At 38.9% G+C, this 144,179-nt stretch overlaps 1 long non-coding RNA gene across 1 annotated transcript; it reads right to left on the bottom strand.

The window, feature by feature from the left end:
* Positions 1-7,570: 7,570 nt before the first annotated feature.
* Positions 7,571-96,805, bottom strand: LOC122792247. The gene is made up of 3 exons (XR_006363298.1): positions 96,537-96,805; positions 22,785-22,921; positions 7,571-8,570 (listed from the first exon to the last, which is right to left on the bottom strand). It is a non-coding gene; the product is annotated as an uncharacterized LOC122792247 (long non-coding RNA).
* Positions 96,806-144,179: the final 47,374 nt, after the last annotated feature.

A 144,179-nucleotide genomic window follows, 5' to 3' on the forward strand; every position in this document is an offset into this window, starting at 1 on the left:
GCCTTTTTTTCAGGTGAGAGTGGGATGTTGGGGAGTGGTAGTAGGTATATTTGGGAAGGTAGGTTGGGTAGTTTCACAGACAAGACACACAAGATGCATACAGGGGTGGTATATGACACATGTGGGGGTAAACACCTTGATGGGGAGGGGTGTTGGAATATCGGAAGCCCACAAGACCCCAAGTAGTAACAGTGGGACTGAGGTCCTCACCCATGGGCAGTCACCACTGCACCTTCCCAGCCCCGAAAGTGGGTGTGCTGGAGGCTGATCTGCAAAGCCAGGCTGACTCTCTAATCATGAGATGCGGCCCTCAAGCTGGTGTAGAAGATCACTGACCTGCTCGTCGATCGCTCTACACACCACGAACCCTACCTGGTGAGGGGTTACGGGTGCCTGTCCATGCCCACTCTCAGGGGTGGTGATCACCATCCCTTGAGGCAGTTCCACCCAAAGGTGGTGCAGGACCTACAGACAGGGAGGTGCAGGGTTGAGCCCCAGACATGCTGGTGCCTGGTGCCTCGGCCAGGTGAGGTGGGACAGGTGGGCCCACTAGGACCGACCTTCTCAAGCGTGCTATAGTGTTTAGATTTGAATATCATATATGGGTTAGTAAGAGTCAACAGGTATCTGCACAGATATTCCCATTAACCCAGACACCAGATATAGACAGTTGTATAGCAAATATTACAAATGCATATATGGGACCACAGTGGTAATAACAACAGCATGCAGGTACATTGATGGCACCATGCCAGCAATGTTGGAATAATTCAATATGGCACATGCATGGGAACCATTAAAATATATATCATACAATTGCACATTATCAGAGTCAATACATACCAGTTGGGGTGAGTATGGTGATTATTGTTGGAGATAAGGTGGGGAGGGTGAGAAAGATGTCAATTAACAAGTAGTATATTCCTGTTCTCCACATTACTTTCCTAGTCAGTGCTGTTATCTGTACGTTACACGTACTACTACACTACCCTATAGACCTATAGTGGACACTGACATGGCTGTCAACATCATTACACATGAGCCGGTTTTACCTGCAGTATACACCTCTTACCTGGTATACCTGTGGAGGGAATGTTTGTTAACAATGACTGTTTGTACACATATGCCCAGTTTCCGGGTTGATGTTTTGCGCTATGATATCCATCTCTTTCTGCACAGACTCTGGCCATGCGTTGACCACATGCTGGCATGCCCGGACATATCTAGAATATTGCCCTCTTCCACCATTAGTGACCTGATACACACATATACATGCTTTCCTACACAGTTATATTATATAGCACAGTGTAGGTGACCGTGACCAGTGATACTTTATTATTCAGAGAAACTGCAACACTCACAATCCCCTACAATACCAGGATGGACAGTACCAGTGCAAGTTATATTGGTCTGTATTTCTCAGCACAGTGTTCATATCCAACGTACCTGTGGGAGCAATGTTTGTTAGCACTACCTGACTGTTGCCACACAAGGTTCCAGATTACACATTAGTGTTATGCACATACTTCTCACTCTTTTACTGTACACACTCTGGTAACAGCTTGACAACATGGGAGTGTAGATAGGCCATACTTGAAATATTACTCTCCTAACAGTTTTGGGGGTTGCTACAGTGACAGGTGTGTTCTCATAATGGTTGACAATCACTTGTATTCCCTGTTTGCTGGCTACACATCTGTGATCATCCCACAGACTTACCAGGGGGACAGGCAGCAGATATGGACACATATACTGGACATTCTGGCCACGTGTACAGTTGTGGGGTATGAATCTGAATGCAGTCTAACTCCACTCCCAGGATTCAGATCATGGCTGTGTCTGCTACAACTTAAACACTGCCCATCACAGTTGTGTCTGCTATATTGATATTGCTGTATATCTCCAATCTGCTTTCTGTCTTATTAATCCCCTGTGCTTATGCATTTTGACCTTGTATTACAACACTCTTATACAGAATTCCTAGACAGTTATATGTTGTAGGACAGTGTGGGTGACAGTGATGTGTAATACCTCATTATTCAGAGCAACTGCATATCATTCTTGTATTTCTGGGCACAGTGTTGGTATCTGACAGACATGTGGGAGGAATGTTTATTAGCACTACCTGAATGTTCCCACACACAGTTCCAGGTTCCACATTACTATTATGCACATACATTTCACTCTGTTAATGTACACACTCTGACCACAGCTTAACAAGTTGGAGTGTAAATGGGACATAAGTGGCTTCTTAGTCACATAAGACATTGGGAAGTTGCTAGTGTGTTAGGTTTGTTGTCATAGATGTGTGTCAATCAGTTGTATCCTGTTTGCTGCCTATACATCTGGGATCATCTCACTGATTTCCCAGGGGGAGAGGTTGATAGTCATTAGATATGGGTCACTTTAATAGACATTCTGGACATATCTGTACAGTTATGGGGTATGATTCTGTATGCAGACTACTACCACTGGCAGGATTCGAACCGTGGCTGTGTGTGCTAAAAAATAACAGTTAACATCTCAGTTGCATGTGCTTTTCGTTTTTTGTTGTTTGCATTTTCCCTGTTTACTGTTTATGTGTCTCTCAGTTGTACTAAATGGCCTCTGGGGATTACACCTGTCATATACAGGCATTCCTACACATTCAATTTATGTTGCATGGTGTGGGTAACAGTGATTAATACTACAGTACTATTACATGATTGCAAATCTACATTACCATATGATACCATAATATACACATGCAGTCCAGCAGTTAGACCTATTTTGTCAGGACAATACACTTTTATTGCCATTCAAACAATATGAGACTCTTCATGCCATATTCTCTAGTATATGCAGTACTTGCCTTGAACAATACAGGTTTTATACTAGCAATTAATTTACTACTACTTTTATTTTTATTTGCTATGACAGTAAAATCATGAATATTACTGACCTGCCTCATGTTGCAACCACACCAGGTGGCAGATGTGGGCCTCCTGGTTCGTGGCCTGCTCTATTGCAGCTGTGGGGGACATGAGAGGAATAGTTAGCCATACCTATCCATGATATTCCTGAGCTGGCACATATTACACACATACTAGTGTGATGCTTACACATGGCTAGGAGATCCCCTGATGCTCTACCCTCTTGGAGCCACTCCTCCAAGAGGTCCCCTTTTGCCGCTTCAGGTCAGCATAGTGGCACCTGACCTGCTCACCAGTTTAGGATATGCCAATGGCACTGGTGAGGTTGCGGGCAAGATGGTTCCAGGCCTTCGTCTTATATTGGGAGCCATCATATTGGCCCTGCAGCAGTCTCTGTGCATGGTCTTTAACTAGGAGTCCTGCCATGACCTTGGACTCCTGGTTGCACCAGCACTGCACCCGGAAGCGCACTGCTTCTCCCCTTACGGGCATAGTGCCTGCAAGGGGAAGCTACAACCAGTTATGAGCTCTATTCCCATCTCTTGCGTTTAAGTAGGGCCAATTTCCCGCACTATTCTGTGATTGGCTGGTTTTAAAAAGGTTAAACTATGGGCAAACCTGCTTACCTAAGGTTGCCATTGTTTAAAGTGGTATACCACTGGCCACAAAGAGTTAGCTGGTCTACACATTGCTCACACCTCTTAAGCCACCCTGTGCAATGCTTAGCATTGCCTACATTATACATTTATTATAATGCCTTTTTGGCATTGTGTTATTATTCATTACACCTTATATGTATGCCTAGTATCCCTGATTGATATGTACGTGCACTCTGTGGGGTCCTTATGTTATATTGGGGACTTCGGCACTCTATTACAATTACACCTCACTTCTGGGCTTACTGCTGTACTCCAGTTCACATATTTATGTTATGTAGTTGGTTATGGCATATATGACTGTATACTGATGCCTTTCCCAGGTTCAGTTTGGTTATACTATGGTGAGGACATGTTTACTACTACCTCATTCTTCTGTATTTTCTGTGATGACTTGGTGGATAGTTACTGGGACTATGGTGTATAGGGTCCTAGGTTCGACACCAGCATAGTTGTTGATGGGCAGAACAAGGGCCATTGGATACAGTGATTAAGGCACTTTTGAGCACTTGTAAGTGGATTTGCACGACAGTAAGGACTGCTAACCTGCCATTACATCTGCTTACATTGAGTTAGCTTTAAAATTGCTTAGCCAGTGTAGGCATTGTTTACCCCCGCACAAATGGACTTAAACCCATTTACTAGTGCTTAAATTACAGCTGAGTGCTCCTCCAGGTGTCTTCTGCTCCTCTAGATGTCTCATACTGATTGTCCATATTTGGATTAATAATTCCAAAACCTTGTTACTTACAGGCTACCAAGATATTTTGTCTTGAAGTATATGTGAAGGCAAACACAACTGTATTGATTTTGACCTCTCTCAATGAGTATTGTCTAGAACTTTAAGGTGATAACTTCATTTTTTAAAGGCTTAAGCCACACCCACTGGGAGTTAAAGGCACACACTCAAAAGAGCTGTACCGGAGGGTGCTTATTACTGCTTATTTGTGCTAAAACCTGCTTACTATTGCCTTATTCATTATGACACTGACACTTCACATGTGCATTTCCTGCAGTACTCGAGTTTATAAATATATGTGGTCATAACGTGCTTTGCCATGTAAAATGGAATATGCTGAAGTGGGACTCAAACCGAGAATACCTGCTCATAAGGCAAATGCTCTGCCCACTACACTTTTGCTATGCTGCTTCATTGCATATATCTCCCTTGTTATCCTCTTCAGCCTTTTAAGCTTCTTTAACTGTAGCTAAGCGATGGGCACACCCACGCACCTACAATTAGCTTTAATCGGATTTTTAGAAAAAATATAACAGTGTTTTTTTCATTTTATTTGTATGTACTGTTGCTGTTGTACAGATGAGGGACTGTTGGTGGGGATATGCAGACACCTATGAGTGGTCTCGCGCATTTCTTACCCCTTTCTGCTGTTATACATTGCAGGGGCATGTTTATTCTGACAGCTCTGCTCTCAGGCACGCCCCCTGCACTCTTACACTCCCTGTGTAAGCCTAGGATCTCAGGCAGCATGCCTTATTAATATGAATGGCGTGCTGCTGTCCTGCTCCTAAACGGGCACTTCTGTACAGGACTAAGCTAATCCTGCATGGAAGTTTAGTAAATCCGGGGGATTGCCTGCACACAGTGCAACTTAAATGTGACAAATTATCGCACCAACTCTGTTTCTGAAATTCTCGGCATATGCTTTCCAGACATCAACAAATAAAAGCTAATACCACAGAGTTTGCCAAATTCCATAGCAAGAAAATTAAAAAAAAAAAAAAAAACCTGTAGTTAATAACTGCAACAGGCTGCAGTGATGCAAGTCATAAATGAGGATGTGACTGTGCACCCTGGAAGGCAGCCAGCTAGAGTCAGAGCAAGGCTGCAACTAAACCAGTTATCAGAGCAACAAATAATCGACAGGTACAGCCTAGACAGACCATTCAGTTAGGCTGCCTGCAACATGTGTGCCCCACATCTGTGTGTACCTTGTGAGAAAACTTCACCACCCCTTGAAACCAAAATGTATCTCAGTCTTTGTGCACTTGCATCCAGAATATTCCATAGACATATAGGGGATGTTGTGGGAGTGCTGCAGACAGCTGCCAGCTGTATCCTAGCAAAATTTCTGGAAGCAAAGTCCAGCAATGTGAATGAGTACATATACTTCCCATCCACCCCCATGGAGTGTAGAACTGTAATACACCAGTTTTACAGCATCACAAACATCCCCCATGTACTTATTACAATAGATTGCTCACACATAACTATCAAGACACCAGTACATCCTAAAGCAGACAGACACAAAAACAGAAAGGTTGGGCCATCCAGCCATCCAACAACTGCTGGACTGTGTGTGCAGCAGATCGCTGAATGACAACCATCATGGCAGGATACCCTGGAAGTGTTCAACATATAGACAGAAAGTGGAATGAGGGCTGCATTCCAGCAAGGTGAAATACTTCAGGGACAACTATTAGGTAATTACAGGAGCACAGCTAGGATATCAGCTAAGAAGAACCCACACAACGATACCAATCTTCACTCCATGTGTTTTCACTCCCCACAATAGGTGGCTGTGGTTATCTGATTGACCTGTTGTTAATACAGCATACTATGAACCATCCATTCCTGCACAGGAGGCCTACAATAAAGCATATGCAATAACCAGAAACATCATAAAGCATGTGTTCATTGTAATGAAAGCTAGGTTCAGATCTTTAGGGGTGCACTGCAATACACAGCTAAAAAGGCAACACATATGATAACATTGTGCACCATGCTGCACAACATGCTAACTAGAGCATATGAAAGTCTTACATCTGCAGTGTGGGTGAAATACCTAAAGAAACCCAAATGTCTGAAGAGGACATCCCACAGGTATCAGAGAAGGAGCAGGATAATAAATAGTATGAAATCATTTCCTCTGTAGGGATATGTATGAATGAATGTATATATATATATATATATATATATATATATATATATATATACACACACACACACATATATATATGTATATATATATATATATATACACATGTGTATATATATATATGTGTGTGTGTGTATATATATATATGTATATATGTGTGTATATATATATATATATATATAGATATATATATATATTTTTTTTTTTTGCAACATTTATAAGAAGTGTATTCTGTATATCCTAGATGCATTAAGAACAGCATGTATGCATTTATTTATTTATTTATTCATTTACACATTATTTAAGGTTTATGAATTATGTATAACAGTTTGGCACAATTACAAATGTTTAGAATTTATATATATATATATATATATATATATATATATATATATATATATATATTCAGAGAACTTCAATTTATTATGGGACATGAGGGGTTAATTTTCTTGGGATGTTGTCTGTAGTTTCATCCAATCAGAAAGTAGAGTGTACTATTTAAATTGCAGATTGATTTTATTAATTTGTCCGGTGAAGTTTACATTTGTTAAACGGAAGCGCTCATGTGGTTATTTTATTATTTTTACAAATAAATTATCAAGTTCTTTTATCTTGCAAATTTTTTGTGCCTTTTTGGCTTTTGGTTTGGTGAGGTATTGTCACTCTTTACTTGTTTTTCTTCAGTTGGTTTTTGTTTCTTCAGCAGGAGGTCATAGCAGACAAAAAGACACAGGCATAGGCAATGTAGGGTGTGACCACAAGGGCAGACCAAAGCAACATGGCAGCATCTGACCCACATCTTTGAGTCATGACAAGCCATATGTATATGAGTACACAGATTAAACATTAATGTTCAGGTGTTGCCCCACCACAGCAACGCAGATTGCATCTAATGGCAATTACCCACTAGATGTACAAACTGAGCACAACACATAACACAATTGTAACGTATTCCAACATGAACATATGCAAAACAGGGGTCATACCTTCAGGGCACAACTGACACAGATATGCATACACACAAAGACATCACTGTGTGGAAAACAGTAAGGGACACACATCAGTGCTACACATTCCTATCTTTACAATATAATGATATGAAAAAAGCGCAGGACATAAGGCAGAAATTGTAATGTCAGAAGACACATACCACAGTAAAGTGGTAAGTCAATAATATGAGGCAGCTATGTGTACTACACTGTTGGAGACACTCTAATACAGTCTAGGGGGGCCTCACTGATGTTTCACACCATGGTCTCCTCTGCCCCTACCATGTATAGACACATATTGCCCTGGTTGCTCCACAGAGGAGATTGATGGGGTGACAACACCATGCTGAAGTGAAGGAGTGTGACTGTGAGTTAAAGGCCTTGTGACTGGTGGGAGCATAGCAAATGGGCCAGCAGTAGAACTCTGTGCAGATTGTATTATTACAGACAGTGATTCTCAATAGCCAATGCTGGCTCTGTGGACAGGTGGTCTGCCTCTCCCATATTGCAATCTGCTGAGCACAGTCAGGGAGCACAGAATCCTACCAGTAGTATGACATTGCTACAGTATCATAGAGGTCAAGGTTTTGAACAATGGTGCCACAGCAAGCAGGTTCTCATTCTGAGCAGCCAATGCAGCCATAATTTTACTTTGCCTGTGTTGTTATCCTTCATACATGACATGTAGTTGGTGTGTCACAAGATGTGTTTTACCGGCAAGTGCACAGACATCTGACCGATGCCATTGCTTTGATCATTCATTCACTTGCAGCAGAAGGAGGACATCCTCTAACACCTGGCCATGCACAACATCTGCTCGTCTATGTCTACCGTGATGCCCTGTTTCTGGATGTTGTTTGGAACTGCCATCAGTAGTGTGGTCTTTTGGTCAACAGCCATACCCTGTTCAACATCCACTGTGTAAGCATCCTCCGAATGGCTAGTAAAGTTGACTTCTACATCCGAGACTACAGCTTCAGCAGCATCACTGTCCTCATGGATGGACTCTCTAAGCACCTTAAGGTCCTGTGTACCAGGGGCCATACTACCATGGTGAGACATCTTGAACTTCATCATGATCACTGGATGGGCTGCATGATACAGATAGCTGATGTGCTACAAGATACAAAGATGGAGATCAGGACAATATGCCTGCATCACTTGATGGATATCATCAATGACATATATATATATATATATTACTGCAATGTTACAAAGATTAATCCCTTTGCATGAGGTCTTCTGTATATATGTTTCATGGAATCTACATACATCGAGTATATATCTTGGTTATAAGGCCAACATACATGATATATGTGCAGAATACTAAAAACACACACTTGACAACATCTCATGGGAGGTTGGGGCTGTTTAAAAGGGATGAACTTCAACTATTGTAGTGAAAAAAACAGCATTGGTGATGACATCATTAATACCATTAACCAGTTGAATACAGTTAAAAGATACAGAAGATGTGACATACACATATCACTCTGGTGTAATTTCTCCCGATCTTTTTTGTTTCTAATACCATGGCAGGAATAGACCCCATTCCTAAGTCAAAGTATGATTAAAGTTCATTAAATTAGTATTATTTCAGTCTTTGATGTTAGCCAAACCTTCTCTTCCCAGCACCCAAAAGGTGCTCAGAATTGACTCCTTCTCCAATTTGTACAGAGTTACATGTATCAGTGACATATCTAAATAAGACTGTAAACTCTTTTTTATGAGACCCATTGCTCCTAATACTATTGGAACTGCCTGGGTATCCTTCTTCCACATTGCATTCATTTCTGCCTGAAAATCCTGGTATTTTGTGTCTTTCTGTACACAAGACACTGTAATTACTGGATGTAGCAAATTTGATGATCAATGCTACTTTTGTCTTCTTTTCATGTAATACTACTATATCTGATTTTCTCACATCTATATTTTGAACTATTGGTAATGGGTGATCCTATGTGATATAAACTTTATCATTCTCTATAATGCTTTTTGGCTCATGTTTCCAGTGCTTCTCAGCTACTTCACTATTATAATGTTTGCATAATCCCAAGTACAACAGTCTTGTCACATTATTATGTCTTTCATTTTATAGACCCTCTGCCATTAGTGCATCATACCCAGTAATAAGATATACGACCATTTCCAATACTCTTTTACAAAACCTACATTTGTCAATTTCTCAAAATATCCAATAGCCTTTATAAACCAATGTATATGTAGTCCACTATCCTGGGCCTCCAATATTAACCTTTCATCTATTTGGTTCATATTCACCTCTCTTTCACCATTCCTGCATCAGATCCTGATCGACACAAGGTTGTTCCAGGAGATTATTGCACTTACAACAATACTAATGCCTTTTGCACATTTCTTGCCTTCTCATCTGATCCATCACCTTATATTCTTTTGTTTTTTGGCACATTCAGTTGCTGTTAGATTTTTGTGTACTTCTGGTTTGATTTCCTTTCCCACTTGACACCAATACGCTTCTGCTAAACTAAGCAGGGAAGCCATCTTAGACATATTGTCCTCATATTTTAAAATTTACACTATGTTTGGATCTTGTGAGGTCAGCAGATATTTATGCAGTCCTATGATTGTAGATCTATACATGTAATCAGTTTCAAAGAGGCATGTATCTCCTTTAGAATGGGGAATATATGATATTGGTATGCAATGACATTTTATAAATCATTTAGGGAAAAGCTCCACACAAAGAAAGACAAAGAAGAATGAAAAATACAAGACATTAAACAATTAGAAGGAAAAAAATAATAATTATAGATTATGAAAAATATAAAGTTGGATACAGGACTTTACAAACAGTAAAAAAGTACATTATTGCATACATCACAAACATCAATTTGATAAGGATGAAGAATTCTTGTTTTCCTGTCCAACTGATCCCATACCTTTTGGGACCAGTCAATCACATTAAAACTGTAAGTTAGAACAGGAAGAAAAAATGTGTTTGTAGCTCAGACTTTGTTCCTAAATGTCATGGGTTTTTTCAGTATTATTTTTCATCTTCTAAAATATCCCTGAGTTTTCTTCACATTTGTTCATGTTTTATTGTCTGTCTTTCATCAAGTCCCAGATATTTGTACAATCCATCCTGCTAAAGTTCCTTTATATCACATTCCTGTCCCAGACGGATATTTTCTTGGTACTGCTGCTTTCCTGCTTTAAAGATTACTGTTGCACGTTTATCAATGACAAGTGACAGTCTTATATCATCTGAAAAAGTTTTGACCACTTGCTGTTGTACTTTTAGCTCTTCATCTGATGAACAATAGCTTTAAATCATCCATAAAAAGATGAAAGGTCTTTACACTTTGTTGTTTTCTGTGAACCAAATTATAGCCATGACCTAATCTGTTAAGTAGATAGCTTAATGGGTCAAGGGTAAGATAAAAGAGCAGTGGTGATAAAAAGTCACCCTGAAATATCCTCCTGTGAACTTTTATCCCTGGGATAATCATTTGTCCTTTATCATGGTTTAACTTCAAAGTGGTTTGCCACTGTTTCCTGGTCACTGTAATTTACTCGATCAGTGTAGGCTGTATCTGATACATCTGTAAGCACTCCTTTATCCATGAACGTGGGATGCTGTTAAATGCTTTTTTGTAGTCTATCCATGCCGTATTTAGATTCTTCCCCTTTTTACAATTCTCCAGTATGACTCTATTTAACAACAAATAACCCTTTTTCCATACAATCTTCTTTTGTTTCCCTTTTGTTCTACTGCAATGATTGAGTTTTCTTCTAAATGATGATATACTCTGCTGGTATCAATTCCAGTATACAGTTGTCGTAAGGCAAGTTATTGGTCTATAGTTTGTAGGATAGCTTGCAGGTTCACTCTTAAGAAGCAGTATCATTAGTCCAATTGTTAACCAGGCTGGTGTGTTTTCGGGGAGTGCATATAACTAGTGCTTACTCAGGGATAAATCTAAATGTAATACTTCTAGCCAGAAGTTTGATACTGTAGCTGGACCTGTCATTTTCCAGTTAGGTGCTTTTCTTAGTTTTGTTTCAGTCTCTCTGGCCGTTACTTCATCTTGTTTCATATCCTGTACCTTTGAACTTCTTGCTGTTTCTTTTACTTCTTCTGTCTATTCAACATCTTTGTTATGTTCCACAGTGTCTTCATAAATATTTCCTAAAATGTGTCTATTTCTTCTGGGTGTCTTTTTGGTGTTGTTTCTATTCATTGTGCTTTGTTTCCCATTTCTCCATAAAACTTTTTTGGATCATCAGTGATTTGCTTATTTTGTAATTTTCTTTTATATTTATCTGCATATCTTTTAAGTTTTCTGCCTGTGTTGGTATATTCAGTTTATTATTTGCAATAGTAAGTGATAGATCCTGGTCTTTTCTAATACTAAACATTGTTTTTATCATCTCTATCTTTCTAAAATCTAAAAATCTAAATCTAAAATCTAAAATCTTTCTAAAATCATTGGCTCCAACCTTCAGTCCCTACAGGACATACATTCAAACAGATGCTATGGCAGAGTTTGAAAACTACTGAGGGATATACATCATCCAGCCTATGGACTGTTCAAACTCCTGCCAACAAAGAAACGCTACAGAAGCATTAGATACAAAACATCCAGATTCCCTAACAGCTTCTTCACACGTGCTATCAGACTGCTGAACAACAAACCCATAGCCTAACCTGATAAATGGGTAAACAAACATTATTTATGTGCAATATGTCATTGTTATCTACATAGCTCACTTTGCACTTTATACTTTATTGTGTTTATTTTTAGTATCTTATTTTTGAATTCTATTTCAGTATTTTTTAATTATTATTAACCTCTCTTTTGTAAACTATAATTCTTATGGTACGAGCCCGAGTATTGAAATTTTGTGCAGTGACATGCATTTTTTCCACTGTGTTGATCTGTATGACAATAAAGTTTACTTTGACTTTGACTAATGTTAGAAAAATATGTATTTGAACATGTATAAAGTGCTAGTTTAAAAGCAAATAGTATATAATGCATTTTATTCTATTTACAATATGGCAATAAGAATGATTTTACATGTAATTGCTTGAAGCTTTGGAGCTGCAGTGTGTTTGAACTCTGACCCTGGCAGTAGCCAGCTCAGCAAGCTTATGTTTTTCACTAATGATTATCTGCTGGGTCAGGAAATTAAATGTATAAAGCATTGAAAATTCTTCTTCCTTCCCCTGAGATAATTAGCCTTGAAAATATTATCAAAGATAAGGCACAGCTGCTAAAGTAAAGTTGCAAGAAGAACAAAGAAGTATATTACAAGACTGAACTGACTATTGTATTTGAGCAAGCCTGAAACCTTAAAAGAGTAACATTTACAGAAAGACATTATAACGAACCAGGTGCTTTGCAAGGCTGTATTATTCCCATGGGAAAACTTTTAAAATGTATAACATCAGCTTTTTCTTATGAATAGAATATTGTAGACCATAGTGATGTAGGTGCCCTGTGACTAACCACGTCAGTAAGGTGGGCACAGCTTGAATGTAAGACTATATAAAATTGTATTTCCTGCATCATGTCAGACAAAACTCTGTACTTGTATGTTTCTTTGCCTCCTGGTGTACACTAGTAAACTTTTGCATCTGAGCCTCCTGTGTTGTTATCATTTGTTTTTATTTAACAGTTTGGTCCTCCTTGAACCGGAATTCCCTTGGTAAGCTGCAGATCAGAGTGTATCGGTGGTTGAATACTGCACAGGAGAAGTTACCGAAATGGTTCTTCTTGAAACAGAAAGACCTCCGACTGAATTGTCGTCTTGAGAGGCTGGCCACTTTCTGATCTGCGGCCGAAGAGCGGTCTCAAACTGGTCGACCCAGGAGGCTCAGGTAGGAAGATATTTGCCTTTTTTCTGTTTTAGATCAGGGACTAGGTTACAGTAAATGTCATTGTCAGAGATTTGTTATACAGATCAGGGACAAAAGGAAATTACTGTATATTTTGTCAGAGATCAGGGAAACAGAATAAGGTAGGCAGTTATTCTAGATAAACTGTGTAAGGAACTGAAATACCATGTGGTGAAAAGGGTTAAGTAACATTTTCTTTTAGAATGGGAAATCAGTGCACTAAAAAATCGCGAGATCCGCCCCTAACTGATGACGCAAAATATATGCAATTACAACGGACTGATAATGTAAGGTATTATACAAAATGGGTTAATAAACACGGATTTGACGGTAAATCAAACAAGATTTCATTAGTTAAACTTTTAAAACAGCTTAAATCTGATGCAGAAGGTCAGGCAAAAAAACAACAGCGATTAGGCATTCCTCAGGCACACAGGTGGATTGAGGAAGTAAACCGAAGGGAACAGAGAACTAAAAATGCAAAAGCATTATTTTTAGACAAAGGATAATAATACAGTAATAGAAACAGCCCCTCCCCCTCCGCCCCCTCCAATGCCTTTTTCAGGATATGAAGCAGGAGGACAAGCTGGTCCACCTCCACGTTATCCTGAAGTTACAAAAACACTAAAACCATTTGTTGGAGATCCTATTGAAACTAGGTCCCGGACACGTAAAACACTTGGGGACACAGACTTATATCAAATAAGGAGAAAAACACTAGAAGAGAGTGAGGAAGAAATCTGTCCACTAATCGAGGTACCAAATCCTCAGGCAGGACAGGAAGGGCAGGACCCAACTCTTCTAGTATATAGACCATGGACACCGGAAGATATTCGGAAAGCTACAGAGGGAATCCCTCATCCAAAAGTTAATTACACAAAGTTTTTACAAGATTTGCAAGGTATGAGATTAAGTTACCACTTGAATGGGGAAGAAGTAGAAAAGGTAGTTAGACAGATTGTGGGTCCAGACTGGCACATGATTTGTGGCACCTGGAATCCTTGAAATGTAGAGCTTAAACCACTCCCACATAGTGATGCAGAATTAGACGACAGAGTGAAAGGTCTTACAGACCGAATTTCTGAAAAATGGAAACCTAGAGCAGATTGGACTTGCATTAACCAATGCATACAACAAGAGAATGAAACTGTAGATGGGTACTATGGTAGATTATTGGAATGTTTCAATAACCATAGTGGTATGGCTATTCCTGAAAATCAGACACATGATACCTCGTATGAACAGCAACTGAAAAATGCGTTTTTGAAAGGTTGCATTGCACCTATCAGTAGCTTTATTACAAAGCATATGATAGATCACCGAACAAGTAGGCTACAAGCCTTACTTGAATATGCCAGACATGCTGAAAGACACTTTAATAGTAAAAGAAAAAGAAGACACAGGTCTTCACAGCTGAAGATGGAGCAGAGGTCTTTGTAGTACAGTCAGGTAAAAGGGTAAGAAAAATACCCAGGGGAAATAGACAATCTGACAAAAGGTCAGAAGATTTTGAAGAAAGAAAAAAGAAAGGTGAGTGCTTTAAGTGCGGTAAGAAAGGACATTTAGCAAGGGATTGCAGGCTAAATAAAAAGGCGACTACAGAAAATAAAGGTGATGAGGACTGACTATATGATAGTGATGAAAATCAGAAATCATCAGAGAAGGAAAACAAACAAAGGGCAAACGTAAATGTAGTGGAAGGAACAGAGGAAGTGCAAGCAGATGTAGAGGATGAAGAAAGTGAAATTTTAGATTTGGCATTACTGAGCTTGGAGCTCTATTTGGCAGACACAAAACCGGAAGTTACACTTCTGGTGGAAGGAAGGGAAGTGAAATTCTTGTGTGACTCAGGAGCGTCACGAACTTTGATACATCCTTCAAAGTTACCAGAAAATTCCGAATCACCTGACTATATATTAGTGAAAGCAGCAAATGGACAGCTATATAGGGAGCCACTCTCCCATGATATAGCAATAACTGACCCTGTTTCAGGTATGACTCAGAAAAGTAAAATTGTAGTTTCTGCAAAGTGTCCAGTAAACTTACTGGGAAGAGATCTTATGCAGGTATTTGGCATAGCGGTAGTTCCCACTATGCAGGGTATGGAAGCACAAAGACAAATAGATACTTTTGCGGTGCGACCGGAGGGTGAAACATTTTACTGGTACAGCCAGGACCTAGTTACAACTGGTCCAGGGGCAGTAACCGAAGAACTGATGAATGTGGCCATCAGTAAGGCCCCCTCCCTTGACACTGACCAACAGCATTTGTTACATTGTACTCTATACTACTGTAGCATGCCAGGACCTGATAAAGAATATGAGCAAGAGTTGTTCAAAAATCCTGCTAACAGATTAGTATTACGAACCTTGTATTGGGATACTGAGGGAAACAGTGTGGTAAGCTGTTCACTACCTCAGGAATTCATGACACTGTACAAATCTAATAGACTACCACATGTCAGCCTGACAAAGAATAAGGATGTGAGATGGGCAGACTTAGGAGAAAAAGTAACAAGATGGGAAAAACAAACTGATTTAGAATTATCAGAACAGGGAATACAAAAACAGAAATTGAATTGGCTAACACAGACACATCCAGCTGTACACTTACAAACTAGTGAAGACAGCTGATTAGCATTCTTACTAGAAGAAGAAGAAAAAGCCTTGTGTGACATACCAGATATTCTTTGGTCAACAGGTAAATCAGATGTAGGACTTATTCAAACAGCAGGACCAGTAACTATTACACCAAAATCAGCATTTAGACCACAAAAAAGACAATACCCCTTGAGGAAAGATGCAGAGCAAGGAATTAAGCCTATAATAGCAGCATTACTCAAGGAAGGAGTACTGGTAGAATCTCTTGATTCACCATGTAACACCCCTCTATTTCCTATTAAAAAAGCAAACGGGGAATGGCGGATGGTACAGGATTTACAAGCTGTAAACAATGCAATAATACCCAGAGCACCTACGGTGCCAGACCCACACACCTTGTTGAATGATTTGAAACCACAACAAAAATATTTTACTGTGGTAGATATAAGCAATGCTTTCTTTTCAATACCTATACATCCTGATAGCCAGTATTGGTTTGCATTTACATTTCAGGGTAAAAGATATACCTATACTCGGCTACCACAGGGATATTGTGAAAGTCCAACGATATTTGCGCAAGAAATGGCAAGCAACCTGGCAGGGTTTACTCCACCAGGAGGTAGTCAGATTCTACTTTATGTAGATGACATCTTGCTAGCAGCCCCTACCCAGCATCAATGCAGGGAGGATACGATAGCATTATTGAAATTTTTAGCAGCACAAGGACACAAAGTAAACAAAAGTAAATTACAACTTTGGAGAAAACAGGTTAGATACCTAGGATATGTAATATCCAATGAAGGTAGAATATTAGATGAAGACAGAAAAACAGCAATTTTACAGGCACCCAAACCAGCAACCAAGAAGGAAATGATGTCCTTCTTGGGAACGACTAATTTTGTCGAGCTGGATATCAAACTATGCTTTAGAATCTGCTCCACTGGCTGATTTAATATATAAAACACCAATGGCAGCACAAGATGTATTACAATGGACACCTGAAGCAGAAACAGCTTTCTGCAGACTAAAACAATTGATAGCTTCATCATTAGTTTTAGGACTTCCAAATTACCACAAAAGATTTTTCAGACCGTAGTTTGTATACAGGGATACATGTCGTCAGTTTTGATGCAACAGCATGGAGATAAGCAACGGCCCATCTCTTACTATTCATCACAGTTAGATCCAGTGGCATGATCATTGCCTCACTGTGTGCAAGCAGTAGTCGCAGCTGCAATGGCAGTACAGGCTTCGGCCTCAGTGGTGTTGTTCCACCCTCTCACATTGAGAGTGCCTCATGCAGTCGCGATAATTTTACTGCAAGAGAAAATAGCATATCTATCTCCTGCTAGACATCTTTCATGTATGACCATACTGCTGAGCCAACCTCATATGGTAATTGAACGTTGTACAACATTAAATCCATCAACGTTACTTCCAACTCCTGTGGATGGCACACCACACCTGCAGGAAATTGAGCAAATAACTTTGCCCAGACAAGACCTTACTGATATGCCCTTGGATGATGCCGAGGTGACATTTTATGTGGACGGTTCATGCAGAAAGGGTCCTACAGGGAAAAATCTAGTAGGGTATGCAGTAGTCACAGATACAGAGATTTTAGAAGCCCAACCCTTACAGCATAATCTGTCTGCTCAAGCAGCAGAACTGATAGCCTTAACACGGGCTTGTACTCTAGCAAAAGATAAATGTGTGAACATATATACTGATAGTCAGTATGCTTTCTCTACAGTGCATGCTTTTGCAGAACAATGGAAAAAATAGGGGAATGATAACATCTACTGGCAAACCGATTAATCATGCGCAACTTATTTTGAACTTGTTAGATTCCATTCAGTTACCTACTAAAGTAGCTATTTGTAAATGTTTAGCTCATACAAAACAACAGGATGCAATTTCAAAAGGAAATGCAAAAGCTGATGCAGCTGCAAAGCAAGCAGCCTCAGACTCAGAAACTTTACTTTTAACCGAGGAATTACAACCCTCTGAGATTTTAGATTTAGAAATGTTAAAAACGATGCAGACATTAACTACAAAAGCTGAGAAACAGAAATGGGAGAAACGAGGTGCAATCCTCGAAAATGGACTGTATATCTCCAAAGAGAAAAAAACAATATTGCCGTCTAATTTATTTAAATATGCAACTTTGTTGAGCCATGGGCAGTGCCATGTCTCAACAGGGGGGATGTTACAGTTAGTAAATCGAATATTCCAAACATATGGATTCACAAACTTTACACAAAAATTTTGTGCAGCATGCCATGTCTGTAACAAACATCATGCACAAGGAGCATTTAAACCCAAGCAAGGGAGTTTTCCTATACCACCATATCCGTTCCATACTATCTGTATGGATTTCATAGAACTGAACAAATGTGAAGGGAAAAAATACTGTTTAGTAATTATAGACATGTTTTCCAAATGGGTAGAAGCTTTTCCAACTAAAAATCCAGATGCAGCAACAGTGGCAAAGGCCCTAATAAAAGAAATAATTCCTAGATTTGGCATACCGGAAAGAATCTATAGTGACAATGGGACACATTTTGTGAATCAGACGATTCACCAACTTGGGAGATTCTTTGGGATCTCCTTGAAGAATCATTGTGCTTACCACCCACAGTCTGCAGGACTGGTGGAAAGATACAATGGAATTTTAAAAAGCAAGTTGAGAAAATTGATAGATGATACACAGAAGAATTGGATTTGCTGTTTGCCTTTGGCACTGCTGAGCATGAGAACAGTTCCAAATGTAAAGGGTTTGACCCCCTTTGAAGTGATATTTGGAAGGGCATATTATGTGCCACAGTGGAAAGCTCTCATGCCTGCAGAACTAGAGGCTGACAGCTCATTAGCTAATTACATGAGGAAACTGTTGACAAATAAAACTGTTTTGCAGTTGAACTCTTTTTCAGATAAAAGACAGACCAGACCGTTGGAAGCAGTGCTGACCCCAGGGTCCTGGGTGTGGTTGAAGGTCACGAAGAGGAAGAATTGGGTGAGTCCAAAGTGGGAAGGACCGTACCAGGTACTGTTGGCGACGCCTACTGCAGTAAAAGTTGCTGAGAGGTCGTCCTGGGTCCACCTGATGCACTGTAAACCGGTAAAGAATTTTCAGCTTGATGAACATTTTGTGACTGACACAACAAAGGCAGGATGGCCAAGAGCGAAATGAGTAAAAATACAGATAAACCCCGAAGATATTGTTTAATCATCTTACTAACTATGCATTTATTGACTATGATTGTGATGACTTTCCTTTTGTCGTGGTTCTTCCTACATATAACCACACAAGTGAGAAACGTGATGAACTGTCTATAGACTGGCATCCAAACTTTAACACATACCTAGCTATGAAGAGTGTATATGTAGAGACTATGAACATTTCAAATTGCTGGGTTTGTACTGCCATACCAACAGCATATGGAGGACTGTTGATGTCCGCTGTCCCCTTGGGGATAAATGAGACTTGGGAAAATTTACTTTTTGATACAGGTTCTGTAAGATCACAGGACAAAATTGCATTGTATTTTCCTATTACACAGAGGGGAATTGTATGTTTCTATAAGAATGATACACTCCAAGTGGGTTGGAGTAACTGCAACATAACTATATCTTATAAATGCTATATTAAAACTAAAGATAAAAGCACTATTTGTAACACAAATTATGATTCATATTTGAGCTTAATGAAAACAACATTAAGTGAAGTACAGAGAAATCCTGTCTTGCATAAACAATTGTCTGTGATAGACAAGAAAATGTTTCATTCAGAATTAACCCGCATCAGTACCAAAGTAGAAAACTTATTTTGTTTGTGGGAAAAAAGCATACAAATGACTATCTGAGAATTGGTCCGGCAGTTGTTTTTTGGGTTATCTGGTTCCAGCTATAAGGCATACTGCAAAATTACCTCTAGGTAAGATACGAAATGTAAGAGATGTAGCCCAAAAACCTGAAGATCCAATCGGAAAACCTGTAAATCCAATGGGAAAAATCGAAGCTGGTTGGAAGAACCATCATTCCGTGAAAGATAAAGAAAAATTGACTCATATGGACTTGAGTGACAGTGTTATATCCTGGGCTGGAATATTTCCAGCATATGGATCAGTCAAATCGATCTGGGAGTTGAGAAAACTGTCGAAGCTTCTCGAAGTAATGAGTAACGCAACTTTTTCTGCTCTCGAACTAGTGACTGATGAACTGAATGCAATGAGAACTGTCGTGCTACAAAATCGAATGGCTCTTGACTTCACCCTAGCGGCGAGAGGTGGTACTTGCGCTCTTATCAAAGAAGAATGCTGTGCGTTCATACCAGACAATCGACACGAGATTATTGATCACCTAGAGGTAATACAGCAGGTATCGGCCATGACTGAACCAGGCCCAAACCCACTGATGAACTTTTTCCAGAGTCTGTTTGGTGGGTGGGGTTCTATCCTAATGAATATTTTGATTGCTATTTGTGTTGGTCTGCTCCTATTAGGAGCATGTGTCTGTTGTGGAATCCCCTGTATGAAAAGATTAGTCAAAGATTTTGTTGATATATCTGTAACTGAAACTTTGTACCAAGACATTGAATTGAAACTATTGATTCCAGACGAAACTTTTTCCAAAATATAAACTAAATGACTTGCCTAGTGGAAAGTCCTTAAAGGAAAAGGCTAGGGGACGATATAACATTGTTTATGTTTCTGAATAGAATAAAAAGTATTAAAAGGGAGGAAAATGTTAGAAAAATATGTATTTGAACATGTATAAAGTGCTAGTTTAAAAGCAAATAGTATATAATGCATTTTATTCTATTTACAATATGGCAATAAGAATGATTTTACATGTAATTGCTTGAAGCTTTGGAGCTGCAGTGTGTTTGAACTCTGACCCTGGCAGTAGCCAGCTCAGCAAGCTTATGTTTTCACTAATGATTATCTGCTGGGTCAGGAAATTAAATGTATAAAGCATTGAAAATTCTTTTTCCTTCCCCTGAGATAATTAGCCTTAAAAATATTATCAAAGATAAGGCACAGTTGCTAAAGTAAAGTTGCAAGAAGAACAAAGAAGTATATTACAAGACTGAACTGACTATTGTATTCGAGCAAGCCTGAAACCTTAAAAGAGTAACATTTACAGAAAGACATTATAATGAACCAGGTGCTTTGCAAGGCTGTATTATTCCCATGGGAAAACTTTTGTATAACATCAGCTTTTTCTTATGAATAGAATATTGTAGACCATAGTGATGTAGGTGCCCTGTGACTAACCACATCAGTAAGGTGGGCACAGCTTGAATGTAAGACTATATAAAATTGTGTATTTCCTGCATCATGTCAGACAAAACTCTGTACTTGTATGGTTTTTTGCCTCCTGGTGTACACTAGTAAACTTTTGCATCTGAGCCTCCTGTGTTGTTATCATTTGTTTTTATTTAACAACGAAGTATTTTTGTTGATCTGTTCCTTCTTCTATATTCTTCTAACAGTGACATTTCTTGTCCTAATTGCTTTAGAGTTTTCTGCGTTTGACACTTCCATGATGGCATTTGATTTCGTCCCTTCCTTTCCCTTATTGCCTTTTTCTTCTACACTGAGGGGACATTCTTTATTCGCCATTTTGATCATTCTACAGAAAGTTCCAAAACATCTTCCTGTGACATATTCCCTTCCTCTACATCCTGCGTTATCTGTTACTCTTTCATATGGGAACTTACCGGCCTATCACTCCACAACATGAACTGCATCAGAGTTGCCACCTTTTCTAGTTCCTTCCCTTGCTGTGCAACTCCAACTGAACTTTTGTACTGGTTTCTTTCTGAAAACTATAGAGTATCTTCATGTGGTAAATGAGCAGATGCTTCCTGTTTCTCCTTATGTTGGTAATTCACTGTTCCATCATACTGTGACATTACCAGAGTTGGATTTTTTAAGGTGAATCATTGACTTTGCTGATAATCCATAACTTAGTTTCTGTTTCTTTAAATTCTCCATTACTAATCCTATTTTCTACTTCCCCCTTTGTTTTATTATTTTTTTGTGTTGTAAAATTTTTGATATCTAGATGCCTTTGCCTGTATTTCTCTTCAAATATCTCTTGTTACTTTTTCGTACTGATTAGTTTTGCTTTCTCCTTTGCATAAGTATTGCACCATATTAAATCTCTTTTTCTTGCTCATGTCCATATTTCTTCTTTGGATGCCTCCCATTTCACCTATTTCTCCTTACTTTGGGGACTCATTTTTCCATCATACTGTGGTATAACCTATGTCAGACTTTCTAAACTAAATCCTTCACTTCACAGGTATCCCATAACTTCAGGTTCTGTCTGTTGCTGCTTTACTAATCTTCTGTTCTGCATTCCCCCTTTGTGATCCTATGTTTTGTATTGTAACATTTTTTTTTCAAATCTAGGTGCCTTTGTCTGTATTTTTCTTCAAATATCTTTGGAGCTGATTTTTTATTATTGATAAGTTTGGCTTTCTCCTTTGCAAACATATTGCAAAATTTCATGTCTCTTTCTCTCTCTGTTTCTCTCCCATGTCCATGTTTCTTTTCATATTTTTCAAACATCTCTAGGTTTTGTTCTTTATATTTTCACACTTCCTCATTAGCTTCTTTTTCCAAAAGGCCCAAGGTTTCTTGGTCTATATAGTCTTTTTATTAGTGAACATAAATTTGCCTTTGAAGCTTTTGACAGTTTTTCATGTGTGAGTATTTTTCTTTCCTCTAATTTCTCTCTTAATCTTTCTGAATATCTTCTATCCAGAAGTTCTGGTCTTCTTGCATAATAGTAACAATACATAATTTCTTTTTTATCCTCATTAGTCAATGCTATTACCTTCATGGCTCTTTTTTGGCCTGTCAGTTTTTGTAGTTTCTGTGGACTCCTTCCTCATACAACAGGACAGCCATCCTCCTTCTCCTCCTGAGCTTGGCCTAACCCATTATACCTCTCACCTTTTTAGAGCAGGAAACCTGGAAAAAAAAAAAAATAATCATGGCAACAAAGGCACCAAATTTGGGACAGATTTTAAATATTGCTCTTATAAACTTAGAACGTTGTTAGAATAAAATGTTTTGTTTTATCACACATCTTCTAAAGGATATATAGTCTGAAACTTAAATGTATGTAATATTTAGTGATTTCAATCCTCATTGATTTGCCAGAAAAGCACACATTTTATGAGGAGAGGACCAAAAATATGCAACAAAAATCTGGACATTCTGCAAAAATCTGGATAACTGAGAGGTATGAACCCCATTGTAGGAATGTTTCCATGTCTTGATGATTCTACACTGTCATTTCTCCCATTCCTGATACTAGTGTGTCTACCAGGATGGACACATTTTTTTTTTATCCTGGGACTTGTGCATCCAGCTGTCTTATTTATTTTTAATCTACTTTTGTACATGATATATGGTATACAAAACAGTCTTTGTATTGATGCTGCCTTTGTGAGATTTTGTAAAAACAGAGTCCACCTCATGAAGGTACTTAACAAGACTTTTGGATGAATTCAATTCCAGCAATACTACTCTTCTTTGCTTGCTGATTGTATAATCTCTCCCTCCAGACTCAAAACATGCAAAAGGTGTGAGATGCACATACACATCATATGTGATCTCAATGGCATTGATGCAGACTGGCCTAGAAATGGGAAGAAAGTCAGGAGTAATAATGGAGGACAACAAATGGGTTAACAGCAATGACAGGTATGACACATAGTTGTACTGTGGATCCTGCAGTGGGAAAGTAAAGAGAAAGATGATACAATCATGTATTTAGCAAAAGCAATACTGACAGTATCAGATATGCAACACACTAACGTGGGCTACAAGTACTCACTTGATGGATGTTGCAACTGAAAGACAGATGGGCCTGTGTTGACAAATATTGACATAAATATCATGTATCATATGTGTGCAACATGTTGATGCTGGCTATGACAGTTTTGCTGTAACATACCTGGTCTGTCTGAACTTGAACCTGCACTGCTTGGGTCTCCACTGGATGTACCTGCAGTGTACATTGTTAGTTAAATAACAATATGGCAGTAAACAGCAGTGCCGTGAAATGTGGCTGAGACAATAGCAAGGTTGTGGTCACATTAATGGTAAGGAGACACTTACCCGCCGATCCCTGGTTTATTCCTGAAAGAGTTGGACCTGTGAATATTGATGCAAACAGCATTACAAATTTTGTTTGAACTGCTTTGTCTGTACTTCATTTGTATCAATACATGTCATGAGACTTACGTTCGTCATCCTCACCCTGTGTGAATGTGTGTACATGGCTCAACTCTGCTATTGTAAAGCAAAAACAGCAATGCATGAATATGCAAGCTATAACAATATTCAATGACTGTTTCAATCCACAACCATGTACTGGAAAGAAAGACATGCATGCTCAGCCTGGAACTCCAGCTTTAATACCAACCCCAAGGATGCATTGCTTCCCACTTGCTGTATGTAGTGAGGTCAGAAATATTGTGATTTCATCGGGGGGTCAATGGTAGTCCACCACTGGTAGCACACCTTGATCTCTTGTAATGCCTCAGTCTGTTTGCTGCTCAAATGATCATGTCTGAGCAGCACTGTCTACAGTCATCAAGGGATCAGTTGTGGCCATCAGCTGCGTTGGAGAGGTCGGTCCACATTTCCTGAATGGCCTAGTAGTCTCTGTCTATGTTTTTGGAAAGCATCAATTATGATGCCGCTTTCCTTGGGGGGAGAAGTTGTCACCCCTAGGATGGTTGGCCATCTGAAAGACAGTGATACACACATGATAATATTCCTGTGTGAGCCCATTTATGCATCTGATTATGTGAACATCATATGTCAACATAAACAATATACATTCTGTGCAATACAAATGTCTGTATAACACTGTCTGAGATAAATACTAACAGGATATATAATAAGTAAAACAATGCCTTCATACATAACCTTTGTAAAATGGACATACATAACTTGTAATATCTTTACAATTTGTGAGTGGTTTCAGAACACTTCACTCTACCTGCATGTTGAATGGATGTCTAATGACAACAGCATCATGCCACAGGGGTCTGCTTATATTTCATATTAAAATGCTACAGCAAGTAACAATTTAATAACTTACTGAAAGCGTCAGAAAACCTCAGGATCCATAGGCAGGCCATAGACACTATGGATACTTAGTATATTGAGCAAGAAGTTATAACACCTTTGTTAAGCAACATCATTGATGAAATATCCATAACAGCAAAAGCACATTTTTAACTGTTTAGTTAGGAAATATGAATTAATTAATATCCATAATAATATCGCAAACTACTGCTACAGATTGTGTTGGAATCCATAGATTTCCATAGTTACACCACAGCGTACAAGAAATTACCAGCAAGCATTGGGGGTGATCCATAAATCAGATTTCATATACTGTTAATATTTGAGATACACGTCTGTCTATACAACTGTATATGGGACTGAAATCACTAATTTAAAATAGTGACACCTCTATGCATAAACTTCAAAACAACATCCCTCCAGTAACATATCAACTGCTGTTAAAGATAACATTTTGAGTAACAATTAATTCAACCAGCTACATTTGGAAATGACTGACTTGAAGAGCTATACTAATCACCAAAGCAGAAAAGCCACCAATTGTCAATGTACCTTTCATTCCGAATCACCAAATCAAAGTGCAGCTAATGTGCACCCACATCACTTACCATTTTGTGCCATTCATAATTGATGAAGTTCATTAAAATTCAAGTTTTTGGAATCCTATTTGTGTACCTCCATACAAATTAGCTTTATGCATTGTAACACACATGGACTGCAGAGGTATCGATAAATGATATCATGCCTAGCACTTGCCGGTTATCTTGCAGTGATCTGATGACATGACATCAATGCTACTTTACAATATTGATTTTGATGCATTTACTGATCAGACCATTGCTAACTGCAAAATGAGTGGTACCTCAGTGAGCATTTCTCTGTGTTTGCATTTTTCAGGCTTCTTCAACTTGAGGATCATGATGGCTACTTCAAGGAGGTTGAGATGTGTCTGTGCACCCAACTGGACCAACGAGGAGACAATCATGATGCTGACTGTGTACACTGGATTGGAGCAGTGGATAAGAGTCAGACCCATGACTTCACCATGATAGACGTATGGAACCAGATTGCAAAAGAGCACTGAAGGAGGATAGGGATGTACTGCATTGGAAAACAGGTTCACCAAAATTATGACAACCTGCATCTGAGTTACATGGAGGATCTATGACGGAGGGTCGCTGAGGTGCAGAGGCAGATTGTAGATCCCTATAGTAAGTGTCAATATTCTATGCATACCTGAGCATTCCTACTTCTTTTACAGATATTTCTCTATCCCATATATATATCAGATTGATGTTTTATAACCATTTAGTGGCTGTTGTGGCAATTAGCTTATGGGGGCAATTAAGTGGACTTTGTGAATACTGTCGTATTAAATGTGGTTTTGATTCCCATGTTGTTAATTTATTTAATAATGTGTATAATATCCATAATTATGACCTTTGTAGCTATACATATGTTTTACAACATTTAAGAGCACAATTTCACATTACCACTGTCATCATGCATCACTGAAACCTATCACACCTAAGCCACTGATGACATCACGTCATCATTTTCTGTTACAGTACCACAATATCACCTACTGCACCATTATACAGTGGAATAAAAACACATACATAACTTCATTAATTCATTCTGCCTAAGAAAGTACACAGACACAGTTATATAACCTAAAATAAATTATTTTCTAACTGCTTACACATATGTTTTCAGTTATGTGTTGATAGATGTCATTTTTGTACAATAAAATGTCTGATACATCTTTGCAGGTTTATTTATTTATTTATTTATTTAACATTTGTTGACCGGGAATGTCCGACTAGGTTCAACAGAGCCTGTTTTCAGCGGAGGCCCGGGGAGAAACGCTCCAGATGCATGTCTTTGGAATGTGGGAGGAAACCGGAGTACCCGGAGGAAACCCACGCGAACACAGGGAGAACATGCAAACTCCACACAGAAGGCACCCCAGCCGAGAATCGAACTGGAGAACCTCTTGCTGTGAGGCGACAACGTTAACCGCTGCACCACTGTGCCGCCCAATTCCAGGTTTGACATTTATAACTACCAGTTTTCAGCAATGAAACCCCTGCTGATTGTTACCTTGGCCTGTAAGACAACCTGTCAGCATGTCTAAATTTTAGCGTGCTATGGCTTCAAATCCACATAGGGGAAAAATATATTTGTGACTGTTATCACTGCATTGAAAACATGCTGTTTCAGTCAAGGTGTGCTAGCTAGGTGGGTAGATGTCAAAATTAGAGTTGTGGTTGCAGGTTTGAATTTCATGTCCTTCACTCTGAGTTCACAGATGTTAGCTCCTGTATACAACACTGTCAAATGTGCATCGTGATTATCTAATGTTCTTCAGAAATAAATGTGTAGAAACTGTGCTCAGAAATGTATACCACTGTTATAGAAGAATACATCATTCATACATTCTCTTTTCTGATTTCAGACGAGGATGATCACAGCCAGAACAGAGCCATGTACAGCGAGTGGATGCACAGACTTGAGGGGCAGAGGAGGAAGAGAGGGATGGGTATTATTTTTCCTGTTTTGTGAAATGAAATGCATCTTCCCCTGTTTATAGGCCTGCATTTTTCACAATAACATGTATATTGATTAGAATGCAGGAATACCCATCATGCATAAGTAAAGATAGTGAAATCATTACATGATAGCTGTGCTTACAACTGTGATTGAAATCTAAAAATGTATAACTTTCATATTGGTGCTGCGGTAGCGTTGTCGCCTCACAGTTAGACGTTGCCCGTTCGATTCTCAGTTAGAGCGTCTTCCGTGTGGCAACATGCGTGAATGGGTGTTCTTTCGTTGAAGGTTGTGCATTAGGCCCAGCAAGCCAGTACGTAAAAATTCTACTGCCAATCATTAGCGGACCGGAGTTCCGCTGTGGCAACCCCTAACCGGGAAAAGCCGAAAGACACAAACAATAGCAGTGAACAATTGTTTCAGCACATAGTGTTTGAAATGTACTCTACAACCTAAATACTGACTGGGTTGGTGTATCTGTCACACACATATTAAGAAAAATGTTTTGTATACAAATCTAAGTGCTTTGATTACTGTTTATGATGTATGGTTTTGCACACTTATATGTAAGGTTGCATTTTCTAGGGATTTATCTGTTGTACACAGCCTGCTTTTTCAAGTGGGTGTCTGTTGTGTCAGCTTTTGAAGTGCTGTTTGTAGATATAGTGATATGCCCTCCGGTTCAACATTGGTATTGTATCTACTTCTAACACCTTGGGTATTTCTGTATAATCACATTCCTAGTCTAGGTTTGCTGACACTTGTGCAGATGGACATGTGATTTCATCAGTTCATATTCCGGAAGCATATTCACAATGTTTTGTTTTTTAAGGCCACTGATTGCTAATACTTTTTCGTAGATAATGCATACAGTTGTACATATATGATGATGATGTCAGTAACAGATATATTTGATTCTCGTGTCTACAGCTGTGGTGATTGAACATATCACTTTGTTTTTACTGTTGTAATCATTATATTAAAATGTTTTCAGCAAATTCTCGTGCTGTCCATCTCAGATGTCTCTCATATGGCTTGTCTATTGTCTAGAGCTCTCTGATCATGTAGCCCAGGTGGGTATGACCCTGACCCTGAGTAGCATCCTGCCCTCACCAAGAATGATACCTCAGTATAAAGAAAAAATGATCAATTTCAACAATTGGCTAAGCTTCTGGTGTCATTCAAAGGGAATCCAGTGTCTGTTAGCCTGGGATGACATGCTCGACAAGCCGCATTGCTTCGCAAGAGACGGCTTGCACCTGTCACCACTTGGCTTCCAAATACTGGCCAAGGCTCTTGTTGCCCTCATAGTGCCTTTTTTAGGCAAGGCTGAAAATTCAAACCCACCACCGTAAACAGCACAAGTAAAAAATGAGGGTTATGCTACTCAATGGCAGGAGTTTAAATCTCAAAATGCATGCGCTCGAATCACTCCTAAGTATGGAGAACGTCGACATCTGTGCAGTAACTGAAACCTGGTTCAAGGCTCCAGAGACCACTCCAGCACTACTGGGCTACAACTCATACCACACATTTCGGCCACAGAACATGGACCGAAACACAAAAGGAGGGTGTGTATCCATATTCATCAAGGATACTCACACCTCCAGGTTAGTGGCGCAGCATGATACCTCTGAGATCATCCATGTGCAACTAACATCTGGCAAATCTGCAATGCAAATTGTGGCCTGCTACAGATCACCCTCCATGACCCAGGACCATCACTCTGCCTTTCTGGAGACACTGGAAAACATGAAGGTCCCACTAAACACCCTGATATTGGGTGATTTCAATTACCCTACCATTAACTGGGAAAACTACTTGAGTACAAACTCCCAGGCTCAGCGCTTCCTGGAATTTATCAACTTAAATGCCCTGGATCAGCTGCTAGACTCTCCTACCAGAGGCCACAACATATTGAACCTGGTCATCACCAACATGGGCGACAGGTGTTCCGTACCGGAGGGCAACCCATCACTGGTTAGATCAGACCATAAACTAATTACCCTGGATGTCCACACCCCACCACCACCCCTAACCAAGGAAACCACAGTGAAAAACTTTTCTAAAGCAAACTTCACCTTACTTAAGGCAGAGGGGGTAAGTTTCACAGCCCCCACGCTAAAGGATAACACTGCCCAAGATTTAGAATCCTTGAAAATTGGACTCTATGAGCACCTACAAGGATGCATGGATCGTGTCATCCCTAGCAAGACCAAGACTCACTCCCCTAAGAGAAGGAAACCAGTCTGGTGGACCCCTGCCATAAACAGGTTATACAATAGAAGGAGGAAACTAGTTCAGAAAAAAAGCCAATCCCAAGAAGGAAAGACATCCCTGATCAGTATCAGTAAGAAACTAAGGTCCCTCATAAAATCATCCAAGGCTAACTTCGAAAGAAAAATAGCCAAGGATTCGAAAGATAACCACAAAGCCTTCTTTAGCTATGTCAAGAATCTAAGTGGCAACTCGCAGATATGCTCTGAGCTAGTGCAAAATAGCAGAAAATATACAGAACCTACTGATATTGCCAACATCCTGGCAGATAGATTCAGTGCAAACTTCACCTCCCTCTCACCTTCAAAAGGGCCCACAACAATACCGGAAAAGTGTAGTGTCCCAGAAATCACAGAAGCACAGGCAAAAACAGCCCTTTCAAAAGCCAAAAACACAGCAACAATGGGGTCAGATAGTGTCCCAGGCTGTGTCTTGCATGAACTACAGAACAAACTAACCCCCCACCTAAACACGCTGTTCAACCTCAGCCTCTCTACAGGCTATGTGCCCATAGAATGGTGCACAGCAATGGTTATTCCACTCCACAAAGGATGGGCCACAACTGACCCTGGTAACAATTGCCCCATAAGCCTGACTAGCCTGGTCTGCAAGGCTAAGGAGCGCATCATCATGGAACTCATTAACAAAGACATTGGGAACCTCCAAACACTTGATCTGACCCAGTTCAGCTTTGTTAAGGGCAGATCATGCCTACTAAACCTGGTTTACTTCTTTGAGACAGTCACCAAGGCCATAGAGGAGGGAAAGGTGGTTCACACAGCCTACTTTGATCTCGCCAAGGTGTTCGACACCATTCCTCACTCGGATATTATAGAAAAACTCACCAGCCTGAACATAAACCCCTACATCACAAGATGGGTTGCCAACTGGCTTACAGACAGAACTCACACGGTAAGAATAGTGGGTGCCAGGTCTGACTCTAAACCAGTCACAAGTGATGTCCTGCAAGGCTCGGTTCTGGGACCCCTACTGTGCAGCATATATTTCTCAGAAGTACAGGCAAACACAAGAGGACTGTGGCTAACCAAGTTTGCCATTGACTGCAAACTGGGAGCCATAATTGACTCTCTGGCTGACACGGACATCCTTCAAAAAGGCCTTACTGAGACAGACACCTGGTGTCAAAGTCATGGCCTCAAGCTAAATGCCAAAAAATGCATAGTCATCCCGTTTGGGAAAAACAAAACAACCACGAATTACCACATAGGTGGCAGCCCCCTTAATACAGAAGAGGTAATAAGAGATCTGGGGACCCAGGTAGATAGTTATCTCTCCTTTGACAATCATATTGCCAAAGTAGTCAGGAAATCCTTCTATGTGGCCCATCTAATTACTATGGGGTTCGCATCTAGAAATAAAGAGGTTATAGTGCCCCTCTACTCGTCACTCATCAGACCTATCATAGAGTACAATGCTCCATTTGGGATGTACCTCACAAGACATTTCCAACAGCTGGAAAGACCACAAAAGCACCTCGCCAAGAGGATTACTGGCCTCAAACATATGTCCTATGCAGCCCGACTGAAAAAACTCCAGCTGTACTCAGTGGCATATCACTTACTCAGAGGTGATCTCTGCCTGAATTACAAAGCCATGTCCAACTCAGAATTGATGGACATGCTCCACCTAAAGAAATCCAAGTTACTGCGAGCCATGTGCTCTAGTGAGCTAAACCTCGCCACAACAATAAATAGAACATGCTGGAAGGATAGATTCCTGTCACAGAGACTCCCCATGCTTTGGAATAAAATTCCTAACTACATTAGGCAGAGCCCCTCACTAACACTCTTCAAGAGAAGCCTTGAAGAGTGGATGGGTAACAGAAAATACACCCCTGGGATCACTTCATTGGCTCTGCTTGACAGAGGCTCAGTTAATTAATCAATGGGGCTAAAAATGCCCGTGGGAACATAGCCTAGTTCCTACCTATGAACCTATGAACCTATATCACTTTCTCCTCATTTGAACAATGACACTCTATTGCTGACAGTACAACCTCTTGATTTGTGCATTCATAAATTCTTACAAAGTTAAAAACTTGGGTAGGAGTTCCTAAGCCTATAGAATTGTAATAAAATAATACTGATATCTTGGTCATATAGGACATATAGAGCAATGCAGCTATGAAGTAACTCTATCCATAATGGACATGTGTCAGTCCCTGTGTGAATTCTCATCATAATCATATTCTGTTGTGCAATGCTATTCATGGGACTGTTCTGCATGATAGACATTTGCTTTTCTTTTCTGTTGTGTTTTGCAATTAAGCTTGACAGAGCATGGGACTTGTGGATGTTCTCTGATCAAAAGGGCAGCTGCCATAGTCATCCAAGGATGATGGTGATGATGATGATGACAATGACAATGATGAGGAACCTGGCCCGCCCCTGCCTGAGCCATTATGCCTGTGCCCTGGAGGAGATGATGTCACACCTGGAATCGAGGCGGTTATCGGAAGGAGATCAGCAAGGACATGACTGCTGTGTTCCGAACACAGATGAGGGACATGATACATACATATATGCACAGATACATACAAATATTTCAAGCACGGGCATTAATGCCCTTCTAGCTTGGCAATATGCCAAAACACTTGTTCCCATAATGTGTCTAGGCTGTTTTTTAAAAATATCTAAACTAGTACATGCTTTAAAATAATTTGGTAGTCTGTTCCATGAATCAGCTGATCTATCAGAGAATCAATTAGCAAACTCTCATTCCTACGTAATCTTCTACACAGGTTGTCTGATGATTCTCTACTACTTTTTGATAACCCCAAACATTCCCAGAGGTATTTGTATCTAAATGACATATATACCTGAATAAGATCTCCTCTTAGATAGGTATAAGAGGCACTATACAAGGTCAGATATTTTAGTCTTTCATAATAACTTAAATTTTCACATCCATGAGTGCCCTTGGTATATTTCCCCTGTACTCATTCCGGTTTACTTATGCTTGTTTTCTTGTAAGGTTTCCATATTGTTATTCCGTACTCAAGTTTGGGACTAATGTAACTAACAAACAATTACTTCATCATTTCTGATTTCTTAGACTTTATAAATCTTTTTATACAACCTATAGTTCTATTCCTATCATTAACCAATTGGTTGACAGGATTAGAAAAACTCATAAGTGGATCTACCCATATGCCCAGGTTCATAAATGAGTCTACAGCTTCAATCACTCTGTGCTATATTAAATATTCACCTTTCAATTTATGTCTCCCAAATTCCATATGCTTAGTTTTGATGTATTTATCAGCATATTATTCTCCTGTGCCAAACTTGCCAATTTAGTCAAGTTCTTTTATAGACCTGCCTTATATGTAACACAAGTAATCAGTTTACCCTATTTCAGGTCATCTGCATATAGACTGTAGAACACCTCAGATGAAAAAGTTAGGTCTGAAAGATACAATATAAACAAGTAAGGGCCTAGCACACAGCCCTGTGGGACAACCCGACTGTAACAAAGAGTTTCCCCTGTACAGTTGCTGTATGATACTTGCCATACCCTATCTGTAAGCCATGCAGCTATTCCATCTTATCAAGAGTACATCAATACCAGCTAGTTGTTTTAATTTATCGATCAGTGTTTTGTGTATGAACCTGTCAAATGCTGAAGTTAAATCTATATAAATTACATCATCACAGCCCAACATTTCATTCATAACTGTTATTATATTGTTATAGAACATCATGTTACAGGTGGTAATAGATCTATTTTCAACATACGCATGCTGATATATAGTTTCAAGTCCCAACCTATCCAGTTCTGACAATATCTTATCCAGTATTACCTTCTCCATTATTCTTCCACAACATGAAAGTAGACTTAAGGATCTATATGATTCTGGGTTTGTCCTACTCCCCTTTCCTTTAAAGACAAGTTTAATAAGTGCATGTCTCCAATCCTGAGGAATCTCGCCAAATTTGTATGACCTAGTGAATAGTAGATATAATAGATGGATATGATGGGGTTCTTCTTTGTGGATATGGCATGGGCTATGCTGGATTCATTCAGGATGATAGCTAATGAGATCATTCAGGAGACTGACCCCCATCAATCTGGTCCCTCTGGTTGTCTATGTGCTCCAGTCATGTTATGCTGCTAACATGGTAATTTCCATTTCACTTATTGGACTGTATATGCGCTCTTGTGTATGCAAACCATGCATTTGTCATGCTTATGTGGTATTGTCATGTGACATTTAATTCTGCTTCAATGTATGAATGACACATATTAACATATTACACTTTCCTGCCACATTTAGCTGTCCATGCACTGTGGCAGTTAACCTGCAGCTAGTGCTGCAAAATGTAGCATGTAAATAGGTGTTTTACTGGGCGAATGACAAACAGCATATGTTCACCATACTCCATCATTAGCAGTATGATATGCCTTGGAATTGTGTTTTGCCTTATCAGGTATGTGCAACAGACAGACATGTCATTCCACACGTGTTTTGAATGACAGCTGTCATGATGTCCCACTGCCACAATGTGGTGTTGTGTGTCATGGGTTGGAAATACTGATGCCATGTTGGATCAAATACAGGTATATCCTGTCTGTGTGCAGTCCTCCTTTTCTGACTGCATCAAACAGCAATGTAGTATTAATGTATACACAGCATTTTGGATAACACATTCTTTAACAGTACATTACACCGTGCTTGTATGTAGTATTTCCACACCCATTATGTACTGACATCAGTTTACATCTTCTGCAAATAGTTGTACACATTAATTGAATGTACTTGTGTATGCACATAGTCGGATACATACTGGCACACAAATGTACCTTTGACTTGTCAGCATTCACTGAGTTACTGATGATGCGCTGTAATGTGTTCTAATGATGCTCACAGTAGTGTTCTCTGCTCTGTAATGACCATAGTGGTTGACATACACCTGTGTTTCTTTAATCATCATTTGCTTGACATTATATGTGTTTGTGTTTGTAATTCTTAGCTTGGTTCTTTATGGATGTTGATGTGACATGATTGCACATTACTATGTGTGTTTTATACATGTCCAGTTCTATGGACATCAGCAATCAATCTGACCATTTGACATACATTTTTCATTTGGTGAAATGTATTTCTGTTTGGCTTCTACAGCACCCTGTGTGAAGTACACATGCATTTGCATAGTGTCAACTTACCTGATGTGGGCACAGGTTGTCCACCTCCATTCCACCTTCATATTAGGGTCTATATCACAACCTCAAAGCTGCATAACACCGAACACCTATTCATCGACACATATATGTTAAATCCTAGTTAACCGAACAGCCAGATCACCGAGTTTTTTTTCCTAGGGAAAAAAACGGTTGGCTGTCGCTGTGGATTTGCCCTTTTCCCTACTGTAGTGTGATCTTGGAGTTAGTATATTTAGTTGGGAGGGGTGTGGGGGTGAAGCCCCCCACTTTGTAATGTTTGTATTGGTGTGTTGTGTTCGATTGGCCTACCAGTTTCTTTCCCTGGGAAAGAAATTGGTGATCTGTTTGTTTGGTTATCTGGGAGTTTGACATATATTTGTTGATGAAAAGGTGTTCGGCATTATGCAGTTTCGAGATCGTGATATAGACCCTCATATTTCACCATATTTTTTCAGATATGTTTGCCTTTGTTGCAACTAACAACAATGTCCTTGTATTAATTTGTCATAATAAACATGTGCCAATTATATGACCATTTTACAATGCAGAACATTTGCACACAAGTTACTGGCTAAAGCTTGCAAGACATCCTTGTTCTCATTATACATGTATGTTTCCCAATGTAGTTTTTTCACATCCATATGCACAATCCTGTATACTTATTATGCTGCACTGCTACATTTTGAACATATTATTACATCATTGGTGAGTATATGTGTATCACCCTTATTTTAATGTACATTCCGTTTATGCCGCTGACATGCATACATACACATCTACACCTGCTTGTTGGCTTTGACATGGCATATGTGCATAACAGGTACACATTCCATTACACTTTTGTTTGGGTTGTGTAGACCTACTTATGTGTATAGCAATCTTTGTTGCCCTTTTGCAGAACTTGCACTTGGCTATGTACTTGGTTATTTGTCTTTCACATGCATGGTCTTAGGTTTGGTTCTGTCCTCTGCTGGAGTTATCTTTTTAGACATGCATTTTCTCATGTGTGATGTTGCTTGGCTTATACCTGCACTATTGATAGACTGGACTTTTTTTTATTTGTCCACTTTGTCCTGTGATCCTACTTTATTACCCTAGAACACACATCTACCATTGGTCCAGGTGTAACTACCACTCAATTTGTGACATGTCATAATGTGATAGTACATAGGTAGATATGTTTTTCTGCATTTCACTATTGCTGATTGCATCCCCACTCTGTTTGTCAAGTCTCCTTAGCCTGTGTTTTGCAGTGTGCCATCTGTGCAACTTACCTGTCCTTACTATTTTTTCAGCTGTTGTCTGACTTGTATTGAGATATTGGTTCTATGGGTAGACCTGCTGTGATGTCCTCCTTCTCCTCTTTCCCTACATTTACCTTTCTTTCCACTCCTCTTTCCCTACATTTATCTTTCTTTCCATTCTTTAAAAAAATGGAACTTATTCTCACCAAATATATATATATATATATATATATATATATATATATATATATATATATATATATATCTTCTTCTTTCGGCTGCTCCCATTAGGGGTCACCACAGCAGATCAACTGTTTCAATTTCTTCCTGTCCTCTGAATCTTGCTCTGTCACACCAACCACCTGCATGTCCTCTCTCACCACATCCATAAACCTTAACTTAGGCCTTTCTCTTTTCCTGTTACCTGGCAGCTTCATCCTTAGCATCCTTTTCCCAATATACTCTGCAGCGCTCCTCAGCACATGTCCAAACCAACGTAATCTTGCCTCTCAGGTTTTGTCTCCAAACCTTCCAACCTGGGCTGACCCTCTAACATACTTATTCCTAATCCTGTCCATCCTCGTCACACACAGTGCAAATCTTAACATCTTCAACTCTGCCACGTCAAGCTCTGACTCCTGCCTTTTTGTCAATGCCACAGTCTCCAACCCATATAAAATAGCTGGTCTCACTACCCTCTTGTAGACCGTCCCTTTCACTCTTACTGGTACTCGTCTGTCACAAATCACTCCTGACACTCTTCTCCATCCACTCCACCATGCCTGTACTCTCTTCTTCACCTCTCTTCCCCACTCACCATTACTCTGAACTATTGATCCCAAGTACTTAAACTCATTCACCTTCACCACCTCTACTCCCTGCATCCTCACCATTCCTCTATCCTCCCTTTCATTCGCGCACATATATTCGGTCTTAGTCCTGCTGACCTTCATTCCTCTTCTCTCTAGAGCATATCTCCACCTCTCCAGGGTCTCCTCCACCTGTTCCCTACTTTCACTACAGATCACAATGTCATCTGCAAACATCATAGTCCACGGGGACTCCTGTCTGATCTCGTCTGTCAACATATATATATATATATATATATATATATATATATATATATATCCCATGTGCAGCCTTTAATTTTTTATTAGAAAATGTACTATCTCTATCAGAACCCGTAAGTCCAAGCCTTATTGCTTGCAGCCAGGCACTTCTTTTTAGTCCTGACCAAAAGATAGATGTCTTTCCTAAGACAACTTTATGCCTGCCATAACTCCTAAAAACTTCACCTCCACTTTAAGTTACAAAACAACACTGGCATGTCCATGTATTAGTAAGCATCAAAAACACATTCATTGTTCTAGGACACTTTCTGATTCCATTATCTACCAGTGAAAATGAGACAAAAGGAAACACTTCTGCAGCAGCCATGCACAAATCAAAATCATGTAGCTCTCCTTTATGAGTTTTGTTTGTGCCTGGTGCGTGATATGTAACAAAAATGTCAAACACTATTTATCTGGCAAATACATTAATTGCCAACATTTTGTTATTTATTGAATAAACAAATTAGAAGGTAGAACATTACATACCAAGTAAATGCATTGCTCTGAAATGCTGGTACTGTGATGAACTTGGAACTCACTATTTTTATGTAAATAATTAAAACCTAGCAAACAGTGCTGTAGGTTTATCTTGCAGAAATTTTATGTAGTTATTATTATTACTTGGTAGTAAAATAAATGTAACATTTCTGCACCTCATGGTATTGCCCCTTTGGGAAAAACCATGTACCCATAAATTACCACATAGATGGCAGTACACTAAACACCGAAAGTGTGATGAGAGACTTAGGGACATAGGTGAACAGTGGTCTCACCTTTGATAGCCACATCACCACAACAGTCAGGAAATCCTTCTATGTGGCACACCACATCACTAAGGGCTTTTCATCCAGAAAAAAAGAGGTCAATGTCCCACTGTACTCATCCCTCATTAGACCCATTATAGAGTGCAATGCCCCATTTGGTATGTACCTCACAAGACATCTGCAATAGCTAGAAAGGCCGCAGAAATACTTCACTAAAAGAATCACAGGCCTAAAGCAGACGCCCTATGCTGACCGTCTAAAAAAACTCCAACTATACACTGTGGCATATCGCTTACTCAGAGGCAATCTCTGTTTAACATACAAGGCCATGTAAAACCCTAAGCTGTTGGACATGCTCCACTTAAAGAAATCCAAATCCCTCAGAGCCACACGCTCCAAGGATCTAAACCTTGTCATCACAATGAACAAAACATGCGGGACGGATAGGTTCCTGACCCAGAGACTCCACATACTCTGGAATAGACTGCCCATACATGTCAAGCAGAGTGCCTCCTAGGACCTCTTCAACCTTGATGATTGGATGGGAGATAGGAAATTCACCTTGGGGATCATGTCAGTCACCTTGCTAGATAGGGGTCCAGGGAAGTGCATACTGTGTGAAGAAATATCCAGGGAATTGTTATGGCTAGGCTTTGTATAGGTCCTAGGGTTGATAGCCTATTACCAGCCTATGAAGCTATGAACCTATATAGGTGTATATGGCCACATCTGACAGTGCTGAGTGAATACCTCACTGTGGATTTGTGTCAAATGCCTTGGGCTTCTCAAGTCCAAAAGGTTAATAGTGTTGTCATCATGCATGCCCTTGACCTGTATGAGGACATCTCATAGATGTAACAGACATGATGTAGCATTAACAACCCACAGAGGTCTTTTGCACACAGCCAGGATATCAATAGTGTCCATTTAGAAAAGGTCCATGATGACATCTTGGTCTACTTCACAGATGGGGAGAGTCAGGATGTGCCTATACATGCATGCATCAGGTGCAGCCCCCCCTCCAACCTCAGATGGATGCATGTTGATGTGCACCTTTCTACAGGAACATAGTCTATGTGGATGGTGTGTTGACATGTGCATTTAACCGTGTCAGGAAAGTGTATATGATGAGTCATGTGACAGGTGATCTGTGATCTTGTCACAGCCCATTGATTCTGTGTGGTAGGCCTGGATAAGAGTAAGAGAGTGCATATTGACTAGCCTCAACGTCTAGGGTTTCAACACAATCCACTACGCAGGTATCATTAAGAAATGCTCCTATCTGGGGATTAAACCTTATGTCACTAGATAGGTAACCAATTGGATCACTGACAGAAGACATACCGTGAAGGTTGGTGAATCAACCTGCACCACTAGAGCTGTCACCATTGGCATACCCCAAGGATCTGTGCTCAGTTCTTTACTGTTAGGAATCTATTTCTTGACAGTTCACGCTACAGTATACAACCTTTGGCTTACCGCATTTGCTGATTCTTGCATACTGGGTGAGATCACTGAGTCCACCTATAATGATAACATAGTACAGGAGGGGTTAACAGAAACAAATGATTGGTGACAAAACCACACAATCTACAAATTAATGCAAACATGTGTCTTTATTTTAGCCTTGTGCAAAGTGGAATTCACTGCTAATTACAGCATTGATAACAGTCTTGCTATACTGAAACCCAGTGATGCAAGCACTGGGAACACACATACATAGCAATCTGGACTTTGACTACCAAGTTTCTACAGTGATATTGAAAGCCTATGTTGTGCACATCATAAGTTATGCTATCATATTCAGATCTCAGGAGCATATTACAGCACTACACTGAACACTAACATAGAGTATAATGCTCGCTTTTGCATGTACCTAACCAGATACCTGCAGCTGGAGAGACCACGGAGTTCACTCACCAATAAAACATAGTGCCTGTAAACCATGCCATGATGTAAGTGGATAGAATGAAATTCATATCACTGTGATCTGTATTGTATAAGATGAGGTGATTTCTGTTCAGCCTCTAAGCCAGCTTCTAACCCTGCCATAGTGGGAATAGTGCACATCCACAAATCAGATATAGCTGATGACATCAGCAGTGTCTGGTGAGGAGAATATGGCAATAAGTGTCCCACATGCTAGTGTAAAAGGCTCTCTGTAATGTCAAGCAACTCCACACACACACACACACACACACACACACACACACACACACACACACACACACACACACACACACACGCACACACGCACACACGCACACACACACACACACACACACACACACACACAGTCCCCAGTTTAATTGCAGTGATAATAGAACGCCTACCTATCTAAATACATAGACCACAGAACTCAGTACTTAATGCAAGCACCACAGCACAAGTTTGACTTTTACAAGATTGCAGGACAAGTTATAGTGGATGATATCAGCAGGCTATGTTGGAGAGAAGAGGTTGGGAGGCCTGCATAGGTTCATAGCTTCATAGTTCATAGGAGATTACTAGGCTAATGGCCCTAAGGTGTTTAAAGCCTAACCATGAAAAAAACACAAGTACCCTTAGATGGTCATTGTTAGCACAACAATTTTGTGCTCAGCACCAACTGCCCCTGTCCATGAGGGGCATAGGTGGCACCCCAGAGGTAAATTTATAGTCACCCATCCAATTGTCAAATTTGCACCTAGGTTCATAAATAGGCACTAGGCTATTGGCCCAAGGTCCTAAGTAAGCCTAGCCAACAAGGTTCCCTGGCTTATACCATCTAAGAAAGTTAATTTCCTGTGCCCCTGTTGAGCCACAGAAGTGATCCCCTTGGTGTATTTCCTATTTCTCATCCACTCATCAAGATTTTTCTTGAAGAGTGCTAATGAGGAACTTTGCTTGACATAGATGGGTAGCTTGTTCCAGAGTATAGGAAGTCTCTGGGACAGGAATCTATCCCTCCAACATGTCCTGTTTGTTGTGGTGACAAGGTTTAGGTCCCTAGAGCATGTAGCTTGGAGGGATTGGGATTTCCTTAGGTGTAGCATGTCCAACAGCTCTGGGATTAACATAGCTTTATATGTTAGACAGAGATCTCCACATAGTAGGCAATATGCTACAGAGTAAATCTGGAGTTTTTCGAGATGGTCAGTGTAGGGCATCTGTCTGAGGCCAGTAATCCTCTTTGTGAGGTACTTCTGTGGCCTTTCCAGCTGCTACAGATGTCTTGTGAGGTGCATTCCCAAAGGAACGTTGTACTCTATAATGGGTCTAATGAGTGCTGAGTAGAGGGGAACAATTACCTCTTTTTTCCTGGATGAGAACCCTTTTGTGATGAGATTTGAGACATAGAAGGATTTCCTGACTACTGTGGCAATGTGATTATCAAAGGAGAGACTACTGTCCACCTGGGTCCCAAGGTCTCCTAGCACACATTCGGCATTAAGTAGACTGCCATTTATGTGGTAGTTCACAGGTACAGAGTTTTTACCAAAGGGGATGACAATGCACTTTTTGGCACTGAGCTTGTGGCCATACCTCAGTGCAAAACTCATGACTGAACCTTAAAGCAAAAAATCACCCATTGTCCCCTTTGACATTGACTTGAATAGGATAATTGAAGAGCATTGATTCACATGCAGTGAGAGCTTATTACACAGGAATGGCAATCACTGGGAGATATATCTGTCTCCTCAACATGTTCTGTTTATGTCACAGGCTAAGTTGAGATTCCTGGAGCAAGTTATTCTTGTCCCATTTAATTTGCAGATGTCCAGCACGTCCAGTAGTGTAAGATCTGAGACTGCTCTGTAGGCCAGACATGGGTCATCTCTCAGCAGCTTGCATGATACTGAGTACAGTGACAGGTCTTTCAGTCTTTCCATGTTTGTCATTTTTGAAGCTTCTAGATTCTCCTGCTCACAAACCTCTGTGTTTTCTCCAGTTGCTGTAGGTGTCTGGTGTGGTACAGACAGAAGAGAGCAATGTACTCATTTAGTGATCTGATAAGGATTGAGTACAGTGGGACTATAACCTCCCTGGTCTTGGATGTGACTACTTTACATATGAGATACATCACTACTATGGACACATAGTGATTGATTTTCAATGTCAAAATGGGTGATTTTTTGCTTTAAGGTTCAGTCATGAGTTTTGAACCAATCATTTGTCTGTGTTAGCCTTTTCTGTAATATGTTATCATTGGGGGAGTTGATATGAGTGCACCAGTTGACAGTCACCTGCAAACTTGGTAGGCCACAGGCCATCTAACTTTGCCCGCACTTCAGAGAAATAGTTTGCAATCAATTAAGGGCCAAGCACAGATTCTTGTGGTAGTCCACTGGTAAGTGGTCTAGTGGTGAAGGTGCAATCCACAACTTTGACAGTGTGTGTTCTGTCAGTGAGCTAGTTGGTTATACATCTAGTAATGTAAGGGTTAATCCCCAGATGTGAGAATTTCTCTATGGTACCTGAAAGGGGATAGTGTCAAAGGTCTTGGGTAAATCAACTTAGGTGGTATGTCCTGTTATCTTTCATCCAGGTCTTTGGGGTCATTATCAAATAAGTCTACTAGGTTTATTAAGCAAGATCTACCCTTGACAAAACCAAAATGGACCAGGTTGAGTGTGTTGAAGGTCACCTATGTCCCTATGGATAAGGTTCATGATGATTCCTTTCATAGCCTTGCAGATAAAATTATTTAGGCTTATAGATAAATAGTTTTAGTTCTGCATGTTACCAGATTGATGTGCATTGCATTTCACACAACATATTAAGTTATGTAGTGTAATTGATACATGTGTGTGAAAAACGTTCCGAGACACAACGGTTGCAATGATTGGGGAGAGGCAGTGCATGCCTGTATTGTAAATATGTGACACATTGTTAGATAGAGTTTGTTATGTTTCTACATGTAATTTCATGTCAAAAACAGGAAATGGACAGTAAACAGCACTAATACATAATATTTTTTTTTTCATAGTACAGCAAGCAACACGTTTGTTCAATGGTTAGGACAGTGTTCGTGCATGCGAGATGCACAATTCCATTACTTTCCCTGTTTGCACATAGATAAGTGTGTAAACACGAGCCACATTGCTAAAAGTCTGAGACTTACCATTGAATTTATGAAACACACATGCTGCATAACTGACTCTGTAGCAGTAGATGTAAATGCATTGACATATTTCTTTTTGAACCCAGATGATACTGGGCTCAAATCCAGGTTTATCTAAGATGTTTAAGTAAACAGTGATAATGGAATGACATTAATTTTTTATAGTACATGTGTTGCTGTTCATTAGCATAGCACAGCAGGCTTAAGAAGTGTTGCACAAAGGTAATTGTACTACTTCTCACAGTTACTTGGCATTGCTGCACAATGTCAAACTCAACACAAATATAGAGGCCAGAAAGTGAAGGGATCCATTGATTTTTCTGCTACATATATGTGGTGTGTGTGATTCTATTTTCTGACTTGATTGTAGGTATTATTACAATGGGGTCAATAGGAAAGTGGTGAAATGGGGAGCAAGCAGAGGTTAAAACAAAGGGAAAGCAATACAGGAATGTGCAGGAGGGGGGTAAGAAAAAAACATTTCTTCCAACAGTAAAAAATGATCATATGTGCATAATATTAGCTGAATTTGGACTGGCACTTCCAGAGAGAGGAGTGACACCAATGAAATTATGGTGTATAGCCAACTGGACCAAATCAAGCATGCCAGGAAGACATGTGTGTAAAATGGAGAGCTATGTATGGAACATTTTTTTTTCCATTTTTTTTAATTCAGCAAGAGAGGACTGTGGCATAAGGGACATAGGTATGTCTGGGTCAGGTAAATTGGGTAGGTGAAGAAACAAATGCAAACAAACAAGTCAAACAAGACAAGAGACAGGGATTGTGAGGGACAAAAAAAGTTGGGAGACACTATGATTAGAGTGAGGGAGGGGACAGCACAGGCATACCTGTCAAGCTTGGAGACAATGAAAATCGAGTCCTCACCCACTGGACTGTCATCACTGTCCCCTTATTCCACCAGTAGCTGGAGTTCTTGATGTCTTCTCCTCCTATGGACCATGAGGGAGAGCAGGCTCTCCATCCGGTCTAGGCGTACACCAATGGTGCAGTGCACGACCCTATGCACCAATCCTGGCATCTCCTGGTGGGTGATGAAATCACCACCTCTGCCACTGCTCCCGGAAAGTACCTATGCACCAACTTCTGAGGCAGTATTACTTGAGGGTGCAGGTAGTGCAGGGGCAGCAGAGGCAATGCTGCTAGGTTGGCTCCCAGACATGATGGGCATTGGTGCTGGAGCCAGTGGAGTGAGGGCAACCTGATCCAGAGGAGATGGACTACCTCACTGGGCTGTGTAGCATTTAGTGATGTCATACTCATGGAAGACATGGAGATATTTTGATGACATAATAGAAAATAAAAAAAGAGATAAGGATTAGGGTAAGAGAAAAAAGAGATAAGATTAGCCCCATCATATGTGACATACAATGCATAAACACAATTTTGCATCTCTTTTATCTGAAGTATTACATTTAAGTATATATTCTAAAAGAAAGACACCATACTACAGATTGCTGAAATTAATCCTTGAATTTGCATACATTGCACATATGCATGTTCTAATTATACATATTCCAGTTTACAGCAGGGCATTTGTGCCACTGGTATAGAGTTTTTAATTTAATGTAAGTATTATTAAAGAAATAACAGTAGTATAGTTGTGAATTGTGGTATTTGAACCCACAACCTCTGACTACGGTCTACTATTTGACTCCTACAATTGATTTGTGCTACAGACTAATGCATTTATAGCTGCAATTTACAGTTGGGATAGGAATGTTTAATATGATACAACTGTAAAAAGGACCCAGAAAGCTATCTTTAACTTTTAAAACTACAATAACACTTTTCTTCTGCTGTATACATACCACTTGCTTTCCTCAGTCTCTACATTTGAGCAACATTAGCCTGCCTATTGAACTCATGTCTGGAGCAGGTGAGGAAAGAACAGAAAAGAACAGAAAAGCACAATGCATACCAGTCTTGCCTATATTTGGATTTCTAAGTCTTACATGTACTCTCTTATTGCCATACTCACACAGCTATGGAATATTCACAGTCTCAAACTCATTCAACCAATGTTTATGGGTATCCCTTTTTCGCATCTGCAGTTCACTAAAATGATGCCACACTGCTCTCCAGTGTGTGGAATGCCAGTGACACTGGATACAGCCTAGGCAACACTATTCCATGCCTCAGACTTGTACTGGGAGCCAGAATAGTCCCCCTGTAGAAGCCTTTGGCTATCACACTTTACCAGGAGTCCAGTAAATATCCTAGACTTCTGGACACCCCACCTCTGTGCCCAAAACTTGGCACATCCCTCCCTAATACCAGCCAGAGCAATGGAAACTTATGCTTTCCTGACAAATACTTGAAACTTGAAGATTAACGTTACATTTGCCTTTAGTTTGAACGGTGTCTGAAGATGTAGCTTGGAAATATATATTGGAAATTGACGGGTAGCTGTTTGGTGATTTAAGTTTGCAGACATGCACTTGGGGCATAAATGTAATGACCTGACGCATTTGTTTTTGCCTTTATACACTGAAGAAAATAGATTTTTACACTGTGGGATTCAAACCTAGGCATAAAGTGTAAAAGCATATTCTTCCACAGTGTTGATTTTCAATCTTTGCCACAGAAATACTGCTCAGACATAGTCAGGAATTACACATAAATACAATTAATAATTTGAGCTGTTACACATGTATGTGTGTGTCCTGGCAAGGTTATTAGATATAGGGCCAGTTGTGTATGTGTATTATTTAATTGTGATGTCCATGCAAGTCCAGATAGCAGAATTATACTTATAGAGATATAGTATACAGTATACCATCAGTCATACATCTGAAAACCCAATAATGGTGTCTCATTCCTCATACATATAATTCATATCAGTTCTACTATCTAAAGTGTTATAAGTGAGATTGAATATAACGGGAAATGGAACAACAGTAGAAGTGTATGGATTATCCTGTATTAGAAGCCAGGACCATGTGTAAGGCAGTCTTACACTTACACCTGTTGCCACAAGAATCAAGAATGTTAAAAATAACACTTGTCTATTTTTCAGTTCATTGCTATAAACTGCACTGTCACAACAGTAAAAATAGGTTGCACACCCTGTACTAGCACCCAGTATCATCTGTATTCAACCTTACACCTGCTGCCACAGGACTAGTTACATAACATTCCCCAATTTTGTTGCCATTCTTAAGGTCTCTATGTTAACCGCCATGCAATGATGCTTAGCATGTTTGCTCTGTGCCCAACAAAATTAATTGAATGTATCTGGTTTCAATTATTGGCTGTCTGAGTCCTGTCTGTAGGTGTTGGTGAACCTTGCTAGCTGCCGCGCAATACTGCACAATGCTGCAAAGTGAAGTTGTGCAATGGAAAACAAAAATTGCAACAATGTATTTTTTTTTACCTTTGCCCTTTCACAGACTCCTTGCTTGCAGGTGTACTGCAGGTGTTCTTTTTGCTTTATGGGTTGGTCAGTAATCCAGTTTACACACTGCTGTGCTTTGCACAAATGAGATAAGCACAGCCAAACCTGCCATTCATTTTTGCTCTGTTTCCCATGTTTAGACTAAGCTGGGCATTGCATAAACACTGCCCCCCAAAAAAAAATTAAAAAAAGAAAAAGTAGTTGATATGAGGAAAAAATCCATGACATGCACACTACAAAATGTTAGTGCACATGAAATATTTCTACATAGCTCTGGATTTGAAGTCTCACTCCAGTTAACCATCAGAACACAGCAAAGGTGCCTTATCCATCTTTGCCACACAAACACCTTTGCAGCAAGGAACTGATATCCTGCATACAACCAACTACAACATCATCTACAATAATATGAAACCATGTAAAAGTTATTTGTACATTTATTAATTTTGGATGTAGTGCACTAAGTGATCAAATAACCAGTTATGAGTATTGTTTACAAATATGCAGTTATGTCTTACCTCTCTGTGTTTTTGTTGCTCATTCTTCTCTTATCTGACCAATAATCTGAGACATGCAGTCTGCAAGTCATTCTATATCATTGTCCTTAAAATATGTGAGGATATCAAATAGCAATAATATAATATGCAGTTGCCAACAAATGAAGGAGATGTTGGATGTTAATGAACAGAATCTGTGAATTGTGTGCTGCTTACTTACATTCCAAACCTTGACAAAATTGCATCTAATACTTTGTATGTCTAATCTGACACACCCACTAGATATAGGGCTGTCTGCATTGCTGTTGTGTTTTCCTTCTCCCTACCAGTAACCATTCACAGCTGCAATCCATTAAAAATAAACATTGTTGGAGTGCCTGCACTATGTTTAAATTAGCTACCTGAAGTCAATTTGGAATTCAGCAATTCTAAGGAGTTTGCACCTCATTTGCATCTTCACCATGTTGACAGCCCTGAATCTACACCATAAAAAGGCAACCGTGTAGATAGGGAAACTGAAGGTAAGGAGACTTGTTTACGTGGAGAACACAGAAAAGAGGCTATTGCTTTGGGATATATCGGCACAAAAGATTTACTGAACTTGAGAAGTTATGCTTGCTTTTTGTCAGCTATATACTGCATATGCTGAAATGTGATTAAGAAAAATCTGTTTAATAGTCGTGTATATATATTTTGATTAGCAAAGGCTACACTTTTATCTGTATGCATTAGTTAGAAGTGTACTGATGGCATGGGCATGTTTGTCAGGGTATTTCATGGGTATACATGATTGGCAATACCTTAAAATGGAATTTTTTGTTTTAAATCTATAGACATGTTTCAGAGACAGTTCATTTGATAGCATGATTAGCATTTCATAGATGGTTTGTTAGCAAAAGATATCATTTGCCTGGGTGGGGTGGGGGAGCAAAGCTGCATTTTTGTTATGACACAAACAAGGATATGTTGTGATTTTTACTCTCCTTTTTTTGCATCCAACCTGTTGTTCATATTTCAAATCTCTAGACTCTCTAGACTGTTTTATGTTTCTCCAGTCAGCAATACTGAAATGGTACCTTTTCTGTTTTATCTAGAAATGGTTATTTTGTATTTATGTATAGTTAAGTGCATTATCTTTCTGTTATCTTTTAAACACCTAGGACTATGGCACCCAGGTGTCTCAATCCCCAAAGAACACCCTTCAATAACCCTGAAAATTAAGTAATTGTGGAAGCTTTTAAGTGACATTGTGCTTTCCTGCTTGAGAAGGGACATGGTGATATGTCAGGCAGAATGCAAATTTGGCAGCAGATATTTACAGAAGTTAATGCAATGGGTGGCCACAGTGGGCCATATGATCAGGTGTACTATAGGGCCACTGACATGATCTCATCTGTACAGATGCAGCTGCAGTGGCCTGTGATTGGATTTGTACTTGGGGTGGGGGGTGCTACAGAGCCACCATTAACAGTAAATGAAGAATTTCTGTCCACAGTCATGGATCCAGACAGCACCCAGGAAACTGCAGAATAGCATGTCCTTGACATTACTGCTACTGTTTCAGGGACAGAAAGCAGTGCTAGGAGGAGCTGCCAGGTAGGCTTTTGTATCTCCATTGTTAAATACTGTTGTATAGTAAAACAATTGATATCAATACATTAGTTCCATTTCACAAGAATTGTTTTTTTTTTGGGGGGGGTTGAAGATTGCTACAGTTAACAACACATTCTGATTGATTGCAAGGACTTAGGTTGGACTTGTCATCTAAGGTCTTGTTGAAAGCACAGTTGATTTATATATAAAGGGGGAAAAGTATTACCCCTTTGTTACCTTTAATTATGATGATGCTGCCCTTACCTTTTGCTTAACTTCTTCCAGGACCATCTGGCATATGGAGCTTACCATCATCTTCACATGGTAAGCCAAACATTTTTATGTCAGTACTGATGAGCAAATCAAAGAAATATTTTAGAGTGTGATGTTGTCAGGACTGTTGTGTTTATTGCAGTACTGTCTAATAGTGGCACCAGTGTTTTGATATTCACATAAATTAGACTATAGTAGTGCAGGTATTAATTGCTCTAGTGTTTGTTACTTATTGTCACAGGTGATCACGACAGTGGAAGTGTGGGACTTCTACCACCTGATGTCAGAGTATCAGCAGACTCTGATGATGGTGCTGGCCAAACAGAGACACAGTTGGGGGGAGCAGAGCTCATCCAGCAGACATCAGTCACATTCAGGTAACAACAGTGTATCTGACTATGGGTGTGGCTGCGCCAGTGCATCTCCTGGCAGAGCCAGTTCTCATGGTCAGGTATGATAACAATGAACTGCTACCGCTACCATCCATGGCTCACACCTGTCTGAAATACCAAGATGTAGAGTTAGCACAGAGCTTGGCTGTCTTCATGCAGGCACTCACACACTAATTTCACCTGGAGGACCCATACAGACACACACACAATAGTTACATGGTTTATCTGTGAAGCTTAAAATTCATTTTGTCTCATTGGCCATTTGTTGCTTTATCCAAATGTCTGCCTGCTGCTCTGTTACTTACACACAATCAATGGTCTTTTGCGTCAGCCTACACTTCCTGCCCCCCCCCCCACACACACACACAAGCACACACTCAAAACACTGTGTGCAAGTGATGATAACTGCTATATTCCTGTTTTGTATCTTTTGGATTCAGGGTTACATACGCTTTGTGTCTGATGCTCAGGGTGCATAGCTAACTTAGTGCTTAGTATATCTACATTTGTGATGTTGAAATAGTAATTGTACCTTTGACTTTTACTGGTCTTAGAAATTTAGTTGATATCATAAAATGTTGCCATATTTATTGTTAATGATCTTGTGAGGGTTGTGAAGTCTGAAACTAAAATGTGCATGATTATTTTCTAACTTCACTCTAATGATTTTCCAGTACAAACGTATGGTGCTAAACTGAGAGCATGCAGTGACCATCTTTTTGAGAGGTATGACTCTGTGAATCTTTGATGCCTGAGGCTTACTACTTAATAATGGACACATATAAGTCAGATAAGTCTCTGATGTCACATGTTAAGTTCATTTCTGTATAAATTTCCCACCTTTTACTTGTTTACACTACCAAGTAACAACATGCGTGGATATGCCAGTCATTCATATAATTACAAAACACACTCCAGGTTCAACACTTACCTTGTAAATCCAGCAGTTGCAAGAGTTTTAGTTCAGGGCTGAATCTGTCTGATGCAAGCAGTACATAGCCAGTACATGGGTAGGTAATGGTTGTGAGAGTTGCTTGCCATCAATGCTACTAAATGTATGTGCATAGGAGGAAGGTTTTAGGCCCTTAGGTGGTGAGTGAGTGTGCCATGCATTGCCTCTTAAGCAATGCAAGGTGATAGTGAGCATGCCTATGTCTGCCTATACCCACAGCAGCTTTTAAGTCCCCCTCTGATTCCTCACCTGCATGTGGATGTGGTAACCTTGCCATCGATGGTGGGATGTGTGCCCCTTCCTCTTGTTGATCCTAATGAAGCTGTTTTCTCAGGATGATGTTGTGTAGCATGGCACATAGTGTGAATATTTCAGTGCATGTCCATGGATTGTACTGCAGGGGTCCCACAGCACAGTGTAGATTCTGCTAATAGGTAGTGATGAGCACACTAGCAAGAGTCCAAAGACAGTTTATCCCCGCCTCCATTTCATAAAATTTACTACTAATAACTTTTGTCGCTGCATTCAATAAGTAGACCTCAACACATTTTTTTATTATTAGCCCACCTCAAATTAGCCTTTTTCTTCAGAGTTGTACAGCCAACATACTTTAAAATTTGTACAATGTCCTATACTCACATGCTGCCAGCCGGACTTTCAGATTTTTTTTTTTTTTTTTGCCTCTCTGTGCTGAAGTGAGGTCTGACTCATCCAGATAAAACTAGAACCCCACCTCCAAACACAAATGACACCCTCATTAACATTGCAACTCAATTTAATGGCTACTTCTCCAACTCAGTTCTTAAACTAATTGCCCCCTCTTCCCACCACTAGTCTCCCAGATGTAGATAACTTGCCAAACAACCATAACCTATTTTCACTCAAACTAATCCCAACCTGTCTCGCCTATAAACACCTGTCCAAACTAAAACCTACTACCCTTGCAGCAGACAAACTCACAGCTGAAAACCTACGGATCACTGCCAAAGCCATAGCATACCCTGTCTCTGTTCTAATTAACTGATCCATAGCTGAACAATCAGTACCTTACCTCTGGAAATCTCTCACATAATTCCATTATATAAAAGTGGTACCTTAATTGAATTATCCAACTACCGACCAATAGCCATACTCTCCCCATTGTCCAAAATATTGGAGAAATGTATTCACTCACATATAATAAACTACCTCTTAGCCAACAACCTTCTTACCAAAACACAACATGGATTCTGCCTGCACCATAGCACCATGACTGCCCTCATCAGCTTTACCAACTTTGTCAATCAGCAGTGGAACCTAGGTAATGTGGTCTCAACTGTCTTTCTAGACCTATATAAAGCATTTGGGGTCTATATTAGATAGATGAAAGATGAATATGATCGACACATAAACGTCGATCTACAAAATGAGCGAAGGACGGAAACACCGAAAGACACAACGCCGAGCGGATTTCCTTGGACAGCAGGTTGATTGGGGGGATGAGGAAATATATCCTTTTCCCCACTGTAGAGTGGTCTTGGAGTTGGTATATATAAGTAGGGGGGTGCAGGGGGGCTTGCCCCCCTGCAAAAACATTAATAAAAGTGTTTTGTTTTGTGTTTGTTTACATTGGGTTTACTTACATGTATGGCACTGTTGCTTCTGGGAATGTGTTTGGCGTTGTGCGAATCGGCATTTCCATCCTTCTCTCTTTTTGTAGATCGACGTTTATGTGTCGCTCTTTTGGTGTTCGCTTAGTATGGGTTTCATGCTTATAATATAGACCCAAGCATTTGATATGGTCTCTCATTACACACTTCTGATTGTCTTCTCTGAGTTCAGTCTTGATCCCTCCACCCTGCTCTGGTTTAAAGACTACCTTTCCAACCGTCAACAAGCCATACAGTGGATGAACTCCCTATCTCCCCTCCTTCCAGTTACCCTAGGAGTACCACAGGGGTGTATACTTGAACCCCTGTGTTTCACCTTATTTACAAACTATCTATAAACAGCCACACTTCACACAAACCTGGTACAATACACTGACAACTCCACACTAATCTACTCAGCTCCCTTTCTCCAAATTCCTCAAGTAAAAACCAGGAATTATTCACTGTTCTGGAAACCTGGCTGACTAACTCTCAGCTTATTCTAAATTTATTTATTTATTTATTTTATTTTACATTTGTTTACCGGGCTAGTCCAACTGGATATATTTCCATTTTCAGCAGAGGCCCGGGGAGAAAAGCTCCACATTAAGGTTAATGCAAACAAGTCATTACATAAAGAAAGCAAATAGTTAGTAAAAAATACATACAGAAATAAGGTTCAATCTAAAATATAATAGGAGAAAATTTAAACTAGGAAGGACATTTACTTCTATTTACAGTATAGGATTAGGAGAGTTATACAACATTCATAAAGAGTAAATTTGCATAGGCAATTACAAACATACAACCATACAGCGTTGTTAATTAGATTGTATCAGAGACTAGTTAGCAAAGGTGATTTGAGATAGTTCTTCAGAAGGGAGTGAGTAGAAAGAGGTAAGAGAAGGTAAATATGAGAAGAGTCATTAGTAGAATCATAGGATTAGTCAGGATTGATGCATGGGCATAGCCAGAGTGTTTTTAGGTGTTGTTTGAGCTTTTGTTTAAAGAGGAAGGGTGATGATGTAGTACTTAGAGTGGTAGGTAGTGAATTCCAGTGTTTACCTATGGTGTTGGAGAATAGTGAATCACCTGCAATGTTATTGGACTTAGTTAGCTTCACAAGAAGTTTATTAGAGGACCGTAGTGAATTTAGATTAGAATAGGGAGAAATAAGGTCAGAAAGTATAGGGGTATTTTTCGGTTGGTGAAATATCCTGTGAATAAAGGTAAGTTGGGAGAGTAATAGTGTATTTCTCAGTTCTAGCCAGTTTAGTTGTAGTAGATTCTGACAGTGGTGAGTTCTAAATGGGTTCCCAGTGACAAATCTAGCAATGCTATTGTATGCATTAGCTAGTTTAGTAAGGTTATTTTTCTTTAAGTTAGTATATATGGGAGAGGCATAGAGAAGAGTAGAAATAAGATGCGAGTGAGCGAGTGTAATTTTGGCCTGTGGAGCTAGAAAGGTTTTAATTCTAAATAAGAGCCAAGTTTTCTATTTACGGTTTTGATAGTATTATTAATGTGGTTATCAAAAGTGAGGTTATTGTCAATTGTAATACCTAACAGTTTTGTGGTAGAGTCAGGGGCTATATGTGTACCATTATTGGAAGTAATAGAGAAGTCTAAGAGGGGGGACTTACTATTAGGTCTGAAAAGCAGGAGTTTGGTTTTATTAGCATTCAAAAGTAGGCAGCATTTCAAGAACCATGCCTCAACATTGGTAAATATGTTCTGTGTTAGGGTTTGTAGTTCAAAGGAGGTATTAGCAGAGCATATGAGAGTTGAGTCATCTGCATATTGAATACATGTAGCTTGAGGTATTGCTACATGTAAGTCATTTATGAATAAAGAGAAAAGGAGAGGACCTAGGATGGAACCTTGTGGTACTCCAAGAGAGACTGGCAGAAGAGATGAAAGTGTGTTTTCCCAGAGAACAGCCTGTTGCCTGTTACTAAGGTAGGAAGTAAACCATTGAACAGCTTTGGTATCTAGTGAGAGAGAGTCAAGGGTTTTTAAGAGCATATGGTGGTTTACCATGTCAAAGGCTTTTGACAGGTCCAGGAAGAGTGCAGATGATAGGATACTATTATTGCGGTTTCTATTGATACACTCGGTAAATGATATGAGAGCTGTGGTAGTGCTATGAAATGGCCTAAAGCCATGTTGGCAGTTAGCTAGTAAATTGAATTGAGTTAAGTGGTGCATTAGCTGATGATGAATACATTTCTCCATAATTTTTGCTAATGGTGATAGGAGAGCTATAGGTCTATAGTTAGAATACTCTTTTGAGCTGCCTCCTTTATGTAAAGGGATTATGTGGGAAATTTTCCAGATAGCAGGGATGGTTCCTTCACTGATGGTTCTATTTATAAGGAGGGATATAGGATAAGCTACTGCCTCAGCTGCTTTTTGAAGGTATTCAGATGGTAACTGATCTGCAGATGGGGTACAGGGTTTGAGTTTTAGGATGAGTTTTAGGATGTAGGAAGTAGAGATGGGTTGTAGTTGAAATATGGGGAGATTAGCAGGTATACAGGTGGGGGGTATGATTTGTCAATAGTAAGTTGATTTGCTAAAGAATTAATGGTGTCTGAGAAAAAGGAGTTAAAGACATTGGCAGTTTGGTGTGTGGTATTCATTTCAGCCCCTGAAGGGGAAGGTGTACTAGAGCGCCTGGGTGTAGGAGTGAATTTAAGGTTGACCAGAATCTTTTGGGGTTGTTGTGGTGAGTTTGTTGTAGTTTACAGTAATAATTCTTTTTATCCATAAAAACAGCTTTTTTAGTGCTATTTCTTAACTGTCTAAAGGTTTGATGATCTGATATAGCTTTTGTAGTTCTCCATTTAGCCCAAGATTTATTCCTAAGTACTATTTTTTGTCTTGTCTCTTTGGACAGCCATGGGGCAGGTTTAGATTTAACTCTGACAGATCGTTTTGGAGCATGTTGGTCGAGGATAGCTAGGAATTTGGTGTTGAAGTAATTGGTAGCATCTTCAAGGGTTAGGGTTTTTAGAAGATTCCAGTTACAGGCTTTTAGTTCATTTTGGAATAGTAGTGGGTTGAAGTGTTTATTGCTGCGTGAGACCCTGTAGGTAGGGGTATAATTAATGTCATTTTTTTGTCTTATGATGTAAGTTAAGGAATGATCACTTACATCATCAGGCAAAGTTCCTGCAGTATATGTTTGTTGCAGTTTGTTAGTAAGAATCCAGTCTAAAATACTTTATTTGTTATTGGGTTTATTGATTCTTGTGGGATTATTAATTGTCTGAGTAAAGCCATGAAGATTTATATGAGATGAGAGATTATTTGTATTGACAGAGGACCAATCACAATTAAAGTCACCTAGAATGATAGTTTCTTGTGGGTAAGAAGAAGATATACAACTTAGGATATTCTCAATTTTAGTGTAATTATTGCCAGGAGGAAGGTAGATACAGATGATATATATCGATTTATTAGGGTTTAGTTGTAGTTTAGAAGTAAGGATCTCAGCTTTATCATCATTTAATGGGATGGCAGGTTGTGAAGAGATTTTTAGTACATTTTTAAACAGAAGTGCTACTCCCCCACCCTTACGTTTTAAGCGGTCCATTCTCAAAATGTTATATCCAGGGGGAAGTATTGCATTGTCTTTAGTACCAGGTTTCAGCCAAGTTTCAGTAAAACAGAGAATATCAAAGGAGTGAGTGTTGAGGAGGGCATGGGGATGGGCAATCTTATTATTAATGCTTCAGATATTCAGATGTCCGATTAGTAAGGCATTAGAACCAGTTGTTAGTGTAGGTGGGGTAAAGTGTGAGATATTATAAGTTGTGTCAGTGGAGTTATTAATTGGTCCTGGGTTAGGGTGGATGTCACCATCACAAAGGATTGGTATTTTTAGTTCAAGTGATGGTTTGCATGTAAAGTTGGTTAGATATTTGAGTTTCCTTCTGTTTGGATTGTTGACGTTAATGTGTGTATGTCTATGGTATTTGGGTAGTAAGTAGTTAGGGCTGCTTATAATGTTTGAATGAGTATAAGTATGACTAGGATTCTGAAAGGCTGTTCGTCTGTGGCAAGTAGTAAAGTTGAAATAATTAATTATTTCATAGGAAGTAAGGAGATAGCTGAAGGTTAAGCATAAAGAGCATATATATATGATTATTAGGTTAGTTAGTAAAGTTTTAGATAAGAGAGACATATTGCTATGAGGTATTTTAAGTCCTAGGAGGTAGGGTTAGTATGTAAGAAGTAAGTTAAGTATAAGATAGGTGTTAGTTTTTTAGGGTGGTGTAGTTAAGAGTATAAGTGAAAGGTAGATGTTAGGTTAGTGGGAATTGATAGAATAACAAATTTAGAGGGATGGGTGGGGTTATAGTAACTAATAGATAAGGTTGTTAAGGGAGACACAGGAAAGGAGTTTCATTAATAAGTAGGTAGAGGGGATAGGATGACTCAGGGAGGGGGTGTGGTTAGGGAAGTATAAGTGTAAGGACACTGGGGGTGGGTGGGATATGGGGGTAGGGTAGGGGAGCGGAGCGGGGCAGAACCAATCAGCCGATTGTGTGGAGCCAATCAGACCTTCCAGACAGCTTATCGCCGAAGTATACCAGGCAGATAAGGAGCACTTTATTATGGAAGTTTTATTAGTAAATTTAGGTAAACCAGTTTGCTTTAAGGTAATAAAAACCAATGTACCTATATTCTGTGACTCAGTAACTGCTAAAATTCTTTCTAAGAGATGCACTTGGTTACAAAATAAGGTTAATAAACCTCAGCAGATTTATAAAAATAAATCACTGTATTATGCTGCCATCTAGTGGCGTAAGGGGGGAAATACCACAACGTTAGGGTACACAGGAAAATACACTTGGTGGGGGATAGGACAGCCTAGGTAGGGTACGTAGGTAGGATCCGCGCGTGTGCTGGCCCAGTTCCAACAGGTCTTAGCAATTTAAGTAAAAGTAGAAGGTACTAAAGACACATACATTAAATCAGTTAGGTCTACAAGCAATATTCAAGCTGGGGAATATATAGGGATGCTTCCAGGTGCTGATGCTTTGAGACACTGCGTTGAGGCTTCAGAGAAGTTTAGTTACTTGAGGGAAGTCATACAGCAGTGGGGGACAACCCAATTAGGAGTACTTGGCTTCCAGGCTAAAAAGAAGAAAAAATAGGAAGATTATAAGCATAGGTAGGAGGTACATACAAGGAGAAAAATGTGGCTATGTAGTAGAGTGCAAGGGTAGGTGAAAGGACAAGAGAGTAACAGATATAGCATGTAGCCGGAGTTACAGAAAACCACGGCAAAGCAGTATAACCACAAATATAAGTTAAAGGATTAAACCACAGTTTCATTAGGACCTTTCGAGATTAATACAGTCTACTACGCCTCAAAGTATTCATTCATACATAAGCGTACATAAGCGACAGTGTTTACAGTTAAATGTACTGAAGCGACAGTGTTTACAGTTAAATGTACTGAACCAGTTACATTTCCCTTCTATTTTAACCTTTGTAATAAGCAGAGGAGTAATTATCTCCCTCCTTTAGGAAAATAGGAAAAGAAATCCCCCACAAATCCCCCACAAAAATCATCTTATGCTATTCCACCCACCAAAGGCTATTTACCACAACCGCCTTTTCAAATGTCCTCAAAGAAACACTCTCATCACCCCAGTGCCACAAACCAAACTCCAAGGAACTATCATTGACCAAAATCTTAAATTCAATAAACATATAGCCCAGACCATAACTAAAGTTCACAAAAAAACTCAGCACCCTTTATAGATGTAATAACTATGTGACCACTAACAGTAAAGCCATCATAGCTAGAACTGACCTACTAAACACATTACTATATGCATCCACTGTTCTAACCAAGCTAAACAAAGGTGACTTAAACAAATTAAACACTTGCTGCAACAAGATAGCAAAATTTGAAACCAATTCCTTATACCGATAACATCACTCATCATCATCATCATCATCAGACCCCTTTTTCCCATTTTCTACATGGGGTCAGGGTATCGCGTTAACTGTCACTATCTCTCACAATTCAGTGCCACACTCCTGCCTTCTTCGACACTCATGCCTGACTGTCTCAGATCTTCTTTCACACAATCCATCCACCTCTTTGCTGGATCCTCTCGTTTCTTCTTACCTTCTTCCTGTCTGTCCCAAACCTTCTTCAACAGATTGTCTTCTGTTCTCCTGCACATGTGTCCGAACCACCGTAATGTGTTCTCTTTGATCTTTTCTGCAGTTGGAGCTACTTTGGCCTTCTGCTCTTTTGCCCTCATTTCTTCCTCTGTCCCACAGTGTACATCCTACCACCCTTCTCAGGCACTTCATTTCCATCACCTCTAGCTTCATCTGCTCTGCCTTTACTGCCCAGGTTTCTGTACCATACAGTAGTACTGGTCACACCACTGTCTTGTACACCTTACTTTTCAGCTTCTTTGGGATTCTTTTGTCATAGACAACATCTGACACTCTATGCCAGTTGGCTGCAGCCCCTCTGATTCTAGCTTTGACCTCTTCATTCAGACTTCCCTTCTCCTCAGCAACCCCTCACAGATACTTGAAGTTATTTACCTGTTCCATTATCTTTCCTTCTATCTCAGTTCTCTGCCTCTTCTGATTTCCCCAATTTGCTGCCATTACCACTCTTGTCTGTACTTAGTTTCATCCCACGTGCCTTCAGTTTTGCATTCCATTCCCCTATTGTTTGTTGAAGTTCTATTTCAGAGTCTGCTTGTAATGCCACATCATCTGCATACAGTAACTTTGTTGATCTGTCCCATCCAGCCTGTTTGCTAATGTAGTCCATCACTGGTATGAACAGCAGTGGGCTCACAGCTGAACCCTGGTGTACACCCACTTCCACTGGAAACCCCTCTGTTAGGCTGAACAATGTTTGTACTTGACTCATTGGGTCCTTGTACATAGCCTGTACTAATTCTACCAATGTTTCTGGGACTTCAAGTCCCCGCAGTACTGCCCAAATCAGCTTTCTTGGGAGCTTGTCATATGCTTTCTCCAAGTTTAGGAATGTCCAGTTGGACTCCTTCCTCATCTCTAGCTTCTTCTCAACTATCTGTCTCACTGCAAACATCGGGTCCATTGTGCTACATCCTCATCTGAAGCCAAACTGCTCATCACCCATCTTGCATTCCACTACTCTGCGTATCCGTTTATCAATCACCCTCTCCAGAACTTTCATGCCATACAATGTGATAGGAGTTTAATGCCTTTGTCCTGCCCACAGATGTGAATGTCCCCTTTGTTCTTGTATACTGGCATGAATATGCTTCATCTCCAGTCATCTGGGATACACATTTCTCTCCACACTGTTATGAGTAGCCCCAGGAGCCATTTCACCACTATCTCACCTATCTCAACTATCTGTCTCACTGCAAACATCGGGTCCATTGTGCTACATCCTCATCTGAAGCCAAACTGCTCATCACCCATCTTGCATTCCACTACTCTGCGTATCCGTTTATCAATCACCCTCTCCAGAACTTTCATGCCATACAATGTGATAGGAGTTTAATGCCTTTGTCCTGCCCACAGATGTGAATGTCCCCTTTGTTCTTGTATACTGGCATGAATATGCTTCATCTCCAGTCATCTGGGATACACATTTCTCTCCACACTGTTATGAGTAGCCCCAGGAGCCATTTCACCACTATCTCACCCAGCATCTTTATCATATCTGAGCCTGCTGCTTTCCCTGACTTCATTTTCCTTAGTGCTATTCTTACTTCTTCTAAGGTGGGCTCCTCTTCTTCTTCTCACATTGTAGGCTGATTCTGGGGCAGTGCAGCTTCTGTGGGGTTTCCTTCATTCAGAAATGGCCATTTGCAGTTTACAGCTTTCACTCTTTACATGACGATGTTTCCATGTTAGAAGAAAAGACTCTTTGAGCATATAATACTCGGTAAGATGGATAATAAATTGGCTAAAAGACAGAACTCGTATGATAAGAGTATTATATGCTTCACCAGAGAGTATGAAGGTGATCAGTGGTGTCTCACAGAGCTCAGTTCCAGCAAATCTTTTATTTGTCATTTAATTTTCTGATCTCCTGACCATCTATCAAGAGCTCTAGCTAACCAAGATTGCAGACAACAGTAAAGTGGGTGTCACTGTGAAGTCCCCAACTGATACGATAATGAGAACTTAAACTCATAAATATCCAGTGTACTAAAAATTGGTTCAAAGTAAATATAAAAATGCAATAATTTCACATTAGATAGACAACACTCCCCCATGATATAACACAGATAATTCCTCACTTCAAAATGAGAGTGTTGTTAAAGACTTTGAAACTTCAATTGATAATTTCCTTTCCTTTGTTCATCGTATAATGATATTAGTCAGAAAGTCCTACTTTATGCTGTTAATTGGCAAAGTATTATCATCCAGATCTACAGAGATCTTTATCTTTTTATATTCATCATTGGTCAGGCTAATTACTGAATACAATGGCCCCTTTGGGATGTACCTCACTTAACATATCAGCAAATAGAAAGACTCCCAAAGTTCCTAACAAAAAAAAAAAAACCCTAAACTTCTAAAAAAGACCAGAAGTGATGTCAGTTTATTCAATATCATATAAACACTTGAGGGGAGATGTATGCCTTGCCTTGTGTTTTTTTCTATTAAGGACTTGGTGGTCCAAGATCTCTAGTAGATTTGCAAAACAAACAGTCCTACAAATACCAGAATCAGGGATCCAAAACTTAATCAGCAAATGAATAAAACACAGTGGAGATACAGGCTCATTACACAGAACCATCCTTCCCTTTGGAATACACTCTCAATGCAAATTAAGCAGTTTTATGCATTATCATCTTTCAGATATGAACTAGATGCCTGTATGAGTATTCATCAATCCACCCCTGGCTTGACTGGCCAAGCTCTCCTTGAGAAAGGAGGTATGGTCTAAGGTTGGTCACTGGCAATGTCTAAATGGTCATAAGGCTCAGTTGCCTTTCATTTCCTATAATAATATGATACCATGAAACAGTACAATCTCCTCCAATCAAAATATGAGCTGCATACCATTTAAACATGGACAAGTCTGAAAAAAATAACAAAATATTGATTATTTGTCACTGGAGAATGCAGCAAGTGTGACATGGGATAACACAATTTCCTAACTCTTACATGCCTTCCTGATTTTTCAAAACCTCTTAAACATTTCATTCTAATCTATGATGAGCTATTAACATAAAACCCCTTTTGATGAAGGTATACTCTTAATTTACTACCCTTTCCATATGTTAGCAACACAGTATGCATGTTAATGTTTCCCTTAATTTCCTGTAACATAGCAAAGTTTATTCTGCTGGACTGTAAATATAATAAATTGCATGCTTCTTTTGAGAAAAATTGAAGTCTCTTGCATGCAGTGTGACCATGTTTAGAATATCTAAAATGGCATATGAACAGCACTCGAACAAAGGCGGGAGTAATGTTACTGTATTTCGCATTTTGAGTGAATAAAGTAGTAATGAATTAAAGTCATTGGGGACAGCTGGGAATATCCAAAATGCTCAATAGTCATCTGCTGCAATAGAGCTCAGTCATGCTATATGCAGCATATTAAACACAAGCCTATCTGTGCCAGGCCAAAAAAATGCCAACAGTACCAAATGTCTTTATTGTAAAACAGTCACTTACGTCTGCTGAATTCATAATTAAGATTTTCTCCTTTACTTAATTTAGGCATACTTTTCCTCTCCTGAACTAAATACATTCAGCACCGTGAGCAATCTTTGGTGACTGCCTCTGAAACTTGCTATTCACAGCTACTATGTCCACTATATTTATTTTATTTATTTATTTTACTTTTGTTTACTGTGATAGTCCGAATGGGTGGGAGACCATTTTCAGTGGAGGGCCAGGGAGAAAAGCTCCAGAAAGAAGTTACAAAACTTTCTACAACAATTTTGCAAAAAAAATTTCACAAAATTTTACAGAAAGCAAAATTTACTAGATTTTACAAAAACAATGTACAAAGATAGTAAATGAATATTTTCAAAATGAAGCACAAAATACACATAAGAATGTACATATTGAGAAGAGAGGTTTGAAAATGTGTGACATATAGCAGTTACTGCCTCAAAACATAATGAATCATGCCTGAGAAAAGTAATGTATAACGTCATAGTTTGCTCTCATAGTCATTTGGTAAATAGAATTTTATGTGAGTTAAAGGATTCCAGGAAGGGAAGGCAAGCTGCTAAGGATGGATATAATGCATAGAGATGTAGAACAAGGAGGATAAGTTGAGGGGATAAAAGGGACAGAGGAGTTAAGAAAGAAGAGAGCTGTAAGTGAAGGAAAATACAAGGAGGGAGTGAGAAGCGAGGAGGAGATATCAATTGGGCCATGTGTGGATGCACAGAGTGATTAAGTAGAGGAAGATGTAGTGGGTGAGCAATGAGGTAAAGAGCAGGTGGAAGATATTAACTTGGACAAGAGCATGAGCAGATCCAGGTGTTACCTAGGATGTCTTTTAGGAGTTTATTGAAGTGAGATGGGTTGCCAGTGGTTAAAATTGGCTGAGAGATGGAATTCCATTTTTTTAGATGTAGTTAGAATAGAGAGAGGCACTAGGTTTATTGTAGGATTTGGATACTTGCAATAAGAATTTGGTGGAGGATTGGAATTACAATTAATAGCATAAGGTTGAAGCATGAGATAAAGGGAGGAAGTTTTATCAGATTGATGGACAAGTCTATGTGCAAAGGTAAGATGAGCGTATGTTAGTTGGCGGGGTAATTCTAGCCATTGCAGTTGCTGTAAGGCAGTGCAGTGGTGAGTTCTGTGTGGGGAGTTGGTGGCAAATTTTGCAATTTTATTGTAGCAGGTCTCCAGCTTACTAGATCTGTTTTACTTTGGTTTGTAAAGATGGGTGAGGCATATAGTAGAGTAGAGAGAAGATGGCTTCTGGCTATGTCTTCTCCTGTGTTATTGTAAGGAAAGGCTTGATTCTATATAGTGAACCTAGTTTAATATGTGTTTTTTTGATGGACTGTGGTAGGTGTTTGTCAAATTTTAGGTTGTTATCAATTAGAACACCTAATAATTTTGTGTGGGTTATGGCTGATTTTATGGTGGTGTTGGATAAATGTATTTGCAATGGGGTAGTAGGGTCACATGATTTACTGAGGTTAAAGAGCATCGGTTTGGTCTTAAAAGGGTTCAGTATCAGTTGTGACTCAGCTAACCAAGATTCGGTGGATAGGAAAGATTACTAGGTTGTACAAACCTGTTGGTTTAGGGAAGGAGTTGAACAGGTAAGAGTTGAGTCATCTACATATTGGACAATGGAGGCTAAGGGGGATGTGGACTGGAGTCTGAAAAGAAGGGGGACCTTGTACAGAACTATGAGGAACACCCCAGGTGACAGATAAAAGTGAAGAGAGTTCCTGTTGCCATTTGACTGATTGCTGATGGCCAGATAGGTAGCTGTGGAACCAGGCTAGAGCAGAAGGGTTGCGTTTTACAGTTGCAAGTTTATCAAGGAGTTTCTGGTGAGAAACTGTGTTAAAGGGTTTAGAGAGATCTAAGAAAAAAGAAGAAACAAATAGTTCATTAATTCTGTGCTGGTTAATGGTGCTGACGAAGCTTAGGAGGGCACTTGTGCTGCTGTGATGAAGGTAGAACCCATGTTGTATGTTATCTAAGAGATTACCGGATAGTAACTCCAATGGAGCTCAGGAAGTTTGCACTGTAACTTCCAATGGGCAGAGCCCAAGCCTTTTGACAGAATCAAATTATGCCCTCACATTTCAAACAAATATTCATATCTCTGGAAACATAGGGATTATGAAAGAAGTATAAATGGCAAACTTTTCAGCACAAACTATTTTTATAGTGGTAGTACTCTTTAGGCTATAGGTCTGAAACTGAATTTTATAGTACACAGTAAACACAGTAACTATTACATCTATAATATTTTGTAAACAACATACAATATCTCATCAACCACTCAAGTTATATACATACTGTCAGCCGCATATTACTCATCTAACAAAGAGCTTTCATATGAGGCTAAGGAGTTCTGTCTCTGTTACTTGGTTGTTGAGATATTTAGAAAAATGTGAAAATTATATTTATATAAATTAATTTCATAAAAACAACAGTTAATATCTATTTACCTGCATTAAACAGAGGTCAAATATTAATGCAGATGAGTTTGGAATTGTATAAACTTTAACATGAAATCTTTTAAAATCTTGTACATAACATGGTTTTGGAATTATTTATACAAATATGAACAAGCAATATTTGATGGCTAGAGGAGTCAGTAGGAGTTAACTGTAGATGCACCTGAAGGTGTTACTCAGACATAATGGGTTAATTGCTGCATATGGATACATTTTTCAAGAATTTTGGAGAGGGGGTAAGATAACAATGGGTCTGTAGTTAGAAAACACAGTGGAGTTGCCTACTTTATGCAGGGGGGAAATATGAGTTATTTTCCAGCTTGTGTTTCTATACTGTTCTGAGATGGAATGGTTAATCAGGATAGTTACAGGATAGGCAATAGTGGGAGCAGCTATTTTTTAAAAATTCTGTAAGTAGGTTATCAGCTGCAAGGGTAGTGGGTTTCAGTTTGGAGAGTATTTTTTTATGGTGAAAGTGCAGACAGGTTTGAAGGAGAAGGAGTCAGTGATATAGCTGAATAAAGTGTGGATAGTTGGTGGAGTGTTAATAATAGTTGCTGAGACAGAGTACAGAGTTAGTAAAGAAAGTATTGAATTGTGTAGCAATGCTGTCAGTGCTTGAGGTGATAGAGAGGATTAGGGTGGATGATTTACCAGGCTGAAGGAGTTCTTTTTATTGTGGACAAGAACTTATTGGGATTGTTGTAGTTCTGCTGTTGTTGTGTGGTAGTATATCAAGGTTTTTTTTTTGTCAGCTTGATTTGGGATTTGGCTTTATTGCAAAGTTGCTTGTAAATATCTAGTTTAGATTATCATCTACTGACAAGCTTTTGAACCTGTTTGTCCCTGGAACACAATAAGTAAATAAATAAATGAATCGCTGCTGCTTTGTAACACCATTGTTCCTGGTCTGTGGATTGACTGTTTCTTTCCTCACCACTCCCCTCATCATGCTCTCTGTCTGCACACGTATCCATATCTCTGTCTTCTTTTTCCACATGAGTCATCGACAGTTTGGTTGTTGAGTAAATTTAACTGTAGGAAAACTATGGCACCATCTAGACTTACAAATGATGTATGCATCTTTGTTTATTTAATTAAAAATACAACTGAATATCACAGTTGAATTGTGACATTATTATTAAAACAAAACTTACAGACCTCAGTAAACGATCTCATCTTTTTCAGAGTGCTCATGTCAAGCCCTGGAAGAGGAGCATGATGTACACCCCCTCCCACTCCCACTGTAAGTGTCCTTCCTTCTTTTGCCTTCCTTAAGGGTACTTCTTTATTTCAATAATTCTACAGCTTAAACATAATCTGATGTGCCTTAAGAGGTTCTGTTTTACCCACTCTCTTTCAAAATGTATTGAGGCCTCGACTTAGCAACATGAGCTTTACACCTTCTCTTTCAAACTGTAGAATAGCCTCAAATGACAGACTTAGAAACATGAACAGAATAATTTCTAAATAATTGGTTATGTTTGAGCCCTCAGCATTTCCTTTTAAGACAATTTGAGGTAGACTGCAGCATATCTGCCTGTCCTTAAAATCTTCAATTTTTATCTCCATGGCAAGGATTTCTGTGTAATGCTCCAGCTCTGTAGATTGACAACTTTGAATATGACAGCTTTGTTTTTACTAATTCAGTTTACAAATATTGTATTTTGGCTGTGATGTTGTCTAGGGTATCTTAATTCTGCCCATTTCCTTTTCCAATTTCTATCATGCCTCCAAACACTTGCATGAGTAACACGGCCAGCTGGTTGATCATCACTTCACTGTCACTGCCAGATTACAGCTCCTGGGAGATCATTGATTTAGCCAACACTGCCATATTTTCACAAGCAACAAATGAACTCCTGTAATTTCTAGTTTTAGACAATACCAGGTACTGCCAACTGTGTATTCAAAAGGGGCTCATTTAATTTATTGACATACCCATTCAAGCTCTACTGAAGTGTATGCCCATGAAATGCTACCATATCCAGCTCCAATTTACTTCACTAAAATGTGCCAAAATTCTCTTAAATTGTCTGCAGCAAATACTTTCATGGTAGACTGCTGATAGCCTCCCTTTTAGTTGTCATTAAATGTAGCATTATATGAAAATACAAGAATAACACATATTATTCTATAGTAAGTGGGCAAGCCATACAATTTATACCATCAGTAAAGATCAATGAACAATGGTAGGAGCCAATTTAATCTTTGACCATATTTTATCTACTAAAACTAGAAAAGTACATTCTGTAGACTGTCCAGTTCTAGAAGATATACTAATCACTCCTCCTCCATGCAGATCATCTATCAATTTCTACCTCATTGATTTGCTCTTTTATTGAACACAGTACCATGATTTGTTACCCTCAAATAAGCCACCTGAAGGAACTCGAAGGATACAATGATTCTTTACTCTAAATAAATGAATAAATGAATATACATATATAGAAAGGGTTGGAAACAATTAGCTACCTTGATAAGCATCATGAATTTAGGAACTGTCCTTATGTGCTGTTTCTTATAGGTTACTTAGATGTCTGATCCATAAGGGAATGTCTAATGGTTCAATTTGAAAATCATTGACTAGAAAACACTGAGGAACCTACTATTAAGACTAGGTCATATACATTGCACAGTAGTTTATACCTCACACAGCCATAACAAATACTTCAGTTATCTTGCATTAATAATAATCTTTAGTTGTTGATTTAATAATTTGACTTTTGTTAACCAGCTAAGTGAATAGCTCTAAATATCATTTTCAGCCATGACCTGGACAAAGATGCTGTAACAGCTTTTCAAAACATTTATAAAACTGATTACCTACCTACTTACAATTCAAACCAATATTTAACATTCTGGTTACATTATCAGCTAAATTCAATAAAGCCTACATGGTCCATTTACATAGTGTACATGTCATGCCTTGGCATGCACATGGTAGCACACTGTTTTGGATTCAGTAAGTAGCTCTACATGGTGTGTAGACACCATAGAATGTAAACTCCTGCATAAGCAGCTAAATTGCATGCTAATCAACCAACCCAAGATGGACGAGCTACTCAACAAGCTATAAAGCATCTGTGTAGACTCAGTGCTGGTTTTCCCTGCAAATTCCAAAACCTATTAGAATAGAGCCATGGAAAGGAGTTTACACAGAAACAATGTTAGGGGCTGCCGTTGCTTTAACTCATGTGTATATGCAACAGGCTGAAGTCTATGTTGCTGCTGCTGCTAACAGACTAAGGCCAAGAAGGAAAAGAGTTTTCACACCCTGGATAACTTATCACAATCTACATGTAAAGAGGCATAGTACAGGAACTCTGCAACCTCTGTCATCCTCAACTCAAAGCCAGGGCAAACCTAGGGGATCCCATCCCAGCGGAGACAAAGCCATGCGTAGTACTTAGAATTTTAGCTACAGTTGCCTTTCAGAGACCAACAGGTGACAAATCGGGGATATCACAAGCATCAGCATCCAGGATCATCCATCATTTCCTGAATGCTATGCTACAACATACTAGTGACCACATATATTTTACCTGTACTCCTGAGGATAGGACCAGAAATATGCAGAAGTTATACCCTGTAGCACACTACCCTGCACTGCTGGGTGCCATAGATTGCACACATGTAGAAATTAAGCCACCACCCAGGAAACAGGTAAGGCTCTACATTAATAGAAAGGACTTTCACTCTATTAGCTGCCAAGTCATGTGTAATGCCAAGGGAATCATCTTGAATGTGTGGCAACCCAGGCAGTTACCACAACTCGCATATCTGGCACACCTCCCAACTGTATCAGATGTTCACTAAGGGGGATATCCCATGGGTTATGCACTGGAACCATGGCTGATAACACCCATCAGAAATGCACACACTGCTGAAGAATGCCATAATGAGGCACACACTCAAACCAGAAATATCATAGAGAGTGTGTTTGGGCTGCTGAAGTTGTTATTCCAGTGGCTAGATAAACGTATTTATTTAATTTATTTTACATTTGTTTACCTGGAAAGTCTGACTGTGTAGAACTTGTCCATTTTCAGTAGAGGCCTAGGGAGAAAAGTTCCATATCGAACATCATGTTACAAAAACATTCATATACAGAAAGCAGACAACACAGTAATAACTACAGGTTAGTTTCTAAAGTTCTGTACAAAAATATTCAATGTAGTCCTTTTAAAGACTATTTAAACAATGCACAGTATGTAAAAATAGAGGTGGATAACGTAAGATTATGGTACACTTTGAAACATCAAATCTATTGCTACAAGGGTAGTTTATCATGTAAAGCACCATTTGCAGTTACCAGTAAGAAAGGACTGGATATTTATTAGGTTAGTCAGGGTCTTGACAGTTACATATCCAAGAATTGGATAGATAGGACTTCAGCTGACTTTTGAAGCAGAGTTTGTTATTTTGCATTCTGATTCTGTTAGGGAGAGAATTCCAGATTTTGACAACTGCACTTGAGTAGAGGGAGTCGCCAGACATATATTTGCTTTTGGATATCTCTACTAGCATTTTATTTGTGGATCTTAATTGGTGGTTGTTGTGGTAGAGATTGAGTAGGCCTGCTCGAGCTAGTGTTTTAATGGGATGATATACTACTTGTTGTGACATGGTAAGCTGATGAAAGTTCAAAAGGTCAGGAAGTTCTAGCCAGCCTAATTGTTTAACGGTTAGACAGTGATGAGATTGTTACACAATGTATGTTCACTGACAAGATGCAGCTTGGTCTTGGATGACATGGTGATACGGAGGAGGCTGTGCATTCTATGTATTCAAGAGACAAGCAGGAAGGGCAATGCAGCAAAGCCACTTGGCTTGGGATCCAGAGTCTATAGGGGGGCAGGCTAAAAATGGTGTGGATATTGTGATAAGATAGAGGCTTCAGAAAGCAGTGAGGGATATCATCAGAATTAGTGACAGACTCATGGCAATCAGACACCAGTGGAATGATAGGGCAGTATTCATAATCTCAGCCTATGCCCCACTGCAGGTTTGTGATACTGAGGAAAAAAGTGCATTCAGACAGCAGTTGCCGGACCTACTAGATAAAGCAGGACAACATGAATTGGTACTGATAATGAGTGACGTGACTGCACATATTGGGACAGATATAACAGGATATGAGGACTGCCTGGGTCCACATGGGTGGAGCAACAGGAATAAAGAAGGAGAACACATTCTAGACTTCTGTCTGGCAAATGGCCTATTAGTAGCCAGCACATGGTTCAGAAAGAGAGACAGTCACAAGATCACATACAAGCCAACATGCAACTCAGATAGACTTCCTCCTAGTAAGGAAAAGGCACTGGGGCAGAATCCATGATTGCAAAGTCAGCCCCAGTGAAACAGTCGGCGCACAGCATACACCACTGGTTACCACAATCAGCTGCAAGCAGTGGTCAGAGAAGGTTCTAAGGTCAACAGAAACCAGGCTGAAGACCTGGAAGTTTACTGGAGAGAAATACAACAGTTCAAGGAGTGACTCGGGGCTCTAGCATGCTAAGAACAGGAGGAAATAGTTGGAGTTGAAGAAGAATGGCAGTGCCTCAAAACAGCATATGTTAGGACTACAGAACAGATATGTGGTCGAGCCAGGTATAGAAATAAGGTACATAAGGAAAGCTGGTGGTAGAATGCAGAAGTCCAGGAAGTGATCAAAAGAAAGAAAGAGTGTAATACAAAATGGGACATAGAAAAGACCGACCGGGCTAGGAAGGAATACTGGTTGGCTAACAAAGAAGATAAGAAAGGAGTTGCAATAGCAAAGAATAGCATTGGAGGCACTCTACCAACTTCTAGAAAGTGACTCAGTAGGTGATACAAAGAAACAATATCAGGTTGCAAGGCAAAGACATAAAGATAATGAATATAGTCAGACACCCATCCTAAGGGATGCCAGCAACAACCTGCTCACTAGTCCACAAGACATCAAAGGCAGATGGAAGGACTATTTCCAGCAGTTTCTGAATGAAGAAAACATAAACACTCGCCGTCAAACATAAAAACAAACTTTAAAACCCTAATTAAGTGGGTGGCTTTGTCTCCCACACCCCCTAACTATATATACCAACTCCGAGATCACTCTATATTGGAGAAAAGGGCAATTCCCGATAACAGCCAAGCAAATTTTTTCACAGAGAAAAAATTTGCTGAAGTGGCCGTTTGCAGTTTCCAGCTTTCACTATTTATGTGTTGTCAATTTAGTGTTCGAAGAAAAGACTCTTCGAGTTTATAATATAGACTCCATCTTACAGGAATCTATAACTAATGCATTAAGATTACTAATTATGCATGCATGGGGAATGGTTTCTAATACCTTCACCAGGTCAATGCATGCTGTGTGGACAGCATGACCAGTCTCAAAAGCCTGTGTTACATTTTGGAGATGTTAACCATATTAATTAGAAATTATCTACCCTTGACAAAGCCAAATGGCTGTGGGTCTACCCTGAAGAGATGTTTAATGCCATAGCTTATCATATCAGTTATAATATGTTCAAAGACTTTTTAAATAAGACTCATCAGGCTGATGGGCCTGCAATTCCTAAGGGTCAGTGATGGGGCCATCCTTGTGGAGTGGCATCACTACTGCTGTCTATCAGATTCCAGGAACAAAGCTGGTGGCTAAACTCAGGTCAAATAGTTCAAGAAGTGGGTCTTCCAGAGCTTGTATAGTGCTGTTTATTAAACATCCAGGTAGAGTATTAGGTCCCCTAGAAGAAATATTTTTAGTTATGGAGAACACTTCTATACATGTTGTTTAGTGATAATAGGAGGGTCTGAGAGATTCAGGAATAAATGGTCTTTTTATCATCATTTTTCATAAAGTTTTACACTGAATTTGTTTGCTAGTATGGTGGCAGTGTCTTCTGGTTCAGAATATGCGGTGCCATTATGACTAAGTTCAGAGCAATACTCAATTGTATTTCCTAATTTCCTAATGTAGTCAAAGAAGAAATTGTAATTGTGCTTAGCATCAGATGCTAACCTATGTTCATGGTCTGCTTTACTAGACTAATTAGAAATTTTCAGATTTTTAGTCAATTTCCTGATGTTATCTCTGATAACGATTGTGTAGAAATTTGCAAAAGGAATTTGGCTTAAAAGATTTATGTCAATAAATACATCCTGACCAGGAAGGCTTTGCCATTGTCAACACAGTTACATGTTTAATTAGACATACAGACATGCTTTTAGGGTATGTTAACATTTTTGCCAGAGCCAGAAATATTTTATCCTAGCCTTACACAATGACAGTTCTTGCTATAAGTCTTTTAAATTTAGTAACCTTCCCCAATAGCAACCTATTGGACAGTAAATGCAGGGTTGAGCCTTTAATGTTGAGTTCTAGAAAATATGCCTTGTATTGTTTAAAGATGAAAACTCAAAATATTTCACTGAAAGTTACTGTGACAGACAATCTCAAGGATGCAATGCCAATGTGGTAGGTGTTGTGTAAAACGGTTCTCATGGATCTCTGCAAAAGAAGAATGGAACTATAACTGTGAAGGGAAAGTGAAATGAAGGAGATTAAAAAACAGAGAGCTAGAGAGAGGTATGGTCTGTCAGGAAAATGTGAAAAGGCCAGGTTTAATAAAATGATGTTAGTGAATATTTCCAAGTCATTCATGCAGTATTGGGGGAGGGAGGAGTTACAAAGTTGAGGCTGGCAACTCAATACTTTTGGAGGTGACAACACAGAACCTAAACAATATTGGGATAACACACGAAGTATGTTTCATAGTGTTAAATGCCCAAATTACTACATCCATGCCCTCAAACAACACTTTGTCAAACCCTGGCATACTTATGTGACAGGTTATTAATATGGATGCACATCTGATGCAAGTTACAATTCTCTCTTTTAGGTAGAATTGCCATCTTTTAAATATCTTCTTTCCCTTATTATTTTAAGATAATTTCCTTGTAAGAGATTCCTTTAAAGAGTAACCAAGATAAGGAAACTAATACAAACATTTATTTGAGGTAATGGCAGATGTAATATACCCAAGGGTGTATTTTACCCTTTGAAAAAAGTTTGGCTTAGAGAGCCATGACATTGATGTTGTACTTTGACATTTACACTTGCACTTCTGTAGCAGTCAGGATAAGGCCCATATTTTTTTATTTGATCTGTAAGCTATCATATTAGTAAGAGAATGGGTAGAAATATATATCTGGTAAATAAGAATGTTCCTAATGCATTGGAAATAATGGTGATTTCTTGTGATCACTCATTCATGATTAAAGCATTTGACAAGAGAGTTGCAAATTGCTCACTGCTGTGGAAGTGATACATTATTATGGGATAACAAATCCATGATGATTAATAAAATGAAGATCTACTGTAAACACTAGGAAAGCCAAGGCATTGGTAAACTCAGAGATTTGAGGATGGAAGTACATGGAGTGGTAATTATGACTTTTTTACCCAGTCCTACTGCCAGTTTTAATCTGATTCAAGCAGATTATCGAAAGTATCTTCAGCTAATGTTTACATATTCAAGAAAGTGACTACCCTACCTCTATGCAGAGTTAGAAAGTAAAAGTATTTTTACCATAGGGCAAACGGAACATTACTTCTCTTAAGATTTAGCAGTGGGAAGCAGTACTTAACAATTTGAAGCAGGGTATAACTAAGGAATATATGCAAATGCTGTCAGGAGTGTATATGGCTCAAAATGAGGTGGTTACCTCATTGCACAGAAATAATCTGCTAAAATGAGTAAAATCATATAAATATATTTTTTAAACTCATGTTTTTTACTTACAATATTGGACCCATGTTTCTAATGTAAACAAGCGTTTTGTTATCAGTGCCTTATATATAGCACATGCTTGTTCATAAATGTTTGGTGTGTCGCCTAGTACAGTCTAAGGGAATCATTGTTAGAATGGGTGACCAAGGTTTTGCAGAAAAGCATCCCTAAGTGTAATGATATTTGCATAAGAAACAATAGTGAACTTTTTAACCAAGTAGGAATGGAAGAGAAAACTTCAGTTTTCCTAGCAGCCATTTTAGTTTGAATAACTGTCACCAAACAGTGGCCATCTCCAGCAAAGGTATGTGTTGTGAATCTAAGTGCCTGATTCCAAAAGACTTGCTCTCAGTGTAAGTCACCATTACCACTGAGTGCAGGTCTTTTGGAATCTGGACCTTGGGAGTAAGCCTGGTTACAGATAGGCCTCACACGGAAGTAAGTCACTTAAACTGAGAGCAAGCCTTCTGGATTCAGGGAAGACTTACTTTGAGATAAACTATTTCAGAATCTGGCCTTAGGACTGCTAAAGTTGCAATACGAAGAGTGATTATCCTCACTGAATAATCTAAACAATGCCCCCTTCTGCGAACTCTAAAGACTGTAAACGAAAAAGAAAATTGCATATTATGGGCACCCGTTAGAATGTTTATCTGAAAACTAAGACATTAACATATGTAATATGGATTGTTTAAATGATACATTAGTAAATAAACTATATGGATTTTAGTTTGCTAGACTTTAGGAGTATTCTAGTATACTTTGCCTGTTGTTTAACTTTTCTGAGTGTCATAGCAAGGCCAGAATAAGCAGTATAGATTATCAATACTTGATCACAATGTCATAGGACACTGAATGCAAGATCTCCTGTTAGCAAATTTGTACATAGTTTTTTTATGAAAAATTCCATATCATTTAATCAGCATGTGATTATACAACCCCCAAACATCTAAATCCTTGAGAGATCAGTAATTCAAAACAATGACATTACCAAGGTTGCATAACACAAAAATCCCCAAAATGGAGGCAAGTCCTCACACCACATCAGTATATAAATATAAAACCTGTGGAAACTGTCACAGATTAGTAATATGGATGCACATCTCACGCAAGTTACAATTCTCCCTTTTAGGTAGAATTGTTATCTTTTAAATATCTTCTTTTCCTTATTACTTGATTATAATATGATTATTCATCTACAAAAAGGATTGTCAGTGAAGACACAAAACAAAAATAATAATAAAAAAAAAAAACAATTTCTCCTGTACCTGAGATCATAACACACAGGAGCACTAATAAATAAATCTACAAAAAAACTACAATAAGATTAAACAAAATAAAACACACATACAAACACAAAACCAAAAATCTAATAATGTTTATGCAGGAAGACAGATACCTCTATACCCCCACAGTCTCACAATACCTTATATATAGAAATCACACAACAGTGAGAGAAGGGAATATTGTTCCTCCATGCTATAGTGTGATTTTGTACAAAATAAAAATAATAAAGTTATACATCTACCCACATACATACCTCACCTCCATACACTACAGTCAAACAACCAGCAAATGCATTGGTATGCATTACTGGCATTCACTCACTAATGACATTACCAGAATTCAATAACAAATACTGTTAACGACATAGGTAAATGAATACTGCACTGGCCCAATAATCTAGGAGCCCCAATTCTCACCACTGGCAACATGATGAGATGTACAGAATGGGAGGATGACAATTGCACACACGGTAAAGTGCAATTTCCCTTACGAGCACACAGAGATCACAGTCAGTCTGGGGCTGTTTTCTCTCTCCTTCTCCAGACCCCCACTGGCACAGCTATAGGGTTAAGACCTTAGCTGAGGGGTCAAGCCAAGCCCTCTAGCACCCTCTCTGTCCAATCAGTGCATCATGTCTCTGCTCAAGTAGCTGACATGCACACACTTTGAGATCTGATTTATATAAACGCACACACACACACACACACACACACACACACACACACACACACACACACACACACACACACACACCTGGGGAAGGCTGGAACAGGTTTACTACCTATGCCCCCTTCTGTCCAGACTATAAGGTAGTTATCACTGCCACCAACCCCTACTTATCAGCTACTTTAAAGGCCCTTACAAAGGGTGACCAATCCTACTGTGTAATGTTACTGTCATCTAAATGGTAAGTTTGACCAAGACAAATGCTATTTAGGAGTGTCCTGTGCAGTGTCACCAAATACATATGCAAGTACTCTAAGAGCTTAAATATGTCTCAAAAATATCAGCCGCAAAGATAGGTTTAAATATATTTAATAATAAACAATAAAAGAACAAGACAATACTCAAACAACTCAGTAACTACAGAGTTCAGAATTATAGGAAATATTTTAAAACAACATTGCAGGACAGTCTCAAATAACTACAGAAAACATCTAAACTAATCTTTACTATATTCCTATCAATCTCTAAAAGAAATTACTTTTCCCTAGTTACTTACTATTAGCAAAGCTAATTCAGAGGATAATGATGTTTCCAGGTCCAAGACAAGATACAAAATGCACAATCATTCTCTGAGAGAGCTTTTAAATTATCAAACATTACTGCTGGGTCAACTTGGATGACATCACTCTTTGTCACCTGCCTTCAGTTCCCAGGCTAACAGATACCAACAGAATTGTATCATCTTTGTGTAGGAAGTACATATCTCTCAGATGTGCAGCTGCTTGTAAGCAAAAAACACTTTATGTTTTAAACCTAGTAATTAAAATTACTTTCAAGACAATAGAAAAACATTTGGCTCTAGACATTGTGTCTGCTTGCTGCATTGAAACTGAGAGATAACACAATCATAAAACATTTTGATTCCAACTTATTTTCTTCATATTTTGCAAGTTAACTCTGTATGTTCCAACTTCTACCAATAAAACATACATTTGCACAGGTATATAGTTTATATACATTTCTGTTCTTTTCCAGTAGGGTACACTGTGGTTACATTCTTGAAGCTCAGTACATATACAGTTCTCTTGCATTTGTAAGACAAGCATGTGAATTATATTAATATTCGCAAATGACATATGATTATTTACAAAATTCCAGATAGCTGGACTGCCAGTGTCACAATCCCCCTATTTTTTCAAGTGACCTGTGAGAAACATTGCTTGAGAGGGTTCAGCCTATCTGGGAATACCTTACCCCATTCCCTGCCTTGAGAACCCATCTGCATTGGCATTGTTAACCTCACTGCAGTGCTGCACTGTCATATCATATGTTTGCAACCCTAGGCTCCACCTTATTAACTTGGCATGTTGCTGGCTGCCTCGTTGTAGCCATGTTAAGGGATTGTGGTCTGTAACTACAGTGAATTTCCTTCCATACAAATAAGGCTGAAGTTTCTGCAATGCCCACAGTATGGCTAGGCATTTCTTTTCTACAGCTGCATAGTATTCCTCTCTGAGTTGTAGCCTATGACTAAGATATACCACTGGGTGCTCTTCTCCCTCTGAGAAAACCTGGCTAAATACAGCCTCCACCCCCATGGTTTGAAGCATCCACCTGCACAACAAATTATTTGCTGTAATCTGGAGTAGCTAACACAGGGGTCCTCCCAAAGCTCCTTTAAGCTTCTGGAATGCCTGCTCACATGCTGGGGTCCACACTACCTTATCTGACTTGTTTTTCCTTGTCAAGTCTATTAGGGGAGCTGCAACCTGTTTTTCCTTGTCAAGTCTGTGAGGGGAGCTGCTATGGTACTATAACTGGGGTTAAATTTTCTGTAGTGCCCTGCTGCCCCTAAGAATCTGCTCACCTGCTTTTTGGTAAAAGGGGCAGGCCATGCCTGAATGACTTCCATTTTGGCAGGTTCTGGCCTGATCTTACCACTCCCCACTGTATGTCCCAGGTAGGAGACCTCTGCCATACCCACCTGACATTTGCTGGACTTAATGGTCAACCCTGCCATCTGTAGTTTGCCCAGCACCACCCTGACATGCTGAAGGTGCTCTTGTCAGGAATAGCTGTAGATGGCAATATCATATAGGTAAGCAAGGGCAAAATCTCCTGCTCCTAGTAGGATATGATCTATCAGCCTCTGGAAAGTTGCTGGGGCATTTTTCATCCCAAAGGGCATCTTTGTGAACTCATACAAGCCAAAAAGAGTCACAAAGGCTGACCTCTCTCTAACACTGGGATTCAAGGGCACCTGCCAGTAACCCTTGGTAAGATCAATAGTGGTGAGATACGTAGCCCCACCCCACTACTCTAGGGCTTCATCTTCCTAGGCATGGGGTAATCATCTAACTCTGTGTGACAATTTAATTTCCTATAGTCCATGCAGAACCTGGTGCTGCCATCCTTATTTGGTATCAACACCACTAGGGAGGCCCAGGGACTGCTGTACTTGTGAATTACCCATAGTTACAGAATTTCCTGTATCTCCTCCATCAGAGTCTATTTGACTCTGAGGCAACCTATAAGTGGCCTGCTTAATAGACCTTTGAGGTCCTGTATCCACATGGTGCTGCACCAGGTGGGTGCACCCTTGTTTCCCAGTGAATATGTCCCCAAACTCCTGTAACACTGCTTGGATTTGTCAAACCTGGGTAGGGGATAACTGCTGGGACATTGCTACCCCTTCCACTGAGGTGTCAGTCCGAGCCTCAATGAGGAGATCAGTCATGAGATCCCCCTCAGACTCCTGTTGCCATCCACTGTAAATACTCAGCACAAGGGCCTCCCTGTCATGGTAAGGCTTCATCATGTTAACACAGTACAATTTGTGCCCCTGCCTCCTGTCTAGGAGTTCTACCATGTAGTTAACATCACTGACATTCCTTACCACCTTGTAGGGTCTCTACCAAATTGTCTGCACCTTGTTGTGTCTGACAGGAATGAGAACCATTACCTGCTCCCCTAAAGCATATTCTCTAGCTCGAGCATTCCTGCCATACCAGACCGTTTTCTACTGTTGGGCTTCTGCCAGGTTTTCCTGGGCCAAGCCCATGAGTTCCCCGAGCCTTGTCCTAAGGTTTGAGACATATGCTACAACAGACTCCTTGTGAGATTCACACTCACCCTCCCACTCATCTTGAATCAAATCTAGAGGTCCCCTCACCCTATGCTCATACAACAACTCAAAGGGTGAAAAACCTGTGGATTCCTGGGACACCTCTCTGTAAGCAAACAGATGAGGCAAATATTTGTCACACGTCTTCTTAAAATGGTCTGCAAATGCCCATAGCATTGTCTTGGGTGTAGAGTTTAACCTCTCAACAAGACCATTAGTCTGGAAATGGTAGGGGATGGACTTTAGGTGCTTCACCCCACAGTCCTTCTACAGACAAACCAGCAGGTCTGACATGAAATTGGCACATCAGTCAGTCAGTATTTCTTTTGGGAAACCTACCCTGCTGAAATTCTCTAACAAAGCATTTGCCACTTTTTCTGCCTCAGTGGAGGACAGAGCCACCACCTCAAGGTATCTGGTAGCATACTCTACTACCACTAGGATATACATTTCCCTGTGGAACCTGTGTTACTCAGAGGCCAAACAATATCCATAGCTACCCTCTGAAATGGCTCCTGAATCACAGGCAAAGGCATCAAGGGAGCTTTCACCTTGTCTCTTGTCTTGCCTACCTTTTGGCATTGCTCACAGGTCCTGCAGTACCCTGTCACATCTCTGGAATTCCCAGGCTAATAGAAACTCTGCATAATACATATCTTTGAACGTTTTCTGCTCATGATGTTTTTGGCCTCATCAGTTTCCCACCCCTGCTCTTACCCAATCCATTCCCCTACCCTACCCCATTCCCACCCACTCCCACATCTACTATAGTTATACCAAGCATAACTCCACCCTCTAACTCTTCTCCACTTATCACACCACTTTTTTCTCTAATTTCCCTCCCACATACTCATGACACACCCACTACAATCCTTATATGTACTTCACTTCTACGTCTCCCCTTATCTAGATTTTTCTATTACCATCTACACATAAGATTCCCCTATAACCTGCTCTTACAGTACTCACACCTTCCTCCTACATACCCATTAACAAGCTATCCACCTACTCTAACTCTGTCCTACCTGTCTAACCCACCCCACACTTACTTCCTTACAACAATATTCCTCTTACATTCCTTATAGATAGCACCACTGCGTCACATTTCCTCTAACAGCCTCTCTCCTACTCGCTATAATTCTCCCTATCACAATGTCTCTCATCTGTAAAGCTATTATAATTTCTCTCTCTCTCTATACCTCTGTCTTCTCCATCAAGTAACATCTCCTCAAATAACAAAAATACCTTCTAAACCTTCTTGTACAACATCCACATATACTCAATCTCTCTCCAGCTACTACACGATAGGATCTAGCTTATATTCAACAGACAATTCTACAAACTAAATTAAAATCCTTCCCCTCTTACACATTCAGTTCACTAACTCTCTTCTAGATTGCCATCACAAAACTAAAAAAACAACAGCAACTGATAAATATTCTCACCCATAGTAACGTAATAATATGCGGGGACATACATCCAAACCCACGCCCATTCCCAACCTCCTACAACTAATCCAACTGCATAAAATCCCTTACTTTCACTACCATCAGTCTACAAAGTATAAGAAACAAAATCCCAAAATTTCAAGCATAGTTAAGCCAAAATCAACCCGACTTCACTGCCATTACAGAGAGTTGGCTTAAACCATATTTTAAAGATGCAGAATTCCTACCCTCTAACTATACTTGTCTTAGAACTGACAGACTACATAGAAAATGGTGGAGGCATCACCTTGATATACCCCAATGCCTTCACTGTAGCCCGATATACTAAGCCCTTTCCACAATTCTTCACAGCTGAGGTGCTGGTAGCCTTTATAATACTAAATAATTGCAAATGTCTCTGTATCATGGTCTTATATATTCCCCCAGGTAATAACATCCCTATCCTAGAAAACATCCTTGCCTGGGCATCTAACAATATTAATAATGAAACTATCATCTTAGGGGACTTTAACATTAACTGGCTGGATATCACTAACCAGCTCCCCCCACCAACAATAACCTATATAACTTTACCCAGCTCATCACTGACATAACAAGACTCAGAAACCAAAACAACAAAGGGTCAATTCTGGACTGGATCCTAGTATCCACCCCTAATAAAATTTCCATCTTTGGCACTCTACCAAATAGTATTAGCTTCCACTTACCAGCCTTGATAATGTCTAAAACCACCTCAGCCATAAGTAGTCATCAGCTTAAACAAACCAGAGAATTATCTCACTTCTCACCAGACACCTTTAATGAAATTTTGCACAAAGAATCAATTGGGCACATTAAAATCTCTCCCTCTACATGATGCAGTTGAATTCTTCAATTCAATATTCCTCAAGATCTTAAATAGTCTGGCCCTACTACGACTAAAAAGAGTCAGGACTAATCATGCCAGCTGGCTCACCAAACCCACAAAGCAAATCATGACCATTAGAAACAAAGCTTGGAAAGCCTGGCAAAAATACAAAAATCCTCCTGACCTCACTCTCTACAAACATCTACTGAAATCAGGCAAAGCAACTAGTCATTAAAGATAAAAAAACACTTTCAGAATCTCCAGGACCAGCATAAGCTAAAGCCAAAGAAATTCTGGGGAACAATTAATTAACTACTTTGCCCAGGCTATAATAACAACCCATGCCCACACCCAGATAAACCACCCTCCAAGATAGCCTATCTCTCTTTAACTCATACTTCATCGACACCATACCAAAGCTTACCACCTCCTTCCCACATACTAGCCTCAACTCACCAACCCAACCATCATCACAATCTACACCCTCCTCTCTACCTATCTTTTCTCTCTCACCCATACCCACTTCCACCTGGAAAAAACTCCTTCAAAAACTCAAACCTTGCACTAATGCCCGAGAGCTGTGGATGAAGGTAAGGGAGTTCATACAGCCTACCTCGAGTTGGCCAAGGCCATTGATACCATTCCTCATTCAGGAATTATTGATAAACTCACCAAACTAGGCATCAACCCCTATATCATTAGGTGGGTTGCAAATTGCCTCACAGATAGAACCCACAGTGTGAAAGTAGTGGACTCCAAGTCATACTGTCGACCAGTCACAAATGGAGTCCCACAGGGATCTGTACTGGCTCCTCTCCTGTTTGGCATCTACTTCTCAGAAGCCCAAGCCAACATGGAGGGACTCTGGCTGACCAAGTTCATAGATGACTGCAAGGTGGGAGTCATTATTAATTCCCCAAGTGATGCAGACATCCTATAGAAAGGTCTCACTGAGACCAATGACTGGTGTCGAAACCATGGCCTTAAGCTTAATGCCAAAAAAGTGTCATCATCCCCTTTGGGAAAAACTCAGTTCCCACTAATTACTACACCAATGGGAGCCCACTGAACACTGAAGGCATTATAAGAGACCTGGGGACACATGTTGACAGCAACCTCTCCTTTGACCACCACATTGCCACTGTGGTCAGAAATTCCTTCTATGTGGCACATCTCATTACCAAGGGATTTGCTTCCAAGAAGAAAGAGGTAATTATTTCTCTCTACTCTTCCCTCATTAGACCAATCATAGAGTCTAATGCCCTATTTGGCATGTACCTCACTAGACAGCTGCAACAGCTGGAGAGGCCACAAAATTACCTCATGAAGATGATACTAGGCTTTAAACATATGTCATACACAGGCAGATTAAAAAAAAAAAAAAAAAAAAACCTTCCAGCGATTCTCTGTCTCATATCGTCTACTAAGAGGCAATCACTTCTTGACTTACAAAGCCATGTCTGACCCAGCTCAGTTAGAAATGCTGCATCTAAAGAAATCCCAATCCCTCCACACCACATGCTCCAGAGACCTCAACCACATTACTATAATCAACAAAACATGCTGGAGGGATAGGTTCATAACCCAGAAACTGCCCATGCTCTGGAATAAACTTCCCATACATGTCAAACAGAGCACTTCACTGGCCCTCATCAAGAGAAATATTGATGAGTGGATGGGGAATAGAAAGTTCTCCCCGGGGATCACTCGCTGTACTTGATAGAGGCACTGGGAACTAACGTCTGGTGGCACAATGCCAGCGCCCTTCTATGGGCTAGGTTTGTAAATTCTCCAGAGCCATTTGCCTAGTACACACCTATGAACCTATGAAGATAATCTTCCTCCTGAATTCTTACAACTATCTGCAATCTCCATTGCTTATCCCATCAGTATACTCCTCAACAGATCAATTCTGGAATCCCTTATACCACATATCTACAAAAAAGCATGTGTTCTCCCACTTCATAAAGGCAGCAATAACTCTGACATCTCCAACTTCTGACCCATCACTATTTTGTCCCTTGTCTCCAAAATATTAGAAAAATGTGTCCATACCCACCTTCTTAATCATTTAGTTAATAACCAACTTCTTTCCCCCACCCAACATGTTTTTATGCCAGGCCACAGTACTAATACAGCTCTCATCTCTTTTATGGACATAGTAACTAGGGCTCATGATGCTGGTTTCATAGTCTCCTCACTCTTCCTCGACTTCCCAAAAGCCTTAGACACTGTATCCCATCCCCTTCTACTAACCAAACTCTCTGATTTAGGTACCTCACCCACAACCCTGAACTGGTTCTCAAACTATCTCACTGGTAGACAACAATCCACTAAATGGCAACAATCCTACTCACTTTTCCTCAACACAACAAGAGGAGTACTCCAAGGATCCATATTAGGCCCTCTTTTATTTATCATATTCATAAATAACTTCCATAACACTCTCCCCCAAGGCACCACTATCCAATATGCAGATGATTCTACAATCATCTGCACTGCCAAATCCACTTCTGAGTTACAACTACTAACCCAATATGCCTTTATTTCTACTGAAACCTGGATGTCAAATAACCATCTTGCTCTAAACCCCAACAAGACTAAACTTCTATTATTCAACCTCCCCAAAAAAACACCCCCCTTAACAAGAATGAATTCTCTGCCCACTCCCAGAACAACACTATCATAGAAGTTGTCTCTAGCACCAAACACTTAGGTGTTATCATTGATGATAACCTTACATTCGACCTCCACATCCATGCAGTATTAAAAAACACACCAGAAACTGGGTACCCTGTATAAATATAGACATTTCCTTAACCCCACTGCAAAAAAAAGCTCTAGCCTCATCCTTTATACTACCATCCTTACTATATGGAGCCCATATCCTCACCAACATCCAGTCCTCTCTGAAAACCAAGCCTGACTCATGTTACAATAACGTTTCCAAATTTTCAACACATGCGAAATTCTCAGCACATCACTGTTCATACTTACATCAACTAAACTGACTTGAATGACCACATTATCTCACCTACTTACAGTTAACTACTGTATTAACTTGACCTTCCTTTTCCTCCCTGTTGTCTTTGTATCACCCTAATAGACCCCTCAGATCTGAAAACAAACACTGCTCAAAGTGAAAAAAAAAACACTCTCCCAGCTGGTCAAATGCTCTATTTTTTTTACGGTGTCTAAATTTTGGAAGACTCTCCCATCCTCAACCACCTCCATCTGTAATCCTGCTCTCTTTAAGAAGTCCCTTAGACAGCATCTCTCATCAGACTAGCAATGCTCATGTCCAAATAAATGTTACTAAATACTGCTCCATCTACTTAAACCCACATTTCTGTGGCTTGCTGGTGTGTTGACTAACTCTCTCTACAACCAAACCCCACCTGCCATACCCATTTCTTCCCTCCAGGGTATCTTTCACTTCTTTTCTCTACCTTTCACCTTCATTACTAACCACCAGACCCATCACTCTGTCTTGACAAGTTCCTCTTCTCACACCTGAAATCTCTAACAGTTAATATCTAAAACATTGTCATCACATATGTATATACATTTTTTCTTGCATAAACTTCTTTAACAATGCTAATTACTTGCATAATGTAAATGGGTAGTATGTATATATAATTTGAAGCTTTTGCTCATACCATGTCCAAGCTAGTTATTGTATAATACTGCTTAACTCTGGTATAGGTTCATAGATTTATAGGTGGTACTAGGCTATTGGCCCTAGGGCCTATATAAGCCTAGCCAAAAAGGTAGCGTGGCTTTCGCCACCCAAGAGAATATTTTCCTGTGCCCCTGTCAAGCAGAGCCACAGAGGTGATCCCCGAGGTGAATTTCCTATTTCCCATCCAATCATCAATATTTTTCTTGAATAGTGCTAATGAAGAGCTTTGTTTAGTATAGATAGGTAGTTTGTTCCAGAGTATGGGAAGTCTCTGAGACAGGAATCTATCCCTCTAGCATGTTCTATTTATTGTAGTGACAAAGTTTAGGTCCCTAGAGCATGTAGCTCGGAGGGATTAGGATTTCTTTAAGTGGAGCATGTCCAACAACTCTGGGTTTGACATAGCTTTGTATGTTAGGCAGAGATCACCTCTAAGTAGGTGATATGCAACGGAGTAAAGCTGGAGTGTTTTGAGACAGGCTGCGTAGGGCATCTGTTTGAGGTCAGTAATCCTCTTTGGGAGGTATTTCTGTGGCCTTTCCAGTTGCTGTAGATGTCTTGTGGGGTACATACCAAAAGGGGTGTTGTACTCTATAATGGGTCTAATGAGTGACGAGTAGAGGAGAACAATGCCCTCTTTTTTCCTGGATGAGAAACCTTTTGTAATGAGGTGCGCCACATAGAAGGATTTCCTGACTACTGTGGTGATGTGATTATTAAATAAGAGACTACTGTCCACCCGTGTCCCAAGGTCTCTTATCACACTTTTGGTGTTAAGTAGACTACCACCTATGTGGTAGCTCATGGGTACAGAGTCTTTACCAAAGGGGATGACAATGCACTTTTTGGCATTGAGCTTGAGGCCATGGCATTGACACCAGGTATCTGTCTCCATGAGGCCATTTTGTAGGATGTCCACATCTTTAGGAGTTTCAATTACGGCTCCTAGTTTGAAGTCATCTGCGAACTTCATTAGCCAAAGACCTTCTGTGTTATCCTGTACTTCAGAAAAGTAGATACAAAACAGGAGAGGACCCAGGACTGAACCCTGTGGTACTCCACTTATCAGTGGTCTGAAGTCGGATTTGCAGTCTGCTACTTTTACAGTGTGGGTTCTGTCATTGAGTCAGTTGGCAACCCATCTTGTAACATATGGATTTATACCTAGTTTAGTGAGTTTATCTATAATTCCAGAGTGGGGGATGGTGTCAAAAGCCTTGGTGAGATCTAGACAGGCTGTGTGAACCACCTTACCCTCATCTACAGCTTTGGTGACTGATTCAAAAAAGTCTATCAGGTTTAGGAGACATGATCTGCCTTTGACAAACCCGAACTGGGTGGGGTCCAGAGTTTGGAGATTACCAATGTCTTTGTGCATAAGATCCATGATGATACGTTCCATGGCCTTGCAGACCAGGCTCGTTAGACTAATGGGGTGGTAGTTCCCGGTGTCTGTGGTGGCTCTCCCTTTGTGGAGTGGGATAAACGTCGCTGTGCACCATTTAGTTGGCACAAAGCCTGAGGTGAGTCTATGGCTGAACATGGTGCTTAGGTGGGGTGCCAGTTCATTCTGCAGTTCATGTGGAATGTAGCCTGGGATGTTGTCAGGTCCCATGAATGCTGTATTCTTGGCTTTGGAGAGTGTGGATTTTACCTGTACAGTCATTATTACAGGAACTTTGCATTCTTCCGGTATAGAGATGGGCCCTTTAGGGGTTGAGAGGGGGGTAAAATTAGCACTGAACCTATCTGCCAGGATGTTGGCAATATCAGTTGGTTTTCTATATTTAGTGCCATTGTGCTGCTACTCAGAGCAGATCTGAGTGTTGCCATTGAGATTCTTGACATAGCTATAGAATGCTGTGTAGTTGTCTTTAGAATCAGTGGCGATTTTGTTTTCATAACTAGCTTTGGAGGATTTTATGAGGGATCTCAGCTTCTTACTGAGGCTGACCTAAGAGTTTCTTCTCTTGTAGAGTTTGTTTATGGCAGGAGACCACCAGATTGGCTTTCTTTTTTTGGAGGATAGCATCTTTGTTCTGTTAAGGATAGCACGATCCATGCACTCATGTAAGTGCTTATAAAGAGCATTTGTGTAGGATTCAGCAGTCATACCTCTATTGTCCATCTGTATGGGTGTCGTGAAGTTTGCCACTTCTGTCTTAAGAAGCATGAAGTTGGCTTTGGAGAATGTTTTTATGGTTGTTTCCCCTAATGGGGGGTGGGGGCGGGATGTTGATGTCTAGGGTGATTAGCTTGTGGTCGAATCTGATGAACGAGGAATTGACCTCTGATGTGGAACACTAGTCGCCCATGTTGGTAATGACTCAACTAGGATATTGCTGTCCTGGTGGGGAAGTGGATATGTTGATCCAAGGAATTGAAATTTATGAATTCCAGATTTGGGACATGTGTAGTTTTCCCAATTAATGGTGGGGTAGTTGAAATCGCCCATTATTAGGGTTCTGGGTTGTACTCTAATATTTTCCAGTGTATCAAGAAATGAGGAGTGGGAATCCTGGGGCATAGTGGGGGATCTCTAGCAAGTTACAATTTGGATTGCGGTCTTGCCCAGAGTTAGTTGCACTTGGATAATCTTGGATGCATTATGCTGTGCAACTAGCCTGGAGGTGTGGATATCCTTAATGAATATGGACACGCTTCTGCCTTTAGTGTTTTGGTCCAGGTTAGGTTGCCAAAAGGTGTGGTATGAATTATAGCTTGGTAATGCAAGGGTGCTCTCTGGAGCCTTGAACCAGGTCTCTGTCACTGCACAGATGTCGATGTTCTCTATTTTAAGGAGTGCCTTGAGTGAATGCATTTTGAGGTTTAGACTTCTAGTATTGAGTAGCATTACCCTCAGATTTTGCTTGTTTGTACCTGTTAAGGTGGTGAATTTGTCATTTGAACCTTGCCTAAAAAAGGCACTATAGGGGTGGCATGAACCTTAGCCAGTATCCGGAATTCCAAGGGCGACAGGTGCAGGCCATCCCCAGCAAAGCATCGTGGTCTGTCGATCATGTCATCCCAGGCAGACAGATACTGCATCCGCTTAGAATGACACCAGAAGCTTATCCAATTGTTGAAGTCAATCATTTTGTCCTTGTACTGCGGTATCATTCTGAATGATGGCAGGATGCTGCTCAGGGCTAGTGTCATACCTGCCTGGGCTACAAGATCACAGAGCTCCCCCATGTCTCTTTTCATGTAGTCCAGGGAGGTAAGTCTCTAATCATTCACACCAACATGGACAATGACAAAGTCATATTTGTACTTGTTGTGGAGCGACCTCTGAGCCTCTGAGTGCATGCATTATGTGGCGGATCCTGGCACCCGACAGGCAGCTGACAGTAAATTTCTCCTTGTTTAGCCTGGTGAGTAGAACATCAATGTGCCTGACAATAGAGTCATCTATGACTAGAGTGTTGGGTACGTTGTTATGCCTTATGGGCTGTGGTTGAATGGCACACTGAGTTTGTGGGCTATGTGTCATTTGGGTCATGTTTGGGGGTGGAGGTTGCTTGTGTATCTGCTTTGGAGGTCTCTGTTGCTTGAGCAGATTTTTATTGAGAGCCTCTGCAAATGTAGGTGTGTGTTTCATGTTTCTATGTGTGTGTTTTGGTAGTGTAGGTTTTGAGGGACTATGTGATGAATGTGGTGTGGTGCAAGTGTTTACCTTCTCCTCTTGACTGCCTAGTCCAGTCTTGGGTGAAGAGAGCTTTGCTTCCAGTTTAGCTATATAAGTGCATCTCTCACAGGTTGTAGTGTTGGGTGGTAGGAGGAGAGGGTTGTCTGTGTACCTGAGGCAATTGCTGCATTGCCCCAAGATGCCCAGATTCATCAGGTAGACAGGAGAAAACACAGGGAGCAGACCCTTAGACATGCCTGGATAGGTGCTTATTTATTAAGTACTAAAAACTGTTTTCCTCTAGACAACTGAAGAACGTTGAGTGATGTAGTAATTTGTAACTTATTTAGTGCTTACAACAAGTTCTGAACAAGTGCTGAGCTCAAAGAAACAGATTTTAGTGCTAAAACTAAAAAAACTGGCTAGTTCTAAGCAAAAATTTGAAGAGCAGCCTTTATGGCGCCGAGAATAGTTTAACTCTAGCTAAGCGGCGATGCATGAAATGTATATATTTATCTATATATATATATATATATATATATATATATATATATATATATATATATATATATATATATATATATTTTTTTTTTAACAAAACAGTAGCAAATGAGCAACTGATTTAAACAAATTAACCAATTAACCAATAAAAAGCTAAAATCTGAGCCCCGTTCCAGCAGTCTTTGATCAGGCAAGTTCTAACTGCACATTTCTGCCGCTAGGGTGCAGGGAAACCTTCTCCAAAAAAAGATTGTCTGGATTAGTGCTCATGTTATACAAACAAAGCTAGATTCAGCAGGTCTGAATTTAGTCTATGCTACAGCAAACAAGGCGTACCAATTTCAGAAAGAAACAGTTCAAATAAGTAGGCACAATAACCCTTTAACCAGAAACTCCCAGCGCAGAAGGGCAGAATCTTGCCTGTCCTCCCACAAGAGTGCATGTATTTGTAACTTGCACCTGACTTGTTAAGTGTATGTCCAAGCTTGCTATTATATAATATTTGTTATGTGCATGTCCAAGTTTGTTACTGCATAATTGTTGTTAGCTCTGGTTTTTGTTAGTACTTATATCTAGTTACTGTTTGTATGTGGAGCTTTTCTCCCCAGGCCTCAACTGAAAATAGACTTACCTAGGCGCAGTGGACCTTCCCGGTAAACAAATGAAAGAAAGAAATAAAATATGACCTGCAAAGGGAATATCATGGGCTATGGCTAGATGTGCCAGATGGTAGGCTCTGGACACTACCAACTGCTGTATTCTGTCACCCTCTAGCCCTCCCTCAGGGGTCCACTCTCTATACAGTAACCCTTTGTCCCAGTATACAGATCCCTCCTTCCCTGGGGAATCAGGTGCCTCACTAGCTACATCCCTCAGGCCTTGTAATGTAGGGTCTGAGAACTGAGCTTCTCTCAACTCTCTCTTTGTAACCCTTCCCAGCTCCCCTTCTACAGGAAGTCTGCTATTCTCTGACAGTGGTGCCTCACTGTCAGTCTGGGTACTACTACTCACCTCTGCCATTGCAGTCACTCTGTCCAAGGGAACATCTGTACACACAAGCAGCTGTGGCTCGTCTTCAGTCTCACTGTTACAGTGTAGCTTCCTCCCTGAAGTAACGACCTCACCAGTCCTGGCTGCAAGTGTGCGGTCTGTTTGGGTCTCCCCAGGCTACCAGACCCACATGCCTGTCTCCAAGTCTGACTGCATTTAACTGCATGCATACAGGGTACAGCATTATCAAAATCATTCTCTATCAGAACATCTGTAGGGATATCCTCAAGCACACCTATTTGCTTGCTTCCTTTTCCACTCAACCCAGTCAAGGTGAACCCTAGCCAAAGGTATATGGAATGGGGTCCCTCCTAAAGCTCTGACTGGAGTAGACTGCCCAAGCAAGTAGTGCTCCTCTGTAACCATTGCAGGCTTTACATTGGTTAGTTAGGTCAGAGGCTGTGTCTCTCTTAGCCATGGCCTCTTTCCCATCCACTAAGATAGGCTATTGCCTCTTGTGGTAGTTTGGGACCCTTGTTTCCTCGAGATAACTTACTGCTGGCATTTTGTCATTCCCACATACTGGCTCTCCCACCTTTTATTCCCCACCTTGCTTCCGTGGACATCTATATACTACATAGCCCCACTGGTTGCATTTAAAACATTTAACCCTTGGTCATGGATGTGTACCTGGACTAGTGGCTTCCCCTGCTACTTGCGGAGTCTGTTGGGACAGTCTGGGCTGCTCAACATGGGTTCCCTTAGACCCATGAGCAGCACTGGTTGTCCCTTTCCTGTGCAGTTATGCCCTGCTTGATATTTATAGGTCTCCCTTCTTCCCCAACTCATCTGTAGTAGTGTATTGTCTATCAGCTAACCAAATTCTCATGTCCTCAGGCAAAGTGTTAAGGGTTTGTTCCCTCACCAAAAAGTCTGCCAGCCCTTCAAAAGTGGTGACCTGACATCCACTCACCCACCTATGAAAATAAGTGCTTAGTTTGGCAACATATTCACACACACACACTTTCTTCTGCCTTGCATCTATGCTCATAAAGCTTTTTCCTATAAGCTTCAGGTGTTAACTTAAAGCATTCTAACACATTTTGTCTGTATTATAATTTAAACAATCAGTATCATGCAGTTCAGAAATTGCAGTTACAGCTTTACCATGGAGTAAGGGGGTCAGGAACTGTACCCAGAGCCCTTGGTCAACATTATACTGTTTACATACCCTCTCAAACATATGAATGAAACTATCAAAATTATCCCACTCTAAATTGTGGAAGAAATTTACTGACCTTTGTTGCTTCTGGGGTTTGGTTACTCCCTTCCCCATTACCTCCATGACTCTAATGAACAGTCAGCATCTCCTTTTCATGTTGCCGCTGCCTCTCATTCTCCTCAGCCTGCAGACATCACAGTTTCTCATTTTCCTCAGCCTCCAGATGTCTCAGTCTTTCTGATGCTTCTATTTGCAAATGCTTGGCCTCCAATGCAAGTCTCTTTAACTCCAGATGGATTTTTAAGTCCTCTGTGGAAAGGTTGAGCTGTCCATTTTCTGAGAGTTGTACATCTCCACGGCCAGTCTGATTGTCCTCCTGGTTGCTGTTCTGTGATGCAGCTGTGACTAAAGCTGCAATCATGTCTGCTTTAGTCAAGTTGGCATGCATCAGTCCTTTAGCCTAACACATCTCAGCCAACTGGCTCCTTGTCAGCTTGGCATTCTCCTCTGCTCCCATGCTTGCCTGCTCTCCTTGACTAACTAAGCTAACAAAAAATAAAACAATTGTGATATGAACTCTGAATGTTCGCTGTATGGCTGATTGAGGGTACAAACACCTTCAGTGACTACTGTACACAGGCAACAGGAATTCAATATCCACACCATAACACCCCTATTAATATGTGATGTGGGTATCTGACCACTATCACCCAATTAATATGTGATGTGGGTATCCCACCACTGCCAAACAATTAATATGTGATGGCCCTGCACTGCCTCAGTAATCAAGGAGCCTCAATCCTCACCACTAGCACCAGTCAGGAACGTACACATTGGGAGGATGACAAGTATGCACACAGTAAAGTGCAATTTGGCTATCTCACCACTATCACCCAATTAATATTTGATGTGGGTATCCTACCACTGCCAAACAATTAATATGTGATGGCCTGTACTGCCCCAGTAATCAAGGAGCCTCAATCCTCACCACTAGCACCAGTGAGGGGCACACACATTGGGAGGATGACAAATTCACACACAGTAAAGTGCAAATTCCCTTAAGAGCAGACAGAGATCACAGTCAGTCTGGGGTTGGTCTGTCCCTCTTTCTCCAGATCCTCAAAAAGACTCCCCACTGGCACAGTTATAGGGTTATGATCTCAGCTGAAGGGTCATGCCAAGACCTCCAGCACGCTCTCTGCCCAACCAGTGCATTGTGTCCCTGCCCAAGTAGCTGATACACACACACTTTGAGATTTGATTTATATGCAAACACACACACCTGGGGAAGGCTGGCACAGGTTTACTAGCTATGTCCTCTTCTTCCCAGACTATAAGGTAGTTATCACTGCCACCAACTCCTACTTATCAGCAACTATAAAGGCCCTTAAAAAGGTGACCTATTCTACTGTATAATGTTACTATTATCCAAATGTAAGTGTGACCAAGACCAAGGCTACTTAGGAGTGGCCTGTACAGTGTCACCAAATACATATGCAAGTACTTTAAGAGCATAAATATGTCTCACAAACATCAGCCACAAAGATAGGTTTACATATATTTAATAATAAATAATAAAAGTATAAGACAATACTCAAACAACATAATAACTACACAGTTCAGAATCACATGAAATATTTTATAACAACATTGCAGGACAGTCTCAAATAAATACAGAAAACATCCAAACTAATCTTTACTATATTCCTATATATCTCTAAAAGAAATAACTTTTCCCTAGTTACATACTATTAGCAAAGCAAATTCAGATGATGATGAATGTTTCCAAGTCCAAGACAAGATACAAGATGCCCAATCTTTCTCTGAGAGAGTTCTTAAATTACTATCAAACATTACTGCTGGGTCAACTTGGTTGACATAACTTTTTGCCACCTGCCTTCAGTTGTCAGGCTAACAGATACCAACATCATTGTATCATCTCTGTGTGAAAAGTACATATCTCTCAGATGTGCAGCTACTAGGAAACAATGAAACACTTCACATTTTAAACCCTAGTAATTAAAATTACTTTCAAGACAAGAGAAAAACTTCTTACTCTAGACATTGTGTCTACTTGCTGCATTGAAACTGAGAGATAACACAATTGTAAAACATTTTGATTCCAACTTATTTGCTTCAAGTTTTGCAAGTTAACTCTGTATGTTCCAGATTTTACTATTAAAACATACATTTGCACAGGTATATAGTTTATACACATTTCTGTTCTTTTCCAGTAGGGTACACTGTGGTTACATTCTTGAAGCTCGGTACATAATATACAGTCCTCTTACTTTTGTAAGATAAGCATATGAGTCATATTAATATTCACAAATGGCATATGATTATTTACAAAATTCCAGATAGCTGAGCTGGCAGTGTCAGTCATCATAGGCCAAGGTTCTATCCACATGCCAAGATTTTGTTTAAAATGATTGATAAGTCTTAGCTAGGCTTTCCCTGATTGTGTCCTGGTATTGTCCATGGAGCATGATATTTTAATTTAACTTTTTGAAACAGTAACATATCTGTAGTTTTGTAGGGGATGCCTTCCCTTTCAGGACTCTGAACTGTGCCTTTGCTTACTGTGAACTATGCACACAATATTTCTTTCAGTACATGTACATTCGGTATGTCCTTCATCTGGCTGATAACTTCATTTTATTGCTGATATGTTACATTTATGGTATGTTACATTCATAATTGCTCCCTTTCATTTGTTATGATGTAATTAAATAATACATTATTTCTGCTTTTGTTCTCTGCAACCAAATTCCATGATTGAATATTTAAGATTTGATTAAGACGAAAGTAGCTTCTGCATATTCAGTCTTACTTTTATGACTGGATTGATTTCTTTTTTTAAGCTAGGCAGTATGCTAGATCTATTTCTCTGCTGTATATCTTATTAATTGTGTGATTCCAGCAAAAATTCTTGTTGTTGCTACTGAACTTACCTGTTTGTTCTTACCATAGTTACATACCAGCATAATATCCAATGGGCATATTCACTGCCATAAAGCTTGTGTTCATTGTTTCATACAGCATTCTAAGTTTACTCATTAAAAAAACATGGACACAAGCTTTATGGCAGTGAATATGCCCATGTGGAAGGATCAGGACTTATTTACTATGTTATAATGAACTTAATAAGGCTGCTGCTTAATTTGTTTTAAACATCTTAGTGATATATGCTTAAATTTAGTGTCTGGATATCATTGCACATTCATTATAGTAAAAGCTGCACCAACTTAGCTGTCAGACAAGCACTGAGTCATGATAACAGTAGTGTTTGTTTATCAAATGCTGAACAGATTTACAGAGCAATTCTCAAATTAGACATGTTGGTGTGCTCCCTTTGTAGGTATGTGAGTCATCTAATTTAATATAATCAAAATGATATAAAAGCCATGCTACAATTCTACTCTAATCTCACTCTTTGCTTCTAGCTGTGAGGGTAGCTTCATAATTGCTGTTCTGTTCTTCACCTTGTAAACAGGCTGAGTGCTCTATTACTCACCTGCAAGGTAAAGTAATGGATTTCCTGCATCTTCATTTTGGAAACATCAGAAAGGCCGATTCTCCTTTTTACAGAGAGATATTGAAATATTTACCCTTTTTTGAGTGGCACAAATTAGTCCCACAGAATAAGGCTAAACAAATCTATGTGTGGTGTGTGTAGAATTTCTCTTAAAATAGCCTCCTGCAGACAGGTCTGCTTTCAACATGCCTGGATAGATTTTTAAGGATTTGAAGCTGCATTGGGCTTCTGTAGTACAGAACTAGCTAAGGTATAATATGGTTCTAAAATGTAGATACATTCATGTTTGTTACATAGCAGTGAAAAAAAATCCATTTTAAAACTGCACACAGAAGTCAATGGAATCTAACTGATAGACAACATCATTACCTAGCCTTCTGTAACATATTTATAGGTCCAACAATTTCATACATTTAATTTTCAAATTCACAGCCTTGTGGCCTTCAAGAACTTTAATTGCAATAACCCCATGGTGACATAGCTATATAGGTTGATGAATATGTGTACATAGAAATATAAAGATTAGTAAAGAAAGTTAAAGACTGGACTCTTTCAAAGGCAATCCATGTTCCTTACATGGTTAATGTACCCAGAAGCATAGCTAGGGTGGGGTGAGCATCCTCGAGCAGAAGGCATCAGTGGGTGACGTTGGCAGATGCCGACTGGATGGCATTGCAGTACCGTCATTCAGAACTTAATGCCAGTATTGAATTTGTGGTAACAGCTGAAGTGCTTCCGTGGTCTATGTGTAGCATTCACAATGTTTGCTACAATTTAGAATGAAGAATCTTTTAATGTGTTTGTGTGTTTTTGCAACTATTTTTTTTTTATCCACAACTTGGCATTGAGGAGGATGCCAGATCAGTTTGCTCCACAAGATACTGCAACTCCAAGTTCTGGTTCTGAATGTATCTGTCATTTTTTTCAGTTACTGATATTTATTTTAATTTTGGTTAACCAGTTTGTAGTTAGATTACTCAGCAGTGCATTCCAAGCTATATAACTTCCTGCAAAAGGTCAAATATGTGTTTGGTCATCGGCATTTTAGTCTACAAAGCAGCTACTCGATAGGTGTCTGAGATTTCACACTTCCCGGGGTTGTGGAATATGCCCCTACCCTGTGTTTGTGTGATCTCAGAGTTAGTTTAAAATTAGCATGGGGTGTGGGAAGCTGTGCCCCAAAATGGTGAGTGCAGGACGGCTTGTCCCCTACAAAAACCATTTCTTTTTTTAATTTTAAATTTTCCATGCACCAGTACTGCTTCTTGGTGCGTGTGTTGTGGTGTGTCAACATATTCAAGTGAAAGTTGGATGTATTAAATCTGTAATACTACACCCATGTAAATAGAAGATAGCTAGATAGATAGATAGATAGATAGATAGACAGATAGATAGATAGATAGATAGATATAAGATATATATACAGATAAATATATAGTTACATATTTAGAAATGTTTACACATTGAGTCAAATAGGAGAACAGGATGAGACGTTGTTAAATAGACTGGGTAACATGCATCACTGTTTAAAATACAAGTAACAGGATTTAATGACAAAAAAGACATTTTAACAACTTATTAACCTTTTATTAATAGTTTAGCTTTTCTAAACTTATAATTTTTCTAGCAAGATACTATTGAACTTTTAGGTTATTACATGTGCCCTGGGTGAAGGTTGCAAAATGTGTCACTGTATTCAGTAGTGCGACTGGTGAGGAATAAGTTGATACAATTATGTCCCTAAAGTGACTAAGTGACTACTTATATGCCCTTTTGAATTAGATGGGCAACAGTATATACTTTATAGATATTCTGATACCACCCTTTGTTTTGTGATTGTTGAAAATCAAGTAAGGGAGGATGTTCCTTTTAAATTATATCTAACATTGTCAACTTTAAATATTAAGAATGATCAACTGATTTGCACAGAAATCTGGTTTTGATATCCATATCATATCCATCCATTGATATTCATCTGGGTAAAGCACCTAAGTCTATCTTAACATTTGATTCTAAAAGACAAAATTGTTATTTTTAAGCTTCACATTTTTTGAAAGTTAAGATTGCCTACACAATGTGGTATAAATGTTCTGAGAAATAATGTGAAACACCATGGTTTTATCTATTGGTATTTGACATATATATATATATATATATATATATATATATATATATATATATATATATATATATATATATATATATATATATATATATATATATATATATTCATATGTAATGGCCGAATTAACATTACGCTGAACTATACATTACCAAGACCACATTAACGAATGTACACATTGCCAAAAACTGAAACGACCAAACTGCACTATGCCAAACCACATATTGCCAAATACAAACAAAGAAAACCTGACCAGCACACCGACAACCCATTAGTGCACACCTTCCAAAGTAACATCTTTTAAATGTGCAATTAACACTAACCCGTTCTCATCAGCAATCCAAATACATGAAGAAGGAGTGCTGAAAAACACAACTGCATACCACAAAAGTCCAATCCCAAGAAACATCATCCTACATTTTCAATAGTAAAGAAATAGTTGTGATAAACTCCATACTAGTATACATGTCACAGACAGCATACCTTTCCACCTCCCCTGGATCTCCTTCATGGTTCTGCTCTACTGACTTAATTATTAACTCCGCTCCGTTTGTTACAACGTCAGTGATAGCTGTTGTGTTACATTGCTGAGCACGTTTGAACTTACATACCAAATAGCTCCTATGTTTTGCTCTCTTTTTCAAATGGTAAATGAAGCCATCTATAACAAGTACGTCTTTTCCTCTCTGCAATGTACCCAGTTGTAAACGCTACCCAAGCTTCTAGGTGCATTGCTCGTCAAGTCCGCCATGCTTTTGGTTTGTACGAGGTGCGTTATAGGACAATCCTACTATGTATTTATACAGTAGAGTGAAATTGCTATTCGGCATAGTGTAGTTCAGTCGTTTCAGTTTTCGGCAATGTGTACATTCGTTAATGTGGTCTCGGTAATGTGTAATTTGGCATAATGTTAATTCGGCCATTAGATATGAACATATGTATATATATATATATATATATATATATATATATATATATATATATATATACATACTGTCTAAATCTTTTAATATGTTGCTTATGTATGTAAACTAAGTTGGTTGATTGCTGTTTTCAAATAAATATTTTAACAGCCATGTTATATAGTAATATTTTGTCTGTTTAACCAAATGGTTACACAAAGTTTTTCCAGCTGGATGAACAATCAGAATTTAACCCTAAAGTTTAAAAAATAAATCTACAGCCTAAAGAAATCCTACCAGACAACACAAGAACTTGAAGCAAATGTTGTCAATTGTAGACTGCATTATTTAGAAGAAGACAAACAAGCTGCCTATATAATATATGATGCTTTGGGTAAAATAACCATTCTGATTAAAATCAACAAGAAGGCACTTCACGAATGTTGGATGATTCACCATTTACTTTTCCCAAAAGGCAAATTGGTCAACTATTTCATCTGCAGAGAGGATGTTAAGGCTAGGTATGTGTCATAAGATGATATGGTAGCAATGATAAAAGCATCTGTTGATCCCTATTTGGTGAAGGTTTATATCAAGTAGGTATTCCATTTGCTGCCTGTGCGGGAGGAAGAGGCCATTATTGGGTATGGTAGTCGATAATAAATTCTATTTTGACAAGGCCATGCCTATGGGTTGTGTGGTGGCTTGTACCACATTTCAGAAATTTAGCTCTGTGGTTCATTGAATCTGGCAGCAATGGTTGGGTTCTCAGAAGGCTTTTCATTATCTTGATGACTTCTTTTTGGTTGGGTGAGGGTGTTGAAGGAGCTAGGGAACATATGCAGGCTTTCATTGCTATGTGTGAAGAGTTGGGAGTTCCACTGGCAAAAGAGAAGATGGAAGGCCCTGCCAATCCTTTATGTGTTTTGAGTTTGACTTTGGATGCTGAGCAGGGTTTGTTTTGTTTTCCATGTGGGAAGATAATTATTGAAAGGAAACATTGGAAGGATGAAGTGTAAAGACAAAGTGAAGATTAGAGATGTCATGGAGATTTGGGGTCTCTTGAACTTTGCATGCCAGGCAATTAGTCCTGGCCAGACATTTTGCAGGTCAGTGGCATTTTTATTAAAAGGGTGCAGAAGTAATCATCATTGGGTAAGGGTGAGCAAGGTCATGCATACGCATTTAGAATTATGGTTATCATTTTTGGACTGTTTCAGTGGCATTTAGTTTTGGCAGAATGAGTCAATCAGGATGAATTTCAATTTTTCAAAGATGCTGTAGGAAGAAAAGGGATGGGGCCATATTTTGATGGAGAATGGTTTTCAGCTTGTTGGCCAGATGACTGGGAGGAGGAGTGGATGAAGGATGTCACTTTTTTGGAATTGATTCCAATTTGGGTGGCTTCAGTGGTTTGGCATGAGCAATTGTGTAACTGGAAGGTGTTTCTTAATTCAGAAAACTTGGCAGTGGTTTGGGTGTTAAAGTCCAAAACTGCCAAGTCCAGGTTACTTTTGTTAGCTTACAGAAATTAGTTTTGCAAAATTTGTTGAGAAAATTTTTATTTTTCAGGTGTACATTTGTTGGATACAAGGAATTTAATTGCTGACAGCCTTTATCAGTTTCAGTTTCACAAGTTTTGGCAGTTAGCCCCAGATCATCAAGGCAAACCAGGGTGCTGCTAGAGGAAGTGTGAGGGGATGGCTTACTCAGCAATCTTGGGCTGATTTAAAAAGGCATATAGAGGGGCATTATATGCATTTGGTGAATTTGTATTGCAGTTCCCTGAAGATGAGATAGTTTGGTCTGTGAAGCTGCTGTTGCATTATTTGACTAAGGCTTGGATGAGATGGTGGGTGGTTTAGTCGGTTAAGGTAAATTTGGCAGCTAGTAGCATATTCGCCCAAGTGACAGAGTTAGAGGATTTGACCAAGTCATGAGAAATAGCTCGTATGTTGAAAGATTGGGTTCCAGCTAGTGGTAGGAAGAATGACAGGCATTTACCTGTGAAGAAGCAGATCCTTAAGGTACTGTTGGCAGGTTTACATTTATTAAAAGGGAATTCAGTGGATTATTCACTTTTTTTTACTACTCTGGCTTTATGGATGTACAGTGGAGCATTTAAGGTAAATGTGTTGCTGGGTTCATTATTGAGGCAGGATGTTATCTTTCCTTGCTCAGTGGTGACATGGTTGCACCAATCTAAAACTGATCAGGTGGGCAGGGGTGCACAGATTATGTTGCAGACATGTCATGGGCCAGGAGATTTCAGTTATCACACTGTGGTGAACTGCAGGATTTAGTTTTTCATTCACACAGTGGAAGAGTGGTAGGTAACAATATGTTCTTGTTTTTCATAAGGAAGGATTTTCAGTGCTTAGGTTTTCAATGTGAATGGTTCTCTACACATTCTTTTTGGATTGGGAGGGCATCAGATTTGGTGAGGGAAGGTAGGTCAGTGGAGATGATTAAGATGCTGGGGCAGTAGTCATCGGGAGCCTTTTTATCTTATATTAGATAATAGTTTTATGTCATTTATGGTGTTTAATTTTTTGTTTGTTTGTGTGGGTTTTTTTTTTGCTTTATTGATTTATTTATTTATTTTGGAAGGAAGACTGTCATACTGGGCCATTCCTTTGTTTATTGGGCTGCAAAATGAGCTGTGATTATGCCAGATGGAGATGCGCTGGGTTTGTGGCAATATTCTCGGACTGGGATCCATGTATTTTGTTCCATTTGTCAGGTAATGACTTAGGGATTATTCTGAAATGTCAGCTAGTCTATAAAGTAATGAGGGGCTTAGTGAGTTTGAGGAGCAGGATTCTTTCCATGATTATCATGTGGTCAGAGGTTGTGCCATGTTTGGTTTGGAGGAATGCAGCCAATTTTATGGCATTGAGCATGCTTGTCATTTTGATGAAACTTTAAAGTTAACAAAGGGAGGGTAATCAAAAGGACCCAATAACCACACTTCCTTCTAGACCAAATCTCTCAATATAACCTCATTCCCATGCATTGAGTGCAGATTTGTACAGGCCCATCCCCATAAACCCCCAGCTTGTTAGAAAACCCAGATGAAAACCCCAAAATCAAGTCAGCAGCCATCTGTGAATCAGAAGAGTGAAACAACTTCTGGCGCAATACCTGTGCCCTAACAGGCAAATGGGAAATCTGTGTTGCTCCTGTGTTCTTGAAAGGATATTCTTTCCCTCTCTAAACCCCAGAAGACCTTGAGCTGGAAGGGGGAAGGACCCAATATTGGTTAACACAGGACCCACACGTGTAGAATTCCTCTCCTGACAAACACACTGCAGTGGTATGGCACCCCAGAACAAATCAAATAAATATGGGAAAATCTGCATGCAGACCATGTATACCTACCTGCATTTAATGCCCAAAATACCCCAGCCATCTTGCCCCCTAACTTAGCTAGATGGGCAATGTAGCCCAAACTGTCCATCATTTTGGTGAGCCAAATATCTGGGCATCTCACTTACCAATTCAATGACTGGTCTGTGGCCTTCCATTTCTGGATGTGCTGATCATACCACATCCAGGTGTTTCTGGAACATAACTGCATGATGGATGGATGGATGGATTGATGGATGGATGGATGGATGGATGAACTGTTTTATACAACATTAGAAGACATTCTATTAAACTCTAGGACTTGCTTTTGCACTGACCCTACTTAATGTATCTCTCCTCTCTGCCTTAAATAATGTTTCCCCCCCTCCTATTATTCTATTACTGCTTGCCTTATATCGGTAAGAAATAGTACTGTGACTATGCATTTGATGAAACTGTATTGTGATTAGTGTTATACTGTATTATATTTCTATTTTTGTGACTATGTAAAGTAGAAAACCATATGTAATTACTGTTATACTGAATGTTAGTATATTAGTTATTGTGTTGTTAATTTTTATACTATGCATTTGGAGCTTTTCTCCTTGGATCTCCACTGAAAAAGGGGCATCTGCCAAGTTGGATTAACTGAGTCAACAAATTGTCAAATTAATTAATTAATTAAAAAATGAACTAAAAGTGGTAAAGCCTGTAAAATATCCTTCTCCAAACAGACGGCCATAAAATACACAAAAACGAGCACCTTGTTCTCTACATGTTCTTGCTCTTAACTTTCCAGCCCTCATCTGACCCAACACTGTCAAAACATTAAAAGATCCTTATTACCTGACATGTCAGCTTCCATCAAATACTGAATAGTGTCTGCATCAATTAATTCAAATATTTTAACATACTCACATTTCTATACCTTCTCTTTAACTGACGTAGAGATATGCAGGGAAAGGAAAAACCCTCTCTCAGTGGTTGTCAATGCCTGAGTAGCCAACCCATCCTTTGGACAAATCCTAAATTCCAAGCCTGCATCTTGTTTCGATGAATCACCCTGACCTCCAGCTGATTCTACACTCCTCGAGAATGAAACTCTCCTATCACCCTTACCCAGCTCATCACTCTGCACCTCCTCCACCACTCCACTGGGGTGCTGGTCATCCCTTCCTTCCACGACATCAACATTTTGAAACTCCTTGCCTAGATCTTCACCCCCAAAACTCCCATTCCCAGGATCCATGAACTCCACATTACTCATGTATAACCCTGACATAATATCATTACCTATCACCACATCTGGACTCACTCCAGTAACTGGGCCATCAGAGACAGAAACAACTGTTGAATTCTTGGCTTGCTTGCCTCTGGCAACAGGAGGGTTCCTTACCGATTGCACTCACCTTTTCTTCCCAACTGTACTGGATCCTTCTTATGTAGAGGACTCACCCACTGGCACTTCTCGAAACAACTCTTCCACTTAAGCCACAATAGCCTACCATGTCTCCTTCAGGCTGCAAGATCCTGCCATCTACAAAAGAGAAAAAAAAAAGAGCCTACGCCTTAACAAATGAAAGAATAGAAACACAGATTCAAAAGAAGTTAAGTGTCTAACACTTAGCTATAGCCTCTACCAAACCAAAATAATTTCTCACCATGTAAGTCAAAACCCTGGCAGACAAAATATATGCCATGTTCCCATGATTGAAGGACATCAGACAGTAATGACCAAAGACATACCTAACTAACAGACTCACCCTACACAAGCCTATATCCTTCCCACATCTTAGCACCAGACTCCAGTAATGTAACCATAGCTGTGACCCAGTCAAGCCAAATCTCAATAAGATCAGGAACAGGGACACAAGTACAAAAAATAATGTTAGTAACCTGAGACTCTGATAAAATAACAGAATGAATAAACATTTTCTGAAGCAAACAAAGCTGTACAACACTTTAATTGTAATTCACAAGCCTCTTCCACAAGTCACCAGACTTATGAAGTATCAAGAGGGACAAGGCAAACCTGAGTCAAATCAGGGACGTCCTTGAAAAGCAGGGACTGTTGAGAGGTATGAATATAATGAACCCAGAAATTGGTTATGTGTGAGCAAGCATTTCTGAAGGGTTTAAAAGACTATACTCAAATGTGTGTTATTAAACAATGTATCCAGTCCTCCACAATTCAGCAGAAAAAAAATCCACTGAAGTGAAAGAACCTACCCGACCAGACCAACTATTCACAGAATCCTGACTTCTATGAAAACCAAGCAGCTGAGAGACAGGAGAAAGAAAATGGTAAGCCTGCAAAACCCCACTGCCTAACTAACCATCACACATTTCAGATGCAGTGTGCATCAGAAGACAAAAGATTGTTTATAGCAAGTTTGGAATCGGGAAAGAAAAGTACAGGTTCAGGAGGGTAGAACTAACAGCGATGCAAGCACAAGATAAGTTTTGGTTGATTTGATGATGATGTTCAGTTATATTTGTTATTTTCATAGCAGGGATTAGAAGTAGGGAGGGAGGGGGTAGAAGGAGCTTGATATGCTCAGCCTGGTGCAGAGCAGGAACATAGCCAGTTATTTGTTAGGGGGTCCTTGAGGAGCCTTTTGAATGTAGTAGGGTTAGATGTGTGAAGTATATGTTGGGGAATGGGTTTCCATGTTTTTGATATTTGTTTGGAGAGCAGAGCATCCCCATGAGTGTTTTTGCTCTAGTGACCTCAAGTAGCAATTTATCGGATGATCAGAGGGATCTACTGTTGGAGTAGGGTTGGACTAAATTTCTGAGGGCAGGGCAATTTTCTGGTTGGTGAATGATGGTATGGGTGATGGTAAGCTGGTTAAGAGTTAAAAGATTTGGGAATTTGAGCCATTGTATCTGCTGGAATGCTGTGCAATGGTGTGATCTGTTTGTGCGGTTAGAGGCAAATCTGGTTATTTTGTTGTGGCAGGACTGTAGTTTGATTGTGTCATTTTTCTTATATTTATAAAAACTGGGGAGGCATATAACAGAGTGCATAGTAGATGTGTTCTGGTTATGGCTTTTTTTGGAGGTTTGGGTGAAGAGTGGGTTGGCTCTGTACAGTGAGATAAGTTTGATGTGTACCTTTTTGATTGTCTAGGCTATGTGTTTGTCAAATTTAAGTGTATTGTCAATAGTTACACCTAGTATTTGTGGTGGGGAGCTGAGCTGTTTTACTACTGGAAAATAGCATTCATTTGGTCTGGTTGTGGTTAAGTATGAGTTGATTTGCTGATAGAAATTGTTCTGTCTGCAAAAGATTTTTGAGTTACCTGTAAGAGCTTGAGAAATGAGGAGGATGCATAGATCAGTTCTGGATCGTCTGCATATTGTATGATAGTTGCTGAATTAATGGCTATACTGAGATTATTAGTAAAAATGGTAAAGAGAAGTGGTCTGAGAAGTGAGCTTTGTGGTACACCACTGTGACCGGGAGAAGTGATGAGATTTCATTTTGCCACCTGACTGTTTGTTGTCATTCAGACAAGTAGCTATGGAATGATGAGATGGCTGGTAGGTAGAGGTTAAGGGAGGCTATTACACTGAATAATTTTTTATGGGAAACTGTATCAAAAGCCTTTGATATGTCAAGGAAAATAGAAGCTACAATTTGCCCCTTATTTCTGAACTGGTTGACTGTGTCTGTGAATAGTTAGGTATAAATCCATGCTGAGAATTATATAGAAGGTTATTGTTTACTAGATATGGCAGTAGTTGTGGATGCATGCAGTTTTCAAGTATTTTGGCCAGGGGTGGGAGAATTGTGATAGGTCTGTAGTTAGATAATTGAGTGGAAGTTCCACCTTTGTGTAGGGAGATAATGTATGAGATTTTCCAAAGTTTGGGGATGTATTGTTCAGAGATGGAACAGTTTATTAATAAGGAGACTGGGTATGCTATGGCATCAGCTGCTATTTTAAGAAATTAATTGGGGAGAAGGTCAGCTGTAAGCAAGAAAATGCTGGATTGGGAGGTGGAGGTGGAGGGAATAATTAATAGGGTGTTAGTTTTGTTATTTAGTAGGGATTGTCTTGAATTTGAGAAGTGTAAGTTAAACTGGGTGGCTATGTTTTCGGTTGTGTTGGAGGAGGAGGGGCTTGGGGTAGTCTGTTGTCCGGGGTTTAAAAGTTATATACTGCGGTGGTGGTGCTGTGGTAGCATTGTCGCCTCACAGTAAGACGTTGTCCTGTTCGATTCTCAGCTAAAGCATCTTCTGTGTGGAGACATGCGTGAATGGGTGTACCTTCGTTGAAGGTTGTGCATCAGGGCTGGCAACTTGGTATGTAAAAATCTACTGCCAGTCATTAGCGGACCGGAGTTCCGCTGTGGTGACCCCTAATCGGGAAAAGCCAAAAGATACAACATTATGGTGTTCCAGAATTTTTGGGGGTTGTTATGATGTTTTTGTTAGATTATTGTATAGTAAGTTTTTTGTCATTTTTTTATTTGCTTTTTGACTGAGTTTCATAGCTGATGATACTTTAGTAGAGAGGTTTGATTTTTCGTTGTTTGTTATTGAGACCAGGCTCTGACTTCCTGGTTTATGAGCAGTTTTGTCTCTTTAATTAGCCATGGGATTGGTTTAGCCTTAACACAATTTTTTCTAAGGGAAGCTAGGTTGTTAAGGATATCTAGGAATTTATTATTGAAGTACTGGACTGCATTGTCTAGCTGGAGGTGTTTTAGAGGGGACCAGGCACATTGCTTAAGGAGGGAGTTAATGATTTTGGTGGGAAAATTACTCATATTGTGGATGTGTTTATATGTTATGTTTTTGGTACAGTAGGCTTGTTGTCTGATAAGATAGGTGGGGATATGGTCACTGAGGAAATCTGGGGACAGCCAAAGTATTGGCATAGCAAGGGTCTATTTGTTAGGGTCCAGCCTAGAATGGATTGTTTATTCCTGTGTTTATCAAGTCTAGTAGGGGATCAGATTATTTGAGAGAAGCCGAAGAGATTTATAAGGTTGGCTGGGTTTTTAGAAGTACAGGTTGACTGATCAAGGTTGAAATCACCTAAGATAATTGTTTCTTGTTTAAAAGTGGAGGCTGTCCAACTAAGAAGGTTTTCTATTGTTGTAGTATTATTATTGGGGACGATATAAACTGCAATGATGATGATGCTTTTGTTAATGTTTAGTTGGAGTTGGGACACTAGTATCTCTGAACTAATTTGGTCAGAGCTTACCTTTCTATGTGATTTAGGGTAAGTGCATCTTTGTAAATATTGCAATACTACCACCCTGTTTGTGAAGTCTATCAAGTCCATGGATTTTGTATCCATGGGTTAGGATTTTGCCGTCATTAATGTGTGGCTTTAATGAGGTTTCCCTTATGATTGCTTTATCTGGGGAGTAATGGGTGAGGGCAGAATGAAAATCAGTGACTTTATTCAGATTGTTTTTTACATTGATATTAATGATTAGGAAGCTGGAGCTATTTAGAGTGTGTTTGAAAGAATTTTGAATGTTGGGATTATTGTCTGGATGAGGTAGTTGTGGTATGAATTATGTGCCTGGGTTAGGGTGTATGTCACCAGCTATTTTAAGTAGGGACAAATTACAAGGGAATAAGTGTGAGAGTTTAGATAGCAGTATTGAAAGTTTTTGTTTTGTGGAGTTATTTGCGTGTGGGTATATATAACTGAAAACAATTCTGGAAAAGAGTTATTATATATGTGTGGTGATATTTCAGTATACGTGGGTATGGTGTTTGTTGGAGAGGTGGGGACTAGTGTGGGAGAGTAATTTTGTGATACTTAAATCATGGAAGGTGGTAAGTAAATAGGATGTTGTTAGAGGGGTAAGTAGTAATATGTGTTGATGTATCATGCTAGCTGTAGTGGAGTTGGAAAGGTTAAGAATATGTCTGGGCTTAGGGTTGCATAGAGGGTAGGAATTAAGTTTAGTAACTGAAGGTTATTAATTTAATATTGAGTTGTAAAGGGGTTGAGTTGGTAGGATTGCTTGTTAGAATATCTGAAGTTGGGCTATTTGCTAGGGGGTTTAGGGAGTGTGTCTACCTATTATGAGTAAGTGTAGGAGTAGTGGGGGTGGGTGGGAATTGGTGGTGGGGTAGCAGAGCAGAGTGAGCCCGAGAGTAGCAAGGGTGAAGAGAGCAGAAGACCCAAGGCCGTGAAAGAGGGCCCACTAAAAACAATACGTTTTAGGTAAAAGTAATTATTTTCTTATATCAGTTAATATTGCTGCACATGTTTGTATTGTTTTTTCCACTTAAATAGATATGAGTGGAAAAAATAAGTTGCGAATGGAGTTAGTGATGTAGGTATATAATTTTGTTAATTACAGGCTTTCAAAGTGATTGTGGCAGTTATGTGTTCATATTAATGAGGACAGGTGTTTTGATGATAGGGATCTGGTGTGGTTTAGAATGGATGGAATACACCTGAAAGGCTTGGGCTTGGACCTATTCAGTGTGTACCTGTCATTGTTTTTGAAAAGTTTGGTGAAATTATTGGAGGGGGAACAACCTATATTCATGGTGGTAGGCAGAGAAGAGGGATTTTGATGTCTCTCTTCTGTTCCGTTTCTGGAGTTTATGTTGTGCATACAAGATAGTTGGTTGGTATCAAAGTGTGGGGGGTCCTTCCGCTTCTATTTAAATGTTAATGCTGCTTTATGTCATGGTTGGATGGAGGTGAGCAGGTGACACTGACTAATGCATTTTGTTGTTTGAGCTTATGTCTTTATCTGCATTTAAACAAAGTTTAGGCACTAAAGAAACTTGTTCAGAGAACCCTTTTAGGGGGGGTGAGAAGTGGGTGATCACAGAATAATACGCTGGTTAAGCTGGCTAAAGAGCGGTGGCTGTGTCGTAGTTGATGAAGGCTTAAGGCTATGGGAATGAGTGGCTAGAGAGGAAGTTATGTAGGATTAAGGAGGAGTTAGGAATGTTAGCTAAGTTTGTGCTGCTTCTGGGGGGTAGGGAATTCAAATTTTGACATGAATTGCTGCCTGTGCGTCCTGCCCTTAGTAATGTTTGTACTTTCATATGAGGATGGAGGGGTACAGGGCAGAGAAGAGGAGTTTTGATGGCCCTCTTTTGTTACCCCTCTGGAGTTTAGGTTGTACATACAAGATGTTTGGTTGGTTATCAAAGTGAGCAGGGCAAGCTGCTTCTATTGGTAAGTTATGAGATGGCGTCCAGTTGAGTTAATGCTGCCTTATGTCAAGGTGAGCAGATGATAATGATGCCTATGGTATTTTGTTATGTTTAAGCTTTTGTCTTTCTCTGCATCTAAACAAAGTTATGTTTGCTATTAATAAATGGTTAATCAATAAAAGGTCATCTTATACCAAAATGGTATGGTATTTATTCCATGGGGGATCTGGACAAACACTTTGATGAAGTCATTTTCTAGGTTACTAAATCCATAAATAGCTTAATGGGCACTTGCACCTTGGGAACATCCAAGCATCTAAGCATCAAAGTGGCCACCTACCAACCTATGTGGTAAAAAGACTGTCCATCACCTCATGTTAAATTAAACATGTTAATGGCAGTTGGTGCAGAGGATTTAGGTTATAAGTTGTTAATTTCCTTCTTCCTGTAGTATAGGGCTTGTTTCTTTCAGTCTTTATTTTCCTGCTGTATGGCCTTGATCAAGTCACTTGCCCAGACAGAAATTTTAGGCAATTGTTAATTAGGACTAGGCTTCTTAATGATCTCCTGGTTAGTATGCCTAGTAACTACCTATGAAGCTATTTAAACTGTTGCATAGATTGTTTTATTTTTAACTTCACTTTTTAGATATGTCCAGGTAGCAGGACCAAGTCTAGAAAAGGCATTTTCCCTTGTAGTTTTAAAATTTGATGCATATTATATAATATAATTTACTTGTGTACCTCATAAGGTATACATTTCTTCCTTTAAATGAAGTATTGGCTTCAGAGGTGATCAGTATCCTGGGTGGAATATAAACTGCTCATACATGCAGATTCTTAAGACCACCAATTGTGAGATCATATTGCACACATTTGTGATGTCTGTCATCTGGCCCCATTTGATGCACAGTAATAAGTAATGGATGCTTATATGTGTGTGTGTGTGCGTGTGTGTGTGTGTGTGTGTATGTTTGTGTGTGTGTGTGTATGTCACATAAAATGAGCTTTCAGGCAATGCTTTTCCCTTTTGTTTTTATACAGACATTATTTTAAGGACCTGGACTATTATGGAGAACATTAATAACAGTTAGCAATAGTAATTAATAACAATTAGTAATGGTAAGATAAATGTGACTGAATAAGAATTTCCTTTACATGTGTTTCTTTAAATATAAATGGCCTCAACAGTGATGATAGGAGCAGTAGCTTGTTTAAATATGGAAAAAAGCATAAAATGCAAATTTACTTTTTTACAAAAAAAAAAAAAATCATTTTATGCAAGATGATATTACTAGATTAGATAGAAAAGAATATGCAGCTCTAGAATGTTACAGCTTTAATAAAAAGAGAAGGAGGGCTGCAATGTTATAGAAAAAAATGTATTATAATGCTTAACGTTATTGGTTCATACACTGATGTTAATGGTATGATGTGAATGATCATTATTGAATATTAACCATAGCAAATATATACAGGAAATGGAGGTAAATACTTGTACATATGTGGAAATTTCAGCTTTGAATATGAGGAGAACTGTAATAATTAAAAAAAAAATGATATAAGAGCAATTAACAAACCTAGAATTTCAGCATAAGCTAGGGCTTTAGTATATATTACCAATCACTTAGTCTTACTCATGTTAATAATTTTCCTGAACCAAAAAGTTTTTTGTTTTACACTAATTACTTTTATAAACTTGATTCATAGTCAATAACAGATAGGGTGTACATTTAAAATTATTTGGTTTCTAAAATAGAAAATGCCCTTTACCAGGATACAATGCAATTACTTAAATAGTAATGAAAAATCCAACAAATGTCAACTATTTTCATAGACTGTTAGGGTTATATAGCAAAGTTCAAAGACTTTAAATGCTATTTACTAACATAAATATAGCAGTTCTTAGAGTTCAGTAATAATGATGAGGTTCCTGATATGATCCAATGGATCTTGATGAAATCATATTCATATATCAGCTTCTCTGTGTGGTATTGTAACAAGAGAAAGTGATGGGATAAAGAATTCTTTGAAATGCAAGGACAGGTAGACAAAATAAAGTTAGGCATACACCAAGAAGAAAAGGCCTATTATCACTAAAGAAAAATGAATGTAGAGTTTTATATCTTACAGAATATGAATTCCATTAGTATAGAAACTGTCAGATTGCATTCATATTCTCTAGACCCTAAAGGCTTACACAAGTTAGCTCTTAGGTCCAAAATGATAGTAAGAAGTAATCTATTTAACAGTGTAGCTATCCCTGTTATAATAGGAAATATGTGGGTGATGAAAACATTCTGAACTGTTTGAAAAAGAAAACACTGCAAGAAAATTAATACACAGAGTAGTAATGTAGAAAAATAAATAAAAACAATATTATTTGTTTATAAATGAATAGAAACAAAATGTTTTTGCAACAAATAAGAAAAACAGAAAAATGTTTCTATTACCAAAAAAAGAAGCAAATGCAATAATTTAAGGAAAATAAATTTCTTGTTAATGACAGAATCATTCATGAATTATATAAATATTACTTCACAATGTTTTATTTTGTTTATAGAAAATATTCACATAAATAAAAATTGCATGTAACAAACCTCAAATAAGGCAATATAGGAAAACGTTCCCTTTATTAAAGCAGGGTAAATAAGTATCCATCTCTATCCTCTTATGGACCTCCCTCATTACTGAAGTTTGATTGCAAAACTTTTATGTCATTTATTGTCAATAGTTTAAAATATACTACCTGCATTAATAGAAGAAGATAACACTGGCTTTATATTACTAGGCAATACATGATAACATCAAATGAACAACTACTTTGATTATGCTAGTAACAATAAATGAAAAAACTTTCTATAATTAACATGAGTCTAAATAAAACCTTTGATTCAGTAAATAGGACTTACATAACTAAAGTATTAGAAATACATATATTTCTAAGTATTTTTTATCTCTCATTAATCATCTTTATCAAAATCCATTGTCATATATTAAACAACTAGAATAATTTATTTCTCAGTCAATAAGGATCAGCAGGGGCGTGAAACAAGGGTGCCCCTTGTCTCCTTTATAATTTGATTAGGGCATTGAACATCTAACCAATTGCAAAAATATTAAGAATGATATATTAAGATTTAAAACAGATGATCAATATACTTCTTGCATTCAGTTATTTGCTATAATTATACAGTTTACAATAGGTAATATTAGTTCTTCACATAACAATGTCATTAAGATATTTTATATTGATGTCCAGCTTAAATTCAATCAGAATATAACAAAGACCTAAGTAATTAAATAAAGAGTTGCATCATTTGATGAGTACTAATGGTTTGTTTAAATAAGATATTACAGAGTTTACATATGGCCGAATTAACATTACTCTGAATTATACATTACCGAAACCACATTAATGAATGTACACATTGCCAAAAACTGAAACGACCGAACTACACAATGCCTAACCACATATTGCCAAATACAAACAAAGTAAACTTGACCAGCACACTGACAACCTGTTAGTGCACACTTTCCAAAGTAACATCTTTTAAATGTGCAATTAACACTAACCTGTTCTCATCAGCAATCCAAGTAGTGCTCAAAAACACAACTGCATACCACAAAAGTCAAATTCCAAGAAACATCATCCTACATTTTCAATAGTAAAGAAATAGCAGTGATAAACTCCATACTAGTATACATGTCACAGACAGCATACCTTTCCACCTCCCCGGATCTCCTTCATGGTTCTGCTTTACTGACTTTATTAACTCCTCTCCATTTGTTACATCAGTGATAGCTGTTGCTTTACATTGCTGAGCACGTTTCAACTTACATACCCAATAGCTCGTATGTTTTGCTCCCTTGTTCAAATGGTAAATGAAGCCATCTATGACAAGTACATATTTTCCTCTCTGCAACTTACTACAGGTGCATTGCTCATCAAGTCTGCCATGCTTTTGGTTTGTACGAGGTACATTATAGGACAATCCTACTACATATTTATACAGTAGAGTGAAATTGCTATTTGGCATAGTGCAGTTTGGTCGTTTCAGTTTTTGGTAATGTGTACATTCATTAATGTGGTCTCAGTAATGTGTAATTCAGTGTAATGTTAATTCGGCCATTACATATGAACATATATATATATATATATATATATATATATATATATATATTCTCAATACCAACAGATAAAACCATGGTGTTTCACATTATTTCTCAGAACATTTACACCACATTGTGTAGACAATCTTAACTTTCAAAAAATGTGAAGGTTAAAAATAAGAATTTGGTCTTTTAGAATCAAATGTTAAGATAGACTTAGCTGTTTCTCTTCTGTTTTTATTCTTTTTTCTTTACTTTTGCATTATTAAATCCATATAATATGTCACCAGTCTAAAAGTCAGAGTAAACCTCATTAATGTCTATGTTTCCCAAGTGCTCGTTATTTTTTGCTATCATGCATATGTTGTTGCCATTTTGAGTTTTCCCCTTTTTATTATTTATCTGACTCCTATTATATTACTTCTTCTTCTTCTTCTTTCAGTTTTTCCCAGTTAGGGGTGGCCAAAGCAGATCACCTGTCTGCTCATGATTGGCAGTGGAGTTTTACGGTGTCGAATTGCCAGCCCGGTGCCCAACCTTCCACAGAAGGAACACACACGCACGCACTCACACCTAGGGCCAATTTAGAGTGTCCAATCCACCTACAGCATGTCTTTGGGATGAGGGAGGAAACTGGAGCACCCGGAGGAAACCCAAGCAACCACAGGGAGGACATGCAGACTCCACACAGAAGGCACCCCAGCTGAGGATCGAACCGGAGAACCTCTTGCTGTGAGGCGTGACTCCTATTATATTACTCATGTTGATTTTTGCATCTATACTTATCAGTTAATCTATAAAACATTGTCATTGAGCTTTTAACCCTAGACCTTCACTGAAAATGTGCTCCTGGCCCAGTCGGACATGTTTGGTAAACAAATGTAAAATAAAAACAAATAAAACTTGAGCTACTCCCAATTTCATATCTAACTGCTTAATGGACACTGCATCTCAGGGTATTAACCTATTTTTCCATCTTACCTTTAATGTCTGCAGCATCTGTTCCAAGACCACCAATCATTGGAGAGCTCTCATACAACCTGTCAATAGTCATCTTGGGATTAGTGCTTCTGTTTTGCTCCTGGTGAGAGAAAGGGCATAGAAACATTATTCATTTGTGACTGCTGATCACCAGAAAGCCTGATAACTGCTTCATAGGTACCAGCTTGGAATTTGTGCTACAGTTTTGCTGCAGGTGAGAGAAGGAACAGCGGGTTATTGATTCCTGACTTTCTCTTTTTGGGCAGTGAGGGTCTGTGTGAGACTGACTGATTGGTCTGGGTTCTATTCAAGACACTTAGTAGGAAAAGGCTACAAAAAGCATACAGACCTCTGCATCATCAAGGACAAGACCATTGATCACTGCGTCCTTCTTCTCATCTTGGGTTTGGTGCTACTGCTTTGCTTCTGGTAAGAGAAGAATCAGAGGCATTTCATCTCAGAAGAGTGAAGCTGCAGTGAGACCAGCATTAGTAGTAGCCATGTACTAGCTAGTTAGGTGAATCCCCACTATTCATCATTCTTGACAAAGTTAATTATTTCTTTTTAGTAAGAATTGCTTGATTAGCTGGTGCCCTACCTTACTTCAGAATACCTCCTGACATGCATCATCCATAAATCATCAGGATCTACTTCACTACTGTCCCCTCAAGTATTTGGCAGTGTGCGATATAGACACAGCCATCATGAGCTGACATTTTTCCTGTAAAAATCTACCTTGAAGTTTAACCAATACCTATTTCCACACAGGGCGATTAATTAATTTATTTTGTTTTATATTTGTTTACCGGGAAAGTTCAAATGGATAGATAGCCCATTTTCAAGGGAGGCCTGGGGAGAAAAGCTGCAATTAGGATAAACACAAACCAAAGGAATATTAGTACAGTTAAACAAGAATACATTACAATAAGAATGAGGAAGAAAATTTCCTCTTAATACAATACAAGCAAATGTAGCTAATGAACAGCATAGAATCACATTACTATTTTGAAGAAGCAGAGTAATGCAGTGTAAAACTTGTAGCTCCTGATGATCAGAGATTGCCTTTCTAGGTTGAAACAGAGTCTGAGTAACAGAGCTGTAAAGATATGTGCAGGAAACCAAGTAAGCAGCATGAGCAAGCTGTAATCATTGTTTGTTTATTATGTAAATAAGTCCATAATACTTAAACATAGAATAGTGAGTTGAAAAAGTGGGTGGGTGTATATTACATCCCTGGCTGTTTGTTAGTTGCTAACCTGGGTCAGAACAGGGGCATATCCGTGAACTAGATAGATGGATTTTGAGAAGTTTTTTAAAGTTACATTTACTGGCTGTTCAGCTTATGTTTAGCGGCATGGAATTCCAGTGTTTTTGCAACGCAGTTAGAGTAAAGGGAGTCCTCAGCAGCATTCTTACTTTCAGTTATATTTATCAGTGATTTGTTACTGGAACAATGTAAATGGTTATTTGAGTAGTAGTTTAGTAGATCTTTGAGAGATGGAGTTTTTTCTGGTTGGTAGAGAACATGATGGTCCATTGCAAGTTGGTTGAGGACTAGCAGATTGGGACATTCCTCCCAGAAAAGCTGCTTACAGGCCAGATATTGATGGGATCAGTAAGTCTGATTTGTTTAGATTAATAAGTATTGGGGATGCATATAGGAGAGTAGAGACTAGGTGGATTCTTGAAATAATGCCTTTACTATTACTGGTTAGGTATTTTGTACTTCTGTATAGGGTTACAAGATTTTTGTGTACTTTTTTTATAGTTTAGGCAATGTGCAAGTCAAATTTCATGTTGTTGTCTACAATAACCCTGAGAGGTTTAGTTTGGGGAACTGGAGTAATAGAAGTGTTGTTAGTTGAAGTTCTTTTGAATGATGGGATGGGGGTCTATGGCTTTTAAATGATGAAACAGCATTAGCTTAGTTTTATTAGAGTTGAGAATAAGCTGTGCATTGGTTAGCCGAGATTCTACTACTGTGAAGGATTCCTGAGTTATTTTTTGAAGTTGTTGGCATGAGGGGTTGCCCAGATTATGGTTGAGTTGCTGGTATATTGTACCAACGTGGCATGTAGGGTGGCACTGTGGAGGTTGTTAGTAAATATAGCAAAAAGAAGAGGACTCAGGTGGGATACTTGCAGAACACCCAATGTGACAGCCAGAAGAAGAGAGAGGTTATTTTGTCATTTTACAGTCTGTTTACATCCTATTAAATAATCCTTTGCGCATGCAAGTGTGGAGTGGCTTAGACTAAGTTCAGAAAGTGAGTTTAAGAGTTTGTTATGTGATACAGTAGCAAAGACCTTAGAAAGATCCAGAAAGATAGAAGAAACAAGTTTGCCTTCATTCCCATAATGGTTAATGGTGTTAGTAAAGCTCACGAGCAATGGTAGTACTGCGTGTGAAGGCAGCCAGTCCAGCTAGCTAGAATTTTGTAAATAATTCTGTGTTATTGGTGAATAGTAATATGGTTTGCATGCTTGTTTTACAAATGTAAGAAAACTGTATATGTACTGAGCTTCAATAATGTAACCACAGTGTACTCTACTGGAAAAGAACAGAAATGCATATGAACTATATGCCTATGCAAATATATGTTTTCATAGTAAGCAGCTGGAATATACAGAGTTAACTTGCAAAACTCTAAGAAAATAAGTTGAAATTGTGTATGACTGTGGTATCTCTCAGTTTCAGCTAAGAGACAGAATGTCTGCGGCTAGAAATTCTTTCTATTGTCTGGAAACAGAAACGTAAAAGTGTGTAGCTGTTTTACAACTTCCAATTCCAGGCAAATTTTTAAGAGATAAGCTTTTTTAACACAGAGGTGTTATATTTTAAGTTCCTGTTTGCCTGGGAACTAAAGGCAGAGGTGACAAGAATGATGTAATCTGAGATAACCCATCAGAAATGTTTGCTAGTAATTTAAGAACTATCTCAGAGAGTGGGTCTGTGTACTTTGTATCTTGTCTTTGGACCTGTAAACATCCATTCAGCACTTGCATTTGCCTGGCTCTGTAAGTACTGCTTAAACTAGTAGAATGGCATTCCGTCCACACCATAAACCAAAACAAAAACAGAGGTAAAAGAACGCCAACGCCAACCTCCGCTCTCACCAGAACACTTCCACTATCCAATATCACAGCCTCCGTCCTTGGATAAAGTAATTGAACTCACCACGATTGGTAAAAAATGGCAAACTGCATTTATTAAAACAAAAGAGTTAAGCGCTTTCACTCACTCAAGCATGAGCTTCATCAGAACACCAGGTTCATTGGTCCAGTGTGATTTTGGAGTATACAAGTTGTTTTTTAGTCGTAATCAGATTACTGAGTTATTGGATTTATTCAGTGTCGGGGAACAAAGGTAGGAAGGTGGTCACTAAGACTATCTGGGAGGCAGCCAGAGTGTATGGATAGTGAGTTTTTTTTTGTAAGAATCCAGTCAAGGATGGGCTCCTTTTTTGATGCTTTATCAACTCTAGTTGTAGGATGATTTACTTTAGTGAAGCTGTGGAGGTTGATATGGTCAGTGACAGTGACAGACACTGACTCCAGTGTTGCAAACCAGATACTCCTGTCATGTCTTTGTAGTCTAACCACAACCATTAGTAGTGAGGAAATCATTTTATGTTGTTCAACTTATAAGCAAAGATATGGCATCTAGGTCCAAGGAGGTCATTGTTCCACAATAGTCAGCATTCATCAGACCCATGATTAATGGCAATGCTGCCTTTGGTTTGTACCTAACCAGATACATCCAACAACTGGAATGCCTGCAGAAGAGCCTCACTAAAAAAATACTGGTCATAACTAGCATGTCCTTTCGCAGATTGCCTTAAAGCTCTATCCCTGTATTCTGTCTCTTACAGGCAGCAGATGGAAGATCTGTGCCTGGCATGCAAGGCATTGTTGGATCCCACACTGATGGACCCATTGCATATCTGCAAAATAAAGACCAGAGCTGTTTTTTTTTTTACAAAATCTTACCAAATCAACACAGATACATAGATAGATATTATTTTGTATAACAAAGAGGCAGGTAGGTTAAAAGTAAAAAAAGACTGGACGCACAGGTCTTAGGGGAAAATGTGCCCACTACTGACATAGGTCCTGATGCCAGGACTGAAAAAAGCAGTGTAAAATCCTAAGAACATGGAAGCATTACTACTACATGGCTAAGGTATGCTGTGGGAGGTCTTATGTGGTAAAAGGAAGAAGCAATCCTCAAAAAAAAAAAAAAAAAAGAATTGATATGCTAAGCAAATGGATTAAGGATGAGAAAAAGATTATGCATTGATTCTGTTATGTGACAAAATCAGAATTTTGAAACATATGTTATATATTAAGTAAATAAAGAAATTAGAAGGAGAATGTTAAAAAAAAACTATTACGATCTTTAATGTAGAACATAAGCAGATGAATAAGCAGTTGGCTTCCTGGAAAAGGATGTTTCTGTGGTCTACTACAAAAAAAAAAAAAAAACAAAGGTTCATGCTTTATAGGTTCATTGGTCAATGGAGGCTATAAAACATTATTTATGGGAAAGAAAACTAGATCTGTTATGGTGTGACATTTATGTAGAAAAGAAAGCCATACTAAGCAATATGATAAATGCAACTCAAATTGTATTAGAAGAAAAATGCAGGCAAGGACATCTACATATGATAAATTTGACAATGACAAGAATGAGATTGCAAAAGCTGAATGCATTAGACAAAAATAGTCTGGTGATGTAAAAAAATAAATAAAGATAATACTAAGTAACAGACCAAATTTGAAGTGAAGTATTTGTCATGGAAACAATGATACAGGCAACATCACATCACAACAACAGTTGCTCCCATAAGTGTTCAGGCTGTTCTTTAAAATATTTAAATTAGTACTTGCTTTAATGTAATTTGGTAGTCTACTTGGGCCTATATTACAAGATCGAATGTTTAGGTTATCAAACACCTAAACATCAAACTTGTAATATCAAACCTCAAAACCGTGAACAGCACAGGGAAAGACTTCCGTTGGCCAGAAAAATAAGAAAATAAATTTACACTCAAGCAAATTGGGAGGCTTTGCTCCCTACACCCCCAGATGTGGGAGACTGTGCCCCCCATACACCCCCAACTAAATATAGCAAATCTGAGATCACTCTACAGTAGACAAAATGGCAAAATTCGGCGAACAGCTAAGGGAAATATTTCCCTGCATTAAATTGGCCGTTCACTGTTTTTTGCTTTCGATATTATAAGTTTGATGTTTAGGTGTTCGATAATCTAAACATTTGAACTTGTAATATAGACCTGTCTACTTGATGTATAAGTTGCAATCTCAGAGAACCAGTTATTACACTTCTCATTGCTAAAAATCTTCTACATATGGTGTCTGTTGGCTCTCTACTAATTTTTGATAACCCCAAACATTCTCAGAAGTAGTTGTCCCTAAATGCCCTATATACCTGAATGAGATCAGTTCTACAATATCTATTTGAGACACTATACAAGTTCAGATATTTTAGTCTTATATAATAACTTAAATGTTCACATCCATGGATGCCCTTGGTATATTTCTGCTGTACTCTTTCCAGTTTATTCATGCTTGTGTTCTCATGAGGTTTCCATATTGATATTCCATACTCAGGTTTGGGTCTAATGTCACTAACAAATAATGGCTTCATCATTTCTGTTTTTATAGATATTATACATTTTTTAGAGTTCAATAACTATCATTAACCAGTTGGTTGATATGATTACAAAAAACTCAGATCTAGATCTACCCATATACCCAGCTTCTTAAATAAATCTGCAGTTTCAATCTCTGGCTGTTGTATTCAATATTTGCTATTCATTTCATGTCTCACAAATCTCATATGCTTAATTTTTATTTATTTATCAGCATATTATTCTCCTGTGCCCAAGTGGTCAATGTACTCAAAGTTCTTTTCTAGACATGCCCTATCTGTAACACATGTAATCAGTTTACCAGTTCATGTCATCTGTACACACACTGTAGAACACCCCAGATGAAAAATATAGATCTAAAATATACAATCTAAACAAGTATATCCCTGTGGGGTATCCTGACTGTAACCAAGAATTTCACCTGTCTAATTTTTGTACACTACTTGGCATGTCCTATTTGTAAGCCATGCAGCTATCTATCTTAGTTGTTGTAATTTATTGATCAGTGTTTTGTGTATGACCCTGTCAAATGTTGAAGTTAAATATACATAAATTACATTACCACACATTTTTTTCATTTATAGCTGTTATTATATTGTTATAAAACATCATGTTGCAAGGGTAATAGATCTATTTTCAATATATGCATGATGCTATATGGTGTCAAGTCCCAAATATTCCATTTCTGATCCACAACAAGAAAGTAGACTTACAGGTATGACTCTGGGTTTGTCCTACTCTCCTTTCTCTTAAAGATAGGTTTAATAAGTGCATGTCACCACTCTTAAAGAATTTCCCCATATTTATATGACCTAGTAAATAATAGATATAATGGTACTGTAAGTTTTTGTTGACATGTTTTCAGGTCATTATTATTAATTATACCATGACCCCCCATTAATATTCCAAAACGTGCACGCTGATTGGCCAGCATGCACGTTGTAAATCGACTTATACTAATTGAAAAAGGTCCAGTCGCCCGGACTTTTTCCATTAGTATAAGTCTTTTTTAAAAACACTGTCTCGCTATGTTAAAAGAGTTTAACATAGCGACACAGGTTTAAAAAAGCAACGGAGATCTCCGTTGCTTTTTTTAAAGCTGTCTCGCTATGTTAAACTCCTTTAACATAGCAACACAGTGTGTAAAAAGCAACGGAGATCTTGCTTTCTCCATTGTTTTTTTTTAAACATGTCTCGCTATGTTAAATGGGTTTAACATAGCGAGACAGCTTTAAGATAAGCAACGGAGATCTCCGTTGCTTATTTTAAAGCTGTCTCGCTATGTTAAACCCATTTAACATAGCGAAACAGTAAAAAAGCAACAGAGATCTTGCTTTCTCCATTGCTTTTGGCCACAGCTCTGATGTACTGCATAGGCATGCGCAGTACATCAGAACTGCCGCGGATACCAGGCAGCTGCGGAAGGGCAGCAAAGAGGCATTATGCAATGCCATTATTTAAGAAAAGTAATTATTTCTTTTCTTAAATAATGTCATAGTATAATAAATAACCACTTCTGGGTGTGGTAATGGATTACCCACGGTTGTCTTTGTTTGGTCCCGAGGGCTTCGACCTCGGGACCAAACCACGCCAACCGTGGGTAAATCCCGCATTACCCACACCCAGGCGTGGGTTATTGCTATATTCTTTCTCCTCCCTGTGCTTTGTTTGGATCTAGTTTTCATAGTTCTTTTTCAATATATTCTAGTATTTGTGAAGCCAAACTGTTTTGCATAAGATTTTGTAAGTATAGCTATCATTTGCTGGGTCTGATAATACATGTTGAGAATCTACACAAAGTTTATCAATTTGTATGTCTTTACTCTTCCATATCTTATGCATCTATAAAATAGTTTCCTATTATGCTCAATATCTCTATATACATTTTCTTCAACATTTTCTTTATCTTGTCCCACACTATGCTTAATATTTGTCCAGCTTCTTTATTTTAGTTTTCAAAGTTCAATTTGACCTCATTTCCATTTCTTATATTTTTTGTCTCATACCTTAATCAAGTATCTTTTTTCTTATGGAAATATATCCTCTGACATTGTGTGCCTAGATCCTGATGTTAAACATTTTTTTTACTTTTTTTTTGCATTCAAACAATTTCTCTTTCAAAACGGTCCACATTCTTTCTGCAGTATTTCCACTGAACGCATCACTCCAATTAGTTCTACATTGACTGTTTTACTTCCTTGTAATCTGTTATTAATCTGCTGTGCATTGGTTTGGATTTCAGTTTACCAGAATTATCTAGTAACAAATTAGCCTTCATAATCCCATGATGCACATCAATGATGGTAAAAGCTTGACATGAGATAATGGAACAGCAGACAATTAACAGTGATGCATATAATACAAGTAAATAGAATATACTATTTTGCAAGTAAACTGATAACACATACAGTATTACTTCAAAAATACAGAGTATCAAAGGAAAAGACTGGAACAAGTAGAATGTCACCATGGAAGCACTGAATAGAAAGACTGTAAAATAACTGAGAAGTATCACTATTAGACTATACAGAAAATGAAACAGAATCAAGCCTCCAACTTATCTAGTTATACAATCTAGAAAGCACAGTATTAGTAGTAAACACCACAGGAGAATTCTAAATTTAATGATGTGAAAAAGTACATTTGTAATTAATAAAAATGTACTGCTTGGAACAGCTTGTACTGTGCATCACAGGTTTGGGGAAAATGCGTATGTGTGCACAGGACAGTGTAACAGCACTGTGATTGTCCCATGTAACGATGTACTTCTTTGCTAAGATTTACATACTGTCTTTCATGTAAATTGCGTTACTGTAAGGGACATGCTCCTGTTTCATGGTGTGGGATGCCAATGACTATCACAATAGTAAACCAATGGATTATCACTTAAGCATTCCTGCCCCTTCCTTCTGGGATGATTGCACAGTTGTCTCATGCCTGCACAATGTGCATTGATAAGACAGACACTTCTTTAATTGGACAGTGCACTGGGGAATAACAGTGATGGATTATGTCTGAATAGGTTAACCAATATTGTAACACAGTTGCAAGTGTAACAAATGGAGTGCAGACATGCATTAACAGACTGAATTAACTGAGTTAACATCACTCTGAAATTGAGATACCATGTTGTCAAAATTCAATACATAGAAACAAATGTTGTGCAGCCTAAACAAAGAATTTTGTAAATGATTTTTTAACTTCTGCCTGAAGTGCAGCGCTGCTAAGCTGAACTGCACTGACTGTGGATGGCAAATTATTAGTGCATGCATACTCGTATCTTGAGGTGTTGAATTTGCAATAGGAATTTACTGTAGTCTGTGGTGCTCTTTGTTGACTTTTGCAAAAAGAATCATTACACTCACACAAGCATATGTGAACCTGCTGAAACACAGAACAGATAAGTGTTATAGTCATTTTTTATGTGTCATAATTTAAATATTTGTCATGACAATCAGTCAATCCTTATATGAATGCTATAGGTGTATTATCAAACATATGAGGGACCAACCATGTTATTTCTGGTGGACTCATGGCTTATGGAAATAGTTTGCAATCAAAGAGATTTTTTTTTGGATGACACAGAAGTGGTGGGAAGCGGTGGACAATTTGTGAAAGGAATACACAATACAGATATAATAACACATTAGTTCAGGTTTCATTTCTGCCATGTTACTTTTTGCCTTATCAGCATAGTTACTCAGGCAACATCAGCACAAAACAGGCTTTACAAAAGGTAGCAACCACATTAATTATAAGTTCAGATTAGTACTAAGATAACTGTCCTTGTGAGTCATTTTAGCCTAGCCAATTATCCCTTGTGAGACTCAAACTCTGCACTTTGTGTTTGTAAGGCAAACACTTTAACCATTAGATCACCCTCCCAATCCCATTAGCATCAGGATAAAGGTCTGTTAAGAAAAGGTGTAGCAAAAATTTACACCTCAGGAGTCATAGAAAAGCATTCAGAATGGGTTTTGCATGCATTTGGATTTGAACCTTGAGAACATTCCTAGCATAATTCTCAACTGTCCAGATTTTCACAGAATGTCCAGATTTTTGCCTCATATTTTTGGTCTTTTCCTACATAAAATATGTGATTTTCTGGAAAATCACTGAGTATTGAAGCCAGTAAATAATGACATATATTTTAGTTTCAGACTTCATATCCTTCAGAAAAATACACCATAAGACAAATCCTGTTATTCTAGCAACTTTCTTAGATTATAAGAGCAATATATAAAATCTGACCTTATTTGTGAGCTTCTGCCCCCCCCCCCCATTATTTTAGGCTTTGTCTGGATTTCTTGCACTAAGAGAGCAAGAGTTATGATTCCAGGAAAGATCTACAGACCTGAGTATTACCTAAACGCTCCATGTAGAAAGTCACACTTCCCAAAGTTTCTATGTGACAGCAGGTTGCAGAAAATGAGAATGTATGCATTATCTTCATTACCATCTTGACATCTGTAAAAAAGTCAAAGTCAAAAAAAGTCAAAGTAAACTTTATTGTCATTCAGAAATCACATGACTGCAAAACTGAATGAAATTCCGTATCTCCGGACTCGATGTGCAGACAACATATAGACTATTTTCAGACATTTATGCATATAACACCTAGCTATTACATTACGGACATGCAGGTAGGCAGACTAATATTGCACATAATTAGAAACACATTTTAAAACTATTCGAACTGAACACTTACTTGCATGAGACTTTATTATTGCACAGCTGTATATTCAGTTCTTCAGCTTGTTAAAAGGTAGATTAAACTGACTATATATAGCTAAACACAGCAGTATAAATGGCACCACAGACATGTAAGTGGAAGCAAAACTCACAAGATTTTGCATAAGTTGTGTACTTCCATTTAGCCTCAGTTGCAGTTGTTGTTCAGTGCCAGATATTGCACAAATGCAGAGGAAGAAGACTAATGACACAGAAAGGAGAGGATACATAGGCAGTGGTAGAGGGAGGCAGGGACCAAGTAAATTATGACAGAAACAGGATAATGTTGGCTCATAATAATATGTCAACATGAGCTACACAGGAAATAGTGTACTACAAAAAGTCTGTAACACTTAGATAATGCCTAAACTAGAACCCTTGAAAGTATGCAAAAATATGTATAGAAATTTGAATATTATCTCATCATACCACAAAGGAATTCCAACTTTATACGCTTTAAATAACACAGCTGAAGGACAGTGACATCTTAGGCAGAAAGGGTGAATGTAGAGAGAGAGAGACAGAAAGATAGAGAGAAGAACGGAAATAATACTTTTTGTGAGACATGTAGGGCCAAATATATGGTGTATTACTTTTATTTATTATCTCATTATTAAGCTGCCATGCTCTGTACAATCAAGTTCTTGCTATAGGGAGCAAGAAAGGGTAGGAGAGTGAAACAAACATTAACACATAAGCAGGATAAGGGTCATTTACTAAGTCTCCCTGTTGGGCCTCAATGTTTTTACAAGCAACATCTTGCTGCACTGTTCAAATGGTATATTAATAAAATGTTGTTAACTGAGGAAAATACAGACATTTGCAGTTATCTATATGAAAGGAAGAGGAAATGTCATGAAATAAGTTTTTGACCTACAGTTGTAATCAAACTTGTAAAACTATGCAAAAACGTCAGTCTGCAAACAGGAATTATTTCAAAATTCCACACTGCAACTTCTAGTTTATTGCATGCATCAGCCTAAGAACTATTACAGTAACTGTTTTATAGTCTTACATTTAGTTTGCCTTTACTCTGTGTTCCCATAGCACAGTGGATTTAAGTATATTCACAGAAAAGTAACCAGACTACTGCAGCTGAAATTAAAATATTCAGCTTTTGCCATAGGATGCTAAACAGCATTTACCATCACTCAGCATTGTTGCACTATGCCAACCTCCACGTAAATGTGAGGGCAAAAAGTTAAGACTTTCCATGAGTCATTTCTGGCCATTTATTATGTATATGATTATATTATTTCTTGACAAGATTAAATGTGTGAAAAAGTGGTTGATAGGAAAGCAGTGAAAATGGGGGGACATACAGAGGGTAGGGCACAGGGGAAAGAATGCAGTAAATTGCAAGAGAGTGGTGGAATAGCACCATAGCTATCCACTTCTTCACAGCATAATTGTAGAATTGTACAAAAAGTTCCATGACTTAGGACAGTCCCCATAACAGGGATGGTTGATACAAACAAAATAATGCTGCATAACCAACTGAACCAAATCAAGTGTGTCAAGAAGACACATAGGTGAAGTGGAGAGCTATGTATGTGGTGTATTTTTTTTTTTTTTTTGTGAGACAGTTTCACATTTTCTGTATTTTTCAAAAAAGAGAGGAATCTTGAGGAAAGAGCTTATGACTTATGAATGTCAGGGTCAGGTTGGTAGGCTAGGTTAGGAAGCAGGTACAGACATATAGGATATACAAAATAGACAACAGTGGTGATGGGGACAAAAGGTTGGGGGATACCATGAGTTGGAAGGGTAGGGAAAGTCAGGGTGCACCATGTTAGACTTAAGAACAGTGAGAATCTAGTCCCATCCTCAGAACTGTCATTATTGTCTCCTTTATCAGTTGCCTGGGTCAGTGACAGACATACTTTGAAAGGGCACTGTCTTACTGTAATGAGTGATACTTATGTTATGCAAATAAGTAAGCTGTCATATATTATACATATCTCAACACTAATTTTGTTCTTAAATATCTGTACTCACATGTTATAAATGATTTCTGACATCATGCATTGCAAATGTCATTAGCAAGAATTATTGATGATTTTACTACTACAACATGCTGGTAACAAGTCAAAAGGACTAGCACATTCAGTATTTATCACACACAGTGTGTGTAATTCAAAAATGTGTGTCTATCTTTGCAGCTGACACCACAGTCAAAACTAACAAGCAACTCTGTGTTTTTTCTAAAGCCACTGTATTTACAACTTGTGCAACAGAGACAGGAAGATAACAGGTACATTTAATACAGTAATTACTATCTGGAGTATTGACAACCATGCACCAATACCAGGCTCATTTGCGTGTTCATGCTTTTCCTTTGGTAGTTAACCTTACTTACAACCTGTTGAGCAGCCTGCAAATACAGAGGGTAAAATAAAAAAATAAATAAATGAAAAGGAACACATATTGGGAATAATTGAAAGGAAAGTTTAAATAATAAAAGGGTATATGTAGTAAGTGCCTTATAATGACAGATTAATCATCTTCACATGACCTTAACTCACCAGTAAATTCATTTCTATAACAGATTATTAGGAATTTAACTTTCATATTTAAAATCATGCATATCACATCTTCTTTTTACTACTGGGAATCTTTTACCCCCTCAGTAAAATTATCTGAAATGAGGATTTGAATCTTGGATCATCTATCCTTTTCCTCTAAGCTCACTTCATTTATACCTTGTACCACAGAGTTGGACATCTGTCAGGTGCATTCTATGCAGTCATTACTATCCTGGGTGCTGATGGCCATGCACTGACACCAGGCTTATTTTCACTATTGAAGGAGAGACTAATATTTTTTTTTTACTTTTTTCCTTCAAACTATGAAACTTGACTGCACTCTGCCAAGGAGTGCACAAATGCAGAATACAATATTAAAACCAATTACAAAAATTGTTTTGGATAACAATTAAAAGGAGCATGAAATGAAGGAAAGTGTATAGCTAGCAATGAGCAGAGCAAGTAGTCCATTACATTGGCATATTTAGGTTTCTCACATCTCCTTGCCATATCACAACTATCATTTTTTGTCTCACAATATCAGGTAATGCCATGGTAATGGCAAAGGGGACAAGAAAGAGTAGAAATGATTTCATGTTTGTTACAACACACATAGTTAATACAGGCATAATTTCAAATGACATTTATTTCTGTCAGGATTACTACCTGGGGGAAAAGTGATCCATCATATGCAAGACAGTTATTCACATGTCAAGTTACTTCTTTTGTATTATCACAACTTATAAAGTTTCAGGTTTCACCTCCTCCATATTGTGTCCTTAGCATTCTAAGATTACCTGAGTTTCCCACTGCAACACATTCATATACCAAAATGAATTTCAATATTTATTATAACTTCCCTCATTAAAATGAACTGTAAACAGGATCTGAACCCTGCATCACCTGTACTGTTTGTTTGAGCTCATTTCACTTGCATATTGTGCCGCAAAGTTAGGAATGTAACAGCTGAAATGTCTTCACTCAGTACTGACCACAATGCTGAAGAATGCACATTAGTGCCAGTCTGAATTGTACTACTGCTAGCATTCCAAATACAATTTTTCAGTACTTAACTAAGGAAGTAAACTGGCAGTCACTGTTACTGACTGCTGCCACTTAGTGGTGCTCAATGCCAAATGATATGCAAAGGATAAAAGGAAAAAACAACACATTGTTAAACAAGTACTTTAAAACATACATTTCTGATATGTCCTCAACTTTATCTTGCAACATTAACCTGTATGGATTTCAACAATAAAACCAGTGTATTAAGAATATTTATAATTATTTCCCAAATTTGCCAGAGACACAAACATATTTTTACATGAAATAAAATGTAGATTAGATCTACTTAGAATGTAACATTGTATCATCACACTAAAGTGCAACATAAACAAGTTCTGAAAGCTGTCATTTGTCATTTGTCAGTGCATGTCTGGATGAATGGGATATTGGTACCAGTTAAGATACTCATGCACTCACACAATAATAAATAAAGAGTGGGAACACTGAAGCTTTATTCTTCTCTTTACTTAGTATGTCTCATTCCCTTATCTGTGTTTTCCTAACAGTAAATCTATCTAATTTTATTGCATATGGTATCTGTATCAGTGAGTAATATAAACCATCAACTATGCACAGCATTTCTTAGTAAGAGACAGGAACTGTGGTCATAAAAACAACATTTGAATGTTAGTTATGTTGCTGTCCTAACTCAATGTACTTTCAGAATTTTTGATAAGTCCGTTCTCTGTGATACAGCCTTAGCAAGTGTATATCAAGCAAGGGAGACTGAAACACTGATTGTTCCTGCAGTCAGACTAGTCATCACCACCTGCAAGTCAATAGCAGGTAACACCTCAATGCTTGCCATTCCATTGCTAGGGCTTGTACATGCAACTGTGTATGTCCTTACACCATGTTTACCATCCCTGCATTTAATGACAATTATGGTATTCATGAATGCTAATGGCTTAGCACCTAATTTGCATACTCACAGTGCCCAGACAGCTGAATTCCCACTATAAAAAGGTAATCATGTAGCTAAATAACTTGTATCATAGTGTGGAAAATGGATCAAGAGAGCTGAATATTACTATATACACTTTGAGAAGATTTATCTACTTTCTAAACTGCTTTCTTTGCAAGGTATGTTGCTATGTACCCGGTACACAAGGGTGGGGCCACAACTGACCCAGGGAACTACCGACCAATAAGCCTAACCAGTCTGATCTGTAAGGCTATGGAGCAAATCATTATGGAACTCATAAATGGAGAGATTGGGAACTTCCAGTCGCTGGACCCCACACAGCTCGGCTTCATCAAGGGCAGATCATGCCTCCTGAACCTGATGGATTCTGAGACAGTTACTCAGACTATAGATAAGGGAAAGGAGGTACACACGGCTTACCTTGACCTTGCTAAAGCATTTGACACCATTCCCCATTCGGGTATTATTGATAAGCTCACCAGCCTGGGCATAAACCCTTACGTTACAAGATGGATCGCAAACTGGCTCTCAGACAGATTCCATAAAGTAAGAGTAGCGGGATCTATGTCCAAATCCAGACCAGTAATGAGTGGTGTGCCTCAGGGCTCTGTCCTGGGGACCCTCCTGTTATGCATATACTTCTCAGAAGTACAGGCAAGCATGGAAGGGCTGTGGCTGACTAAGTTTGTGGACGACTGCAAACTGGGTGCAACAATAGAGTCTCTGGCCGACATGGAGATCCTCCAGAAGGGCCTAAATGAGACTGATGCATGGTGTCAAAGCCATGGTCTCAAGCTAAATGCAAAAAAATACGTAGTAATCCCCTTTCGAAAAAACAGAGTACCCGCAAACTACAACATAGGAGGTAATCCTCTGAAATCTGAAGAAGAAATAAGGGATCTAGGGACCCAAGTAGATAGCCAACTTTCCTTTGATAACCATGTTGCCAAAGTGGTTAGAAAATCCTTCTATGTGACCCATCTGATCATGAAAGGGTTCGCATCAAGATCTAAGGATGTAATGGTGCCCCTCTACTCTTCCCTCATCAGACCCATTATTGAGTACAATGCACCAATTGGAATGTACCTGGCTAGACATCTCCAGCAGCTGGAGAAACCACAGAGGTACCTAACCAAGAGAATTACTGACCTCAAACAGTTGCCCTATGCAGCACAATTGAAAAAGCTAAGACTGTTCTCTGTTGCATACCGCTTTCTCAGAGGCGATCTCTGTCTAACATACAGAGCCATGTCCAACCCAGAATTGTTGAACATGCTCCATCTTAGCAAAACCAAATCTACTCGAGCTACACGCTCTAGGGATATAAACCTCAACACAACAATGAACAGAACATGCTGGAGGGATTGATTCTCTTCGCAGAGACTTCCCTTACTATGGAACAGGGTCCCAATCTACATAAGACAGAACCCCTCACTATCACTCTTCAAGAGGAACCTTGATGAGTGGATGGGTAACAAAATGTTCACACTGGGGATCACACCAACAGCACTACTAGATAGGGGCCAAGGGTACTAGCTGCTAGTACAAGGGTCTAGGGAACTACTAAAGGGGCGGTGAATCCCGCACAATGTGGCTGGGCTAATATATGCCTTCGGGCAGATAGCTCAGTACCAACCTATGAACCTATGTTTTACAGAATACTTTTATTTTAACATTAATGATGGATTGCAATACCCAATACAACTATCAGTTTATCTATCTGCATTTTAACATTTACTGTTGGCATAGCCCATATATATCAGTTATTTGTCTGCAGTACCAAGGGTTTTTAAGAATTCTTCCTGACATAATGGTGTAGACTTTATTTTCTGGGAATTTGAACAGTTATTGCAGAAAAGTGTGGAATACCCTCTTTGCAAACTCATTTGGTTTTACATCTGTAGCCCAAAGAATGTATTAAAGTTGTGATATCTACTTGCTTGTCCTCCACACAAGTTGAGATGCCACTATAATTGTTTTCTCCAGCTCGACTTGGACAATGTGACAATATTATTAATGTTATGATGACTTACACAGTTGCACAACTGTTGTCCTCATTACCAAACTGTTATAGTTGTTAATTTTATTACATTTGTAGAGGCTAGGGCTATCTTAACTTTTATGTAGTAATAGGGAACATTATCTTTTCAAATGCTGTGTGCATGATGGAAGTATACATTCATACATAATTGAGTCCACAGATATAATCTCTGTGTATTCAACATTTCTTCTTGTGCCTGTTTTCTGTTTCATCTCATCCAGGACTATGGTACTCATGACATCTGCAGTCTGCAAGCTGACACCCAGTGATGCAGAAAATGAGGTAATTAGCCAGGCCTTCCATCATCATGGAGCTTTTCTCTTAGAGAGAAGTATTCTGAGATAGGGTATGTCAGTAAGTGGTCAATGACATCAATGTTGTTTGAGGACATGAGAAAACATACTCCCAGATACAACATAGAGCAAATTATATAATAACCTCTGACCACAATAGCACAGCTGCAGTTACTCAGACTCAGATGGCTACATGGGGCAGTCCTGCTACAGAATTACCATTTGCAGAAACAGAGGAGTTTCTCTCCACTGTCAGAGATCTAGATAAATCAACAGAGGGTTCACACTGAATCATTGATGTTGGTGCTGATATGGACAGCAGACTCAGTGTGTATCAAGCAGAATTTCCAGGTATGAAAAATAAAAATAATTCAACTGTCCTTTTTGATATCTTTATATATGTCTGATATATCTAAATCCATACATAAGTGTGGGTTACACAACACAGTAAAAGAGAGATAGAGGGCCGTGTTTGGGGCAATGGAAAATTCAATTGATTAGTAGATTTTTGTATTATATGATTCTTAATTTGCAGATTTAAAGAGACTGTTCTCTGTTCTCTGTGTCATTTGCATTGTGATACTTATCAGCCTTATTTCATCTCCACTCCTTACATACAGGGATATCTGGATTGCAGTCTGCAAGACCACCTGCAAAAATAACTACACCTTTTTTTATTATTAGTGTATATAAAGTAGAGTTAAATATAAATGAGAAAGATTTTGCTTTAGCATCTATTATAGTTTGAAATAACTTTTATAACAAAGATTTGATCCAATATCAATCCATATTCTTTTATTTGTTATGTTTATTGCTTGCTATCATAGGTGATCCTGCTAGTGGCACTGTGAAACTCCTATAACTGAAGTCAGACTATTGGTAGCCTATGATGATGATGATGGTAATGACGAGGCACAGTCTGGGGTGCACAGGGTTAGTCTGACATTGAGGTTGTGGCTCCCACATCCTCTGCCCATATTTCAGACACAGTCAGTATACCTATGCATACTCATATCATGGAGCCCTCTGATATAGGAGGAGGTGAAGGTGATACAGTCGATTAGAGTAGTGTGGTTACTCCAGTTGCACAGCTGGTTGATTCTCCCTATAGCCATCATTAGGGTGAAGTGTCACACTGGACCCTTAGTAGAGGTGCTGGTGGAAGACTGCTGTCCATCCTCTTTCTGATACTTGTGTGTCATTACGTGCTACCAGTCATATGTGTAAGGTCATAATTAAGGCACAGGCATGTTCAACCAGGACCTCAGAAGAGATAGTGTGAGACTAAATGCTATGCATTCTAATGTGTGTGACTGCCTGAACCCTGTGGGTGACTCTTAGGACAGGATGAATAACATACTAGATCAGGCAGTGTTTGTGACAGAATAGCTGCAGGGAGGTTGGTGGGCATCCATGTGGCCTGAGGGCCACTATATCATCTGGTGTTAGCCAACATGGCCATGCCAGATCTTGCTCATGTAGTGGCATTACTTCCACTGCTCCATTAATGATTGTGGTGTCCACACCCAGATGCAGTAGGCCATGGGATCCTGATCCTGAATGTAATCATGATGAGAGCTTGTCAGACATTATTCACATTCAGATAGCACCCTAACTTCTAGCAATGGCAATGGAAGTAGCAGTGCAACTTCTGACAGGGGTATCTTCTTCTCAGGAGCAACAGTGCTGAACTGGCTACTCTACCTTGCATGGCTCACATCCATCTGAGATGCCAGGACATAGTGCTAACACAGTGTTTGATTGTATTCATGCAGACATACACATACATTGAAAACAAAAACTTGCCCATACCATCTCACACATATACAGGCTATTACTGTTGAAAGCTAAACATCTCTTGTTACTGGCCTTGACAACTGTATAGTTTAATCAATATGTGTGTTTTTACTCACACGCACTCACTTTTTTGGTGTCAGCCCTGACCTCCTACCCCCACCCTGTACAAATGATGATGACTGCCCCTACCCTTCGTACATATCTATGGGACTTAGAGTTGCATATAAGTGCTAAGCACAAAGTGGATAGCTAATGCTTGCTTACTCACAAGCTTGCTTTTATGAATATGCATTGCAGAAGAAAGGTTTGGATTTCTTGTTCCTTCTCATTTGTGAATGATTGGTTATATAACTGTTGAATCTTACTGTACTTCAGTTACTATTGTAAGTAATGCAGTTGAAGCAGTAGGTATTTCAGTCTTTTTTACTGCTATACTGTGCAAATGTCAGTATCATTGATATATTCGGTGATTTATATACAGTGATCAGCTGAAATGTTTGATGCACAGTATTGGGTAGAATACATAGCTGTTTATTACAAACATTAGACATATAAGCTATTACTAACATAACTGTACACCTCAGACAAATGCTCTGCTTAGGGGCATATACATATTGCCATATGAGAGTACTTGGTTTTATATATATATATATATATATATATATATATATATATATATATTTTTTTTTTTTTTTCTTAAAAGTCGCACACTTACTTCATCATTACTGCAGGTAAAATTATGTCATTGGGGGTTCTCCCTGTCTGATGCTATCGGAACACAGTAATTACATGGTAAAGTAAAGGTTATGGAGTTTGACAGGCATCAGGTTTCACACTGGACTATTTGCCACTGGTCGTTCTTCCTCAGACTCCTCATCTGTATCAGATGCTGCTATCCTTGCTTGTGGTCCTGTCCCTTGATGTCCTTGTTGAATCTGTTTCCTGAGAATTATATTGTGTAACATGGCACAGAATGTGAGTATATGAGCAGAGGTTCCCGGGCTGTACTGCAGGACACCTCCTCATGTGTCTAGACACTGGAACTTTGATTTGAGCAATCTAAACTCACATTCTATGATATTTCTAGTTTGATCATGGGCCTCATTGTATCCTTGCTCAGTGAGGTTCGGTTGGTTTCTCATGGGTGTCATGACTCAGGGCTCCAGTGCATATCCTACATCCCCCAATAGATGCCCTTGTGGAAAGTCACCCCTAGCAAATCTTCTGTATACCTTGCAGGTATGCTATATGTGTGAGTTGTGAAAAATTCCTGGGTTATCTTCACACATATTGTAGATGATCCCTTGGGCATTACAGACAACCTGACAGTTTATAGAATGGTATCCTTTCCTGTTAATGTGAAGCACATGAAATGTTGTTAGATCATACAGCTGTCAATCTGCCTCCACAACCAGCACCTGCTCTTATCTTATAAAACTTTTATTTATTTATTTCCCTTTATTTATAGAAATAGTTCGTCCAGGCATAACAACTTTTCAGTAGAAGCACGGGGGAAAATCCACAAATAAAAATGACAACAACAGTCAAATTATTTTAAAGCTAATACAAAAAGTAATCTTAGATTGCAGCATAACATACCTGTATATGCAAATTCTTGGAATCAATATACGCTTCAGTTACATAGATAATAAAAAAATATAATGCCATTAACATGCTTTACAATAAGAGAAAAAATTGCTGTCCAAGAGTAAGAGGGATTGAGCCCTAAACTGGAAACACTCCATCCTCAGCTTAAACAAGCAAATAAGATTTCTTGTGAAGTCCTCCAAGGCAAACTACAAATTCAAATTAGCTTCTTCAGATAAGGACAACCATAAGGCATTCTTTAGTTACATCTGTAACCTAAAAGGAAAGGCCCAGATTTGTGCCAAACTGGTAGTTAAGGATGCCACATATATTGAGCCTGTGGACATAGCTAACCTGTTGGCTGACAGGTTCTGTGAAAACTTCACTCCCCTCTCCCTGCCACACATACCCATCGACATCCCTACCACCTGTCTCCTAACTTGTATCTTAAAGGAGCAGGTGGTAAATGCCATCTCTAAGGCCAAAAACACAGCATCTGTGGGGCCTGATAACATCCCAAGCTGCATTCTACATGGGCTGCAACAAGAACTGGCAACACCATTGGGTACTATTTTCAGTTATACCTAAGCACCAGCTTCATCCCAGATGAATGGGAAATGGCCACAGTTATTCCCTTGCACAAAGGTGGTGCTTTCACTGACCCTAGGAACTACAGACCTTTTAGCCTGACTAGCTTTATCTGTAAAGTCATGGAGCGAGTCTTCATGGGCCATATCAACAAAGCTGTAGGTAATCTCCAAACACTTGACCCTACTCAGTTTGGATTTGTCAAAGGGAGATCATGCCTGTTAAACCTGGTGGACTTCTTTGACATAGTCACCAAGGCCCTGGACGAGAAGAAATCTGTTTATACACCTACCAAGACTTAGTAAGGCTTTTGATACTATCCCCCACTCAGGCATCATTGACAGACTCATCCAGATAGGTATTAATCCTTATATTGTTAGATGTGTTGCTAACTGGATCACTGATAGAACACATATAGTCAAAATAGGGGAATCCACCTCCAGCAGCAGTCCTGTAACCAGTAGTGTTCCACAGGGATCCAGTCCTGGGACCTCTACTGTTTGGAATCTATTTATCCAAAGTACAAGCAAAAACTAAAGTTCTGTGGGTGACAAAGTGTGCTGATAACTGCAAACTGGGAGCTCTCAAAGAAACTCCAAATGATGCTGACATCTTACAAGAGGGTCTTACACAAACAAATGATTGGTGCCAAAGTCATGGCCTTAAACTCAATGCAAAAGAAATGTATTATCATCCCTTTCAGTAAGAGCGATGTTCCTGCTAACTACTACATCAATAGCAACACCCTAAGTACGTACTCAATGGTGAGAGACCTGGGCACACAGGTTGACAGAAACCTTACCTTTGATCACCATGTCTCCACGGTGGTAAGAAGGGCATTCTATATTGCTCATCTCATAAGTAAGGGCATTGCCTCCAGAAAAAAAAGAAGTTATATTCTCTCTGTACTCTTCTCTCATCGGGCCAATAATTGAGTACAACGCCCTTTTTGGGAAGTACCTTTCCAAGAACCTGCAGCAATTGCAGAGACCACAATGGATCCTCACAAGGAAAATTCAAGTTCTTCAGCATCTGTCCTATGTGGATCATCTGAAATCACTGTCACTTTATTCTGTTTCATAAAGACTATTCAGTGGCAATCTCTGCCTTGCATATAAGGCAATCTCTGACCCTGCTTTATTGGAAATGCTGCATATCCACAAGTCAAATGTTACATAGGTTACTCACTCTAAAGGCCTTGACTCGGTATGTGATATTAATAGAACCTGCTTGAGGGACAGATTTGTCTCCCAGAGGTTTCACACCTTTGGAACAAACTCCCACTTCATGTCAAACAGAGCACTTCATTGGCCCTCTTCAAAGACAGTCGGGACGATTGGATGGATAACCATAAATTCACCCCAGGGGTTACACCTGTGTCCCTCTTGGACAGGGGCAATAGGTGCTGATTGTGGAAATAAGGGTAGAACTTGGCTAGACTTGTAAGGGCTCTAGGGCCATTAGCCTAGTAACTACATATGATCCCATGATCCTATAGGAAAGAATTGCATAAAATAAATGAATAAGTAACAGTTAAATACAATAGAGAAATATACATACATAATTTTGTACAGTTCTCTTACATTATGAGAGATAACGCTTTTCGTATATTGCTCATCAGATGAAAGGTATTGATATTCACTTATGGTATAGATTACTACTCCATTAGCACATAATAAGAAAGCTCTATTCTGAGATAAAGAGATGTAGAGAGCAGTTAGTATAGAGTATTAAAGTTGTGAGCTGTTAACAAGCTACTTCCTGTAGCACTGCATTGATTCTCTCAGCCTTTGATTACCTACTATGTGATGTTGAGTATGTCACATAACCAGACAATGCTTTGAGAGTTTGGGCTAGGCTTCTCAATGGACTCCTAAACTACATGTTTAAAAACTAGTTATGAATGCAAGCAATTTGTTACTTAGTTGTCTTTCCAGAATAGTTGTAAAATCACTAAGATGGAGATTTGTTGTTAAGAAATTAGAAGAGAGTTTCAGAGTCCCATAACATAGCTGAAGTACAGAGAATCTCCGTGTGATTTACTTTATTTCTGATGAGCACCACTGCCTGTAAACATTTTGGCATTATGCAGGTTTGTATCACTATAGTGAATTGTTAAAGGATGAATATGTATTAGGGAAGTATAGGATTTTATATGCCCTCTTCACTTGACAATAAATGAGGGCATTGCTCAGTTCTGTTAATCCTCATGATGAACATCCTTGGCACAATCTGACTGGCATCTTTAACAGACAATCTAACTGTCCTGCTCACCTGTGTAGTGGTCATAATAAGCAGCCTTATCATCCTTGAAATTTTTAATATTCATGACCTTCTTTCTCTGCCCCATAGTCTTCATTCTGGATGGGTCCTCAAATGTTCTCTCCTACTTCTCATCTCTGCTCCACTCAGCACCACTTCAGGAAGAGAGGACTTGTGAAGCTGGAACTCTATGCCCTAGACTCAGAAGGTGGAGGAAGAGTTCTACGATGACTCTTCATCTACAATGTAGGCTGTGCATCCATTTTATTTTGTCCAGGGGTGAGGTGTACCTGCTGCCACTGCATGCTCATGCCTCCAACAACAAATCAAGCCCTTAGCAGCATTAGTCAACTCCTACAAGACCAGTTCTTTGCATATCAAACACCTTCAGAATTAAAGTATTTGCCATTTTCACTCATCTCTGACTTGATGATACTTCCATAGTACCTTCTGAAAGGACTGTCCCTTTCAGCATGTTTTGAATGCAAAATATTCCAAATAGTTTAGCTTTTGCCTCCCAGAAAATTAGAACTTTAAGATCAACTCTTTTCTGCATTATCCACGCATTAGACCTGTGTAACATTATTTTGCACATTAAATGAGGGGGGTTATTACTAGAATTCTTTCTTTATGCTATTTACATCCTTTCCACATTCATACACAATACGAGCAATGACCAGTAACCTCTGCAAAAACCTTTTCTAAATACAAAATAATATTGCGACTTTCCATACCCATCCAATAGTCTGCAATCTGAATTAATGTGCTGCTCTTACAGCGTTATCTGCTCAAGACAGCCCACAACTTATGTCCTTCTTAAGCAAGATTATAAACTTTTTATAAATAGATATCTAGATAGTTAGTTGGTTAGTAAGTTAGTGATAACCAGATGGATGGATTGGTATAAGACCTTTTTTATCCACTACCCTGGTCATTTTGCAATTACAACAGCAACCAGTAATTAAGAAACAAACAGCTGATAACACATAAAATACAAATCAAGAGTGGTAAGCATAGAAAATACTCATCTGAGCAATTATTATAAAAGGAATGATTATGTACAAAGTTAGATCAAATATCAGAAATTAACTTCTGTTAAGATCCAGTACCTAATTATTATGTTCAAGATCTGAAAGAGGTCAAATACATTCTATTAACTGCACAATATAAAAATGCAAGTATACTATCCAACATCTCTATAACACTTACAATTGTTCTCTTGAGATAGGTGTGATGTCACCTTTTTTAAAGAGAAAGACTGTATAAAACTAATTTCATTAGGTAGCCTGTTTCATGGAGTATGTTAAAGTTTGATGAAAGATTTTTTTCACATATTGGAGGAAAAAGACGCATATTGGACTGGATTCCATAAAGTTCATGTAGTCCTGGACATTATGCTGATATCAGCTGCAAAGTTGTGGATAACCATATAAGATGTAAATGTGCCACAGTGAACTCCAAATATCTGAGCGCACAGTGGAATATCTCAGTAGCAATGTTGCACTGTTTATTACTCACAAGTAATCCATAAGTAATGAAAAATCACTGTCAAAGCATGATGTACATTAACAAAGTTGCAGAAAGAATCTCACAATTCAAGAATTCTGACAGAATGAAATAAATATCTATAACAAAATCTCTCCAGAAAGCTTAAGGAGAACTTTAGAATATCACTGTCAATCAGTTATTATTAAAATATGCTAGCTATCACTTAAGGAAGCCTTAAATTATCGAATAAAAAATTAATAGAGGCAAAGGGCAATCATGACCAAATCACCACAGCTAACATTAGGTGGAAATGGGTGTAAGACTTGTGTGGGGAATACAGGTAATACACACACTAAAAGAAAGTGAGAGATAGAAAAGCAAATATGGGGTATGGGTGAAGAAGAGGGACACACAAGAGGTATGTTGGAATAGGAAAATCAGAGGGAAAGTCTGAGGGGTATGTGTAGTTTTTTTTTTGGTGGAAATAGGCCCCATTTTTTATTTATTTATTAAGAATAGAAGGAAAAGTAAAGATAGCGAAAGAGGAGGAGAAAGCCATAACAGCAGGTACATCCCTAGAACAAATATGACAACACATGACAGATGAAGGTTGCAAAAAATCAAGAAGGACAGGTAAGTTTCATAGATGGCACACGGTACAATGTGGGCAATGGAAAGTTGTTAAACAGGGTGGGAATGCATACCAGCCATAGTGAAATGCAAAATAAAAAAAACATATCTACCTATGCACTATCATGTATTATATGCTGGAAACTGTGTGGCAGTAATTCCTGGATGAGTATGACTAATGGTAGATGTGTGTTATAGGGTAATAAATAAGGATCATAGTACACATTGGATAAATAAACACATATCCAAGTAGTCTGTCAGCAGTGAGAGTGTAAGCCAAGCAACATCACACATGAGCAAATGCAAAGCTAAGAATGCTGGATAACTCCAGCAGAGGAAAGAACTGAACATCTGACAATCCACGTGAAAGGTGAACACCCAAACACAGAGCTAAACAACAGTACTGCAGAAAAACAGCAACATTGCTGCTAAATAAACAAGTAGGTGTACACAACCTAAACAAATGTGTAATGGAATACATATATGTGACACACATATACCATGTCAAAGGCATCACACTGGTGTAGGCGTATATGTATGACTGTCAGTTGCCTACATGGAAATTACATTAAAGGAATGTCAATACACATACACACACCAATGACATATAATAATATTTGCACAAATCTAACAACTACAGATGAAAAAACTTATCAGGTTATGCATATAAATTTCAACAATGTACATTGGTTAACACACAAGTATAATGAGAACAAGGACGTATTATAAACAATAATAATTTCTGGCATTGAAAAAGGCTTTTTTAGGCCGAAACCAGTTTTCCTTTTCTTATTCCAGAATACCGTCCTGGATTCATCTAATTGTGCTGGCTGTCTGTTTTTGAACTATTGGTTACTTTTTGGCCTTTGCACTTGTCATCCGTGCGGAGCTTTGGTATGGTCTGTCAGTTTCCCTCATTAAAACACATTTACATGGTAATTGTTGCAGCACTAGCTGCAGGTTTATCGCTGGACTGCTGAATGTGGGAGGAAGGTGCAATGTGTTAATGTGTCATGCACAAATTGAAACATAATTAAATGTCACGATATCTGCATGGTATGTTTACACATGTAACACATAAGCATAGCAACTGCATGGTATGTATGCACAAGACTGCATATACAGTCAAGTCAATTATATGGCAATCAACATGTTGGCAGCATAACACAATTAGAGCACACACACTATACTTGCAGACCTGAGGAACCGATCTTATGGGGATGAGCATTTCAAATGATTTCTCAGGCTACCTCTCTGAATGAGTCATGCATAGCCCTTGCTGTATCCTGGAAAAAATTACCCATCATGCCCCTCATCTGTATTCTAAACACATCTGTCACATTCTGCTGGATCTCCTCCCAATAACTGTCTTTCTGTTGTTCCTAGTGTCATATTCTCCAGGGCACAGAAGGCATATTGGCTCATGTACGTGTGAGTCCAGCTTCCTTATCATTATCATCATCTGAGGACTTCAGCAGTGGCCTGGTATGCATTCATCATCTACATCTGATGGTAATAGTACATGGTTCCCATGCTCTGTCAAGATGAATCACAACACAGGACTAAAACTACATAAGCATACCTGATACTACCTGTCTGCATAACATACACACTGTAATACAATGAACAGGCAGAAAACAGTCCTCATGAAATGTTAAAATACATCATGATCATAGTTCAGTGTGCCACTATATGTGATGTTTGTCAGTAGACAAAACCATAACAATGAAAAACAAGTGTATATCATGCCGCACATTCCAGTAAAGATCATAGCTGATGTTAAAATGAAACTGATGTGCACATCTGCAATCACACATACACTGATTAATATCCTATCTACATGTGAGATATACAAATACAAAGATGAGACTGAAGGTGTAATAGCATACATCTAAGTTCTTATTTAAAACACAGATACATTTGAAGTGGTGCAAACATTATCCAGCTGCACAATTATAATCAACACATCTGATGCTTGTGAATGTCTCCTAATACACACAACATCTTCCCTATGCCCCTTTATCTATAGTTATGGATTTCCAATAACAGAACATGTCAGGGAGATTGTATCCATCACAAATGTAAGCAGTTCAATCAAGGTCGTGCAATGGCATGCATAATACAGCTTACAAGTGAAGATTGTAACATCTTCTCAGCATTTCTTACTGGCCAGCATGAAGCATGGCAAACGTATGCAAAGCATGCATGTGTAATATATCCTGACATTTGAATGGAATCATGCCCGACACTGCCTCATAATAGAAATTTGACAAAAAAAGCTTGTAAATATCAAAATAACATTATTATTGGGACCTGTGCTGCTTCATAATATTATCTGCCTCGATAAACTGTCTAGGTGAGTATCTGACAGCATGTCATTGTTTCCACTCTTTTTCCTTGCATGTGATCCATAAGCAGTTATGTCTGTGTGTGAATGTAAATTGTAGTCTCTGCATATAACGAATCATGTGAACAACCACCGACATTGTTAAAATGAAGACAAAGTGAGATGACAATATTGTGGAAATTGTGCAAGCCATATGACAAACATCTGAGCCAGGCAGCATGATAGTTGGCTAACCCCACATCGAAATAAGGAATACAATAGTAACAAATAGTTATAATGTTCAGTCATAAACACAGTCACAGCTTGTGACACATGAGAATCTAGTATATGTTATACAAACAGTATCGTATGTCTACAACGGTATGCATGACCTGCCTAGAATTATTAACAATCAGTAGCTTGCAGAATGCAAACATCTCAATGATGCTTGTTGATTATGAAATGCTGCAATGAGACACCTATCTGCACAACTAATCACACATATGAGATACAAGTATATTGTAAAAAAAAAAAAAAAAAAAAAAAAAAAAAACACCAAAAGAGTTGTAAGCAGATACAAAACCAGTGTTGAACTGAAGGGCATTCCACACAGTCTGCAAATAACAATGCAAACACTGACACAGCAAAGACCCATTCAGTCTATGAAAAAGCAGGCTATGCACAGCAGATCAATAACTAGAAAAAAACATATGAATACCATATCACAGACATTTGCATTTTACACAACAGCAAAACACTATATACTTCTATGTAAAATACCAAGCTCACCATATGTGTGAGAAATACATAAGCCCGATTGTCATTTACATTGTGGCCTACATTTCAAAATGTTCAGAAAACATGGATTTTTACTAAATGATATTTCAACATATTTGCATTTCAAGCAGACTTTTAAGAACAGATATAGTGTGATCATTTCACTTACCTTACTGGTGCATGATGGGTATTTTGGCATTCTGAGCAATGTGCATGGTAATGTAAAAAATAAGGGCCTATAACAAGGATCAGATATATTTTATTTAACAAAACAGAAGCATTAAGTTACTTATCTCTCTCTGCCTCCACTGCTCATCAAACCTGTGCATCTGCTTGATGCACTCCTTTCTTTATCGCCTGAGGAAAAAAAGAGCAACTATGATTGATGTAGTCCTCAAATAAAAGGGATATACATTGCTTACCTCAGGTTTTAAAAAAATTACTTTTGAAAAACATCAGAGAATCACCATAAATATTTTGCAATGTTGCAAACGCAGGCTTTTACATCTTTGAACACAGCTGAACACAGATTGGAGTACTCAAACCTACAATTCTAATGTAAATATACACTCATACCCTAATCAGAACCTGCTTATCTAATCCGTCTTGCCTGAAAATGTGTGTTATGAATGCAGTGAAAAGACTTATGGTTATGAATGTGCAGGGATGGATTACTAATAAGGATCATGGCTTAGGTTTTCAAAAAAGGACCACATGCTGGGCATGCAGGTAAATAATTTGCTAGAATGAATTCATGTCAGCATTGTGACCACAACCAGTAACAGCAATGGAAAACTGTCAGTCCTCAGACAGTGGGACAGTGGGTCAGTGTCATCTAATATATGACTTCTTTTAACAGAGGCATAAAAGGTGCTGTGCATCAGGGACATAGTAAGGTATGTGAGAGGACTACATTTACAGATATTCCTTGGCAAAGTGCAAATCACAAATCAAAGGCATACATCACTATATCCCCCTGATCTGCATTTCAACTGTAAGTCCAACCATCTGACTCCCTTAAAAGCTAAGATGTGATTGTTGAAGCAAATGTAAGGATGAATGACAAAACAACACTTGATAGCTCTTTTGAAAATAATCCCATATTGCACAAAACTTTGTCAGACATTTCACAGTCTTTTGTATACTTTACACATAACTTTGCACTTAAAGAGATGCTATTAACTGAACATTATGGATTATGAATATATTCACAGGAATTTGACAAACAACCAAGTTATTTGTAAACATACAAAACATATATATTAGTATCAATAAGCAGTTATGTAGCGAAGAATATTCTACAATGTATAAAAAAAACTAATACAACAATATAATTATACTTTCCCTATATGGATTTGAATCCACAGGATGCAAGAATATAAACATAAAGGCTCATTTCTTTACAGGCCAAGCTACCAGACAGCATGCATTTCTTATTAGCAAACAAGTACTGCATGTGTTTATCCATATTCCTGTGGACAATAGATGAATCCTTAAACTTTTGATACTTATTGGCCTTTATAATTTAACGAGATAACATCTATCAGAATTATTATCCATTAGAAGCTGACGTTAAGTGCAAACTTGCAGTACTGCATTTTACTCTTCTGTTAAGCACAAACTTGAAGTTTTAAAAGCACTGTATTTCATTTTTTCTGTTACCTAATTGTGTGTTTCACTGAATAGTGTGCCATGTGTCTCTCTGCTATAAGAGGGGTGGTGGTCTTCTCACTTCTTTGTTATCTGATATTTAACTTTTAGCCTAGAGGGCTTCCTCTGTACTTTAAGTGCTAGCCACAAAGTTTGAGAATTAATTTTATGCTCAACTTCTGAGGGACTTGATTGGCTACAATCACCTGCATTAGAAGCTGAAGTTAAGTGCAAACTTGCAGTACTGTATTTTGGTCTTCTGTTAAGTACAAACTTGCAGTTTTAAAAGTACTGTATTTCATTTTTTCTGTTACCTAACTGTGTGTTTCACTGAATAGTGTTCTGTGTGTCTCTCTGTAGTTAGTTCCCCACCTACCTTCCCAGTTCTTAGCTTGGTGTTATTGTTGGCGGCTCTGCAATTGCCCGCCCCTCCTGTAAGTCTGTATTTGAACACTCCTCCTGGGTCCATCTCATTTGATCACTTAAACAAGTACAGTGAGATCATATTCTGAGTCTAGTGTTCACTCTACTTAATACAGAGAGAAGATTTGAGAAGGCCAACCCACATAGGTTCTTCTTTCCTCTCTCCTTGCACTTTACTAACAAAAAATTTGCACTTTATTAATCTGCTTTTGCTGTATTTGTGTTTCCTCCTACTTTATTTTGCTTTTGCCTCTTCTTAAAAGTACTCAGTTTTATTTATTCTGCTGCATTTATTACTGCTTGGTAGTAGCCTGATTAAATTGTTATTCTGTCTTTTGGTTTAAGCACTTGAGCTTCCTACCGGTTGTTTTACATTAAGAAGGTTTGTGGTCTGCACAGTTGTGGCAGGACAGGTAGCTTACATCCTTCTAAGCTGGGAATTGCTGATTGAAGGCTCAATGTTTGTTATTCTAAAAGTATATTAGTTCTGGTTTAAGCACTTGGGCTTCAGGCCAGTTATTCTACATTAAGAAGGTTTGTTGCTCTGCACTCTTGTGGGAATAGAGGCTGGATTCTGCCCTTCTGAGCTGGGAATTTCTGGTCACAGGCTTATTGTGCCTGCTTATTTGAACTGTTTCTTTCTGAAATTGGTGTGCCTTGTTGCTGTAGCATAGACCAGATTCAGGCCTGCTGAATCTAGCGTTGTCTGTATAACTTGAGCACTGATCCAGGACTTCTTTTTTTGGAGAAGGTTCCCCTGCACCCTAGTAGCAGGAGTGTGCAGTTAGAACTTGTCTGATTGAAGACTGCTGGGACAGGGCTTAGTTTTGAGCTTTTTTCTGGTT

Source organism: Protopterus annectens, chromosome 1.part2 (assembly GCF_019279795.1).
Source record: "Protopterus annectens isolate FY-2018-M chromosome 1.part2, PAN1.0, whole genome shotgun sequence".
Classification (NCBI taxonomy): Eukaryota; Metazoa; Chordata; order Ceratodontiformes; family Protopteridae; genus Protopterus; species Protopterus annectens.